This window comes from Panicum virgatum, chromosome 9K (assembly GCF_016808335.1).
Source record: "Panicum virgatum strain AP13 chromosome 9K, P.virgatum_v5, whole genome shotgun sequence".
Taxonomy (NCBI): Eukaryota; Viridiplantae; Streptophyta; class Magnoliopsida; order Poales; family Poaceae; genus Panicum; species Panicum virgatum.
In genome coordinates, this window is record NC_053144.1 from 26,803,429 (window position 1) to 26,946,910 (window position 143,482).

Here is a 143,482-nt window from a genome sequence, read left to right on the forward strand (position 1 = left end):
AATTTTACAGCACAATGGTGATGAATGATCCCAGACACAACATTCCAGCAAATCAGGATGCGACACGTGTCAAAACACGGATTAGAGGGCCCACCAGAGCAAGAAACCAACACAACAGAAGCCAATCCCCGTACCATTGACAAGTGGGCCAAGGAAGCAATCCACAGACCAAATTGGAAGGTCGGTGGGCCCACTGGGGGTTCGGCCGACTAGGCAGGTCGGCTGACCTGCCCGTGGGCCCCACCGCCTTCAGGTTCCACGTGGAGGTCTCCCATTAGTTGCTTATGGCGGTTTGATGAGGCTTGGCTGCAGCTCACCCCGTGGCTCCCTCCTATAAATACAAAAGGGGGGTAGAGAAACAACACACACCACACCCTCTCAACTCACCCTTCTCCCTTGGAGCTTGAGGCCTCCATCCTAGATGCTTAGTTAGTCTAGGAGGTGTAGAAGAAGAGGAGGAGAGTGAGGAGGAGTCGGGGAAGTGTCGGGTCCGTCAGCACTCTTCTGCGCTTGTACCTCGACGGATGCTTATTCGGTTGTAAGTGTTCGAGACTTCCTTTGCTTATTTAGAATTAGAGTCTAGATCGCAAGTTATCATCTCTGCCTTATATTAGTTGATGTGTATGCTTATACAGTAGCATTTGATCTTAGCTTAAGACCCCGAATGAAAAAGGATAGTCTTAGCCAGGGCTAAGGTTAGTAGGGAAAGGCATAGACGTGGTGTCTAGGCTGGACTATGACACTAAGTTGTCTGATAGTCCCATGATTTGTAGAGGTAGCCGGCAGGTGGTGACAGCCCTGTTCGAGCCCTAGTAATCCTACACGTTTGGATATTGGATAGAGTACTATTACTGGAGCCATCGGCTTGTATAAGCCGGTCGAATCCGGTAGCTCGAAGTATAACGGCGACGTGATCTCTTCTTCTAGGCATATATTCTAGATCTAGAAAGTCCTCTCTTCTGTCTTCTCCACACCGGCGTGTGTGTCCTTGGATGAGCCTGAACCCGTAGATAGCGTACTCACGTTCCTCAGTGGATACGATACCCTGGAATTCTCTTGGGTGAAAGCTACAGCGGTATCCGTGCGTTTGCGGATTTTATTCATGACGTTGCAAAATACCAACAAACTTTCTGGCGCCGTTGCCGGGGAATGGTAGCTACATTATCTTCGGACTCAATCGTCCTCGTATCTTCTTTTTTTCTTTTTCCTTGATTCTATCTCAACCCCCGGTACCCATGGAGCAGCTATCCCTTTTACAGCTCTCTTCACCCAAGAGCGAGTTCTATGAGCCAGCACCCTCTGCTGACCCAATTCTTTCTACTAGCTATGAACTCGACTCAGGCTATATAGCCTTGGTTCAAGGAAATTCCTTTTCACGAAGGGATTGCGAAAATCCCTACCATCATCTGCGTGAGTTCGAGCAAGTGTGTTCATGCAAGAAAATCTCGTGCATGACACACAAAACTCTTAAATGGAAGTTGTTCCCTTTTTTCCTTTCGGGAGATGTGAAGCAATGGTACATTCGTGTCGTAGGCTGTGTGAATGGAAGTTGGATTGAACTTCGGGACAGATTCTGTTCTGCGTTCTTCCCTATTTCATGTATATATGCCTTACGAACGGAAATTTTGACTTTCCATCAGAATGATAAGGAATCAATCAGTGTAGCTTGGGCTAGATTTACCTTATTGGTAAAATCAGGCCCAGACTTGTCATTACCCGAGCATTTATTGCTCCAGCATTTTTATGCTGGTCTTGATAAGGAGTCTGCACACCATCTCGATCTTACCTCTGGAGGATCTTTCGCTCATCTTACCCCAGCCGAGAGCAGGGAAGTCCTCGACAAAATCTTGGACAGAACCTCTTTCGTTTGTATCCACGAGCCAGTTCCCACAGAGCCCGAGATGCGTCAAGCGGAACCTTCAGAAATCGAAACGGAACCCTCCGAAAGCCAATCAGTAGATTCGATCTATGAGACCGCCCCTAAAAAGAAATCCAAGACATCGGAGGAAGAAGACCCTCTACCTCCGGAGTTCCTCCGAAGTATTGATCCGGATGTCTTTGAAGATTTCGGCAACACTTCAAGATACTTTTGTCAGAAGCGACCACCAAGTCATGTCACTCCTACAGATCCCTTAGAGGAGGATCTTCTTTGGAAGATGATTCAAGAGTTGACGACATTGATCATCAACGAGTGGCTGCAGGAAGGAGAATCATCTTTAGCCCCAATCCATCTGAACTCTCCATCCTCATCATTTCGTTGCCGTCTCTAGGATCAAAATGTGAATGCTCTCTATAGTCCCACTATCGGAGCTATTCTCATGTCAGATGAGTTTTCCTTAGCCTTTCTAGGCAATTACAAGCTCACTCCAATAGACAGACAGCTCAAGAGACCTTCAAGTTCTCTTGCGACCTGTTATGGGATAATCACCAATGTGCCATTTTGGCACAATGATGTTAAAGTCCATCTAAACTTTCATATCTTCGAAGATCTCAACTTTGATTTCTTGATAGAACATCCCCTTAAGGCTCTCTTTAAGGATGTTCCTAAAGACGGATGTTTAAACATCAAGTTAGGGAAGGACACTTTCCACGTTCCCGTGGATCGAGCATTAAAATGCACAGTAGAAGATATCCCTACTCCAGAGCCAATCGAGAAAATAATGGCCACTTCCACCTTCGAGTCTTTTGACTCAGACCTCGAGGAGGATATCGAGGAAATGCCAGAAGAAGTTAGCGATGCAGAAGAAGACCCCGGTGAAACTTCTGAACTGCCCGCAACTGAAAAGCCATCACTACCTCCGATTGAGATAAAGCCTTTACCTTCCGGGATTCGATATGCCTTTCTGAATAGCGATGTAGAGTCTCCCGTGGTCATTAGCGACAAACTCTCAGAAGAGGAGATGAACAAGCTCATCGCCGTTCTAGAGAAGCATCGATCAGTCCTAGGCTATACCCTACAAGACCTCAAGGGCATCAGTCCTGCCCTTTGCACCCACCGAATCCCATTGGATCCCATAATAGCACCTTCTAGGGAACCCCAAAGAAGGTTGAACAATGCTATGAGGGAGGTGGTGAAGAAAGAGGTTCTCAAACTCTTAGATGCCGGAATTATCTATCATGTTCCGCATAGTGAGTGGGTAAGCCTAGTTCAAGTCGTGCCCAAGAAAGCAGGCATGACGGTGGTGGAAAATAGCAAGAACGAGCTAATTCCCCAACGAACCGTCACGGGATAGAGGATGTGTATAGATTACAGAATACTCAACAAGGCCACAAAGAAGGATCACTTCCTACTACCCTTCATCGATGAGATGTTAGAGCGATTGGCGAAGCATTCCTACTTCTGTTTCCTTGATGGTTATTCTGGCTACCATCAAATACCCATCCATCCCGAAGACCAGAGCAAGACTATGTTCACATGCCCCTATGGAACATATGCCTACCGACGAATGTCGTTTGGGTCATGTAACGCACACGCGTCATTCCAAAGGTGCATGATGTCCATTTTCTCCGACATGATCGAAGAAATTATAGAAGTTTTCATGGATGACTTCTCGGTCTATGGAATGACCTTCGATCATTGTCTAGAAAATTTGGACAGAGTCTTGCAGAGATGCCAAGAGAAGGACCTGATCCTCAACTAGGAGAAATGTCAGTTCATGGTCCGTGAAGGCATCGTTCTAGGACACTTAGTGTCCGAGAGAGGGATAGAGGTAGATAAGGCGAAGATTGAAGTCATCGAACAACTTCCGCCTCCCATCAATGTGAAAGGAATCAGAAACTTCCTTGGCCATGCCAGATTCTATCGAAGGTTCATCGCGAACTTCTCCCAGATCGCTAGACCCCTCACAAGTCTCCTAGCCAAGGATGTTCCTTTCCAATTCACAGATGAGTGCCATAAAGCCTTTGACACACTCAAAAAGGCACTCATCTCAGCTCCGATCATTTAACCCCCAGATTGGAAGCTCCCATTCGAGATCATGTGTGATGCTAGTGACTATGCGGTGGGGGCCGTACTTGGTCAGACCAAGGATAAGAAGCATCACGCGATTGCGTACGCAAGCAAGACACTCACTGGAGCTCAGCTCAATTATGCCACAACAGAAAAAGAGATCCTAGCAGTCGTCTTTGCTATCGACAAGTTTAGATCCTATCTAGTGGGGACCAAGGTCATCATCTATACAGACCATGCCGCACTCAAGTACCTCGTCACTAAGAAGGATGCTAAACTGAGGTTGATCAGATGGATTCTTCTACTCCAAGAGTTTGATTTGGAAATTAAAGATAAGAAAGAAGTAGAGAATTCAGTGGCGGATCATTTATCGCGCATGACCAACACGAATACCCAAGACCCGCCGATAAATGACTTCCTACGGGATGATATGCTTCTCAAAGTAACAGCTTCGGACCCCTGGTATGATAATATTGTGAACTTCATGGTTTCGGGGTATATACCCCCAGGGGAGAGCAAAAAGAAGCTAGTTCAAGAGAGCAGACGCCACATATGGGATGCACCATATCTGTACCGAGTCTGTGCAGATGGGTTACTCAGACATTGTGTACCTACGGTAGAAGGACAAAAGATCATAGAAAAATGCCATGCAGCACCATATGGAGGTCACTATGGTGTATTTCGCACTCAAGCGAAGATCTGGCAGAGCGGCTTCTATTGGCCATCTATGTATGAAGATACAAAGAACTTCATCCAAAGATGTCCAAACTGCCATAGGCATGGAGGGATCACAGCTCGCGATTCAATACCCCTGAATTACAATCTTCAAGTTGAACTTTTCGATGTCTGGGGTATTGACTACATGGGGCCTTCTGTAAGATCCCAAGGATGCGAGTATATCTTGAATTTGTGGTTATGCCATTTGGGCTTACTGGGGCTCCAGGGACATTTCAGGAAGATATGAATTCCACACTAGCTCCATTACTTCGCAAATTCGTGTTGGTATTCTTTGACGACAAATTGATTTATAGTCGTTCATTTGAGAAACATTTGGACCATGTCAAGCAAGTTTTGGAGCTATTGCAGCTACATGAATGGAAAATTGAAGATGTCTAGTGAGTTTGCTCAGCGCAGTATCAGCTATTTGGGGCATGTTATCACTGGCTCGGGTGTTGCTACTGACCCAGAAAAAATTAGTGTTGTGTCCAGTTGGCCTTCACCTTCTTCTGTTCATGAAGTCCATAGTTTCTTTGGTTTGGCCGGGTATTATGTGAAGTTCGTTTGTCATTTTGGTCTAATAGCTAAACCATTAACCGAACTGCTCCGCAAGAGCACCGTGTTCCATTGGACTTCAGTTCGTGAGCAATCCTTCCAAACCTTGAAGCAAGCATTGGTGACAGCTCCTGTGTTAGCGCTGCCTAATTTCTCCAAGCTATTTTGTATTGAAACAGATGCTAGTGCAGTGGGAATTGTGGCAGTTCTTACTCAAGACGGCCACCCACTTGCTTACATTAGCCATGCTTTAGGTCCCAAGTCCAAAGGCTTGAGTACTTATGAGAAAGAGTATATGGCAGTTATCATGGATGTTCAGCAGTGGCGTCAATATCTCCAGTTTATTGAATTCACCATCTACACTGATCAGCAGAGTTTGGTTCAGCTCACTGATCAAGGACTGCATACCCCTTGGCAACAAAGCTGTTTACCAAGCTGTTGGGTCTTCAGTACCGCATAGTGTACAAACCGGGTAGCTCTAACAGAGCAGCAGATGCCTTGTCCCATAATACTGCACCAATTTCTTCTTGTGCAGCTATGTCTGTCGTAACCCCTCAGTGGATTCAAGAGGTGATTGATAGTTATGATGGCGATGAAGCATCACAAGCCTTGATCACTAAACTAGCAATAGACCCCAATTCGGTTCAGCATTATTCCTTGCAACAAGGCATTTTGAGGTATCAAAACTGTATTTGGGTGGGACCAAGTGCTTCTCTTCAACATAAGTTGATTCAAGCTTGTCATTCTAGTGCCATTGGTGGACACTCTGGCTTTCCAGCCACTTATACAAGGATGAAATAGTTGTTCGCTTGGAAAGGCATGAAATATGCTGTTCGGGAGTTTGTCAGTTCTTGCCTCACTTGTCAGCATGCTAAGCCTGACCGTGCTCGGTTACCTAGACTGCTCCAACCGTTACCAGTACCGTCTGCTTCCTGGCAAATTATATCGATGGATTTCGTGGAAGGTTTGCCCCGCTCCAAAAATGTGAATTGCATATTGGTTGTAGTTGACTCATTCACCAAGTATGCACATTTCTTGGCTTTTATCTCATCCATTTACTGCTGCAGGGGTCGCCAAGGTCTTTCTGGATCAGATTTATAGACTTCATGGCATGCTGGCTGCTATCATCTCTGACCGGGATCGTATCTTTACAAGTAAGTTCTGGTCTGAACTGTTTCGTCTGGCTGATGTCAAACTGCAGATGAGTTCTAACTATCACCCACAGTCCGATGGCCAAACAGAATGCCTTAACCAATCTATGGTGAAGGACCGGACAGGCGACCAGAGGGGGCAGGGGTGAATGGGAGCCTTTAAAAATTCTCCAAGAGAACAAGGCATATGTCCCGAATTCAATCCCAATACACCTCTCTTCTAACCGCCTAGGTGACACAAGCCAACTCGTGGTGAGCTCACCCTAGGAACGGTTAGGAAAAGCTCGACGCAAAACGGAAGCAACAATTAATCAAAATGCCAAAAGCACGACACAAAACGGAAGCCGATGCAAAGCAATATACTTGAACAAAACTATCACCAAAACTTCACTTAACCAAGCATGTGATGATTTAACACAGATTAGCACAGCTCAAACCAAGCGGAAGCAAAGCTTAACGAAAAGCCAATCAAAAGTCTCACAAAAAAGCTAGCACTAATTAGCCTCTTTCAATTATGCATGCAAAGATCTAATAGAGATTAGCAAGAACAATTATATGGCTAAGCATGCAAAATATCAGGCCCGTGCCCAGGGGGCGTGCGGCCCGTGCGGCTGCACAGGCCCCCATTTTTTTGGGCCCTAGAATTTGTAGCAGCCCATTAACTCCCTGCATCCTTCCTACTTGGCCGGCCCTAATGCAAATGGTGAAACGGACGCATGCCACACCCCTGCCCTGCACAAAACAAAAAGGCCCGCAACACTGAGGAGTCCTGACGCCCGCCGCTCGCCAGTTTAGTCGCCGTGCCGTCTTCCTCTAATCCTGTGTCGATTCATCTTCAGTTCTTATTTTTCTCGAGTCACGACACCAAGGGCCGAGCTGTCGAGGCAGATGCCAGACGGCAGGGCAGGCAACACCGTGTCACCGCCAAGGCCATGATCGCGAGTTCGCGACAGCGACGCGGTGCAGCAGCCGGCCGGCGACCCCAGGGCAGGCGGAGAATTCAGCAACGACAGGTCGGTAATTTCAACTCTTCACACAATTGACTGGCTTAAAGAGAAGGTAAATAGATATTTCTTTTAATTCCCCAACTGTATTGATATACATATATACTTGTATCCTTTGAGTCTTTAATGGATTAATTATAATTTTGTTCTTTCATCTTTTATGTTAGAAAACGATCGATTGAAGCCATATTTTTTGCAAATCGATCTAGAAAATATGATTCTGGCAGCAAAAAACATAAGGATGGTTAGTCTAGTAGGCATCACTTCAGAATTTCGCACAGGGCTCCAATTTATGCCGGCACGGCCCTGCAAAATATGTGGATCAATTAATCTGATGAAGCTCAATGATTAACTAGATAAAGCACTACAGGAGAAATTAATTAAACGTGACAGGAACAGAGAAACAAGCTCACAGTGTTTTGTGCTGCACGGGCTGATCAGCTAGCTGGCTTTGGCAGCTTCCACTTGGGCCACGTGCACGTGGGCTGTCACAGCTGCTCGAGCAGCTTGCTGCCTCATGCGCTCCGCATGGCAGTCGTGGGCTGCTGGAGCTGGCTCCCCCACCGCTGCTGGGCTGCAGCCTTGGGCCGCGTGTGGGCTGCTTGCCCCCAGGCCTGCAAGCGCTGCGGTTTTTTATTTTTTATTTTTTATTTTTGTTTTTTACAAAAATATATTTTCGTTCTCGAAATTTATAGAAATATAACCCGGCCACCCCGCTGCCGGGCGGCCGGCACCTGGACGCACCGCTGCCGGGCGGCAGGGGCTTTTCTGTAAAAATTTTCCTAGAATATTTGCGCGCGGGCCGCTGGAGGACAGACCGCCCGCTGCCGGGCGGCAAGCCCCGGCCGCCCGGCAGCGGGGCGACCGCCTCCCCCTCCCCTATATAAGGGTTTGGCTGCCACCCCACCCCTATATAAGGGTTCAATGTGATAGAGCCCGAGACATCCTTCAGGCCTTTGGTACGCGGACGGAGTACGAGGATTCCTACGGATCGTCGCAAGCGTCGACGTCGGTTCCTTGTGGTCCCACATGGTAGCAGCCTCCCTCGTACCACCGACAGTACGAAGGTATGGTGTGATATTTATCGATCCGTATGTTTGTAGGCAATATTTAAGTACGACTCCACACAGGGTACGGGTACCCCGGTTCTCAGCCGTCAGGTGCCTCGCAAGGGTCTCCGTTTCAAGGAACCCAATTTACCTCTATGACACCAGCTGCAGGGACTTTAGGTAAATATGTGGTGCATAATTTTATTTGCTTATGTTTTATGGTCGAATGCTCATACATTACTATTTACACTCAGGATCACAACAGTTCACCGGAGCGGAGCCTTCTTCGTATCACCCTATGTCGCCACCAGGAGGATGTCAAGGAGTTTATTCCTATCCACCACCACCACCACCTCCAACACAGGGTACGTACAACCATTTGTACAGAATTGCATTCACCTATTTAACATTGCTTAAAAAAAGTTTTTTGTGATCCGTAGGGTGGTCTCAAGACAACGACGAGGCCTCATTCGACGACTTTGCATGGTTGTTTGCTACGCCTACCCAGGACGATAATTCCAGCTTGCATACACCTCTGGCTTAGTTACGCCGTCCTGCCAGAGACGTGAGGCAACCGGACCGTCATAGCTACCCTACAGATCACATACACGCACAACGTAAGAGAGGTCGGCACGGTAGGGGCGGTTAGTTGTTGCCACTTGTTTCTCTATTGTTATTATGGACCTGTCGTCTTGGTTTTCATATTTTGTACTCAAACTTCGTTTATGCTACCTTACAATACAAGCACACTTTTGCAGTACCAATAAACTGTTAGACCATTATATGTTATATGAATAGTATTACGACAAACCGAGAATTTTTTTTCTGAATTTTTGGTGAAGCAAACGAGGGCCGGCGGCCTCTGAGAGGCGGTCGCCCCGCTGCCGGGCGGCCCGGGGGGGTCGGACGCCCCACTGTCGGGCGACCGGTCCTCCAGGGGCTTCAGCGCAAATTTTCCTCGAAAATTTTTGCAGAAAAGCCTCTGCCGCCCCACAGCGGGGCGACCAGGTCCCGGCCGCCCGACAGTGGGGCGGCCAGGGCATATTCCTGTAAATTTCAAAAACAAAAATATATTTTTGTAAAAAACGAAATTGAAAAATAAAAAAATAAAAAAACCGCTGCAAGCGCTAGCAGGGCGTGTGCTCCGCGAGCGCTGCACGCGCAACCAGCCGCTCGCTGCCTGGCCGCTGCACTCGCCTGCTCCGCGCGTGCCAGCTGCTGCCGCTGGCTGCGCGCCTGCGCTGCGTGCGCGTGCTGGTGCTCGAACCTGTAGAGCAAGAACAGACGAAATCCAGGGAAGAACAAGAACGAAGACAACACCTTCAAACTCAAATTACTCCCACAAATGGTTACGGATTCGAGCAAAATTTCAACCATAGATGCGTGGTCACAAGGTCTAATAAATCATCGACTAACAATCACGAATCGAGGGAAAAACCAAACGCCTCTTCCCAGAACACGAAATCGGGGGAAACACAAAATCCGAGCCGATTCGTGAGAGATTTGAGAGGGTCGCGAGAGATTTGCGAGGGGATTGAACCAATAGTGCTCACAAGGATTCTAGCATTAAAACCCCTCAAGAAATCCGGTTCAAATTGCGGCCAAAAGCGATGAACAAAAAATCATCCGAAAATCACCCGAAAATAGCGAAAAAGAAAAATGCAGTGAACTAAAATGGAGGACTCAAATTTTCAATCCCAGAGGACATAAGGAGGTTTGGGTCTCCTTTCCCAATAAAATCTTAGCACAAACTCTAATTCGAAAATCACAAAAATTAGAGGAGCAAATAAACTAGGGTTCAAGAGCTAACTCCTCCTTTAGCCATGCCTCTCTATATATGGTCCCGGTGAAAGACGAAAATACCCCTATGCTATTAACTATTATACACACCCACGCAGGGGCAAATTTGTCCATCTTTTTACTAGAGCCCCAGACAGACACGCCGCCTTCACGACTTCGCTTCGCCTCGACGCAAGCTTCGCGATGACGTCACGTGCTCTCCGCCCGGACCTTGACCGTGCCATGTCCGCCCCCGATTTTGAGGCCAAACCGGTCAAACCCTCTCGCACATCGCCGCACGACGTGACTGATTCCCCGGTTTTGAGGCCAAACCGGTCAAACCGCCGATGTTGATGCGTGTCCGACCTCCCGCTGAGCCTTGACACCTTCGAGTCGTTCGCGCGCGCTCGCCGCACGGGCCGCCTACTTGACTCGCCATCGTCCTCGCCAACTTGGCCGATGCCGTTTTCATCACCATGTACTCTTGCTCTTCTGTGCACCATGTGGACCGACCGTCCTTGGCTCCGCACGGCCTCCTCGGGTCCCTCAGTTCAGACCTACTCGCATTCACCATTCACCGTCTTGGTCTCACGGTATGAACCTTTCGCTTCTCCGAGCCTACTCGCGTCCATCCTTCACCACGGTCCTTTAGCATGAATCTTTCACCTGACCTTCACCTCGCGCCGTTGACCGCCATGCCGCAACCTACACCTGCACATCACGTGCTAAGAGATACATCAAATCCACACGATATTATCAATCACTCGTCATCCAAGGGGGACCACATATGGAGACGTTTCTTCGTTGCTTTGTCAATGCATGTCCGTCAAAATGGTCCAGGTGGCTGTCTCAGGCGGAATTCTGGTATAATTCTACAACCCATTCAGCTTTGGGTCGGTCACCATTTGAGGCTCGGCATATCAGCTGTGGATTCTGTCGCTGCTCCAGAGTTGTCCAAGTGGCTCCACAATCGCCAAGTCATGACTGATCTGATTCATCAACATTTGTCCCGTGCTAAGGAACGTATGAAACGCCAAGCTGATAAGAAGCGTTCAGAGCGACATTTTCAAGTGGGTGATTTAGTGTTTGTGAAGTTGCAACCTTATGTTGAAACAACACTATCCCACCGTACTAATCAAAAGCTGGGATTCAAGTTCTTCGGGCCATTCAAAGTGCTGGCAAAAGTAGGATCAGTTGCTTATACTTTGGACCTGCCTCCTCCTTCAGCTGTTCATCCAACATTCCATGTTTCACATCTCAAGAAGGCGATTCTACCTGGCACTCCAGTCTCTGTTCTTTTTCCTCATGATATTGAACTGCCTCATGTACCTGTTGCTATCCTACAGCATCGTGCTTCTCCTGACGGCCTCGACGAACAAGTGCTTGTTCAATGGTCCGGTTGGCCTAAACATCTGGCTACCTGGGAATCTCCGGAAGCTTTGCATCAGGCCTTTCCTCGGGCACCTGCTTGGGGACAAGCAGGTACTCAAGCCCCGTGGACTGTTAACTCTGCTACTGATGACCAACAAGAGGAAGCACCTGATGGGCCGCGCAAGGGTGAACGCGTCCGCAGGCCCAACGAGAGAGTCACCGGTCCAATGTGGGCATGATGTGCTTGCATGCACAAGTCGAGGCCCAAAGGCCATGTAACCAGAATATAACTGGTAGGAGAGAAGGGTGAGAGGGCATCGAATGTATGAACCCTGTTACACTCCGCCTAATCATTCCTTTGCGATTCGCCCCCAACTCTTCCACGTGCTGTTCTTCTGAATTCGATTCTCCAATTTCGTCTGCCTTTTCCCGATTCTTCCTACTCCCCACTTCCCTGCTGCTAACATACCCTTGTCCAGATTATTCCCTATTGTGAATATCCAGGTTGTACGTCCAGGGATATCCATGTCCCATCATCCATGGAACCAAACAATGCACCCTTAGAGTAAGTATTATGACCGGCATTGAGCTGGCTGAGAGCCTCCGTGGCAGAAAGAGAAAGTAGGAGAGAGAGTGCCGCGGGTGACTCGCGAAATGCCTGCTCCCCGTCGGTGGATACGCAAAACGCGGCTCCTGTTCGCTGGCTGTCGTTGTCGGGTATTAAATTCCAGCAGGCCCGCCACCACCGCGTGCTCCTTTCAGCCGGCTGCCGGCGAAATCAATAGCCTTGCTCTTAGATTCTTTCAGTGCAAATGTACGAGCCTTATTGCTCACAAAATGAAGTGCATATATGGTCCATATATATCGTGCGTGAGCAGGGAAAAGTATCCATGCGTACGTGAAGGTAAAACAAGATGCTAATGCTTTGCGTGAATGGCTAATAGTCCTTTATATTACTTTATAAAGTATAAAAAGACTTGTCGTGATCTATGCGCGTGGAATATGTCGGACTGTGTCGGCCAGTTGGTAAATCCAGGCGTCCTCAGTTCTCCTCCTATCCTGGGAATGGATACCATCTACCATTTACGTACGAGGATTTAACCATTTTTTTTCAATCATTCGAGCGGTAGATGCGGCTGCATGCTCTGCATCTCCGTGAGGACAATCAGCATCGTCGCGAGCAGAGACAAAGCAACTCGAATCTCTGCATTGGGGAACAAAGTCAGACTGAGACTCAGATCTGTGCTTATACTTTTTTGCCTTTTCTTGGTTATGATGAGTTTGCACCTTTGTTTTTCCCCCCCTCGAGTGAAAACAGAGCTTCATTGATTATTCAGAGAGAGAATTACAGTCTCGCAAGCTGGGCAAGTTGGTGCGCTATATATATGTACAGTTCTGCTCTGTTCTCTCATGGCCAATGACGAACGAAATCAGGCAAACGTCGTGCCAACTCAATCACTTCCGCAACAGCGAATGCCAATCTCGACCTTTGCTTGTGTGGGAACTATTGTCGCACTCCAGCAAATAGTAGGCATATTTCATAGAGCGATACAATTATAATGACATTCTTTTAAATAAATATATGAATTATAGTGGCATATCTCCGATCCGTGAAAAAAAAGGTAAAGCCACCGATCCAAATAACCCTTAACATACCGTTAGCACCACCTGACCCAAATGATAACCAGCTTTCTGCGTTGTCGGCTGGTAAGCTCCATCCAGCCCTGTGCGGTTTCCACTTGGCGCTTACTTCATTCCTTAATTTGGTCCCTTGCGAACAAATGAGAAAAAGAAAAAGAAAAAAAAAAGACAGAGCAAGCAACTTGCAGGCCATAGAGTTCCTCCGACAACAGTTACAAACAAGACCCATGGATGCCAACCGTGTACGTAAGTAATAAGAAAGCCTCCCAAGCCGATCGGAATGAAAAATCATCCCCTATATATATGTCGACATCATATCAGAAGTTATAAAAACCACGTACGCTTCTTATCAAGGGCTGCATATATATAAGGCGCCACGTTCCATATGGAAGAGGAACCAACTTACTCGTCCGTGGTGACAAGTTCTCCAACAGTAGCCATTGATGCCATAGTAGCAGGTTGGTCCACTAGCGCTCATTTGTTTAGCTAATACTAAAAATCAATCTTACTAATATCCGATGTTCTATGATGTTCTTTTGTGATGTTCATGTTTTATAAATAAGATATTCTAGAATTATCTTTGAGTATTCATATAATACTCTCCAGGTGTTCTATGGTATATTTTAGGTTATTCTTGTAGTATCTATATGTGATGTTCTGTGCATTTTTATTTTCCTCTTTTAATGTGATGCTCTGTATTATATTTTCCTTCTACTTATTTACTTTGATCATTATTTACTTGCTTATTTCATTTTTCTTTCATATGATGGTTGGATACATTTTAAATGGACTTAAATGGTATGTTTTATAAATGAGATATTTCAGAACTATCTTTGAGTGTTCATATAATACTCGTCAGATGTTCTATGGTATATTCACTACAAAAAATGTGGTGATCTATGACGAAAATTTTAAAAGAAAGAACTTAATTGCATGGTAATAGCTTTTGAGAACCTTTACGGTGTGCTTAAATGAATACTCCCACCGTACTCGTAAAACATGTCGTTTAGGACAAGGTTTGAGTCAAACCTTGGGAATATAAATCATGAATAACTCTCAAGTTGTTAAGTTTGAAAATATGAAAATTATATTAATAGATTTGTCTTGAAAAATATTTTCATAAAAATATACATATATCACTTTTCGATAATTATTTTTATAGAAATAAGAAGTCAAAGTTGTGTTTTGGAGACCATATTGCTGTCCAAAATGAAATCTTTTATGAGTACAGAGGGAGTACAGTTTAGATGAATATGGACTACCTTAACTCTCTAAGTAATACAAATTATAGTATTTTAAAGTAGTACGGAGTAGTATGGATCTATTAGAAAAGGTTTCTCTCTCAATAATCAATAGTGATTACATGATTATTGTTAGAGTATATTAGACAACTCCGGATATGGTTAGTTTAGGATTGATTGTAATCCCGGGATAACCTTCCTTATCTCTAGGAGAAGCTACTTGCCCTCCAAGCCATGTACTCCTATATATACCGTCCAAGGGGCTCAATATAATACATCGACCACATTATACGCATCCTACTTTCCTACAATTATGACCCTATCAATCAACGCTCAGGATTGGTTTATACTACTTTGTTATTTCAAGTAGTATAATTCACGCCGTAACGGATGCCTAATGTGACCAAACCGCCAAATTAAAACTCTAATTAAGCGTAATGGCCGTCATTTGAACACAACAGGCACATTCACTTAATGGCTTAATTTGGCGATCCTTTCTCAACCCACGGCCCGATCAAAACAACACCGGTAGTACCACACGAAGGCGGGCGCAGATGGTACAAGCATGACAAATACTTGAAAAATACAACAGTACGATATAAGGTAATACATGCTTTTTACAAACCCAGTGAAAATACCATAGTTTTACAAGCCGAGTTCAAATGTACATACATAATTTACATAGATTACATAAAGTATAACTTTACAATGGAGTAATCAAGTTCAAGGGAAAAGAACCTTCAACTACACTAACTTGCTGGTTCGGGTTCAGCACAACCGGTCAGACCGGTTCCCAACACCGGTCAGACCGGTCGCACTCGGCCTACACTAACCTACCGGTCAGACCGGTCCAAGCAAAACAGAGGGGCTGCACACACTGCCCTCAAGTGTGCAACCCGCCAATGCCCTAACCTAAGGGTCTCGCTCCACCACTTCCCACCCCTCTGCATCACGGCGGATAAATTTGACGCAGCAGGGGCAGAAATCCACGTCCGAGTGTCCTGAAATAAATTTTGGGTAGCAATAAACCCTGAGCAACTAATACTCAGCAAGACTTACCCGATCAGTGGGTATAACTTAGCCCACCTACCTAGACATGCAAGGACTTTGGCTGGTGGCTTATTTTGCAGAAAATAGCGACTAAAGTAATTCCATAATTTCCATATTTTAGCTCCAGGTTCTATATATATTAACTCTAATCTAATATTTGCACGAATCAACTATATCAAATATGGTGGTGCAATCAATAATAATTCAAGGTTTTCATTACCATAAATATATAAATATACTCATTATCTCATCATAATACTACGATGCGACGCAGTGATCAAGGTGCTCATATCCGAGAGCGACTGACGGCGAATCGATCCGATTTAACCTTGCAAGGTGGACCTAGCTCAGAGAAACCTAGGGATCATGCAACTAGGGTTCCGATCAACTCCTGAAATGTAATGCACAAGTAATAAATACATATATATGTGTCATAATTTCAAATAATAGGATGTGCACCGGGGCTTGCCTTGCGACTGCTGGTCAGTACCGGGGTCAACTGGGCATTGGGCCTGGTTCTCACACCGCTCTTCCTGCTGCGGGGCTTGCCCCTACGGCTCCTGTGGCTCCGCAACCACCTCGTACACCACCTCCTCCGCTGCGGCTGCTACACGTATGCATATGATATGAGTAAATGCAAGTATGATTTTATAATTACAAATACCCATTGACCGAGCACAACTACTAAGGATCTACCCCAATTGCTCTTATTCACCTAAAAATACCCAGAAATCCGGAGTATCCGGACACCTTCTTGGAGTATCCGGACTCCCAAGTCCGGAATTTTCGGGCCTATACCCGGAGTTTCCCCCGGAGTGTTCCAAGTCCGGAGTGTCCGGGCTTATACCCGGAGTTTTCCCCGGACTGTTCCAAATCCGGAGTATCCGGACTTATACCCGGAGTCTTCGGGCAGACCTATCAAAAGTGCAAAAACAACATGCATGTCACGGGGTGCAGCGGCGCCCATGACATTCCCAGTGCGCCAGCAATGAAAAAGTGTGGGAAAAAATTCGAGGAAGGTCGAGAAGGATGCGGTGAAGCTTACCCCGTGCTCAGTTCGTGCGGAGGGAGGCCAGACAATGGGCTCGACGCGTGAGGAGGAGCTTCAAGCGGTCAACAATAGAGGACGTCCGTGGGAAGCCGATTCCGGCTGAGGAATGGATCAAACGGCCTTGGGGAAAGGTGGAGAATGAGGAGAGGAAGATGCTCGTGGAAGGAATCGACGATCCGGCGGCCGAAGGTGGAGATCGATGGATGGGCAGTGGGGGAACGAGCCCAGCTCGGGGAGGAAGAAGAAAGAAAGAAGAGAGAGCTGAGTGAGAGTGGAAAGGTTAAGACTTGGATTTAAAGACACCTCAATCGTTTTGCCCGGAGTTTCTGGGCCTACGGCCGGAGTATCCAGTCAGGGTGTTACAATCCTTCCCCCTAAAAGAAATCTCGTCCTGAGATTTACAATGTGAATTCAACTTTGAAAAGGAAATTGGTGGAGTTAATTGGGTACCTTGGTGAGTAGCCAAAAACTCCGGATACTTGGATTGAAGAAATTCTTCAGTCTCCCATGTGGCTTATTGCTCGAAATGATTGCTCCATTGCACTTTATAAAAATTACTGGTTTGATTCCGAGTAACCCGAGTCTTGTGGTCAACAACTTTTACTGGATACTCGGGATAGCTAAGATCAGGCTCCACTTGTATCTTCTCTATGTCAATCACCTTTTCTGGAACACGGAGGCATTTCCGGAGCTGAGAGACATGGAAAATATTATGAACCGCGGATAATTGGGCAGGAAGTTCCAGGCGATATGCTACCGGCCCATATCGCTCAATGATAGGAAAAGGCCCAACATAGCGAGGGGCGAGCTTTTCCTTCACACCGAACCATTGGACCCCTTTCATTGGAGATACCCGCAAATAGACATGATCTCCCACTTGGAACGAGACTGATTGACGTTTCTTGTCCACATAGCTTTTCTGCCGGGATTGAGCTTTTTTTAAATTCTCCTGTATGAACTGGACCTGTTCTTCCACCTCACCGACCATATCAGGGCCGAATACATTCCTTTCACTGGCTTCTGACCAATTCAATGGAGTTCTACGCCTCCGCTCATATAACACCTCAAAAGGGGCCATTCTGATGCTTTCTTGGTAACTGTTGTTATAAGAAAATTCCGCTAAAGGCAGGCATTCATCCCATTTCTTGCTATAAGAGAGCACACAGGCTCTAATCATATCCTCCAGAATTTGATTGATTCGCTTTGACCATCGGTCTGAGGATGATAGGCTGAGCTGCGAATAAGCTGAGTAGCCATAGAGGCCTGCAATTGTTCCCAGAAACGTGCAATGAATTGTGAGCCTCTGTCTGAAATGATTGTCTTGGGTACGCCATGAAGACTCACAATACATGCCATATATATCTTAGCATATTGATGAGATGAATAATGGGTCTTCACCGGAAGAAAATGAGCGAATTTAGTGAGGCGGTCAACTATAAGCCAAATAGAATCATACCCCTTTGACGTGGAAGGCAAACCAACAATGAAGTCCATACTAATATCCTCCCACTTCCACAAAGAAATATCCAAAGGCTGTAGCATGCCAGCAGGCCTGAGATGACTTGCTTTGATCCTTCGACAGATATCGCACTCAGACACATATTTGGCGACTCGACAGATATCGCACTCAGACACATATTTGGCGACCTCACATTTCATCCTGGTCCACCAAAATCGTTGTCTGAGGTCTTGGTATATTTTGTTACTGCCAGGGTGGATGGAATACCTAGAAAGGTGAGCCTCATCAAGAATTTGTTTCCGGAGTTCTAAATCCTTGGGCACCACCAGCCGGTATTTAAACCATAAAGCACCCTCGCCATCTAAATAGAAGCATGCCACTTGAGGGTCATTTTCTCTGAGCCTTCGCCTAATCTTTTCCATGCCAATATTGTCTTTCTGAGCTGCAATAACTTGGTCTCGAAGAGTTGGAGTGAGAACCATGTTAGCAAGAGTACCCTCAGCTACAATAGCCAAATTCATCTTCTCCATTTCTTGACACAAGTTTTCATGTAAAACTGTAGCTGAGACGCAGTTCCAACTTGCATTGCGACTCAATGCATCGGCAACAACATTTGCCTTGCCCGGGTGATAATGAATCTCCAAGTCATAATCCTTAATTAACTCTAACCACCGTCTCTGGCGCAAATTCAGCTCGCTCTGGGTAAAAATATATTTGAGACTCTTGTGGTCTGAATATATATGAATAGGATTACCCAGAAGTTAATGCCGCCAGATTTTTAATTCATGGACCACTATTGCTAGCTCCAAGTCATGAGTAGCATAATTCTCCTCATGCCGCTTGAGAGCTTGTGAAGCATAAGAAATCACTCGCTGATCTTGCATAAGGACGCAGCCAAGTCCTGTGCCTGATGCATCACAATAAACATCAAAAGGCCAAGTAATGTCCGGCTGAGCCAAAACAGGGGCCGACGTCAATAACTTTCTCAAAAGTCTGGAAAGCTTGTTCACATTTGTCGTCCCAAACAAACTTCACCCCTTTCTTAAGCAATTGCGTCATGGGCCTAGCAATTTTGGAGAAGTCTGGTACAAACCGGCGATAATAACCTGCTAGCCCAAAAAAAACTCCGGATCTCTGGAACGGAGGTAGGAGCCTTCCAATTCAGGACATCCTGAATCTTGCCAGGATCAACAGAAATTTCATCTTTTGAAATGATATGGCCCAAAAATTGAACCTCCGTGAGCCAGAAATCACATTTACTGAATTTGGCATACAGCTTGTGTTCCCGCAATTGCTGAAGCACAATGCGAAGATGCTCTGCATGCTCCTCTTCATTCTTGGAATATATAAGAATGTCATCAATGAAAACCACGACAAACTTATCTAGCTCAGGCATGAATACCGAGTTCATGAGATACATAAAATGAGCAGGGGCATTTGTTAACCCAAACGACATGACCAGATATTCATAGAGCCCGTATCTGGTGGAGAAAGCCGTCTTGGGAATATCCTCAGCTCTAATCTTTATCTGATGATAACCAGAGCGGAGATCAATTTTTGAAAATATATTGGCCCCGAATAGCTGATCAAACAGAATATCAATTTTGGGAAGGGGATATTTGTTCTTGATTGTGACGGCATTCAGAAGTCTATAGTCCACACACAATCTGAGGCATTGATCTTTCTTCTTAACAAAGAGTGCAGGACAACCCTAGGGGGAAGTGCTAGGGCGGATATACCCTTTGTCAAGCAGTTCTTGCAATTGCTTCTTTAGCTCTGCTAGCTCATTGGGTGGCATCCGATAAGGTCTCCTAGAGATGGGCGCCGTGCCCAGTTGCAACTCAATAGCAAACTCCACATTGCGGTCAGGTGGCATCCTAGGCAAATCATCTGGAAAGACATCCGGATATTCGCATACCACTGGTATGTCTGCTAGCTTCTTGCCCTCGGTGTGGTTCACCGTATGGACCAACGGGGTGGAGCTCATAAGACACAAGGTCATCAATCCATGGATAGGAGAATTGATGTGCACAGATTGAGAAATAGTGTCAAGAATGACTCCATGAACTCCCATCCAACTCATGCCAAGAATAATATCCATCTTCTGGGATGGCAACACTATAAGTTGTGTGGCAAAAACTTTCCCCTGTAACTGTAAGGGTACATGTCCAACAAGTTGGTTAGTAATTAAGTGCCCCCCGGGTGAATAAATATTATACGGCCTGAATATGCTCTCCATTTCCAACCCCAGCCTATTCACACATTCTTTGCTAATAAATGTGTGAGATGCCCCAGAATCAAATAACACAGTAATGGGGTACCCATTAATAGAGAACGTACCCGTCATCACTTGTGCTCCCTCAGGGATGGCCTCAAAGGTGGTGTAGTGCACCTGTCCTGGCTTGAAATGAGCCACTTTCTGCTTCTGGCTCTGCTGACTTAATTGCTGGCCCTGCTTTGGTGGCATTGGGCAGTTCCATGCAAAGTGCCCCAGCTGTCCACAATTATAGCATGGAAATAAATTGGGGCGCACTCTCGGCTGCTGCACCCATACCTTCTGCTCACCCTGCTGAGGAACAGGGGGCCTGACTGTCCCCGATGGCTGTGTATAGTGAGGTGGCCGATAGCCCCACTGCTGCTGTGGCTGGTGCTGGAAGGGGGCTCGCTGTGGGGCCGACTGCATCAAGCGGAACCTCTGCGGAGCACTGCTAGAAGACCCCACTGCCGGTGACTTTCTCTTCTTCTCCGCCTTGTGAGCTAGATAGGCATCCTCCTGAATGATAGCCCCAATGACTAGCTCACTGAAAGTGTCAAACTTGATCATGGTCAGGCAATCTTGGAGCTTGCTGCTAAGCCCCTGCCAGAAACACGCATGTTTCTTTTCATCAGTATCCACGTGATAACCGGCGTACTGAGAGAGTGTGTTGAAGGCCTGGGCATACTGCATCACACTGTTATTACCCTGCTTCAGGGCTAAGAACTCCGTGAGTTTCCTTCTGATCACCCCTGCATGGATGTGATGCGCCTTGAATGCTTCTTTAAATTGTGCCCAGGTGAACCGGGTACCTTCAGGGAACATGGCCACATGATTGCCCCACCAGGTACGTGCGGAACCCCTGAGCTGCTGAGCTGCAAATCCTGCCTTGTCCCCATCATTGTACGGGTGCAGAGTGAACTTGGACTCAATGGTCCAGAGCCAGCTATCCGCTTCCAGTGGCTCATCTGCTTTGTGGAACAGTGGCGGTTGAGTGCTCAGAAACTGCTCATATCCGGGGACAGCGGGCTGGTGGTGATGTTCATGCCGCTACGCTCTGCCCTGCTCCACAATCTCCTGGAGGAGTGCCGTCTGCTCATCACGTCCGGTGAGCATGGCCACAATGCCCTGAGCCAAATCGGGAGGGTTCGGGGGCCCTGCCATTCTGCATTCAACCATGATTGAATTAGTCACATTTTTCTGATTACTTAAAAATAATCCTGACAGCAACTAATATCCGAATCTTGGAAGAAATCGCAGAGAACAAATTATTTGAACACGACTTAGAGGCCTCAGTCTGCGCTCAACTGGTCAGACCGGTCTGCATGGCTCTGCACGGTACTGTAACCGGCCCAACGTAGAGCAACCGGTCAGACCAGTGTCAAGGACCGGTCAGACCAGTCGCCACCCAGAAACTAAACTTCACTTCCAAACTTGGGTGACAACCCTTAAATTAATTCCATACATGCAAACAAAAATAATGGATGCCATGATGCATGCCATGATGCATGATATAATGCATGAACTCCTATGGAAACTTTCAAATGCAACTGAAAGTTCAATGACATGATGCATGAGCGTCTTACATTCTCCCCTTCTCATAAAACCCCCATATACCCCACTCGATCACTACTTACTACATAGGGCTTGTGCTAACTAATACCAACCATACCACTAAACAACTTTTACCCTAAATTAAAAACTCATTTTTAATTTGCAAACCCTTAAAATTAGTCATGCTCGTACCACCCCCGATGCGTTTCGGCTCTGATACCAGCCGTGACGGAACCGCCAAATTAAAACTCTAATTAAGCGTAATGACCATCATTTGAACACATCAGGCACATTCGCTCAATGGCTTAATTTTGTGATCCTTTCTCATCCCACGGCCCGATCGAAACAACACCGGTAGTCCCACGCGAAGACGGGCGCAGATGGTACAAGCACGACAAATACTTGAAAATTACAACAGTACGATATAAGGTAATACATGCTTTTTACAAACCCAGAGAAAATACCATAGTTTTACAAGCCGAGTTCAAATGTACATACATAATTTATATAGATTACATAAAGTATAACTTTACAATAGAGTAACCAAGTTCAAGGGAAAAGAACCTTCAACTACACTAACTTGCTAGTTCGGGTTCAGCACAACCGGTCAGACCGGTTCCCAACACCGGTCAGACCGGTCGCACTCGGCCTACACTAACCTACCGGTCAGATCGGTCCTCCTGACCGGTCAGACCGGTCCAAGCAAAACAGAGGGGCTGCACACACTGCCCTCAAGTGTGCAACCCGCCAACGCCCTAACCTAAGGGTCTCGCTCCACCACTTCCTACCCCTCTGCATCACGACGGATAAATTTGACGCAGCAGCGGCAGAAATCCACGTCCGAGTGTCCTGAAACAAGTTTTTGGTAGCAACAAACCTGAGCAACTAATACTCAGCAAGACTTACCCGACCAGTGGGTATAACTTAGCCCACCTACCTAGACATGCAAGACCTTTGGCTGGTGGTTTATTTTGTAGAAAACAGCGACTAAAGTAATTCCTTAATTTCCATATTTTAGCTCTAGGTTCTATATAAATTAACTCTAATCTAATATTTGCACGAATCAACTATATCAAATATGGTGGTGCAATCAATAATAATTCAATGTTTTCATCATCATAAATATATAAATATACTCATTATCCCATCATGATACTGCGATGCCATGCAGTGATCAAGGTGCTCATATCCGAGAGCGACTGACGGCGAATCTATCCGATTTAACCTTGCAAGGTGGACCTAACTAACACGGCACGCAAAAACCCCATCGGACCCCACGCACCAACCTACCCCTCCCTGCCTCGAACTACAGAACCGCCCCACCTGCATATAGTCAGCCGAGCCCTTCGAGAGACCACCAAAAGTAAACTCATGCATCCCAATTCTCCGCGGCCACTCGACTCGCCCTAAGGGGTGGGTAGAAGTTCTGTACTTTCGAAACAAGGCAGTACTCGGCTTACCAGTTTCGACTGCCTCCAACTCCCGGCATGCGGTTAGTACAATTCAAACATGATCAGCAGGGCCAACAATGGTACGGTCCTCAATCGACTCGGACGGGGCTAAGACACCCAGGAACCCAGTCCTGCTATACCTATACATCATCATCGTTCCCCGCCCGGTCTCATATTTCCATGTCAATTTCAACAACTCAGATACTATATATAAGTATATAACCTATATCTCGCGAGTAACCAGAAATTACTCGACTTCTAAATATCATATATCTCGCGAGTGCAAGAAGTCACTCGACTTCTATCGAGAACTATTAAGCAAAGCATTTCTATCATCCTATACATGCTAGTATAACTCACAGAAACCTAGGGATCATGCAACTAGGGTTCCGATCAACTCCTAAAATGTAATGCACAAGTAATAAATACATATATAGGTGTCATAATTTCAAATAATAGAATGTGCACCGGGGCTTACCTTGCGACTGTTGTTCAGTACCGGGGTCAACTGGGCCTTGGGCCTAGTTCTCACGCCGCTCTTCCTGCTACGGGGCTTGCCCCTGCGGCTCCTGTGGCTCCGCAACCACCTCGTACACCACCTCCTCCGCTGCGGCTGCTACACGTATGCATATGATATGAGTTAGTGCAAGTATGATTTTATAATTATAAATAACCGTTGACCGAGCACAACTACTAAGGATCTACCCCAATTGCTCTTATTCACCTAAAAATACCCAGAAATCCGGAGTATCCGGACACCTTCTTGGAGTATCCGGACTCCCAAGTCTGGAGTTTTCGGGCCTATACCTGGAGTTTTCCCCGGAGTGTTCCAAGTCCGGAGTATCCGTGCTTATACCCGGAGTTTTCCCCGGAGTGTTCAAAATCCGGAGTTTCCAGACTTATACCCAGAGTCTCAGGGCAGACCTAACAAAAGTGCAAAAACAACATGCATGTCACGGGGTGCAGCGGCGCCCATGACATTCCTAGTGCGCCAGCAATGAAAAAGTGTGGGAAAAAATTCGAAGAAGGTCGAGAAGGATGCGGTGAAGCTTATCCCGTGCTCGGTTCGTGCGGAGGGAGGCCAGACAATGGGCTCGACGCGTGAGGAGGAGCTTAAAGCGGTCAACAATGGAGAACGTCCGTGGGAAGCCGATTCCGGCCGAGGAATGGATCAAAAGGGCTTGGGGAAAGGTGGAGAACGAGGAGAGGAAGATGCACGTGGAAGGAATCGACGATCCGGCGGCCGAAGGTAGAGATCGATGGATGGGCAGTGGGGGAACGAGCCCAGATCGGGGAGGAAGAAGAAAGAAAGAAGAGAGAGCTGAGTGAGAGTGGAAAGGCTAAGACTTAGATTTAAAGACACCTCAACAGTTTTGCCCGGAGTTTCCGGGCCTACGGCCGGAGTATCCGGTCAGGGTGTTACACCTAACTTTTTCCTTCCTGATTATGTATGCAGAACTCCGAAGTACGGATACTTGATGCACTTACAGTGGCCGGAGCGGTGCTTCTCGCCGGGATAACTTTCGGAAAAAGTATGACGAGACTCATGGAGTAAAATCTGAACATGAAAGCAAAGAATTGGAGAAACTGAAAGATTTGACACAAACTCAAAACATACAGCAAGTCTGTATACAGGGTTGGCCATCATGAATCTGTTCTACGAATATTGGCCTTTCTTATTAATATTTCTTTGGGCCGCGTATGGAAGAACACATCCTATTACAAATGTGGAACCACCGGCGCGACCACCCTCCGGTTTGAAAGATGCGGCAGCTGTGTGGTAATGACGAGAGTGTGAAAATAAAATATGGTACTACATGTCTTCTCATCTCATGTCCTCGCTGGCTTCTAAGGGATTGACTACAGTCAAAAGTTGTTTGGTTCTTGTATCATTTCCAAATCTCCAAGCTTATGTACTGTGTGGTGTATGTTTTTTTTTTCTCTTGCAGATTTTTGTTATCCAAGTAATAATATAATAAACAAAGTGATGAGTTATATTTCCCACATTTTATGGTCATTATTATGCGCAACCTACACTCGTGAAATTTTGTTTGATGCCTCTGATCTTTCAATTGGGGATCGACCTGGTCCGATCGAAAAGAGGACAAGTCGCCTGCCATACTTAAAAATATCAAAATGTGACGCGTGGGGCGAATCTTCAAGCGGCCACGTCGGTGACGAAGTGGTTTTGGCTGTGGAACGGCTCAAATGAGCTCGGGAATGGGTGGAGGACGAGGCGAGGCCGGTGTGGGTAGAAGGAATCGACGCACGGCGGCCGAAGACGGCCGAAGCGGCGGTGGCGGCCGAAGCTCGAGCGAGGGCACGGGAGGAGGGAGAAAGAGAAGAGGGCCAGTGGAGGACAGCGCTAGGAGGTGATAAGGAAGGTGAGGATAATGCGACGTGGCGCATCCCCGACGCAGCTCGCCGGCGGCGACGCGTGGCACGCCGGGATGCGTGCTCTGCCCTGATCGGCGGCAAAACCGGTGGTTCAGGCAAAAAAATTCTTAGATAATGATTTTGGTCGCGTAAGTTTAACTAATGGCCGTGATTAGGTTTAATTATAGGTGATTAACACCTGGGTGTTACATCCTCCAAGCCGGATCCGCCGCCGGTAGGCTGCTGTTGGGATCTTTGCTTTGTAGATGCCCAAACAGGGAGCATGAACAGTAGGAAAGGTGGCAATGAAAGTAAATGTCGAGCTCTCCAATAATAGTCAGAAAATTCAACCCTCTACACTGTGGAGAGAGGGGGCTATTTATACCCCTAGCCATCGGCCAGATTTTCCTAAATTGCCCCCTCCCAACTCATTTACAGCTCACTCTCGGCCGGTTCCGGGGTAAAATTACAAGGTGAGAGGTTTACAAATCCGACCTTCTCACGCATTTGAAGGGTGTACAACTCCGACCTTCTTACATACTCATGTTTTACTCACGTGTCTTTAGTCGACGAAGGTCACCATAACCTTCGGGTGCCTCCGGGAGTTTGGGTCATGAAGGTTCCATCAACGATCAGCCGGACGCCACCGTTCCCGGTCGCAGGCTCTTCTCCCGAAGGTCTTGATCTTCGAGTCTACGTTTCCGAGTAGCCGTTCGTCACCTTCGGCGTGGTGGAGGCAAAATCCTTCGGACCGAAGGTCTTGGAGTTTGTACTTGCGCTTCAGGGCAGCTATCCGTTACCTTCGACCTTCGGAAGGTGACATCCTTCGGACCGAAGGTCATGGTCTTCGAGCTTGCGCTTCTCAGCGTTCATCCGATTCTCTCAGGTGCGCTTAGCTCCATTTCGTTGTGGCCCTGCAAACAGGTTAGGGAGCATTTCCAAGGGTGAGGGCTTGACCCGAAGGTCCAATCCCCAACAGTAGCCCCTCGAGGGCGAGGTCCGAAGCCGACGGTCCGAACCCTTGTTAATGAAGAAGATTGCGCGTAACCTTCGGGAATCTCCCGAGGAAAAACGTCTCCCGAACCGTCGGCTGCAACGGTCGGTTTTTGTTGTGTACGTGTCGTTGCCTTATTGCGCCGCTTGGGCTGACGTCTCCTCGGTTTTACTGCTGGAACTGTTCCTTTTCACCGCCTATATAAGCGGAGGAGGGGGGGTAAAATCTGTGCCCTTTCGAGCTTTGCTATCCTTCGTCGCTTTTTGCTATAAAGCATTTTGTCCGAAGGTTCTTGTGCGCGGTGACGCTGCTTGTTTTCCTCGGTGTAAGTAACTTTGCGGCTCATGGCTCGCACTAAACAGACAGCAAGGCTGATCGAAGGTTCGTTTGAGTATTTGTATGTAATTTGACTTTGCTTTTTTGTATACTTTTGTAGTTATGGCATTTATTAAGAGGGCGGTTCTCCCTACAGACTCTGGTGCAGCTTCCGAAGGAGAGGGTGGTTCGCAGCCTTCTCAGCTGTAGCAGTCCAGTGAAAGCCTTTCGGCTGTTTCTGCGGACGTGTCGGATCTGATGGCTCCGGAGAAACGTAAGCCTCTGCTTTTCGAGCCATCTGTTGTATCTCAAAGCATGATAGACTTCTACGTTACGAAGGGTTACTTTGCCGAGGGGGTTTGCCGCCCTCCGGGGGTAGAATTGATTCCTGTACCGGAGACCGGCGAGGTTGTAGTCTTTAAGGATATTTTTACAGCGAGACTTAGACTTCCGATGGATCCGATTGTGCCGAAGCTTTTGGAGCCATTCAACGCGAAGCTACACCACTTCACTCCGAACGGGATTGTTACACTGTCCAAGTTTCTGTGGGTGGTGCGGAGCTTCGGAGGGGAGGTGTCTGTGGATGCGTTTTGCAGGTTCTTTCAGCTACACTGCCAGCCTCGAAAGGTCTATGTAGATGACGATGATGAGCTTAGCGAGGTTCAGAACGGCTGCTGCACCTTCGTTCCTCGTAAACCGAACAAAAGGACTGGACTGTTGAAGGTTATGCTCTCGACAGCTTACAAGAACAAGTGGGAAAAGAACTAGTTGGAATACTGGTTTTACGCGAAGATTGGCTTTCCCGATCCCGAAGGTTCTAGCGAGGAGAAGTATCTTCTTGCTTCGGACATTGAGATGTTCGATCACGTTTATCAGCCTGCCTTCAACAAACGAGGACCAGGTTTCAAGTCGTGTCTGGAAGCTTTCATGACAGCTTGCCAAGTTTGTGGTGGCCGGGATGCTGTCGAGGAGTTTCTGGCTACGAAGGTTTGGCCACTGGCTGTTGGCTGGTCTCCGGTGAGGTTCGAGCGCAAGCGCTTTGTTGGTTTGAAGTACGAAGTGACTTCTCCAGTTTTTGGGCTTCGGAGACCCGAAGGTGCCAGCGATGAAGTTATTGTTGATGAGCTAGAGCGTCAGGCTGCGGAGATTTTGGGGCCACGGAACAAAAAGGAGTACTGTTCTTTGGTTGAGGTGTGCGGAGGGAACCTTCGGTTGAACCGTTGCTTAGCTGAGATGGGCGTCGCTTACGAGCTTCGGCCGGTCCCGGCTAACGCCATTCCAAGGATGACGCCGCCGGGGAACGTAGGTTCGGAGGTTCCTGAGGCGAAGTCCAAAGGAAAGGCTAAGGTGGAGGTGGCGGGGAGCTCCGGGTCTGTCGGTACGCGGGGGCGCGGTCGCGGTCGGAAACCTTCGAGCTCGAAGGTTTCGGTTGCGCGGGCAGAGAGCGCCAAGAGAAAGGCGCAAGATGAGGAGGTTTCTTCGGGCGACAGCGGTACGTCCTCATTTATGGAAGAGCTCATGGGGACGGTGGGCGGGGAGATTGTAGTTCCCGAAGGGAGGCTTTTTAGATCCCGTTATGATCTTAGCGATGAGTACGGGACCATGCTTTTCGGTTCCGGCCGTCGGGTGTAAGGAACATGGCACCATTTATGCCATTTCAAGTGATTTTGGTGATCAAATGACAACACAACACTTGGACTAATATGATTGTCAAGATGACTATTCTCAGGCTTTTAGGTTCAAGTGATGACAAAGAGAAAGAGAAGATAGGCATAGCAAGGCCCGATGGACTGCCCCTACGGGGGTTCCGCTCATGTCACATTATCATTTTGTGCACAATACTTATGGAAAGCTTAGCTCATGTCATGCTAGTTTCGTGATTTTGTGATCCACCATAGTAAATTCTCAATTGGTATCTTCATTGATATCATACTTTTGGATCATGAGTCATGGAACTAACTCCCTAAGCTACTAATCTTCTCTTAAGCTATATTGTTTTGCAAGACCTTTGTTGGAGCAAGACCTTTTAGGTGATTTGATTTCAAAGGGGGAGAAATGTGGATCAAAGCAAGGTATTTTCTCAAGGAGGAGAAGCATATCCCAAAGGGGGAGAAATACCTAAGTGAATCAAGTCATGAGGAAGAAGTAGCAACATAGGGGGAGGTTCAAAGGGGGAATCATGGTTTTAGGGGGAGGCCAAGTCGTCATTGGATGGTGGTAAACATCCAAGCAAGCGTAAGCGATTTTCAATTGATTTCAATTGGTATCAAGTGGTTAAATTTGTCAATTTTTGTCAATTTATGCTTGCTTTGATTGTGTTGTCATCAATCACCAAAAAAGGGAGATTGTAAGGAACATGGCACCATTTATGCCATTTCAAGTGATTTTGGTGATCAAATGACAACACAACACTTGGACTAATATGATTGTTAAGATGACTATTCTCAGGCTTTTAGGTTCAAGTGATGACAAAGAGAAAGAGAAGATAGGCATAGCAAGGCCCGATGGACTGCCCCTACTAGGCTCTTCGATTCAGGAGCACCGGAAGAACCGACGCCAGGGCATCGGAGCATCCGATGGTAGTCAGAAGAACCGACGCCTTGATACTTTGGTGCAGAAGGGAATCGAAGCCAAGTCAGCCTATAGGCACCGGTTGAACCGACAGTCCAAAATAGGGCATCGGTGCAATGGCCGTCCTTTGTACCAGAGACGATGTCAAGTGCCCAGAAGAAGTTTCTTCAGCACCGGTTCAACCGACGGTGCATCGGTGCATACCACCGGTGTAATGACGTCAGCATCCAGGAGAAGATTCTTTCAGCACCGGTTGAACCGGTGAGGCATCGGTGCATTGCATCGGTTCAACCGGTGGTCTCTGCGTCAGCTGTCAGGACTTCAACGGCTACTTCATGTTGTGAGTGACCGGATGAACCGACGCTACCCTGCCAAGAGGCATCGGTTCTTCCGGTGATACGCAGATTTTCAGCTGACCGTTGGAGCAATGGCTACAAGACTTGGTGGCCTATATATACGCCTCACCCCGTCCATTTGAAGTGTGCTGGAGTTGCTGAACATCCCAAACACACCCAAGAACATCTCCAACCACCATAGAGCTTCATTGTACATCATATAGGCTTAAGTACACTTGTGAGAGTGCTTAGTGCTTGTAATAGGGATTAGTTCTTGCGAGAGCTCCCTTGAAGAGAAGTCTTGCTGCGGCAAGCAACTTGTGATCCATCGTGTGACCCTCCGTCTTGGTGTGGAGTGACAACGACACTTTGTGCGGGGGAAGAGGAGGCCCCCTCCTTGGTGGAGAAGCTCCGTAGTGGATTTCGGCCGGGTGACCGAGAGAGACGGTGGCGGTGCACTAGACTCGGTGTCTTGTGCGCACTTGCCTTTGCTTGCCGGCATCGCCTTGGTGGCGTAGTGCAAGACGGTGATCGGAAGAGCCTCGGTGTCCCGTGGACGTAGGCGTTTGTGCCGAACCACGTTACATGACCGTGTCTACTCGGGAGTTTGCATCCCTCTTGCACTTACCTCTTTACTTACCGCTTTACGTTTCCGCATTTACTCTATCTTGCGTACCTTTACTTTCCTAGTTAGTTTGATTAGGATTGGCTAGGTTGCAAGTCCTTTAGGGGTAAGTAGAGAGTAGCATAGATAAACCTTAGTCATAACTAGCATGTATAGGACGTGTTAGGTTTATCTTATGCAAGTAGTTTGAGCCCTAGGTTAAAAAGCGATTAGCAACCCTATTCACCCCCTCCCCCTCTAGGGTCGGACACCCCGGTGATCCTTACATCGGGTTGAGGTGGCGAAAGCGTTGATTAATCTTCATTGTTCATCTGAAGGTACGACGAAACGCCGGAGGATTCAGAGCCTCGTCAAGACTGGGACCAAGCCCACGGATCTTCCGAAGCCGCCCGTGCCGAAGGGCGCTGCCTCGACGACCGATGTCCTAAAGGACTCGGCTCCGGCCCCGATGGTCGCGCAGCCTGTGTTTGCGTTGAACATCGAGGAGAGGGAGGTCTTGGTGGGTGAGACACTGATGGCGCTCAGAGGTGGGGAGGCTCGTGGAGTTTCCGCTGCTCCACCTTCGGACAAGGAGGTGGACGCTTTGGAGGGGATGACCTTCGACGAGTCTGGTAATTTTTACCTTTCCTGACTTCCTAACTTGTTCGTCGCGTCCGAAGGGGTTTTTACTTTTGCTTTCTGCAGCTGTATCGGCGTCGATGCAGCAGCTGTTGGCCGTGATGCACGGGCCTGGCGCGACTGGGATTCTCTCTCCCGAGAAAGGTTTGTGGACTTGTTTTATTTTTGTATCTTGAACAATTTCTAGAGTTCTCGAAGGTGATTTTGTTTTTGATTCAGGGTTTGATGCTGCGGTGGCTGAAGCGTCCACCTCCGACGCTGCTTTCATCGTTGGTGAGCTAAGTAAGAAGCTTACCCATGCCAGTCGGATGTTAATGCAAAAGGCTAAGGCAGATGCTGATCTTCGGGAGAAAAGCGCCACCGAGAGATTGAGCCTGGCTGATAAACTGCGGCGGGCTGAGGCGGAGGTTCTCGCTCTGAGAGAGGAGAACCAGCAACTGGAGTTTAAGTGCTCGAAGTTGGAGTCAACCGCTTCGGATAACGAGAAGGTTCTAGAGAGCCTTCGGAGGGCCATTGAGGTGGACGCAAACGAGAAATCTGCCCTTAAGAGTAGGATCACGGAGTTGGAATGGGTTCAGACTAGAATGGCAGAACTCGAGCGGGTCATACCCGAGGTTGCCAGACGGGCCGAAGGAGTGTACCAGGAGCACAAGAAGGCTCTTGGTGCCCTTGGAGCTGAGCCTTTGCCCTTGCCAAAGCCGGTCGAAGGTCTTCAAGTTTTCTTTTTGCTTTTGGACTGGTTGAAGTCGGAATTCGAGGGCCTTGGCGAGGTGATGAGCGTGGCAAATGACAACGCGGCCTCTGTTTCCTTCGAGGGGTTTGTTGGAAATCTTCTTCGTGTCGACGCAGTTGATCTTGCCCGACTGGATGGTTTTCAATATGTACCGTACGAAGGTTTGGCGGTGGAGGTGGCAAAAATTCAAGAGTTGAAGGCTTCTTTTTTTGAGCGTTTCTGGGAAACTTCTGGCAAGGTTGATGTTCGGACTCTGGCTGTCGCAGCTGCTGAGGTAGGGTTTTTTTTCAGCAATTTTTTTTGTCTTTTGTTTGTTTTTTGATTGGTTTTGTCTATTTGGTGCAGGAGGCGTCTCCTAATTGTCCTTCGGAGGATAATCGAATGTCCGAGGATCGGAGATCTCCTTCGGGGATTGGTGCTGCTGGTTCTTCCGGGGCACAGGTCTAAAGATTAGCTTGTGGGGATTTGTTTCTAGGACTTGGAATTTTTTGTAAATATTCCCGTACTGCAGGACGTGAACAATGTAGGGTAATGATGAGCTGGGTGGCCTTCAGCCTTGCTCATCCTGGATGCAGCATTGCGGAGTACTTATGCTGGTCCGGTCGTGATTCGTTGTAATTTTTGTTTTGCTGTCTGAACGCTACCTTCGCAAAGATTTTCAAAGTGTATAACATTCTTTCTAGGCTTATTATTGCGCCTTTCGGGTTGCCTTTCTGTGCGTTTCCTTCGTTTTTTCCTTTTGGATGCAACCTTCGAGATTACTTCTTCTCATCCTTCGAGGTGCTCTGATTTGTGCATCCTTCGAGATGCTTTGATCTGCGCATCCTTCGAGATGCTTTGATGAGTGCATCCTTCGAGATGCTTTGATGTGTGTATCCTTCGAGATGCTTTGGTGTGTGCATCCTTCGAGGTGCCTTGATGCGTGCATCCTTCGAGGTGCCTTGATTCGTGCATCCTTTGGGATGCTTTGATGTGTGCAACCTTCGCGGTGCTTTAATGTGTGCATCCTTCGAGGTGCTTTGTGACACTTTGTTAAAACGCTTCCTGTATTCTTTGGCTTCGTTAGTGATGTTGGGACCCGAGGAGTTAAGTGCGAGGAATTTTAAGAAAAACGTCTCCCCCCTTTCTCGCACTTGGTTCGTTGGTGTCCCCATTTCGTAGGTTTGGGGTTAGTGCTTAGGTGGTCATGATTCGTTCGGGTAACAAGTTGCTGCCATAAGAGACAATGCGCGCATATTTGCTCTTTGAAAAACGTCTCCCCCCTTACCTGCGCGGCGTTGTCTCATTGGTTTGTCGAATGAAGGATGCCGAGGGTTCGGAAAGAAAAAATGTCTCCCCCCTTTCTGGAATCCGTCTTTCGATGCTTTCGAGTCGCTTTTTTGCCGAAGGTTTTTTGTTTCGAATCATTTGTAAGGTCGAAACCCTTTTGCGTTTTTGTACTTATTGTGCGTTTTTGCCGAAGGTTTTTTGGTTCGGACCTTTTGAAAGGTCGAAGCCCCTTGGCGTTTTTGCACTTATTGTGCGTTTTTGCCGAAGGTTTTTTGGTTCGGACCTTTTGAAAGGTCGAAGCCCCTTGGCGTTTTTGCACTTATTGTGTGTTTTTGCCGAAGGTTTTTTGGTTCGGACCTTTTGAAAGGTCGAAGCCCCTTGGCGTTTTTGCACTTATTGTGCGTTTTTGCCGATGGTTTTTGGTTCGGACCTTTTGAAAGGTCCCAGACCCTTGGCGTTTTTGCACTTATTGTGCGTTTTTGCCGAAGGTTTTTTGGTTCGGACCTTTTGAAAGGTCGAAGCCCCTTGGCGTTTTTGCACTTATGGTGCGTTTTTGCCGAAGGTTTTTTGGTTAGGACCTTTTGAAAGGTCGAAGCCCCTTGGCGTTTTTGCACTTATTGTGCGTTTTTGCCGAAGGTTTTTTGGTTCGGACCTTTTGAAAGGTCGAAGCCCCTTGGCGTTTTTGCACTTATAGTGCGTTTTTGCCGAAGGTTTTTTTGTTCGGACCTTTTGAAAGGTCGAAGCCCCTTGGCGTTTTTGCACTTATTGTGCGTTTTTGTCGAAGGTTTTTTTGTTCGGACCTTTTGAAAGGTCGAAGCCCCTTGGCGTTTTTGCACTTATTGTGCGTTTGTGTTGATAAGTATGCAAAGTTTTCGGGTTCTGCATACTTTGCTAACTTACTTTTTTGTTTAGCATGCAGATGCTTGCCGAAGCTTGCCATTTTGGCTGCTTAGGCGAGAGTGACACTGTTTGGGGAAAATTCATTGTATTTAGATAGTTTACACTGGGTCCGCCTCGTCAAAAACCTCACCTCCTGTGCGGAGTTTCCCCTTGTGAGGAAAAGAGTACGACCCGTTTACATTGTATGAAATAACTGAAAATAAATGCGAAGGTCCGCAATCGCTTATAGCTTCGCGATGCGTCCTTTTTACAAACTTAAATGTAGTATTTTTTGAGGCTGTCGGCATTCCACGGATGCTGCAGCTCATTTCCTTCGGCGTCGGACAAGTGAAATGATCCTGGCCTGTTGCTTTTTATTACAAGGAATGGTCCTTCCCACTTGGGTTGTAGTTTGCCGGAGGTTTCGGCATTTGGCTTCCTTTTTAGGACCCAATCTCCGACTGCGATGTCCTTTTTCACTATTTTCTTGTCTCTCCACTTCGTTGTTTCTTGTTGATATTTTTCTAGATTTTCCGAAGCTTGCAGGATGTCTAGCTCTATGAGGTCTTTCTCCTCCGAGGGTGTGCCCTCGATTTGATGAGTCACCCTTAGGCTTCGATTCTTAAGCTCTTCTGGTGTCATTGCTTCGGCACTATATAGTAGTCTGAATGGGGTGAACTTGGTGGTTCTTGTTTCTGAGGTGTTGTGGGACCAGATGACCTTCGGGAGTTCATTTGCCCATTTACCCTTTTTCTGATCAAACAGGCACTTCTTGATGCTGCCGAAGATGATGCCATTGGCCCTTTCGACAGCCCCGTTTGATTGTGGGTGGTACACCGAAGCAAAGATTACCTTCGTGCCCAGACTGTAATAGAATTTTCTGAAGAGCTGCGAATCAAACTGTTTTCCGTTATCGACGGTGATCTCCCTTGGGACCCCGAATCTGCAGACGATGTTCTGCCAAAAGAATTTTCTGATTGTTTCCGACGTGATGTTGATGAGTGGCTTGGCTTCGATCCACTTTGTAAAGTACTCGACAGCAACTGCTGCGTACCTATAATTTCCCTGAGCTGTGGGTAGGGGTCCCACTAGATCAATTCCCTATCATTGAAGAGGCCAGGAGGGGGGTATAAGCTGAATTGGCTCCGAAGGTTTTGTGGACTTCGGGCCCATCATTTGGCATGCTTGGCATGTTTTCACTATGTGCTGAGCATCCTTCAGGGCTGTTGGCCAAAAGAATCCTTGCCTGAAGGCTTTGGATACAAGTTGTCTGAAGCCAATATGAGATCCGCAAGACCCGGAGTGTATTTCCTTGAGGAGCTCGATTCCTTCGGTCGTTGAGATGCACTTTAACCATGGGCTGGTTACACCTGACTTGAATAATTCTCCTTCGGATATGACGTAGCCCCTTGCTCTTTGGAACATTTTCTTTTCCTCTTTCTCATTTGGCAGCTCAATGTTTCCCCGAAGGTACTCCATTATGGGTGCTCTCCAATCTTTGGCTGAGATGGCTGAGATTTGTTTTTCTTTCTTCGGTTTGACTGAAGGTTCTTTGATTTCTTCGAAAAATACATCTGGTGGTAACTGTTCTTTTCTTGATGCTACCTTTGCCAGTTTGTCTGCTTCGTCGTTCATGTGCCTCGGGATATGAACGATGTCGAAGCCTTTGAAATATTTCTCCATGGATCTAACTGCATCAAGGTACTCAATAAGCTCTGGTTTTCTTGCCTCCGAGTCCTTTTCGATGTGATCTCTGACAACCTTCGAGACTGTTTTGACTATGAAGTTTTGGTGGCCAAGGGCTTTCATTTTTCGAAGTTCCAGGAGCAGGGCTTCGTACTCGGTTGTGTTTTTGGTTGATGATTCTAATTTGCCAAAGTTGAGTCGTGCTGCGTATCTTGTTTTTGTTCCCGAAGGAGACTCGATGATTGCAGCAATGCCCGCTCCGTCGTTACACCAGGCCCCATCGCAGTGCACGATCCACGTTTCAGTCGAAGGTTCCTCCTTGAATGTTGGGGATGTCCAATCGGCAATGAAATCTGCTAATACTTGAGATTTAATGGCTGTTCTTCTTTCGAAGTCTATATAGAACTCCGATAGCTCTGAAGCCCATTTTGCAATTCTGACTGAGGCCTCTCTGTTGCTGAACAAGTCATGCAAGGGTTGATCTGTTACCACGATTATCTTATGAGCTCCGAAATAGTGTCGAAGCTTCCGGGCAGACATGACTACTGCATATGCGATTTTTTCTAGCTCTGAGTACAGGAGCTTCAAGCCCGCGAGAGCTTCGGATACGAAATAAACAGGCAGTTGCTTCTTTTTTCCTTCGCTCTCTCTCTCGAGTACGAGCGCTGCGCTGACGGCAGAGTAGGATGCTGCGATGTATAGGAACAACACATCCTTCGAATCAGGTGAGGTCATTTTGACCATGTTCTGCAGGTGGTTTTTGAGCGCCTTGAGGGCTTCGCTTTGCTCAGGGCCCCACTCAAATTTGTTTGCGTTGCGAAGGACCTTGAAGAAAGGTAGGCTTCGGTCTGCAGAGCGTGGGATGAATCTGTTTAGGGCTGCAATCCGCCCTGTAAGTTTCTGTACGTCCCTAATGGACCTCGGCTCCTCCATGTTCCAAAGAGCTTTTACTTTGTCAGGGTTTGCTTCAATGCCTTTGGTGGACACAAGGCATCCTAGCACCTTTCCTTTGTGCACTCCAAAAATGCACTTGTTGGGGTTCAAGGACAATCCTGCTTTTCTTAAGCTTGCGAAGGTTTCAGCCAGGTCTGTAACGTGGTTGCTTCTTACTGAACTAGTTACAACAATGCCATCAACATAAGCCAAGACATTCCTTCTGAGTTGATGCTCCAAGACTACAGAAGACATCCTTGAAAAAGACTGTCCTGCATTCTTTAGTCCTTCGGGCATTCTTACGAAGCAGTAGGTGTCGAATGGGGTTATGAAACTTGTTTTTTCTTCGTCCTCTTTCCTCATCCAGATCTGATGGTATCTGGAGAAACAGTCCAGTAGGGACATGAGTTGATTGTTTGCCGCATCATCGACGACTCTGTCGATTCTTGGCAATGGAAAATCATCCTTCGGACAGGCTTTATTGAGGTCTGTGAAGTCAATGCACATGCGCCATTTGCCATTCTTCTTTTTGACTGGCACAGTATTTGCCAGCCATGTTGGGTATTTGACTTCTCTAATGACATTTGCATCTAGCAGTCTCTGGACTTCGGCCTTGACTGCTGCGACTTTTTCATCTGCCATTTTGCGAAGTTTTTGCTTCTTCGGCTTGATGTTTGGGTTGGTGTCCAGGCGATGCTCTATGATGTCTCTGCTGACTCCCCGGAGGTCGTTGGCGGACCATGCAAAAACATCTTGGTTCTTTCGTAGAAACTCTAGTAGTTCTTTCTCCTCTTGAGGCTCTAGTGTTGCATTGATAGTAACCATTTTGTCTGGGAGGTGTTCATTGAGGGGGACCTTCTTGATTTCACAGTCTTCTTCGAAGGTTGTTTTCTCATTGTCCCCTTGGTGCTTTTCGACTGTAACTGGCTTGGATTCAGTCCGAAGGTTGTGCACATTTTTCTGTCCTAGGGTGTATCCCCGTTCAATGTCCCGTGCAAGTTGCTAGTCTCCGCGAACGGTGATGACCCCTGCGGGAGCTGGCATTTTCATGCACAAGTATAGTTGATGGACAATAGCTTCGAACTTGTTGATTGTTCCTCTTCCTAAGATTGCGCGGTATGGGTACGGCATTTCTACCACATCGAAGGTGATGTGCTCTGTTCTTGCGTTGGCAGTGTCTCCGAAGGACACGGGGAGTGACAGTTTGCCGATTGCATTCACTCTCTTTCCTCCGAATCCCATTAAAGGGATTTCCGAAGGTTGAAGCAGGCTTCGGTCAATCCCCATCTTATCGAAGGTGTCGGAGAAGATGGTGTCTGCAGAACTGCCGGTGTCAACTAGTATCTTGCCAATCCTCCAGCCCTGAATGTTTGCCTCGATAACAAGAGCATCTGTGTGTGGGTAGCTGATGAGGTTGACATCTTCTTCAGAGAATGTGATCGGAGAGTATGACCACTGGGTTCTCTTTGTTGGGCCTTCGAAGACGATGCAATGGACTTGTCTGAAGTAGTCCCTGCGTTGCCTTTTGTTCTCGAAGTCTAGGGTAGAACCTCCGGAGATTGGCATGATCATGCCGAAGGATGGTAGTGCCGCGGGTTGGCTATTTGTGGTTTGGCTTTCTTGTTTTGGTGGCAGAGCTGGGGGTGGCGGTAGCTGTTCCTGAGTGGGTTGAGCTTGGGCTGTGGGTTGAATGTTTTGCATTGTAGGGTTTGGCTGCGGCTGCCAGCTTTGATTGTAGTTGTAGCTAAACATTGGTGGGCGGTATGCTTGTGTAAATGGTTGAGGTGGAACGAACGAAGGTTGTGTGTACTGTATTTGTTGAGGTTGTTGGGTCTGTGGCCATGTAGTGTGGCCAACTAGTTTGGCCTTTTTCTCGGCCTCCATTCTGTCGAGGGTTTTCTTTTTCTCCGGGCATTGGTTTGTTCTGTGGTCGGAGTCAGATCCATGGAGGTGACAGAAGAATTTTTGGGGTCACGCGAAGGTCCACGACCTCGGCCCCTTCCTCTGCCGCGACCTCTACCTCGTGCCCCGGATGAAGGTTGCTTGTCGTTTGAGCGTTGAGGCTCTGACTCTGGTGGTGTCATGAAGGGATCGAAGGTTATCTGATCCTCATCTTCGTGCGAAGTTTCCAGAGGTAAGATGAGCTGGTGAACTGGCTGCTTCTCTTGCTGCCATGTTTGCTGGTTGTACTTTTCAGCCTGGCACATGATTCTTCTTTGCTCGACCCTTCTGCGGTGGTCGGCGTTTGACTTCGCGTACTTTTCTGCTTCTGAATAAAGCTCCTCTAGAGTCCTCGGAGGCTCTCTTATGAGGTGGGAAGCAAGCTGACCAGGCAGTAGTACCTCGATGCATTTTCCTATCGCATCTTTCTCCGGGAAGTTTGGAATTTGAGCCTTCTTTTGGACGAACCTCCAGAAGTGGTCATAGAGGGGCTCGCGGTCATGCTGGGGGCACTTGAAATCTTTGACAGTGTTTGTAGTCAGCCTTCTGAAGCCCTGGAAGTCCTGGAGGAGTCTTCCTTTAGCTGATACCAGTTGTTGATTGATTGCGGAGGCAGGTACGAATACCAGTTGGCCACAGAACCTTCGCAAGCCATGACGAAGGACTTGGCCATGGTGGAGTCGTCACCTCCGGCCGAAGCGATGGTTGCTTCGTAGGCCATGAGGAACTGAGTTGGATCTGTTGTGGCATTGTACTTGGGGAGTTGAGTTGGCTTGTAGCCGAGCGGCTATGAAGTTCGCTGCAGAGCGACTGAGAGTGGCGACGTCGGGTCAAATGGGAGGTTGACCGGCGGTGGCCTTTGGTTCTCATTATGAGCGAAGGCTGTCTGTAGGATGACGCGGTTTTCTTGCTGGGAGGAGCCTTCGGGCATTTCTTGGTATGCCCTCTGTAAGCTCTCAACTTCTGTCTCCATCTCTGCTAGCTTGCGCCTTGCCTCGGCTAACTTGTTGGCTTGGTCCATTGCCCTCTTTTTGGTTGCAAGCTGGGCTTCTATATTCTTTTTCTTCATTTCAAGGGCTTTGAGCTTGAGTGCAGTTTCTGTGAGTTGATGAGCTTCGGAGTTTTCAGTGTTATCAAACTGGTCTCCGTGAGGGGGAGCTTCGTTGTTGATGTCTTCCATTTGTGGGTTGACTCCTTCGTGCTGCGGTTGGGGGCCATCGAGGTTGCGGCCAGGCTCAGTGGAGGTGCTTGTGGTGCCGGCGGTGGCTTTCTTCTTCGCTGGGGCCATCGAGGGTTGTTTTATGTGCTGGAACGGTGGGCGCCGCTGTTGGGATCTTGCTTTGTAGATGCCCAAACAGGGAGCATGAACAGTAGGAAAGGTGGCAATGAAAGTAAATGTCGAGCTCTCCAATAATAGTCAGAAAATTCAACCCTCTACACTGTGGAGAGAGGGGGCTATTTATACCCCTAGCCCTCGGCCAGGTTTTCCTAAATTGCCCCCTCTCTCCACAGTGTAGAGGGTTGAATTTTCTGACTATTATTGGAGAGCTCGACATTTACTTTCATTGCCACCTTTCCTACTGTTCATGCTCCCTGTTTGGGCATCTACAAAGCAAAGATCCCAACAACGACGCCCACCGTGGGGCTAGCCAGTCCGACCTAAATAGCCCCCTCTCTCCACAGTGTAGAGGGTTGAATTTTCTGACTATTATTGGAGAGCTCGACATTTACTTTCATTGCCACCTTTCCTACTGTTCATGCTCCCTGTTTGGTCATCTACAAAGCAAAGATCCCAATAGCTGCTCCCTGCCGGATCCACCACCGGCGGGCTCCTCCCTGTCGAATCCGCCACCGGAGGGCGCCTTCCCCCGGATTTGTGCCATGGAGGAAGAAGAGGGAGAGGGAAGGGTGCCTCGCACCGCCTGGCTCTTTGTCGCCGACGCGGAGGACCCCCGAGCCAGCACCGCCGGTGAAGGAGCTCGGGGGAGGTCGGCCTCGCTCGTCGTGGGCCGCCGTGGCCCTCATCCCGCTGCTCCTGTTGCCGCCACAACCTGCGAGAGAGGGTGAGAGAGGTACTGAGAGAGAGAGACTGCGCGTCGTGCCTCCGAGCCCTCGCGCGAGGACGTGAGAGGTCGCCACCTCGTCGTGCCTCCAAGCCCGTGCTCGAGGAGGGTGAGAGGTCGCCGCCGCGTCGTGCCTTCGAGCCTGCGCGCGAGGAGGGTGAGAGGCCGCCGCCACGTCGGTGGAGTAGAAGGTCGGGTTGCCGCTTGATGGAGCTCGCTGGATCCGCCGCTACAGTCGCTGGATCTGATGAGAGGGAGGGAGAGAGGTGACTGTGTGAGGGCACTGCATGTGGAGCGGCGGCTGGGAGGGCTTGCTGTGAGGGCGGCGACTGGGAGAGGTGAGTGCGAGCAAATGAAACAAGATATCGGGTCGATATGGGCCGTCTGCTGGGCTTTTATTTTCTGAGGCGAGTATGTTAAGGCAACCGCCTCGGTTAATTGATTATTAACCGAGGTGGGCGCGTTACGTTGCCCACCTCGGTTATGGATTAACTGAGTCAGCCGCCCGTCTGGCCGCCCTGCCACCGAATAACGGAGGCGGGCAGCCAGCCCGCCCGCCTCCGAGCCCCTATACATGGTGTCTCGCAAAAGATTTTGTGTAGTAGTGTATGCAATTACAAAAGATAATTTAAAATAATTCCATACTATTTTTTTATAAATTACCACATCTGCCATTATGCATGATATGAAAGATAATGTAAATTGGCCCCTAAGTATGAATTCAAATTAGCCGTACATGTCATCATGAAAGAATAAAAATAATGTGAAGTAATACCTTTTAATCTATATCTAAATTATCTACCTCGGCGTTATAAAAAAAAACTCTCAAATCTACATGTAAATAATACTAAAATAATGATAATCTTTTGTATATATTTAGTCAAAGTTAAATTTATTTGACTTCTGGAGAAGTGAAAATGACACCGACGGAGGGAATACTATCGAAGGATGACGACAGCCTGTGCTTCTGTTGCCTGTTGCAGTTGTATGGAAGAAACAAAATGGATCGTGAGATGTTGCTTCACCGTCTGCGTTTCTGCAGTGCAGAACGGGCAGGGCACTACAGGGCAGTAACAAACTGCAGAAGCAGGAAATGCCAGGTAGCCGGCCGGATGGGATCATGGGAACGAACAGGCTTCGGATGGCCTCGTGTATTTGGTCTGGATTTGTCCGCAAATTTTGACGTTTTCCGCATGATGTGCTTCCTCGTGCTGAAGGAAGACATTTGGAAATACCATATATTCAAATCTTTGCAACAGAGAAAATGAGTTTGGGATCCTAGGAAAGATTTATACCGGCGGTGCAACTTGCAAGGCAGGCTTCGATCAATCGACAGCCAAGGCCCCATGCATGGCTATTAACATGGAAAGCCTTTGCGATCGATCTTGCCCTACATGAATAATGCATGGCGCAGTGTTACCATCATTAATTTGATTCGATTGCACGTATCTCCCAATCAATATTGAACGTATCTACATTTGCCAAAAAATTGAAAAATATTTACCAAATCAGAAAAATAACCAAAATTTAACACGAACCAGTTCATGATGTCTATTACCTATACAAAAAAATTCACATGCTTCAACGAAGAAAATTACATTATTTCATGCACTATTAGTTTAAATTTAAGTTACATCACTATAAATACTATAGATGGAAAAAAATTCTTAAAATTATCAAATGGATTCAGAAAATTACCAAAATTTAACATTACACAATCCATCATGTCTATTAGCTATAAAAAAGTGTATGAAGTGAAAACCCAATTCGAACGTCACTCTGAATCATAATGTCAAAGAATACTTCTCAGTTCTATGAAACTTCTTCGGAGATACTTCGTTTCGTAAGAGATATACGTGAAAATTTTTGCAAAACCTTCTCAATTTTTTTCTATAGACTCCCTGTATGTTATCATGATATCATAACACATTTTATGGATTTTCGACTATTTTTGATTTTGTAGAATTTAAAATCTATTCATCAACATCTCATTCTGTCTTGTTTCGTGATCAAGATGTTCAAATTTTCCTTTCAATTGATTGACAATGTCTCAATTTGGACTAAATAACATGAATATAATTTTTTCATTCATTATACTATATTATTCGAATCACTTGCGGCTCCAATTTGAATTATCCAAAAATATCATTTTAATGAAACAAATTAATAACATATACGAAACTTATATAGAAATATACCAAATTTCGATATGTTGTACCTCGACTAGTATAATAACAGAATAAAATGTTTGGAAGGTAGAAGCTAAAGTTTTTTTTTAGTTTGCCGAGTGCCTTGACTCTGACACTCGGCAAAAGCGTACTATGCCGAGTGCCGTGAACCTGACACTCGGCAAAGGCATACATTTGCCGAGTGCCTGAGTTAAGGCACTCGGCGAACACTACTTCCGTAATGGCGTTGGGACGGGGTTGGGTCACATGGCGGGCACGTGCTGTCTTTGCCGAGTGCCAGAGGCAAGGCACTCGGCAAAAGCCAAATTTACCATGTGTTTGCGTGCCAGCACTCGGCAAAAGCCAAATTTGCCAAGTGTCAAAATGTTGCCGAGTGTTTTTTGGATAACACTCGGTATATGCCCTGGTTGCCGAGTGCTCGACTTTTGGCACTCGGCAAAGCGGTCGGCACTCGGCAACAATAGGGTTTTCGGTAGTGAATTACGTATCTTGGCTTCTGAAACACGACGATGCACCATGTATTTCCAAAGCATTGATGCACGACTGGAACAACACAGATGATCCACCGTGATGCGTGCCTACTGCCCGTGAACTGGAATGTCACTGAGGTAACCAACCTTGCTTGGAGTACCCAAAGCAACAGGTTCGTACGCAAGGGAAGGGAAATTAATACAGTCTATTTTAGTTTGCAAGACTATTTACTAGAGATATGTATAGTCTAACCCATTTTGACTATATATGAAAGCCACCTCCTAATTGGGTGCGAGTTGTTCCCCTCACTAGTACACAAGTATCCAGACAAACAAACACCATACACTGGCTGTGTAACCAAGATGAGAACTAAAGCCAAGCCAAAACTAATTTTCTGTTATTCTTTGACGATGCCAGTTATATTTTCCCGCTTGAGGTATGACTGTGCACAAGCTGTATGGTGGCATTGTGGCAATGGTCTTGTCCCTATTGACTGCTATGCTCTGATTTCAAGGTTTACAAATATATAAGCTATCTTAACTGGATGTTTACCAGGCTGGCCACAAACGTACGTCTCAGAACAGAAATAGTATCTTCTTATCCGTCCAGTTAGGATCCACAAGATACTGAACCACATTAAATTTATGCAAGAAGAACATTGACCATATGAGATTGCAGTGCTTAGATTTCATAACAATCATTTTTGGGGGGCACAGACAGTTTTAAAAGGAATGATATGCAGAGTTGAGGTTTGAAACGCAGGCAGCAATACTTGAGCACAAGTACTCAATGATAAAGTAGGACAATGCAGGGTTAACAGCTTACACACAAGCCCGATAAACCTTGTAACCAACTATCAACGTAATAGGTTTAAAAGAAGTTCTGGCTTACAACAAAGAAAACCTGGAGGCTAGCACCAACCTCACTAATGCTAGCAATGTTGCACCAGTGCCACCATAGGTAGCATTTTTTTCGAAAGCGTGCTTTGCACGTGCTTCATTAAGTGGAATTGGGAAGTTTTTACACGAACCCAGACGAGCCGGGGCCGCTGGGGGAACACTAAACACAAGGCACCAACTAGTGGCGGGTAAGGTAGTTTGTACTAAGTAAAGAAACCATGGCGCGACGTGAGACAGAGGAGGGCTGCACGGTTAAACTGCCGGGGCGGTGAGCAACGCCAGGCAGCTGTAGCCCGCGCCAATCCAGGAATTCGCCTCGTCCAGGATGTCATGTGGCAGCTCGGTGGGCGTCCGAGACCTCTGGTCGAAGATGCGGCGATTCCTTTCTTTCCACACCAGCCCAAGACACCAGCAGCACGAGAGAGTCGAAGCTCCTCCGGAGGGCCTGCGGAGGTTGGCCGTCTGAGAAGGGGCGGCTGGGAAGGATCCAAGTGAGCGCAGCAGCCGTGACCATACCTCGCGGGAGAAGATGGTCGGTGGTCTCATCCATCTGGTCGCAAAGGGCGCAAGCGGCGTCCGCCAGTAGGCCGTGCCGACGTCGACGAGCTGCTGTCCCAATGCGTCCATGCAAGGCTAGCCAGAAGAAGAATTTAACCTTGGGCCTCACTGCCGCGCGCCAAAGCTCCTTGGCCCCAGCCATCCGCGTCCAGCCGATGAAGTAAGCCCTGTAGGCCGACCGGACGGAGTACTGGCCGTCGGCCGACCAGCGCCAAACGAAACGGTCGGACTCCAAGGGCCGTAGCTGGACGCTTTGCAGCTTGGCCCATAGCAGGACGTATTCGACCACCATCGGTAGCATGCAATTTACGATTACTACAACCCAATTTCCCCTTGATAAAGTAGCTCCCACATAGGCACCTTGAGTTTTTTCATGCACTTGAGACACCGGCACCTTGTCCCTCACCTCTATGACCTCCTCCCAAAGCCGCAGAAATTTACAATTGTTTAGAATAATATTAGCTGAATAAAGAATCAAATTCGCCATTGGTGAGCACTTGCTTCTCACAAATAAAACAAATGAAACTCACAGGCACAAAAGACAAATGTGTCCGTCATTTTAGTGCTGATATCACCATGTATTTGTCTCAAGTCCCAAGTAATATTTGAACGGAAATATTTAAATAGGTTGAATATGTTCCATAAGACTATGGATTTTAATTATGTGTGGTAGTGGAATTACTAGTTGGATAGCTTGCATGTTGAGGGCTAGTGGATTTTAATTACGTGGGTAGTGGAATTCCTAGTTGGATAGACGGGAGGATAAGTGGATGACCTGGCGCAAGGAGGTGCTAGAAAATTAGCTTAGTGGGGTTTATCTTTATAGGGTATATGGATCGATATGATTTTGTTGGGGCGGGTATAGGGGGTGGTAATGGGCCATGGCCCTAGTGGCCTCTTCACAGCCTATCAAGACCCTTAAATTTTTTAACTCAAAATTATATAAGATTAGAGCTCGGTCCTTTTAAGATCCGACCCTTAGATTTTCTAGTTCAAAATTTTGGGCCCTTTACCACCCCTAGGCGGATAACGAGATTTTTTAAACATGGCGTGTCATTTTCTTTCAGCTATATGAGAGAAATCCACAGGTTCTATCCAAGGCGCTCTTAAGGTTAATCATCACACTCTTCTTTTTAATACAATGAAGCGCAGTTCTCCTGCGTTTTTTAGAAGAAGAAAAAAGGTTAATCGTCACACTCGTCACACACCATTTAGGCACTAACATACTTGTTTAGCTCAAAAGGTACAATCACGCTTATGTTAACTATCTGTCACAGCATCTAACCATTGAAAGATGCAAATCACTGAGTAGATGTCATTTACTGGCTACGTAAACAAATCAAGGTGCGCAGCAACACAGATAAACGATGACAACTAACCGTGTCCAAGTTCCAATTCAGCATCACAAATTTTTTTCTCGAATATGCAAGAGAGCTGCATATCATTGCATTAATAGAAGGAGAGTTTTGGCCAAAATAGCCTTACACCACACTCACTCACACAACACACACACACTGACACAGGCTCACTTACACACGCTCCAAAAACAACGAGACCAGAACAAGTTCATGACCAACAGCTAGTTGGGGAGCCTAGTAGCGACCATGGCACTAAGATCTTTAGCACCTGCAAGCATCCAAAATTCAGCTTCCTCTCGTGCAAGGAGGAGAGCTCTATTAATTCTAGGAGCAGCCCCATTGAACACCACATCATTCCTAGTCTTCCAAATACTCCATGTTCCAAGCACAACCAAGGTGTTGAACCCTTGCTATAAACTTATGTGCAGTCGGTCGCTACTCAGCTGCCACCAAGCGTAGAAATCCACATTGTCAGTTTGGGGGTGAGTTCTTGCAGACCAAAACCAGAAAACCACTCATTCCAAAACTGCCGAGCAAACACACAAGCTGAGAGGAGATCATTGATCGACTCATCTTCCTGCTCACAGAGGGGGCAGTGCTCCGGGTGAGGTAGTCCCCTGCGAGCAAGTCTATCCGCCGTCCAGCAGCGATTGTGGGCAACTAGCCATAAGAAAAACTTGCACTTCCTTGGCGCCCATGTTCCCTAGATCAGTTTGCAAGGCTAAAAGGAAACCGACCCATTGAAAAAGGCCTCGTATGCTGATTTAGTAGAGAACTGCCCTGAAGCCTCAAAACGCCATTTGTGAGTGTATTCCACATCAAATTGTAACACCACCTCCTGAACTAGTGCCCAAATATCAAGATATTCAGATAAAACCGCCACTGAAAAGTGGCCTTGGATGTCCTCTAGCCACTTGTCGTTTGTCAAAGTTTCATGTACAATTTGTTTGTTGACTCTCCTCCTTGGAACACAAGCAAATAAATTGGGAGCCAACATCTCAATGGATCGTCCATCCAGCCACCTGTCTGTCCAGAACTTTGTGTTTGCTCCATTGCCAACTTCTGAATGTATAGCAGTAGCAAACAGAGACTTGGCGCAGTTGTGCACTGGAATTGGGAAGGCGCTCCATGGCCTCTCAGGCTCAGTTTTGCCAAGCCACAACCAACGCACTCTGAGAGCCCAACCAAATCGCTGCAGGTCTAAAATGCTTAGTCCTCCAAGCTCTTTGGGCCTAGCGACTTTAGGCCAAGCTATTAAGCAATGCCCTCCATTAGCCTCCTTCCTGCCCCGCCAAAGAAAATTCCGATGAATCTTGTCAATGGCCTTTAAACACCAAGGAGGCAGGTCCAAGGCAGAGGCCACATATATTAGCATTGCCGTGAGAACATGTTGAACCAATATAGCTCTTCCCGCCCGATTTAACAGGTCAGCTTTCCATCCTGGGAGCTGATCCGCAACTATGTCAATAATTGGTTGGAGCTGAGACTGGGTCAATTTCTTGATAGAAAGAGGAAGGCCAAGGTATTTGCACGGAAAGTTCTGGACCTAACAAGGGAGGGGTGAGCTTGTACTACCGATAGATCAATCTTCAGAGCACTGAATGGGCAAGACACTGCTCTTCTGTATATTTGTTTTAAGACCAGTAGCCGACCCAAATAGCCGCAGTATGTCCTCAACCATGTGAAAGTCAATAGCAACCGGTCGGAGAAAAAGAACCACATCATCAGCATACAAAGAAACCCGATGGTGCACATTTCTTGCTGCCAACTTCACAATACTATTGAAAACGTCCATGACTAGAATAAATAGCATGGGCGATAAAGGATCACCTTGCCTCAGTCTACGCCGGTGAAATAAAGTCGCCCCAGGAATTCCATTAAGAAGGACACGAGTGGAAGAAGAGGCCAGTAACCCACTAATCAAGTTTCGGCATCTAGGGCCAAACCCCCTTTTCTCTAGGATTTCCAGTAAGAAAGGCCATGAGACAGAGTCAAAAGCCTTGGATATGTCAAGCTTCAGAAGTATACGGAGCTATTTCTGTTGATGCGAGAATTTGGCAGTTTGTTGCACAAGAACAAAATTGTCATGAATGCAGCAGCCCTTGATAAAGCACTTTGGTTTGCTGCCACCATTTCATTAATTTTGCTGGCCAACCGATTAGCCACCAGCGTAGTGACTAGTTTGGCGAAACTGTGAATAAGGCTGATTGGCCGAAATCCTTGACCATGACAGCATCCTCCTTCTTAGGCACAAAGTTAGCAGGGCTGTGTTAAGGAGTTGAAGGTTCCTAAAATTTCCACTTTGTACTGCTGCCAATGCGCCAACACACATCGGGTTTAATAATATTCCAGCACATCTTATAGAAACGACCCGTATAGCCATCAGGCCCAGGTGCCTTGTCAGAAGGTAAGTGCTTTATAGTATTTCCACACTTCTTCCTCACTGAAGGGCAACTCAAGGTCAGATAGATTGTGGTGAGAGAGCTCCAGATTATCTAAGTTGATAGAATTTTCCCTCTGTTCACAAGATCCCAGCAGCGTTTCAAAGAAGGAGAAAATTTCAGAGGCCTTTTCCTCATGGCTGGTAAGCACCTGATCATTTGAGATCAGTTTTGAGATGAAAATTTTCCTCTTACGATGTCTAGCTTGGAGTGGAACAGGCAAGTGTTTGCATCCCCTCCTTTAACCATCCAATTCTTGATCTCAACCCGGGCCATTGTCCTCTGCAGGGAGCTCAAGGCAAGTGGATGCTTCTTCAGAGAAAATAGCAGCCACTGTTCATTGTCCGACTGTAGGATCGGAAAATGCGACCAGAGGGGGGGTGAATGGGAGCAACTCAAAATAATTTCGCACGGAAGCAAACAGATCAAACTCCCAAATTTCAAGAACTTAGCAAATTAGATCCAAACGCGAGGAAACTCGAAACATAGGTTCACAAGATCACTAGAAATCTATTCTCAAAATATTATGCAAGGAAATTAAGTATAAAATGCGGATCAAGAAACCTAGATTGAAACCGACGATAAACCTGACGAAGAACAAATAAGCACGATGCAATGAAACGAAGAACAATACTTAATGATAAAGTATTAAACCAAGTACTTGTTCTTACAAAATTGCATCTAGCCTCCGCCCGATCGTCCTCCCTCTCTAGATTAGAGAGATCAACAAAAAAATCCCTCACTAGGAATTAAACCCTAGGCTAGACTGGAGAGAGGAGTGCACGCAAGAAGAGCTTCAGGGAGGCGGCTACTGTAGCGCGGAACTGTTCACGGCGGCTACTGTAGCGCGGAACTGTTCACAGGCGGCTACTGTAGCAAACGCCCAAAACCCTAAAAATGCATACCCCTCAATCCTAGGTGCCACATATTTATAACCCATAGGGTGGCACTACCTAAATTACAAATTTGCCATTACGTAAATCAAATTAACGTAATCGGCGCGTATCACTCAATATCATCCTCCACGGCAAACAATCTCGATGTCCGCGATCCTTCCATCTAGCACCATGGCGTCCCGTGATCCTCGCCGCACGACGATCCGGAATCTTCTCTCGCGATCGACAATTGTCCCCGTCTTCAGCCACGTCCGCCGCAACGAACGTCCGGGATCTGGTTTTGTGGCTTAACCAAGAAAACCGTCCACCAACGTTCTCTCGCTCGCTGTGTCGTCAGGTACAGTAGACATACACCGCACGATCTCAATCCCTCGAACGCAAGTCTTGATCCACCCTTCACCGCTCTCAGTCCATCGGCGTGGCATCATATCTTCATTCTTCACACGTCGCCGCATGTTCAGTCTCCACCTATCACCCTGCATCGACACCAACCAAGAGAACGTCACACGCACACTGTGTTGTTCAATCACTCATCACAAGGTCTAGCCCCACGGGCATCTCAATCTCCCCTTGATGAGTGCATTGACAACACCACACCACACAAATTTATCAAACAAAAATAGAGTAAAAGAAGAAAGAAAAGAAAACAATCTAACAAACTTGATCCCCAAAGACATGGGCTAGCAACAAAAGCTAGGCCTCGACACAATCAAGACAAATACAAGAGTAACTGAAAAGCTCCAAAGCTGACAAACTCCCCCTGTCAAAATGCTCAAACTCAACCTCCCCCTGAGACTCAGCAATGAATTTGTGTCACTCATTCTCCCCCTTGTTGACAAAGCACTCCATCAAGTAAAAGATACATGAGGGGACGGCACAGATAGAAGCTTCAGAGACATATATCAAATACTTATACCAGCGAACCAGCAAAACCAGCTGTTCAGAAAAGCAGCAACACAATGCAATGACCATAGAAATTTAAATTAGAACCTTTTGAAAACCAATTAGTCAGACCATGCAAACAAATTCAAAGCCAGTATCAAGCTGAAGACAAGACATATAGCAAGCTCACACGACGGGTAACAAAGCTTCCAATCAAAGTTCACTGCAAATGCTTGAATCAGGTCTATGCCATGAAAGACAAACCCGTGGCACACACAACACCTGCGACTGGGGCAAGCTGTGAGTAACCAACTTAGGCTGCCATGCCTAAAGCACAAGTCTGTATATACAAACCCAAATCTCAGCATCATATATATTGTTCCCAATGTTATATGCTGAATACTGAACCCATTTTTCTTTTGTTGTCCCTGCTGATCTGGGATCTTTTGACAGCCCCTGGACTATAGAGTGCCCGGTTCATGTGTGTCTTTGCGACACAAAGAACATTTGTTCTTTCATAGGCCCAAAAGAAGCTACATTCACAGTGACGAACCGGTCTTTGACCCATTGAAAGGAGCCAAAACCGAACCGTGAGCAAGATATATGTCGAGTATTCAACCAGATACTAGAACAAGAACATGTAAACAAGCCTGATAAAATCATGAAGTATCTGTGCTGTTTTCAAAACAAAATATGGTCACCCAAAGCATCACAACCTCTCCAAAGGCATTTATCACAAATTCGCTGAAACAAGTATAAGGCATATGTAACCGAAGCGACAAAAACATTGATACTAGAAAGGATAACACACACCAAACTCACCACGCAAACGTGCAAACGTGGCTTGATCGAGTGGTTTAGTTAAAATATCAGCCAACTGCTGACTAGTATCAACATGCTTAAGCTCAATATCACCCTTTTCAACATGATCTCTTAGAAAATGATAACGAACATCAATATGTTTCGTTTTAGAATGCAGCACAAGATTCTTAGCAACACTGATGGCACTGGTGCTATCACACAAGAGAGGAACATGAGAAAACGACAAACCAAAATCGCGAAGGGTTGCTATCATCCATAAAAGCTGAGAACAACAACTAGCAGCAGCAACATACTCGGCCTCTGTAGTAGATTGAGCAACATTGGATTGTTTTCTAGAGGACCAAGAAACAAGAGAAGAACCCAAAAACTGGCAAGTACCTGATGTAGATTTTCTATCCAAACGACACCCAGCAAAATCAGCATCCGAATAACCACACAAACTGAGCGTCGAAGAAGCAGAGTACCAAAGGCCAAATTCAGGAGTGAAACGAAGGTACCTCATTATGCGCTTCACCGCCTGACGGTGAGAGGTCCTGGGAGATGCCTGAAAACGAGCGCACAGACACACAGCAAAGTGTATATCCGGTCTCGTCGCAGTCAAGTACAAAAGTGACCCAATCATGCTTCTATATTCCTTCTGATCCACGGATTCTCCATCTTCATCAGCATCCAAAGCTGCGCTAGTCGGAATGGGCGTTGAAATTGGCTTAGCATCAGCCATGTCGAACTTCTTCAGGACATCCATTGTATATTTTCCCTGATGCACAAATGTCCCTTCCTGTGTTTGTTTAATTTGCAATCCTAGGAAAAAGGTCAACTCACCCATCATAGACATCTCAAACTCCTTACTCATCGATTCTGCAAACTTTGCAACAAGAAAATGAGACGAACCACCAAAAATGATATCATCCACATATATCTGAACTATTAGAGAATCATTGCCTTGTCTGAGGAGAAATAAAGTTTTATCAACAGAACCCATTTTGAACCCATTTTCAAGTAGAAAAGTTTTCAGTCTATCATACCAAGCACGAGGTGCTTGCTTCAACCCATATAAAGCCTTTTGTAACTTGAAAACATGATTAGGAAATTTAGGATGTTCAAAACCAGGGGGTTGTTTAACATAAACTTCCTCTTCTATATACCCATTCAAAAAGGCACTCTTCACGTCCATTTGATAAAGCTTAAAACCACGTGAGGCAGCAAAAGCAAGCAAAATGCGAATAGCTTCTAAACGAGCAACAGGAGCAAAAGTTTCACCATAATCAATACCCTCCTTTTGACAGAAACCCTGAGCCACCAATCTGGCTTTGTTTCTGACAACAAGACCATCTTCCCCTTGTTTGTTCTTAAAAACCCATTTAGTACCAATTGGTTTGCAAAAAAAAGGTGGATCAACCAAAACCCAAACCTGATTTCGTTCAAAATTTTCTAACTCCTCATGCATGGCATTGACCCAATTAGAATCAGACAGCGCATGTCCAACATCACGGGGTTCAAAAGAGGCAACAAATGCAGAATGCGCAAGGACACATTGATTTCTAGATTTATACCTTGTCGTGCGCTCATTCAAGTTACCTATCATTTGTTGAGGTGGATGGCGACGCTGAATATGTCGAGGTGCTGTTCTAACAGAAGTTGCCTCCCCCTCAATTGTAGCTGGTTCATGATCAACAATAGGTATAGCTGCAGGATCTGCTGTGGATGTGAAAAGCTCTGAAGGCCCATCGTCTATCGTGCTGCTAGGCGTCTGAATGGGAGTTGCCTCGAGCACAGCTGGATCCTCTGTTGCATCATCATCATCGTCAAGTCCATCAACCTCATCTTCAAAAATGTTTTGTCCAATCTCATCATCACCTGCACACTCAAAAGCAGAAGAGAAACAAGGCATCGTCTCGTCGAAGGTGACCTCACATGTCTCCTCGATGCGATTAGTATCAAGATTAAGAACCCGGTAAGCTCGCCCTTGCAAAGCATACCCCAAGAACAACCCATCAGAAGAACGTGATTCAAATTTGTCCAAATTTCCTTTTTTCAGAATAAAGCATTTACAACCAAATACGCGAAAATGAGAAACTTTTGGACAACGACCATATCTCAACTCATAAGATGTTTTCCCCAGAAAAGCTCTCAGAAAAATACGATTAGCAACATAGCAAGCGGTATTGATCGCCTCAGCCCAAAAACGTCTAGGGGTTTTATGTTCATCAAGCATTGTCCTAGCCATCTCAACAAGCGTTCGATTTTTCCTTTCAACAACACCATTCTGAGGGGGGACATACGGTGAGGAAAACTGATGATCAAGACCCTGTTCTGAACAAAAAGATTTCATTCGAGCATTCTTGAATTCTGTGCCATTATCACTGCGAATTGCTCTAACGACATTATTGGATAACTCATTTTTCAGCTTTAGAACAAGATCATGAATAAATTGAAAAGCCTCATCCTTGGATTCCAAAAAGAACACCCATGAATAACGAGAAAAATCATCCACAATGACGAGCACATACCACTTCCCACCAGCAGAACGAACACGGGCTGGACCTACAGTGTCCATATGTAACAACTCACCCGGTCGTTCTGTCATCACCTGAGTCACAGGTGCATGAGAAGCCGCAATCATTTTGCCATGTTTGCAAGGAGCACAAACCAAATCTTTCTCAAACTTGAGTTTCGGTAAACCATCTATCAAACCCATCGAACTCAAACGGCATAGTAAATCAAAGCTCAAGTGACCCAAACGACGATGCCACTTCCAAATGGGGAGAGAACCATGAGCAACCAAACAACGAGCTTGTCCAAAAGATTTAGAGAAATCAACCATGAAAATTCGTCCAAAGGGGGAGATTTGACAAACAAGGTTACCGATAGAATCTAGAACTCGCGAATTGCCTTTCTTAAAACGCACTTCAAAACCATCATCAAGAAGTTGTGAGACAGAAAGCAAGTTATAATGTAAGTTCCGTACCTTCGCGACGTCCTTTAGCATGAATTTATTGGTTACCTTGATACAGCCATGTGCCATCACTTTTCCTTTACTATTGTCCCCGAATGTAATGTATTCTTTACCGCTCGCGGGGGTGAGGCTGGAGAACCATCTATCATCTCCGGTCATGTGACGCGAACAACCAGAGTCCATTATCCATATGTTCTCCTCGCCTCCATCCTGCAATCAATAGCGAACACGAGAGTGAGCTAATGACTCAACACTGGGGTTAGGATAATGCAATGAAAACCAGTGCTGGGCCATTTGCTCAAAAGAAGCATTAGCAAAATCAAATCTCTCGAAAGAACGACGATGCCCACGAGGGGGAAAACGTGGCATGTCATTCCTATATGACGCAGGGGCACTATTACGTGAGCGAAAACCAGAAAAGCGAACAACTGGCACTCGTCTAGAGTCACTACGATCATAGGCACCATGTGCAGGGTACCGATCACGTCGTTCAGCACGCTTCCTACGGAAGCAAAATTCCGCCAAATGACCATCACGATCACAAAAATCGCAATGGTAAATATTTTGAGTAGGAGCAACGACAACATTAGCCTTAGAAGTGGAACCAGAAAAATCAGGCTTAAGGTTATCCAAATGTTCACAAGTTGGTGGCCATATGTTATTCAGGCTTTTGAAGTGTTTGGGTTTAACCCTCCAAACCTGCTTTTTAGGAACAGACTTGGGAGGTTCTACCACAAAACCTTCAGATGAGACCGGTGGACTCTTCTCACTGGGAGTAGGCCCATTGTTCTCACCATATGCATTCTTTTTACCAAAAGTACGCTTCAAATCATAACCAACACCAAAATGTTCACCCCTTTTAATTTGTGCAATAGTCATACCAATCTGGGGCTCACGCACAGAACACCAACCAAGGATTGTTCTCAAATGAGTGTTTTCTTCTTCTAAAGCAGCATTGTCCTTCTTTAAGATGGAAATTTCAGCAACAAAAGTAGGACAAGTCAAACACTCAGGTAAAATAGGACAAGTGTGTTTCTCCAACTGAACAATATGGCATTTAGCAACATTCAACTCAGTTTGCAAAATTGGACAAGTAGCACAAGCACCAAGTAAAACAGAACGAGAGCGAAGTTCTTCCAATTCAATCTTAGCACAATCAAATTTATCAACTAAAACAGCATGCTTAGATTGCAATTCAGAAATAGAAACCATATGAATAGAACATTCCTCACATTCTACAGCAGCAGGTGTAGCATCTTTTAGTGTTTTTAATTCAGCAGATATTCTATCATGATCAGCCTTAAGTCTTGCTAGAATTTTATTTTGTTTATCAACAAGTTTAGTCAACTCTTCAATTTCTTCTTCAGCATAATTTTGTACCTCATTATCAGAAGAGTCGTTGCTGCAGTCATATGCATCACCCTCATTTAAAGCCATAGTGCACATGCCTCCCTTGATGTCAGCAAGAAAACAGAGTCCTCCATCATTGGTCTTTTTGGGCTTCTCATCTTCGGACTCTGAATCACTAGAGTTGTAGGAGGCATCTGAATCAAAGCTACCCAGCGAAGAAAAGAGAACATGTGCAGCCTTCTTGATTTGCTTGTCAGTAAACTTCTGTTGTCCCTTCTTTCTCCCACGCCTATCACTCTTGTTCTTCCTGTCCCTTGATTGTTCCTGGCGCCTGTAGCTGTTGCCATGCTCCGGTGCCTTCACCTTGCTTGGACAATCAGCAATGAAGTGTCCACGCTCACCACAGTTGAAGCATCCTTCTGAACGCCTTCTATTTCGCCTGTTTTCATATACCCGCTTGAACTTGTTGGTGAGCAAAACAAGCTGATCATCATCAAATACCTCCAACTCATCATCTGCAATATGACACAAGGAGGACAAAGCAAAACTAGGAGTAGATGAAAGATTAGCATTAGTGTTAGTACTCCCAGAAACCAAAGCCATTGGAATATTTGAAGAAGAACCAGCTGTGGGATTGTTAAGCTTTTTTCGAAATTGGATGTCGATCTCTTTGGATTTAAGCTTACTGAAAAGCTCATCAGTTGTAAGAGTCTCATAATTAGTAGACTCAACAATCGCTTCCACTTTTGTACCCCAAACATCCAAGTCGAGTGCATGCAACAATTTGAGAGCCCTTGCATGATCATCATACGGCATAACCGTTATGTTGGCTTTCATTTTGTTGACAAGACTCAAAAATCGAGCGAAAAGATTTTCGATAGACTCACCAGGCGATTGCATAAAATTATCATATTCGCGCCTGTAAGTTTCAAATAACCGGATCTTCACTGCGTTGGTGCCCTCATGAAAATTTTGTAGAGTAGACCAAATCTCATGAGCAACTTGTTTGTCAGAAACACGATCAAATTCAGATTTGCTCAAAGCAGCAAAGAGAAAATCTACAGCTTTGTTATTGTTTTCATATTTTGTAGCGTGAGCTGCATTTGAGGGATCAGCTGGAATCACATAAGTCGTATCAATTGTAATATTCCAAATCGCAATCCCTTTCCCCTTGAGAAAGGCACTCATGCGAGCCTTCCAGTACGGGTAATCGGTTCCATCAAAAGCAGGTGGATGTGAAGACGAAGTCATGATCGCCACAAGTGGATTTCACAACAGATTAGGTATGAGAAAACCTTAACCGGCTCTGATACCAATTGTAGGATCGGAAAATGCGACCAGAGGGGGGGTGAATGGGAGCAACTCAAAATAATTTCGCACGGAAGCAAACAGATCAAACTCCCAAATTTCAAGAACTTTAGCAAATTAGATCCAAACGCGAGGAAACTCGAAACATAGGTTCACAAGATCACTAGAAATCTATTCTCAAAATATTATGCAAGGAAATTAAGTATAAAATGCGGATCAAGAAAACCTAGATTGAAACCGACGATAAACCTGACGAAGAACAAATAAGCACGATGCAATGAAACGAAGAACAATACTTAATGATAAAGTATTAAACCAAGTACTTGTTCTTACAAAATTGCATCTAGCCTCCGCCCGATCGTCCTCCCTCTCTAGATTAGAGAGATCAACAAAAATCCCTCACTAGGAATTAAACCCTAGGCTAGACTGGAGAGAGGAGTGCACGCAAGAAGAGCTTCAGGGAGGCGGCTACTGTAGCGCGGAACTGTTCACGGCGGCTACTGTAGCGCGGAACTGTTCACGGCGGCTACTGTAGCAAACGCCCAAAAACCCTAAAAATGCATACCCCTCAATCCTAGGTGCCACATATTTATAACCCATAGGGTGGCACTACCTAAATTACAAATTTGCCATTACGTAAATCAAATTAACGTAATCGGCGCGTATCACTCAATATCATCCTCCACGGCAAACAATCTCGATGTCCGCGATCCTTCCATCTAGCACCATGGCGTCCCGTGATCTCGCCGCACGACGATCCGGAATCTTCTCGCGATCGACAATTGTCCCCGTCTTCAGCCACGTCCGCCGCAACGAACGTCCGGGATCTTGGTTTTGTGGCTTAACCAAGAAACCGTCCACCAACGTTCTCTCGCTGTGTCGTCAGGTACAGTAGACATACACCGCACGATCTCAAATCCCTCGAACGCAAGTCTTGATCCACCCTTCACCGCTCTCAGTCCATCGGCGTGGCATCATATCTTCATTCTTCACACGTCGCCGCATGTTCAGTCTCCACCTATCACCTGCATCGACACCAACCAAGAGAAACGTCACACGCACACTGTGTTGTTCAATCACTCATCACAAGGTCCTAGCCCCACGGGCATCTCACCGACAAAAGGCCGACTATCTTGTGCAATTTCGAGTTGGTGGGTAATTTCCTTGGCCAAAGCAAGCTGTGTTTTGATATGTCCAATCTTCTTCTTGCTCCAACTCTGCAAGGCTTTTGTGAGGGCTTTAAACTTCATAGACAGTGTCTCCAAAGGGCAGTATCTTGCTTCTACCGAATTCCAAGAATCTGCGACCACCTCCTGGAAACCATCAAGTTGAGGCCAGAAGGCTTCAAAGTGGAATCTACCCTTCCCAGGTAGCAAGTCACCAAGACCCAATATAAGTGGGCAATGGTCGGTATCCATAGAAGCAGTACTCTGTAGTAAACAGTTAGGGAACTCATTCTCCCAATCCATACAGCAAAAAACTCGATCAAGCTTGCTCAGGGTTGGGTGAGTCCCACCACCTGTCCATGTGTACCTGTGGCCTGTAAGGGGCAGCTCTTTTAGCGCCAAATCATCCAAAGTTCTCCGGAAACGACCCATCATCGCACGGTTGAGGTTTCCATTGTTCTTGTCCTCGTCTTTATAAATAAGGTTGAAATCCCCCAACACAACCCATGGGCCAGAGCAAGCGGAACGAATTGCATGCAGCTCCTGTAGAAATTGAATCTTCTCCTCATTACCTTGCGGCCCATACACACACGTAGGCCACCACGGGTTTCTATCAGTCGGCTGGAACTGTACTGAAACACTTTAAGTATCTACTCTAGTAGAGCGAGCAGGTCCTAGATCATGCTTCCACGCCACGAGGATGCCCCCGCTAGCTCCAGCAGAGGGGGCAGAAATGTAGTGACTGAAAGTAGAGCCTAAGGCCGAGAGCACAGTTCTTTGAGATAGGTGTTCCATTTTTGTTTCCTGAAGACAAACAATGTCCGCCTTGGTAGATTCAACTAGTGATCGCATTGAGTCCTGATGTGCCACTGAATTTAGCCCTCACACATTCCAGATTGCTATTTTAGAAGGATCCATTAAATATCTTTGTATGATAAACGACCCAGAAACCAAGTTTAGCACTGGATTGCAGCACTAACACTCCTGCATTCCACAGGTACAGTCCACCCAAAAAGGGCCGCTAAAGCCTGAACGTGGGATTCAGAGAGAGGATGCCCAAAGAATTTAGCGTAGTCGTTTAGGACCTTCTGATCAACATGCTCCTGGTCTAATGCGATATCAAGAGAACGTATCACTGTCTTACGGGCTCCCGTGCTGTCAGGAATACCTGCAAACTCTGCATCCAGTCCTGCCTTTCTTCGACTTCTTCGGGGGGCTGATGTAGGGGGAGGTGCTTTTGGCCGCCGCTTCTGAACAGGCGGAGGCTGAGCCACCAGCCCCTCAACTCGCTTGGTGAGCCCGGTGATGAATTCCTCCCTGCGCAAGGCTGCTTGATCCTGAACTTCCGGTGCCGATGTTGCAATGTCTTGCAGAGTATGAGGGGAAGGTGGAGGAGGAGCAGCGGTCGCATGTGGTTGCTGTGGAACTGTAGTTGGTGGAGGATCACGTGGGCGTCTTTTGCGTCTGAAATAGACCTTGAGTTCCCCGGCAGACATGGTGGGAGGAGCAGCCGTCACAGCGGCTTCCACGAACACGAGAGCCTCCAAAGCCTGCAGAGTTGAGATTGTATCTACAACTACAGCAATGTCACATTCACTCATTCCGAGGAGGAGCCCCACCTAAGCAAACATAGAACAACGGCTTCAGTAAGTCGAAACGGAAGCCTCGACATTATCCATGCTTCAAGACCCGCATTCGACAAGGTGAACCATGATTCACCATCACGACCTTCTGCAACCTTGTTACATTCAGACTGGAACTGAAGTACATAGCCATACTGATGACAGATGAACCCATTCAGCAAAATGAAACAAAGAGGAACAAATCTGTATGGACAGTTTCAACTATGATCTGTGGCAAAGATGTCAGACTCCCGCAGCAATGAAAGAGAGCTAGAAGTCCGAATGCATACTTTGTTTAGTTGATTCTCATGGCTAGCAGAATAAGTTACACTTCTCAAATGTAATAAAGATGGAAATTGTTTGCATAGGGTGAAAACTGATGTGCCTTGTTATTCTTTGATGATGTCAATTCTTTTTTCCCCTTGAGTTTCACCTGTGCGGCTGTGCACAAGCTAAATTGAGTCAAATGGTTTCTGTCCTGAGTTTGTTATGGTTTCAAGATTCACACACATAAATTGTCTTAATTCCAATGTTCACCAGATTGGCCACAAAAGTAAATATCCAATCAGAATGTTGAAACACACCAAAATTATATAGGAACAGCACGGAACTTATGAAATTGCAGTGTTTTGATTTCACAATGCTCATTTTCTAGGGCCTATACTTTTCTAGAAGAGGAAGGAACAATATGCAGATTTCAGATATTCATGACAAGCAAGAATGTTGGACAACATATAGTCACTGACCAAGTAGGCCAATTCAGGGGTAAACATCTCGATATGACTTTTGGCTTTCATAAATACATCAAGGTGCACAGCAACACAGATTGACAACTAAATCATGAGCAAAGTTTCAATTCAGCATGACACTATTCACTCATTTCCAGAAGGAACCCCTGCTAAGAAACACATGACAAAAACTTCAGTAAGTCAAAACAGAAGCCCCAACATTGTTCATGCTTTGAGACATGCATTTGACAAGGCAAACCATGATTCACCCTCACTAGTCACTACCTTCTGCAAACTTGTTAAATTCAAACTGGAACTCAAAGCACTGAAACATACTGATGAATGAGCAAAGTGAAACGAACAAAGAGGAATGAAATTGTATGAACAGAGGAAGGGGAGTCTGAATATACATATGATTTATCAAGCCTAGCAAAATAATTTACAAAGCTTCAGATGTAACAAGATGAAAATTGGTATAGACTGGAGTAAACTGATGTTGTAACGTCAAAAAAGAAAAAAGGAAAACTGATGTGCTTTGTTATTCTTCGATGAAACACACTAACTGTGTTGTAATTTCAGGATTCATGCATATACAAATTGTCTGACTTATGTTAAATATGTTGGCCACAAAAGTATATATCACAACAATGAATTAACAGTGTTTTGGCTATCCAATCAACTACAAGCCACAAGATGTTGAAACACACTAAATTTATGTAGGAACACCATGGACTAGGGAGCACATGAAACTGCAGTGTTTTGATTTCTAATGCTCATTTGATTGGGCTTCCAAATTCTATGAAAAGGATGGAATAATATGCACGTTTCAGGTTTTCATCACATGGAATAATATGCACGTTTCAGGTTTTCATCACAAACAGGAATCCAGGAGCACATATAGTCACAGACCATCACAAGCAAGAATCCTGGAGCACATATAGTCACAGACCATCACAAGCAGGTATCCTGAAGCACCAAGCACATAGAGTCAGACCAAGTAGCACAATGCTGGGGTAAACAAAGCCCGACATAACTTTGGATTTTTGGAGACACAGAACAAGTGAAAAAGTTTAATGGAAACACAGAGCATAAAGGCTAACATATTAAGGCCAACAACAATCTCATGGATGCAAAAGGTGCTGTCTCATCATAGATCTGATGCTATTTACCATTACTACCACCCATTTCCCCCTTGCTCGATCTCTCAGATGACATGAGCACACCAACTTCGAAATTTGCAAACCCTCATCATAGGTGTTCATGCACATCAGCCACCGGCACTTGCTCCCTTGCCTGTAAAAGCTGCTCCCAAAACTGCAGAAATTTACAATTTTTAAGAACAACATTAGATGATTTAGGAATCAACTTTCCCCTTGATGAAGAATTACTTGTCACAAACTAAAGAGAAGTTAACAGCAACATTTGCACCAACTCAATAGAAGACAATGGACTCAAGTTGAAGATAATAGGTCCCTTGATATAGCACTGATATCATCAACCATTCGGATGTTATTAAGTCACATTGACAGATCGGAGCTAATAAATGAACAAGATCAAAGATAGACATGATGTCAAAGTACATAATGTCTTTTTTATTATCTCTACTACTACAGACCTTCCTTGGTTGAGGCTTAAATTGTCAGTGCAGTACCATCAGAACAAAACAAGCATAATAAATTTAACACTGATATCACCAACCAATTGGATTTTCTTAAATCACATTGACAGATGGAGCATAATGGGTGAATAGTATCAAAGATAGACACAATGTCTAAGTAATCACCTTTTTCTATTAGCCCTCCTACTCAAACCTGCAGACCCTCCCTGGCTTAGGCTAAGTTGTCAGGGCCGTACCATCAAAACAAAACAAGTTCCATAGATGATCCAACATAAAAAGATTCAGGTAGGATAAAACCAGTTTGATAACAGATTGTGATATTCCACTTTTGCAAAATAGTTATTCTTGAGCACACCATCCAGGCATCCAAAAATGCATGTAGCCATTTCATATACTGCTCATTCAGAATATTGTAAAACCAAAAACTAAGTGAGGGTGTACCTGGAGTGTAAAAGCTCATGTATGGAACAACATTGTAGATAGTATGGCCCTTGTACAACTTCTTCACCTCGCAGGTCTTGACATGAACTGTGTAGAGGACATTGTTTGCCCAGAAGAAAAGGAGACCAATGCGATACGCAAAGCCAACCACATAAGGTCGTTCAGCTGACCCAAAGAAGGCGTCAACAGGGAGCAACCTCTCGAGCTTAATGACTCTGGTTTGTATCCACCTAGAAGAATAACCAGTATCCTCCCTGGACCAAATGTAGAGCTTGTAATCACGACGTATGGTGGCAATTCCCAGTGCACCACCCTCCGTGGTTGTGAACACTCTTGGCTTACTACGCACGCATCCGGTTGGGAGTTCCATCCGAGAGATTTGTCCTGATTGCAGATCATACTTGAGCACTGTCTGACAATACAAACCCAAAATAGAGTGCATTCCCCACACACGCTGGGCATCCGTTCGGCGCACCTGATGAAGCCAGGGGAGACTCTTTTGCTCCATGTAGCAGATTCGGATGAGTAGGTGCACAAGTAGCTGTCCATCGCTTGAGGATCATCGACGACGACAACAACCACGAGGAAGGGTCCACGGTGGCAATCAAGGTGGTCGCAAGCGCCAGTGGTGACAAAGCAGAGAACCGCAGCAGCCATGCAGAACAGTCCAAGCGACCGCGATGGCGACGGCGACGGGCTGGGCACCTCCCGCTGCTCCTTGGTGACCGCTGCTCCTTGGTGACGAGATCCCAGACCAGGAGGTCGACGCAGTTAGGATCCGCGGGCTGCTGCTGGAGGAGGACGTGGCCGTGGCGGGCGTCGAGCACGCGCCAGCTGCGGGTCTCGGCGTGCCGCAGGCAGAAGGCGGCCGTGGGCACGCAGCGGGAGCGGGACACGCCGGAGGCATCAGCGTCGGCATCGGCCCGGATGTTGAGGAGGAACCCCAGCATCGGGGGCGTGCGGTGGAACTCGCGGAACCTGCGCCGGAAGCCCGGGCCCGAGACGAGGCGGCACCAGAACAGCTGTCCCACACAACTTGCACAAAAGACCCTATGAAATAAACAATTACAGAAAAGACCTCCAGATCTCCTGTGCTTGCCGTCATCGTCTGTCGTCTTCAACCACCGCCAGCAGCCAAGCCAACAGCAGATCAGGAAGGAAGAAAATGAACACCGTAGCCAGAAGAAGTACCATCGCAAGAAAGCTTTGAAACGAGCAGCAGTAGATCTTGACGTAGAAAGGACATCGGCCGGGGACTCGCCCCGTACTCCTCTGACCGAAGCCCTGCACAACTCGCCGGCAGGCAGCCAGGAAGAAGCACAAGGCCACCCACCCACCAACCACGAATCCAACAGCCATCCCTCTGCATCGAGCTGCTAGCAATCTTCCGCCATCGCCACGGAAGAACAAGCAAACTCCAGTGCAAAGGCTATCCCAACCCGACTGTTGGGGATCGCCTCCTCCCGAAGGTGGCGTGACACAAAGGAGTACCGAAGGTTCCCGAAGGTCCCCCAAGGGTATGCCGAAGCTTCAGCGAAGATGACGAAGCATCAACCCGAAGATTCTTCGAAGATGATGAAGCATCGAAGAGTTCGTCGAGGTTCGGCGCCAGAAGATGGTACCCTGAGTCGCCGGGATGCTTCGGGTAGCGCGGAGGCGAAAAATGATGAAGGTGAAGTCCCTCGAAGCTTGTCGAAGGTCGTCGCTAAGGGTCGTCGAACATCACGGAACCCGGAGGTCCACACTCTCGAAGGTTGCGACAAGAACCTTCGGGTGCGGCGGGCGACTCAAGAGTGGAGAACGATGAAGGCGGCGCCACACTAAGCTTGTCAAGGACCGCTACCGAAGGTTCCCGAGGGGCAAAAAACACGTGATCCGGGTGGGAGTATCCAAGTCGGACAGTCCAACCTAGGGAAATTACCAAATACCCCTGTTGTAACCTCTTGACCTTCGTGGGGACCAGAGGGGCATTTCTGGAAAGATGTAATAAGGTTGGGGGTATAAATACCCCCTCCCACCCAACGTTGTACGGGTTGGAACATTTCGTACTGGCAATAGTGCAATTTCCATTGTGCAATTTGTGTTCTAGTGTTTTAACCTTCGTTTAAAGAGTTTTTTCTCTGTCTGGTGATCGGCCCAAAGATCCCAACACCGACATCTCCAAAGAAACCCAAGATTGGGAAGCCCCCAAACTCACAGATCCAACACCGGCACCGGAGAACGCACCGATGAAGAAGAGAGTGATCTGGAGTACCTTATTCCACGAAGCTGACGACGTCTTCCCCAACCAATCGCCGGCGGGAATCGAAGACCTCACAAGACAGCCGGAGTGCACGATGCCGGAGCCGCCTCGGAGGGACCAAAACTCCCCCTCAGCAACGAAGCATGAAGCACCGTCGAGGAGAAGGAGGAGGACCCAGCAGTGACCATCGCCGGAGGAAGCGCCGACCACGCCACCGCCGCCACCGAAGAAGCACAACTGGGAAACAGGGTTTCCAGGGTTTGGTGATTTGGGCCGAGGCAAGCCGCAACCGCAAGCGAGGGAGAGAAGAGAAAGACGAATGCTGCAGTGGGCCCGGGAGACGGCAAGACTGACAATGGGCCCCGCAAGTGACAGAGTCAAACATTTTATTGGACTGCAGCATACGAATCGCCTTGCGTTCAGTGAAAAACAAACACAAACATTGAATCAAAAAAACACAAACACAAACACAATCATACACAGATGAAATTGATCCAACATACAGAAATTGATTTTGGTGCACGTGCAGGCGCCACAACAGAAATTGATCCAAGACACTCTTCAGTTCAATACATTCTCGTCACACAAGGATGGACTGGCTTACTGGAACTGAACATTTCATGATTCATGACCACATTCTACAAGAATAACTAGATGCTTCTTGGCAACCTTGTTCCAATCGGTGAAAAGCATGGACTCACAAGAGTAACCTAAATCCAAAAGCTAAACTGGAATTGGGATACTGGATATTCACTAGATTACTGAACCCCCAGAGGGGGTGTCAGAATAGTAATAGTTGTCCTGACATAGAGCTCATTATATATATGCAGCACAATCCCCTCTCGACCAAGAACCTCAGGCACGAAAATTCACTGACAAAGATATATAATAGTTAGCGCCTCCAGTTAGCCTTTTACTTAGGTCTACTTAGGTACCTAACAGGCAGCACACGTTACAAGTGCTAACTCATTACCATTTGCCAAGAGGAGAGCAGAATACCAGGCACGCACACCTTGGTGTCCAAGTTTAAATTTGGAGACAATTTATAATTTGTCACACAATCTGGCTATCTCACACAACTGCCAATCCTGAATCACCACATGCAATGTTTTAAAGGCGGTAAGGCGAGGCAAGCGACCCCCTTCTAGCCGCCTAGGTGACGCCATATAACCATATTAATATATAAGTTAACTAAAAATTCAAAAGCAAATCAGACATTAATATTGCCAATTCTTAGCATGTAATACAATAATAAGTGGTGCTAGTAGACTACTAGTGCACAACATCAAATAGTACGATAGCAACTCTGAGATCTCTCATCTCTTAATGGCCATAAACTGGTCTCTAGTGACTTAATGTAACATAATTAATAGTAATGCACTGCTGCTAGCACAGAACTGAATGTAACATAATTAATAGTAATGCACTGCTGCTAGCACAGAACTGAAATCTCTAATCAATGTCATCTAGGGACGCTGTCCTCCTGCTAGTTTCCATGTCACCTCTCATCTCCTTTCTAATTGCAGCAGTAGTCATTGTGCATATTTTTGTATCTCCAGAGCCACCAGCTAGATGTTGCTTCAACCTTTGAATCAACAAAGATGTACTCATAACTACAGAAGAACAATCTCAGTTAAGCATAGGTGTCATCAATCATCATCCACATTTCTACGTCGTTAACTGATAACCATTCACAGCAAAGGAACATACGGGGTTTCAGGAAGGCACCATATGGATTTCAGAATGTAGGAGGCCATGCGAGAAGTGGCTTCCCTTCTTTTGGATACCCTCCTATCCCAGCTTAAAGTGGAAACATAATTTATAATTTGTCATGCAACTTGGTTGCACTCAGCATTTTATTGATCTCACTATTGGTGAAAACCCAAATCTCATAAAATTATAAATTGAAACACAACTTTAGTGGCACTCAGGATTTATCCCATGCAGGTAAATCCTGAACTGCCACATGAATAGAGTGCTATGTTTTCAGCTGCCCAAAATTTTGATCAGTTGTCCTGACATCAATGCTATCCATTTCAGGTGTGACTAATGAATAAGACATGCATATCTAGTGATTTCTAAGGATGTTCAATTGCAAAGAAAAAATGACGCAGGAGTGACACAATAATGTTGCCCAAATAATGAATAAGCCATGTATATCTAGTGATCTGCAATGATGCTCCAATGCAAAAAAAAAAATGTACTCCCTCCGTATCACAATTAGAAGACGTTTAGGACAGCGACACGGTCTCCAAAGCACAACTTTGACTTCTCTTTTCTATAAAAATATTTATTGGAAAGTTATATATGTATATTTTTATGAAAGTAATTTTCAAGACAAATCTATTGATATAATTTTCACATTTCCAAACTCAACGACTTAAAAATTATTCATGATTTATATTCCCAATGTTTGACCAAAACCTTGTCCAAAACATCTTCTAAATGCGATACGGAGGGAGTATGCAGGAGCGACAGTAATGATGTTGCGTTTTGATAAACTCGTGATTCTTGAGGAAGCTAAGGTAAGTTGGTACTGGAATAGGGATAATCAGGATGTCTGAGAAAAGTACCTGGAGTGCAGAAGTCGATGTAGGGAACAATGCGGGAGATGCATGCTGTCTTATAGAACACCTTCACCTGAGCAGACCTTATGTCGACACTCAAGATTCCATTATCTCCAGCGTACATGAAAGCAAGACTATTCTCTCCCGCAAAGTCGATCAAAAAAGGTGGAATGGCCGATGGGACATAAATACCACATTTTTCGAGATCAATGGTTTTGGTTCGTCCCCATCCAAATTATTCGTCTGTTGACAGTATGTAAAGTGTAGTAAACTCACGCAGCACTGCTAATCCTAGCTGCCCATCCTCCATGGCGGCAAGTTGAATTCGCTCAGAGTGGGTATTTGCCTCGCGTGAGAGCATAACAGGTGGCTCCATCACAGAAAATTCCCGTGTGCCCAAATCATACTTGAGGATTTTATTTCCCCATTTTAACATGGAGTAGAGTGCATTCCCGACATGGGCGCTGCGCTCCTCACTGTACTCATCAAGACGGCAGGCCCAGCCGAGATGCCGAGCAAAGGTGATTTTACTCCACGCGCCAGCCTGCGATGAGTAGACGCAGGAGAACATACCGTTGGGGTAATCGCCGATGAGGACAACGGTGAAGTGCCCACGGTGGCAATCGACGTCGTGGTCGCACGAGCCGGCGGGGGCGGCGCAGAGCACGGTGGCTCTCCAGATCCACTCGTCGCAGAAGCCCTTTGGCGTCGGCAGCACCACCTGGTGGCCCGAGACGGGGTACCAGACGACGAGGCCAAATCTGCGTAGCACGATGCCGAACATCACCGGGGAGACGCGGAGGAGGACGCGGCCGTGGCGCGCGTCCACCGGGCGCAGCTCGCGGTGGTCGGCGCCGCGGGGGTTGGGTCGGAAGGAGGACGCGGGGACGAAGCTGGTGGAGAAGCCGTCGCCGTCCCTGTGGTCGCAGAAGAAGCCCAGCGTCGGGGGCGTGCGGTGGAGGGCGCGGTACCTGCGGCGGAAGCCGGGGCCGGTGGCGAGACGGCACCACCGCTTCTGGGCGACGGCAGCGCGCGCGAGGGTCGCGGGGTCGGACGGCGGGATGCGGAGGAGGATCTCCTCGACGAGCTCCTCCGGCAGCGGTGCCGGCGGCGGCGGACCCATCCTTGCTGGTTCGATTGGTGGGACAGCAGCGGGCTGCATCTCCATCTCCATGTTGTTGGCACAAGGCCACAAGGGGTCCGTCACCTTGCCTTTGAGCCCAATGGGCTATACCGTCACCGGAGAGGCCCAGCAGGTGCTCAACTACCGCGGTTTTTTATTTTTATATTTTTTATTTTCATTTTTTACAAAAATATATTTTTGTTTTCGAAATTTACAGGAATATACCCCGGCCGCCCCGCTGCCAGGACCTGGTTGCCCGCTGCGGGGCGGCAGAGACTTTTATGCAAAAAAATTTACAAAAATATTTACGTGCAGATCCCTGAGGGCCGGGCGACCGGCCCGTGTGGTCGCCCCCAACGATTCCCGCCCCCGGCCGCTTTCCCTCCTCGCAACTTGTTGCTTGGATGGTTCGAGGCCCTAGCGCCTAGCCCGGGCATCAGGCCACGGGTGGGTGCCTGGCAAAGACTCGGTTTGTCTTATCTTAAAGCCTAAACAAATACGGCACCCCGCTGCACTGCTGCAGGCGTGTCACGACTCACGAGCGACTGCCGTGGTTTGTTCGGCGCTTCGGTGATGAAGGGACAGCGAGCGGCAAGCGGGCAAGGTGGGTGCGGAGCAGGACGGGTTTGGTTTGGTTTGGTTTGGTCCGGCAGCTCCTCCCAATTAACTCCCCGTTCTCAACTTGTTTTTCTTTTCTTTTTTTTCCAGAAGGAACTGCTACGATCAAATCAAACTCGTCTTTCTCGATGGGGTCGCTTCGCGACGCCACGGCACTTGTTTTCTCTGAAGGAGCCAGTAGACCGTGTGGATGCTTTTCATTGCAGCATCCGGAGTCAGGTCACGCCACTAGGTCAGGCCGGTACATACGGTGCCGGTCCCGCAAGGGGCGGGCGACGCACTGCAGCACGCTGATGGAGACTTGTAGCCGGCTGCCGGGCGGCCTGGGGCCGGCCTCCAGAGATCTGCGCGCAAATATTTTCGTAAATTTTTTTGCACAAAAACCCCTGCCGCCCCCCAGCGGGGCGATTAGGTCCCGGTCGCCCGGCAGCGGGACGGCCGGGATATATTCCTGTAAATTTCGAAAATAAAAATGTATTTTTGTAAAAAATGAAAATTTAAAATTTAAAAATAAGAAAACCGCCTCAACTACCTAGGCCCATCTTAATACAGGCCCTATGTGTTGTGGTTTTTGGGTCCGCTGGGCTTCGGCTCTTGTAACGCAGCTTTTTCTGATATCTCTTCTCTATCTCTATCTCTACTATAAAAAAAAATTAAAAAAGTTAAAGGTGACAAAAATTTCAGCGGTCGGTCGTCTTTCGTCATTTGGTTTTGGTCCCGTCCGCCCCAGCCCGCCCACCTCTCCCGTAGCTTCCGTTCAAAAAAAAACAAAAACGGGATCTCATCCCTTCCATCCTCCGCCCGCCGCCGCGCGCGGGCTCCTCCGCCCGTCGCCGCGCGCGCCGTCCTCCACCCGCCGCAGCTCGCTCCTCCACCCGCCCCCGCCGTGCGCGTCGTCCTCCATCCTACGCCAGCCCGCCCGCCCACCGGTGCGCGCCCGCCAGCCGTCCTCCGAGGGCCGGCGCGCCCTCCTGCCCCACGCCCGATTCAAAATTCATCGCTCCCCCTGCCCCAAATCACGTCGCCCCTCCCCGACGCCGCACGACATCACACGCCATCCCGTCTGCTTCGTCCCGGCCGCCGTTTCGTCCTCGGCGCCGTCCTCACCCAGCCGCCGGTCTCTCCCGGCCATCGTCCGCGCCATCCCAGTCGTCGATCCGCGTCCCCGGCCGCCGTCTGCGCCGTCCTCATCGCGCCACCGCCTCGTCCCCGGCGGAGCCGCGCCCCGGCAGATTCGGCCGCCAATCCACACCCAGGAGTCGCTACATCCCTGGCCACCGTCCGCGGCTATAGAGCCGGTCCACGCCGTCCCCGGCCTCCGTTCGTGCTGTCCCGCCCGCCGTCCATGCCGATCCGCGCCCAGGGAATAGAAGCAAGAAGCGGAGGAGGAATCGCTCCCCACCACCGCCGCTGCCGGCACCGGTGCCGGTGATGGGAGCGACGTGAGCCACGAGAAGTGGCAGCGCTGGGGAACCTCCTCGACGCTTCCAGCTGCAGGGTCGCCGTCGTCCGCGAGCTACTCGAGATGGTGGCCGCCGCCGGAGAGAAGATGCGCTTCGGGGGTGTCGGCTCCAAGCTAAAAGTGACGCCACCTTCTTTGACTTCTGTTTTATTCAGCCCCTCTTGTTCTTGAAGCTTCTGTGCGAACAATGTAGGAGCTGAACTCCTGGCAAGGCTACTGGCTTACTGGCTTCGTAGTCTGATTTTTTTTCTCGGGAGCAAGAAGCATAGGGCAAGAAGCATGGGGCTGTCTACGAGACGCTTGGCGACTCCAACCAGAAGCTGCATTATTTCTCGGGGCGGCAGATTAGAGCAGAGGGGATTTGTGCCAGAAGGTAACGTGATGTCCAATCTCTTTTACGTAAGCACTTGAGTACTGATACAACAATGTAGCATTTTGGGGTTTGTTGTTCGTAGGACATTGTGACTGAACCTGGAATTTGTTGACATTTTACATCTTTCTGCTTGTTCTTGTCTCCTCTCTTTGAGGAGTCTGTCTAACTGATCCATTTACTTCTGAAATTGCAGTGGTGGTTACCAACTGAAGACTGTATGTACGCAAATATTGTTCCCTGCAATCTTTGGAGGGGGATAAAATTCTGGTTGTACATGCACCTGAAGGTTTGTCCAAAAAGCAAAGAGGGTTGTGCAGTTTTTATTTCTGTATCCTCCTATTGTGTTTGAGCCCATAAGCATGTTGGTTTTAGCAGGACTTTTTGAACCAAAATAACACTGGAAAGTTACTTTGGTAAGTATTCGGCATCCCAGCTGCACGGCTATGCCTCTTTGGTATCCAGGAGCATGAAAATATAATGCAAGATGCATTTGATCGTTCAGCTGATCTTAAATCCATATTTGTTTTCCATATTGTTGAACAATATTGTTTCAAATGTTTGCCTTGATTTAGTCATTTCTGTTTGGTAGTTTAGATTACCCTTCACTTGCTGCAATCGATCCTCTGGCGAGTTGTAAATTCTTGCTAGGTCCGCAAAGCATTCTTTTGTCTACTAAGCTCAACAGATGTGGTTAATCCTACTTAGGATACAGATACACCATACTTTTAGATTGGTGCTCTTTCGATTGTTGTGATTGCTTGTCGCTGAAAGAACAAGTACTTTTGTATGGCTTTCCAGTGGAACAAAGAGAACTGATGATTAGTGTTGATAACTCTGATAGCATTGTCCCTATTCTGAACCTAGATATTAGTATTAGTTTAAGAGGTCAATAGCTATAAATCACCGTGTCGGCATAAATCTTGAGTCTTGTTACTATTGCATTTAGCTGGTATGCTTGTTTCATGCGGCTACGTTATTAAAGCCGATATGTTTGTTTTCTTTGAGCAAAGCACCTTCCTTTTGGAAACTGTATTATGGTCACCCTGAATTGGGGAATCTTTGTGCAGCCCGCCAATCACTCCAAAGCATCACACTGCCCCAACAATAACTCATCCTTCTACGATTCTGGGATGTCTCGGGTGAGTTTTTCGTGTTGCCTATTCGTGTTCTAAATAACTATAGTTAAGCTTGGGTGTCAACTTGTTTCTGCAATTAAGGATGATGGGTCTTAACTGAAAATCAAATGTGAGGTGTGTGTGCCCTGTACTTCTTGGTATTATGATCAAATTTGAGGTGTGTGCCCTGTACTTCAAGGCATTATGATCAAATAATAGGAAGACTGTGGTGATTATTAGAAAGCATATATAATTAGGCACTATTCCATGCCATGTATGATTTTTAATTTGCATCGTATGATAAGATGCTTGCTTCATATGCTATTGAGAAAACATGATTTGCTTTAACCATATTTTGAACTATCAATCAAATGTCGTGATGCATTTACAGGTAGCAATTTATTATGGAAATGTGCTTCTCTCTTCGCTTGAAGAAGTCATCAGGTTTCAATTGCTGAGATTGGGATCTGTGAGGAATGCCTGAACTTGGTAGTCATATAAACTTGATTGAGCTTTTTTTAAAAATATAGATTTGGTTGTCATTTTAAAATCATGGCCCACTTTTCCTGTAGCTTTTCATGCCCAAAGTGAGTAGTAAATTTGATGAGACCGTGTAGATGATTTGAAAAGAAGTCAGCATTACACATTCTCCTCTTGCCTTTCATTTCTGAATCTAATGTTTGTTTCAATTGTACATGCATGGCTAAATTTGTACAGTGCATTTGTGCAAACACCCCTGATGATGTGTTGAGATCTTTTTTCCAGTCATTGCTCAGATTACTAATGTGGGCTCTAACTATGCACATCTATTCGTTTTCCATGTACCCTCTCACGAGGGATTCTCCGAGACTAATTAGGAAGCCAGCTTCAGCAAAGAGAAGACCTACCTAGACTGAATAGAGAGCTGCTAATTTTTCTCTATTTACCTTTTCTTTATAAAATTTTTATAAAAAGAAAAGATTGGTACTGGTCCCACCTTAAATTGGTACCGTCCCTAACAATATTTTATTTTCTAGTATCTTTTATTTATTGTGTATCTCATGTTTTTCCACCATTAGATTTTTTTTAGATAATGGGAAAGAGAGTACCCAGCCTTGACCTCAAAAGAGGCTACAGCCGATTATTACAAATTTTTCAAAACATCCGTATGCGAGAACACTGATAAGACTAACAGACAACCCGAAAGTTTTGATGAAGATGTTTATTAAGAGCAAATCCTATTGCTAAACCTCCAACCATGGTTGGCAAAGAACTACATGATCAAAACCTCCATGGTTTGACATGCCTTCTGTAACGCCTTCTCGTCTTCATCACGCCTTTGTAGCTGTGCCCAAAATCTGAGCCAATGGGTGCCTCGATAAAGTACCTGCATATAAGTTTTAGTTGGAGATTTGTCAAACACCACATCATTCCTACTAAGCCAAATAGCCCAACATAAAGCAGATGCTCCTACTAATAGTTGTCTTTTTAACTTGTTCTAGCCCCCCTAAGATTAAAGTATCAGAAGACTCAATGGATGGCCTATAAATTCCCCCAAACCCCTATATTAAAAAACACACCCCCAAACCCCTGTAAAACTTGTAATAAAAAACATAAGTCATTTTTTAAGTACTTTTGATTTTTTTTTTTGCAAACAGGTTATATCTGTATTTCATTAAGAGGAAAGAGTTTACAAACACACCGGGGATGCAAATGGCGAGAGACCATTAACACCCCCCAAACCAGAGACCTAAAACTACAGGATACAACTTAGAAAAAATTACATAGCAGTTGATCGTTGCGACCAAAGAGCGCTGATGACTGAAAAAGGAGCAAATCCTGCCATTGCCCATTCCTCCCCTTCACTGAAAGCTGCCTGAATCACCAACAGCGATGGAGCCGCCGAGCGGCCGAACGTTCTGCAGTTTCTTTCTTTCCATAGCACTACTACAAAAACGATTTCTGCTGACATTGCCTTTTTTTTACAGGCGGTCCATAAAAAAGTGACGCCTGTAAAGAAAAATCAGTGGGCCCGAAAAGAAATCCGCCTGTACAAATCGATTTGGAATTTATTATTTTAAGTTTTTCAAACGACCTCAGATGGAATTTTCACCAAAATGAAAGTTGTAGATCTCAAAAAGTTACGAAACTTTGTAGTTTACAACATTTTTTTGAAATCATTTAGACTCCCAAAATTGCATTTGAATTTCTCAAATTTGAAATTCAATTTTTGTAAATGACCTCGGATGAAAAAACTTACAACACCAAAGTTGTAGATCTCAAAAAGTTATGAAACTTTGTAGTTATGAACTTTTTCATTTGAATTCATTTAGAGCTTCAAATAGTCATTTTAATACTGGCTGAGCATAGAATAAAACCAAGTGGTATCACAATACAACACAAGAGTCATGTGGGTGGAGTGGTTAGAGGAGGGTACGTGCGAGGCACAGGTCGAAATAGCAGCAATTTATTTTACAAGAACCATAACAGGGAGGAACTGAAGCTTCCAAGCTGTCTCTAGCAAAAATGACACTTAATCCAAGTTCCATGAGCTGCAATCGGACATAGATATAGGTTTAGAGCTTTGAACCACTATAAATAGAAGCCCCAAAAGGCAGAGTCATCTTAGAAGAAGAAAGCTTCAACATCCGATCCACATCCACCAAGAGATGCCACAGAACTAGAGAAGGGAGACTGAAGAAAAACTCAGCAATTCAACAATTACAAACACTAGTGCTGGAGAAAGTCTCCCGTGAAGGCGCTCCACCCTGGTGCAGCCTCAAAAACTCAAACAAAAAGGACACCATAAAGAGGACATATTCAACCAAATAACAAATTGGAACGTGAATGAATAGTACCAAATAATAGTATTTGGTTTTGTATTATTCAATTAGTCTGGACCTAGCAAAAAACAAATGATTCTCAAAGCACAGCTGCATTACAATAGGAAAATAAAAGGCAGAGTAAACGAAGCACACAAACTACAACAGTTTATTCAGCGAAATTCGGAGAGCTCTGCTAACAGTTTATTTAAATAAAGCATAGCTGCATTACAATTGAAATTTTATTCCCCATTCTTGCTCCAACAATATTATTAATCCACTAAATATATAGCCCCCTGATGGAAAATCAAACTGGAACAAAATGAAGCAAGGTGGCTAGTAGCTGGGGGCGTTGGCGAGCAGCGCCTGCGCCTGCGTGTCGAATCTGAACCCTTGGCTCCTGGAATGATCCGCAGCCCAGATGAAGATGCCGTAGAGCTTCCCCTGCGACTGCAGCGTCCGGCAGGCGTTCAGCGACGTGTTGATGGGCACCGAGGTGGTCGTCGGCGCCGTGGTGAAGCTCGCCAGGATGTTCCCCCCGGGGTAGTTGGCGATCTGGTCGTCGAAGTGGCTCACGTACTGCGCCTCCGTCGTGCTGGCGCTGTACGCGTAGAACTGGAAGTTGACGTAGTCGATCACGCTCCCGTAGCCCGCCCACAGCGCCTGGTAATGGCGCTGCACGTCGGCGTTGTCGAACGGCGCGATGGACGCGAACTTGATCACGCCGCTGCTCTTGAGCGCCGTCACCAGGCGGCCGACGCACTCGGCGAAGGTGGCCGGGTCGACCTGGAACTGCTCGTAGTCGATGTCGATGCCGTCGAGGTTGTACTCCTGGACGATGCCAGTGAGGGAGGCGACGGCGTTCTGGACCCACGAGTCGACGGAGGTGATGTTGAAGAACACCGGGCGGCCGTTCACGGTGGCGCCGCCGAGGCTGACGGCGACCCGCACGTTGGGGTTGCTCTGCTTGATGGAGGCCACCGCGGAGGCGCTCAGCACCGAGCTCTGCCAGAAGATGTTGAACCGGCCGTCGGTCGGGGTGGGCGGCTCCGTCGCGGTGGTGTAGTCGATGACGAAGGCGAGGATGAAGTCGAACCGGACGCCGGGGTTGATGGGCACGTCGGTGAACCTGACGCCATTGAAGATGGCGCCGATGTAGTCTCTGAAGAGGTTGGAGTTTGCTGCAGTGGTCATCGTTGGAGCAGCCACAAGAGAGGAGAGAAAAGCTACTGCGATGAGCTTCGAGGAGGCCATTTGTACCATGACGTACTACGTGTAGTTGAGAAATGGTTCGCACGGGTTGGTTTGGTTGGAGAAGGTACAGCTGCAAAATACATGTATTTGTAATACGTGCTGCAGCCGGAAAAGGGCAACGGAGATTAGTACATTTATTATTTTTCAAACAGAAAAAATAAAGAGTAAAGTACACCAGCGGTCCTTAAACTTGTAAGGGTGTGTCATATAGGTCCATCAACTCCGAAAGTGCATTTCTGGGTCCCTAAACTTTTTAAGTCGTTCACCGGAGGTCCATACGCATCCATGTGGGCAGCTAGCGCTGATGTGGCACGCTGACTAGGCGCCACTCTTTCTTCTTCCTCCAGACATGGGTGCCAAGCGGCTCCGCTCGTCCGGCGAGCTCCGCGGCCCCGCTCGGCAGGCGAGCTCCGCGGCGAGGGGGCACCTCCGCTCGAGGGAGGGAGGGCGGCCCTGCGGCTCCGCTCGGCCGACGAGCTCCGCGGCGAGGGGGCGCCTCTGCTCCGCGTCTCCTTCACCGCCGGGTAGCCCCTGGCCCGCGGAACTCGCTGGAGCCACCATCCCGCCCCGCGCCGCCCACGTTGGTAGGAGGTGCGCGAGGAGGCTCGCCGCCGCACCGAGAGAACCGGATCTGGAGGGAGCACCGGCGCGGGGAGGCCGCCGCCGTGCCATGGACCTGCGTGGGCATACGCCATGGCCGCTGCCGCCATGGACTGGAGGGAGGAGTGCCGACGGGAGCTCGAGCCGCGCCATGGCCCCACGGCAGAGCTCGGCCGCGCGCGGAGCTCGATGGGGGCCCGGCAGCCCAGTCTCCACACGCGGCGGAGGAGCTCGAGGGAGAGGGACGGGCGCGGCGCGGGATTGGGAGGAGGGGCGAGCTCGGCCGGCGCCACCGCATGCGCGCTCGCGGGTGCTCGCCGGTGGCCACCTCGTAGGGCTCCGGTGCGGCGCGGGCCTCCGGCCGCCACCGCCTTGGCCCCGCGTGGGTCCGGCCGGGACGGAGCTCCGGGGCCGCGTCCAGGCGCCCTCGAGGCCGACGGGGCACGCTCGCCGGCCGCTTCCTCCGCTCTCGCTGGCCTTGTCGCCGGCGGAAGCCGCGCGCCGCCGCACACCATGGCGGGTGCCTCGGCAAGGACGGTGGCGGGGCGCCGCGGCAAGGGTCGTGGAGGGGTGCCGCGGCGAGCGCGGAGGTCGGCGCGGCGGCGAGGATGGTGGCGGGGCGCCGCGGCGAGGATGGGTGCGGGGTGCCACGGCGAGTGCGGTGGCGGGGCGCGGCAGCGAGTGCGAAGGCGGAGTGCAGCGGTGGCGAGGGCGAAGGCGGCGCACAGCGGCGAGCTGGTGGCGGGGCGCGGGACGAGCGGCGCCAGCGCAGGGAGAGAGGGAGGGTGGGAGCCGTCGGCGCAAGGAGAGAGGATGGGTGGGAGAGAGAGGAAGGGTGGAGAGAGGAAGGAGAGATGCATGAAAGATAAAGATGCCCAATCAGCACGCCATGTCATCAATACTTGCTCACGTGGAGGGGTATGGACCTGCGGTGAACGACTTAAAAAGTTTAGGGACCCAAAAAATGCACTTTCGAAGTTGATGGACCTATATGACACACTCTTACAAGTTTATGGACCTCCCATGCATTTTACTCAAAAATAAATAATGGCGTTGAAAAGTTGAATGGAAGACTAGTATTCCATATCTCTAGTCTGAAATGTAGCCATGTAGGAGATGAGGCCAGAGCCTAGATGTAGAGATGTCAACTTCTCGATTGGGAGGAAGCAGAAAGTGCTCTCAATTGTTGACCCATGATCGGCGCATACACATGCAGTCAATGGATGATACGAAGAAAATAGTAATGTTAGCGGAAAAAATGGAGAAAGAGCAACATACACCACGGAAGCTTCTATGGAGTGGATGTTAGGTGAGAACAAAATCTTGCAGCTGGTAACGAAGAAGTCCCTCGGAGTTGATGTTTAAAGATCTGGCAACAGCACAGAAAAAATGACTAAATCTTGCCGGGCCACATCCACAAGATGCAGTCAGAGGCTAGGTACGTAATACACAACCCAAGTTTCAGTTCACTTCAGATGTCAAATACATGCATCACTATCTTGTCTTGTAATTTAGCGAAGGTACCAAGGAAAAAGTTTGATCTAGTCATTTTCTTGGGTGTGGCCATGTGGGGCTAAACCTTACTTCGCTTTCCCTGTTATTATTAGTTACAGTGACAAGAGAAAACGAAAGGGCAGCTGCTATGTCGGACTGTTTCAAAGGATCACCCATGAACCAATACGTAAGACCAGGTGCAGTCTAAAGAGTTAGGTCTGCTATTTGGATGGATATTCTGGCTTCAGGCTACCAACTTTGACTGAACATGGAAAACAATACACTGAAAAGGACATGACAACGCTATTGAAACAAACAATTTGTTTCTGTAGAGATTTGAGAAGATATGCCTTCAGTGGACCTCTTTACACTATTGAAACAACACTATTGAAACAAACTATTTGCCGTGTGCCCGATAAATGGCACACGGCAAAGGACATGTTTGCCGTGTGCAGTTTGCCGTGTGCAAAAAGGCCTTTGCTGTGTGTTTTGGGCACACGGCAAACAGCCGGCCTCCCGTAGTCGAGTGTGGGGCTTAACTTTAAATCCTTCATTATCTCTGCTATTGTTAGTTACAGTGAAGAGAGAAAAGGAAAGGGCAGCTACTAAGTAGTGTTTCAATGATCTCTAGTGCACTAGTGGATATAAGATTAGGTAAATAGGTCCAATAATTAGGCCTGTTTTTAGATAAATACTGCAAAGAAGCCATTTGATTGAGGTTGTGGATGCATGCCTGGACCATTCAAGTTGGAATTCTCTTGGACGTGAATTTGGCCATTTGGGTGCTCATTTCTTATATACTGATATAAATTCACCTAGTTCTTTCCTAGGATGGTTTATTTGGATAGAGATTCTCATTTCAGGCTACCAACTTTGACTCCGAAGTAGAGAAACAAAACAATGCGTTGAAAAGGACATGACAAATTCAAACATATTATGCATTTCTATGAAGACATGAAAACGAAGTGGCAATAAATTGAAATATGATATAGCAACAACTGATTGGTAGAAACATCTCTAACCTGAAAAGGGGGCTTACCAGCATGATTGCCTCACTACATAAAGATCATGTTTCACTATGAAAGTTGATTTATACTATTCTACATGCCATCACAAGTTGAAACCTTCCCATTAACAAGATGAGTGGTGGTTGGTGGCACACTTCAGGGACTAATATATTTTAGACACACCAAAATAGCCTGGTTCACGAGTCACACATTTTTTTTCAGGAATACTGGTGGAATATTTGTAACATCTAGAAGTGGACTCTACAAATAGATCCCTACCCTTTAGCCTCTCATTATTTATTATTGCGAGTGGCATCAGAAAAAAAAGAGAGAGGAATAGAGGTAAACGGTAAAGCCCACAATCCTAACAAGGTGCCTGAGCCATACCCTTTTCTGAAGATTGATTGGAAGTGCTACCATCCTGTACGTAGAAGGTACTTCGCTTATGATGAACTACGAGGACGAGCTCCGCCGCACCCTCGTACGACAATGTTAACTATCATTGTGTAGTTGTTGTGTTCCTGCTGGGGCTAGAATGTGTGTGGCTCGAGCTGGGCCTATTTTGCTGTTGCAAAAGTTGCACACATTCATTCCAGCTAGACGCCTTAAAGAAACTGAAACTTAAAGCATGCTCTGGTTTTCAATTTGACATAGAATCCTCATAAGTTGTATTATTACTTTACTGATATAAATATCTCTTAGAACAATTCAATTACTAAACATATACAAACTATGAATGAGATATTTATACTATGTAGTAGTACAGACGCACAACAGATGATAGTTTGAGACTAATCCTAAAAGCATCATACAGGAATGTCTAACATCTTCTCAAATTCTCCGAAAATACCGCACAAGAGTTCATGTAAATATAGAATTCCATAATTTAGCATAATTTTGTGAGGAGTTAAATATATCAGCGGCCCTCGAATTTGTCCTGACGTGCCACTTAGGTCCACGAACTCGCAAAATCGAAACCTAGCACCCTGAACTTGTTAAGTTGTGCCACTTTGGTCCATACCCCTTCACATGGCGCCATGTAGCATGCACATATGCAAAAAAAAAAACCCTCCAAAGTTACTATCTTCTACCTTCACCCCCTCACTCCCCTCCTCCCTTCTTCTCCCTCCCAGACCCCGGCCCCTGCTCGACGCGCCACCCTCCCTGCCCCGGCAGCAAGCCGCCGCACCCCCCCTCCCTGCTCCCTCGCCGGCAGCGGCGCCTGGGAGCGACAGCGCCGTCCACGCTGTGCCCCATCTCTAGCCCTCTCCGCCGTGGGAGGGAGGAGCGGACGGAGCACGCGGCGGCTCCACGCCAGCGCCCCTGCCTCCCGCCCTATCTCCTCCGCCTCGGCTTGGCCCCAGCGGCGGCGAGTTACTGCAGCGGCAGGTGGCCGGCCCCTCCTCGCGAGCTCCGGTGGCCGTGGCCACATCCGACGGTGCAGAGGCTCGCAGCCGCAAGTGCAGGGCTCGTGGCGGCGGCGGAGGAGCAGGGGACGACGGTGCGGGTCCGTGGCTGCGCGAGCTTGGGGCCACGGCGGCGGGCGTGGATCTACGGTGGCACACAACGCCGGGCTCGGGTCCATGGCGGTGCGAAGAGCTTGAGGCCGCGGGGGCTTCGGACCGCAGCAGCGCGAGGAGCTCGGGGCCGCGGCGGAGGATGTGCGTCGATGGCGGCGCACGACAGCGCGGATCCACGGCGGCGGGAGCAGCTCGGGGTCGCGCGGCCGAGTGCTAGTCCATGGCGGCGCGACAAGCTCCAGGCCATGGCGGCGTGAGGAGCTCGGGGCCGCGGCGGCTTCGGACCGCAGCAACGCGAGGAGCTCCAGGCCATGGCGGTGAGGAGCTTGGGGCCGCGGCGGCTTCGGACCGCAGCAGCGCGAGGAGCTTGGGGCCGTGGCGGCGGATGTGCGTCGACGGCGGCGCGGATCCGCGGCAGCAGGAGCAACTCGGGGTCGTGCGGCCGGGTGCTAGTCCGAGGCGACGCGAGGAGCTCCAGGCCATAGCGGCGCGAGGAGCTCGGGACCGCGGTGGCTTCGGACATTAGCAGCGCGAGGAGCTCAGGGTCGTGGCGGCGGGGCGAGTCTGCTGCAGCGCACGGCGACGGGCACTTGTCTGCGGCGGCGTGAGGATCTTGGGGCTACGGCGGGCTCGGGTCGGCGGCGGCGGGCGCAGGTCAGCATCGGCGCGAGGATCCAGAGGCCGCAACAGCGGCGTGCCAAGGGCGGCATGCCGCGAAGGTCGCGAACTCTAGGGGCGGCGACGTCCACGGCGACCGCGAGCTCTAGTGGAAGGCGAGGAGGCAGGGTGCGACGGCGAGCTCCACCCACTGGCAAAGGAAGCAGGGGAGGCGTGGACAACTTTGGAGGGGTTTTTTTGCATATATTCATGCCACGTGGCGCCATCTCAATGGGTATGGATCTAAGTGGCACAACTTAAGTGCATATTTTGCAAGTTCGTGGACATAAGTGGCACCTCAGGACAAGTTTGAGGGCCACTGGTGTATTTAACTCTTTTGTGAGTATATATGCGTGTAGGTAGAGGTGGTAAAGGGCCTTAAAATTTAGCTTAGATAATCTAAAGGTCGGACCCTAAGAGGCCCTATCATTGTTTTTACCAGCAACCTACTGAGGGGATACCCCGAGGTAGGAGATTGTTCGGTGGGAGATCGCCGGAATCAGGAGATTGATGGTAAAAGTGAGGACATAAGACACTAATTTAGGCAGGTTCGAGCCGTCAGAGTAGTATAATACCCCACGTCCTAATTGGGGTATGTATGCTGCGCCCTGCACTTGGGTGTTGAGTTGATGTTCCGATCTAGGTACCTCTGCCCTCCCTTATATTTCATAGGGGGCGGTAACTACTCGGCTACAAGGTAAGGTAGGAGTCATAGTAGGATTACAGGGTAGAGTCATAGTAGGATTACACAGGAATCCTAGTAGGAGTATGACATCTTCTTGCGATGTTTGGGGATCTATCCCTGACAAGCCCCAGAGCTCTTTAATTTGTAGCCGAATACTACAAGTGAAAGTGATCTAGGCCCCTAAGTGGGTTTTGGTGTTAATGACAAAATACATGTGCATTTAATTGTGTAATTGAGCGTGTGTGCAGGTGGTGAGTTTGTATAGGTGAATCAAGTGACGATGTACGACCCCTCAAAAAGGAAATGAAAAAGCGGAGTTCAAAGGATACTCATGGAATTAGTTTTTATATTTGAATTTTGAGTATAGGAACGTCCGTACTATCAAGAGGGACTTGATTCAAGGGCTTTGATTTGAAACTAGTGCTCAAAAGAACCTAGACAAACACTTGTGAGCCACAAAACAACTCAAAGGAGCAAAAACCGGAGTTTTTCCCCTGCCATACCCGGATACTCCGGGTATAGGGCCGGATACTCCGGACCCTGTTGCCCAGAGTTTCCGGGCTCTGTTCAAAGTCTGAAAACCTAGGGTTTCCCGGAGTCTCCGGGCATATACCCGGAGTCTCTGGGTACCCCTTCGCCCAACGGCTCTTTTGAGGCTGAAGAGTATATATACCCCCTCCTACCCCTTCAGCCTCTTCCCTCTTGCCACTTTGATGAGCTGAACTCAAACCTAAGCCAAAAAGAGCTCTCTCACTCTCCTTTCTCCATTCTTGAGTGATTCCCTTGAGGGATTTGAGTGAGAAGCAAGCAAGAGCAAGGATTAGTGCTAGTGAGCCTCATTTCCATCTCTTGAGCACTTGGTTTTGGTCAAACCCGCGGATTCAAGTTTGTTACTCTTAGGAGCCTTGTGCTCCTAGAAGGCTAGGCGTGCTTGTGATTGCTTCTACCAAGATTGTGAGCTGCACAAGAAGTTTGTAATCTTCCATTCCTCGCCGAGGAATCCATAGTAAGTAACCTTGGGCTTGAGAGGTGATCTCACCCTTGGAAGAGGAGCATAGGGGTTCTTGAGCACCGTCTCTCGAATCCTTCCTCAATGGAGACGTAGCACCTTCGGGTGTGAACTTCGGAAAACAAATTCTTGTCTCCTTCGTGTTAGTTTACTTGATTTCATTGCCCTTTGCTTGTGAGACTTCATTTCTAGGGTTTGAGCTCGATCTACTCACTCACGAGTTTCTAGTGAACTTTGTTTGTTGGATATCAACCTTAAGGAACCCCTGGTACTTATTCTCTAGCTCGATCTACTTTTCTTACAGAGTTTCTTGCAGTTTCATTTCAGGTCATTCAAACCCGGAGACTCCGGGTATAGCTCCGGATACTCCGGACCACCAAACCCGGAGTATCCGGGCATATACCCGGAGTATCCGGGATAGTCTGCGTCTGACATTTTTGTTAAGTATTTTAAACTGCAGATTGCCTATTCACCCCCCCTCTAGGCATCTTAAGATCCTTTCAACAAGCTTCGAGTACTTCTGTAGTCATCTTCGGGTTCTTCTAAACTTCACCTAGAATGTGTCTTCCCGATCTTCCAGGCTGCTTCGAGTCTGCGAGGTGCACATGCCTAAGTAGATTTTAAATCTTCATACATGAGGTGCTATGAAACTCTTACTCCATATGGAGTAGCCCTCGAGTCTTAGGTTGAATGGAACGTATCCCACAGCCTCCAAGCCTTCAATCCAAATCTTTAATTTGGGAAAAAGGATCCAAAATATATATGGTGGCATGCATTGTAGAATATTTTTAAGAAATTGAGATCATAGTTGAAATGGGTTATTGGTTCGAAATTTTGAAAACCCTATTTTGAGATAAACTCCTTGGAAAAATGGTTACATAGATAACTTCCCGAAACAAACCCAAAATTACCGTTCAATACAAATCTTATCTTGAGAAAAATACTTTAGCTTCTTAAATCGCACTCTTCCGCGAGTCTCTTGAGTAGTTTTGCGGCATCCAACCCCTCAGCTTAGGAGCCAGATGAGGCGTAGCAGCCATGTCGAGCCAGCCCCGGGAGCTAACAGAGCCGTTGGAGATGTGCCAAGCAAACTGGAGTGTCGTTGCCAAAGCTCGATCTGGAAAAAGACAATGTATACATTATGTAGCATAATATGAAGATACCGAAATTTATTCAGTAATAACGTGAAGATACCAAATTTTATTCGGTGGAAAAATAAATTTGCTATGTCGAGCTCTTTTTTTAATCACCTAGCCCCAGCCCCGCCTTCAATCATAGCATCCATCAGATCTTTGTCTTCTGCATAGAGTCACTTAGACATGACTGAAGACGATTTCATGGATTAAGGCAGTTGCTACACGGGTAGATTAAAAGAGAAGACAACAACTGTAAAAAAAATGGGTAGCCCATGTTGCGATGAAGAGAATGTGCGGTGCACGTAAAGTAGTCGGCAAAGTGTAGCTCTAGAGGGTAATTTCTGTCGAGAGACATACCCAGACAAGTAGTCAGCATATCGGCCAATCTTGTGGAAAACAAGTTGGAGAAAGGTATAAATCACTTAGCTTGATTCATGGATGATTTTTTGATAAAGGCAACTAATCTAGTTTCTAGTCGAGATGAGTAGTCGAGGTCGGCAGTAGCGCGTTGATGTTGCAGCGCGAGCTGAAGTCGAGCCGAGTAGCCGAGATCGTCGCTGCGGCACAAGTCGGAGTTGATGTAGTTGAGGTCGTCACCGTGACATGAGCTGTAGTCGATGTAGCTGAATGTCGACGTAGTCGTCCGTTCAAAGATATGATCTCGAACTCAACGAATTGATCTGCCGTGTGGAGGGGCTAATCTTGATGAAGAGGTCCTTCAAGCTCGCCCGATGATATCAGCAATCTACCCCATAGTGGGCGCGTTGTCGGTGTTTTTACTGTCAATCTACCAGATTGTTGGATGGGGAATTTCACGAGCTTAATGGTAATAAAAGCGAGGACACAAGATACAGATTTAGACAGGTTTGGACCGCCAGAGTAGCGTAATACCCTATCTATTTAGGGTATTGTATATTGCGCTCTGTGCTTGGATGTTGAGTTGATGTGTCGATTTAGGTACCCATGCCCTCCTTTATATATCCCAGGTGGCAGCTTACTAGTAGGTTACAAGTTAGTAGTCCTAGTAGTCCTAGTAGAATTACAGAGTAATCCTAGTAGGAGTCCAACATCTTTTTTCCTTGCCGGTATCTGGGGATCTATCCCTCATAGGACCGGGCTCTAATTCTATACAATTCGAACTAAAAATATATAAGGATCAAGTTGGATTACGAAGAGACCACTAGATACCACTCCTACCTGAAAGTTCTAAATATCAATGTGATCCTCGTGACCCTGGTAAGCACAAACAAAAAAAAACAGGAAAACAACTACCACTTTACAACAAACACCCTCAATTCATTGCTAGGTGATAGTAATCATGAGAAGCGCATAATACATTGCTCCAATCTTTTAAGACCGATCATGGTATTGCTGTTGTTGCAGAAAACATGTATTAAAGATGTACTTAACATAACATACCCATAAAATTTATTTCAAAATAGAATTAGTCAGACATTTATAGGTTTTAATTTTAAAAGTAATTATAATACTTCACTATCTATTTTTTAGAAAGACACTAGAAAGGTATCTCATATCTGATTCATATCGAGTAAAATAATTGGTAGTACAAAAGGACAACTTGACACAAAACGACATAAAGAAAATAAAATTATATCGAAGAGTTCTGGTCGTCTTCTTCAATCGATTATTCCTTGTCCACCGGAGCTTGAACATGCAATGGAATGGCAGCAAGGGTAAGGGACACCTGCAAACGCCATTGCCACACAAGGCTTTGAAGACCACAATAACCACTTGCTGCTTGCAATGAGATCTAGCAAACACTGAAAAAACATTGGCGGGGAACACCCCAAGCAATGGAGACTTGCAATCCTTCACCACCAAAATAGAGAGTTGAAGAAAACGGATCTTGTCGCACAACAAATCCAAAGAAGAGGTCGAAGTCACCACAACATAAGATAACCAACTACATCTCCTAATTGATACACCAACTGCAAAGATCTGGAGAGAACCTTCAGATCTGGTAAAACCAACTCTCACTAGCCCTTCATCGTCGTCGGATCAGAAGTCGTTTAGGTAGTGATAGGTCGGAGATACATTATTCCACGACATCATCGTCGCCACCACCTAAGTGATGTTGCTGGAGAATCAAACTTGGAAGAAACTGAACGACTAGATCTACGAAGAGGACGGTCCCCGCTATCGATAGGAACGACGCTTACCAATGAAAGCACAACGTCATTGAATTCTAGAATATTTACTGCCACGGAAAGTCGAATCCAGGACTTAAGGTGCTACTGATACTCTTGTAACCACTAGACTACATGCTCTTTCACTAGTTTAGTTATTGCTGTTCTACCCAATCACTATGCATGGATGTGTGAACGGCCAGACCACATTTGACAAATGATATTAGTTGTCTTTTGGCTATTATCACATTTGTTAGCAGTTCTATAATAATTCACATAACTATAGATGCTATTGTATTTTTCAATAAATTTAGTCTAAGTTGGACGTGCTTGGTTTAGAAAAAAGTCAAAGTGAATTGTAATTTAGAATACTTTTGGAACAATCTCAGTAATATGTGCTTCTTTTGCTTTGGACCAGTGGTTTTCGAAAATTATGTGGCCCACACGATGCCGTTGGGAGACCATGTGCTAGTTGCACTCTAGTTCAGCTATAAACCACATGTTCAACTTCCATTTCCAATTAATCTCAAAAAAAAACTTCCATTTCCAATTGGAGGAGGATCTACCCCAAGACCATTACCCAGAGAAGATCTCGAGGAGAAAGAACTTCACATAGTTTTCTTTTCTAATTTTGCAGACCATCGATGTACTTTCTCTTTTCCAAATTATAAGTACATACTCCATTGGTTTGAAAATATAGGTCATTAACTTTTTAGATTCACAATATTTGCTATGTACCTAGATATAATGTATATTTATGTGCGTAGCAAAATTTACGAAACTAGAAAAGGTAAAACAATAATGTAGATCGATGGAGCAGTTTTTTATATATATAAATATATATCTAGTTTTACAGAGAATGATGTAGATGGAGAAAAAGCACAAATAATTTGGAACGGAGTTTTTTTTTAAAGTATACTAATTTGGAATGGAGTTTTTTTTTTGAGAATTTGGAATGGAGTTAGTAAAACCTCTTGACAGAAGGTCGACAATGGATGGCCCAAAAGACAGTGAGCAGGCCCATCCGTTGCGGTCCCACATGCCAGTGAGACAACTAGACTCGGAAGCGTTTCTTCTCTGCTCTTCGTCACCAGGAACAGCGGAAACGCCTCGGAAGCTTCCCGCTTCCAGATCTCCACCAAAACCCTAACCCACTGAACCTTCTAGAACCTCCTCCCTCCCGTCCCCCGCATGGACGGCCTCGCGGCGCCGTCCCCGTCCCACTCCGGCGCCACCTCCGGCGGCGGGGCCTCCCACCGCAAGCGGAAGCTCCCGCCATCGTCGCTCTCCGACGCCACCGCCGACGAGGACGACGACACCACTGCGCCGTCGTCCCCCTCATCGGCCCCTTCCTCTCCTTCCCGCCCGTCATCCCCGTCCTCCTCCCACTCTGACGACGACGACGACGACTCGCTGCACACGTTCACTGCCGCGCGCCTCGACGGCGCGCCGGGTGGGGGCTCCGCCTCCGGTCGGCCCCCGAAGCCGGATTCCTCTTCCGCGTCTGCCGCAGCGGCAGCTGCTGCGGCGGCGGGACCGAAGCCAGAGCCCGGCTCTGCCGCCGCTGGCGACGGCAAGGAGGACTCCAAGGGGCTGTTCACTGATAACCTCCAGACCAGCGGCGCGTACAGCGCCCGCGAGGAGGGCCTCAAGCGCGAGGTCAAGCCCTCTTCTTTATTTAACTTGGTTTTGGTTTTGGTTTTGCCTGCCCTCTGATAGTATTGATTGGAATGTGGCTGAGATTGTTGAATTTGTTCTGCAGGAAGACTCGGGAAGGCTGAAGTTTCTCTGTTATTCTAATGACGGTGTTGATGAACACATGATATGGTGTGTGTAACACTTCTCAGAACTCTGTTTGGCTTTGGCTGCACATCTTTAGTTTTTATTGACTTCTATGTTTTTCCCAGGTTGGTAGGTTTGAAGAATATATTCGCCCGGCAGCTTCCTAATATGCCCAAAGAATATATTGTGCGCCTCGTCATGGATAGGTAATGCACAATGTAATGTGCCTATGGTTTAGAAATTAGAATCTACGCATCTAATCTTTGTGTCTTTTTTCCTTTGGGGTGAAATGGGAATAAGATAAAATTTCTTCAGTGGTAATAACTTCTTGTGTCGTGTTCCGCAGAACTCACAAGTCAATGATGGTTATCAGGAACAATATTGTCGTGGGAGGCATTACTTATCGCCCTTATGCAAGGTACTGCTGCCACTTTAGTGCTAGCATTTTCTTATGTTGATATTGCATATATATTGTGCTTAATGGTCAATACTTCATGTTTGATATGTGCTATTTCTCTTTTATTTGAAGATCCAATAATTCTTTACAACTGAAAGCAAATGGCAACTGGCATGAGCTAATATTGGTTTGTAATTAAGATACTGCATTTTAAAATCGTACTGATTCATGGAATGCACTTACTGATGATCTTAAAACAGCTGCCTAGATAGAATTTAGGATGGGGATATGTGTATGCTTTTGCTTTGCATTTTCTTCTTCTTAGTAATGATCTGCACCATGTTACAGAGGTTTGTTGTTGCATACTATAGTCTACTAATTGTACACAAAAAAAACTATTATGCTAATTTGTCTTTTGGAAATAATAGCCAGAGGTTTGGAGAAATAGCATTTTGTGCTATTACAGCTGATGAGCAAGTTAAAGGCTACGGGACACGATTAATGAATCATTTGAAGCAACATGCCCGAGACGCTGATGGGCTCACACATTTCTTAACGTATGCTGATAACAATGCTGTAGGCTATTTTGTAAAGCAGGTATGGTTGTCTGAACTTTTACTTGTATATAAAATGTTTCTTTCATTTTCTTGTTTGCACATGTTATTAAATAAAGAATTTCTGAAACAGCATGTATGACATACGCCTTAACCTAAAAAATAGATATAATTCAGACATCTGGATGCTTTAGAAGGTTGTTAAGTATTGATGGTTGGATTGAAGGTTCTTTGCATTCAACATTGTGCCATTTTCTGATAATGATTACATCAAATTTGAACTTTAGCATACCAATTTATCTGCAAGAGATTTCTCTTTTGTTTATAAATTAATTCTCTTAGATATAATGTCAACAACATTGTTTTTGTTACTTAGTAAAACATCATATGAAAAAAACTGGTTTGTCTTTTTCTCTGAATTCCTAATTGTCAATATGTAGGGTTTCACAAAGGAGATCACATTGGACAAAGAAAGATGGCAAGGGTAAGCCTGTTATGCACTATGTCTTTTTCTTCAATTGAGTTGCTCCATGTGATCAAAGTTTATTTTAGGGTTACCTAGCCAATGTTAAGCTTTTACACTTTTCTGGTTCTAGGTACATTAAAGACTATGACGGAGGAATATTGATGGAGTGTAAAATTGACCCAAAGCTGCCATACATTGATCTAGCAACGATGATTCGGCGTCAAAGGCAGGTAAAGTAACAGGCTAAAGGCTGGTCCAAACTCCAAACATGAACATGATGCAGCCAGTTCATGGTTTACATTGAATCCATCATTTTCTTTGACAGTTCACTGTATTACTTCCCTGTAGGCCATTGATGAGAAGATAAGAGAGCTTTCTAACTGCCATATTGTTTATTCAGGAATTGATTTTCAGAAGGTTAGTTTTTTCTCTTGCGGGCTCTAGTATTTTGGGGTCCTTTGTTTATTTTCATGCTTTGGACGAAGTTGGTGGGGGAAAACTGCTAGGGAATTTGGTAGTTGTTTCTCTTCAGTAGAGGGAATGACTTTTTTCTCGAACATGTAGAGGTAATGACTTGTAGGAATAATTTGGTTTATCAGATCCATATGAACTATTTTTTTAGAAAATCACAGGTATGCCTCTGTATGAATGAGGCTTGCCTGCACCATGCTTCTTATTAGGTAATGTCACTTATGGAAAGATATATTTTTGTTCTCTTTGCGTTTATGCTAGATAACATGAATCCACAGTGAAGATTAGTAAGATATTATTTGTGTTAGATGCTGTACCTTGCCCTGCTAGGCAGACTTTTGGTTAGTCAGGTGGTCAAACATGTTAAGGAATTATATCTTTTTCTTTGTAGAAAGAAGCCGGTATTCCAAGAAGACTGATGAAACCAGAAGACATCCCTGGTCTGAGTAAGTCAGTTCTGCAAACTTGTTTTACATTGTTGATCCTCTACAGTCAGGTTTTGATAGTTGGGACTAACTTGGATGCTCTTAATCTGATAGTTTGAGTATGCTTATAAACATGCTGCATGTTGAATTATCTGGAGCTTATATATTCAAAAGGTCATCCAAGCATATGATTGCATTAGTGTTAGTTTATTTTGAAAACAAATAATAGCCTTATCAGTTCATACCGTTGACTGTTAAGCACACCACATCTGTTTTAGAAAAAGCTTTCCATTGTTAGCAACTAATCCTGCCTTTCTTTTTTTTCTTGAACGCTAATTCTGCCTTTCCTTATTATTTTAGTAACGATGCAAGTCCGATCTGAGCCATTAATGTGGTGCAGGGGAAGCTGGGTGGACACCTGATCAGTGGGGCCATTCTAAATCACGTTCAGCATTCTCCCCCGATTATAATACTTACAGACAACAGCTTACTAATCTTATGCGGATATTGTTGAAGGCAAGTTTTTTATCTGCACAAATCTTAGCAGATGTTGCAAGTTACTTAGTAGTTCATACTGATTGATTGCATTGAAACCATAGACTTGTGCGACTTTCATATTCCAAAGATATGGCCAATCAGCAAAAAAGAAAAGAAAAGAAAACTGCTGGTATTGACAGAAAAAGAGATTTCAGATGAGATATATATTTTTTTAATTCCAATATGGACTCCTCTCGTTGCAGAGTATGAATGAACATCCTGATGCTTGGCCGTTCAAAGATCCTGTGGATTCACGTGATGTTCCAGACTATTATGACATTATCAAAGATCCTATTGGTTAGTTTGACGTACAAGGGCTATAGTTCTTTTCCTATCCTGCCTTTATCAAGCAAAGTCGCATGTATTTTAAGTGAACCAGTGTTTAAGACACATGCCTGTCTGCAGATTTGAGGACAATGTCAAGAAGAGTCGAGTCAGAACAGTATTATGTGACCTTAGAGATGTTTGTTGCCGACATGAAGAGAATGTTCAACAACGCAAGAACCTACAACTCTCCTGATACTATCTACTACAAATGTGCCACACGGTGAGTTCTCTGTATGCCCTTTGTCTTCTCAACCAGGGACATGTATGTTCCTGGCCAGCAAGATGGGAGTTGGGTTGCCCATGGGCATACTTGATTTAGGGCCCCTATTGAGGCAAGCCAAATTTTAGCCATAGTCAAAAGCTAGGGCATGATTTGGTACAAATATTATTGTTTGGTTTATAGCCAAGCCAAAGTTAGTACCCCCCCCCAAAGTTGAGAAGAAAGTGTGTTTAGATTGTAGCCATGACAAAATTTGACAAAATTGCAAGCATAACAAGTGGGTCCTACATGTCAAAAAAATTAGTGTCAAAATATAACCAAAATAGATCTTGATCTGTAGATTTAATTAAAACGAACTAATTGGTTCAAACAAATTTGTAATCAAATGAACAGTTTAGCAAATATTGTTGTTTAGGATGTGATAATCCAAAGCATAGCACAGTTAATGGATGTAATAGCAGGCTGACACGTCGGCTCATGGCTGCCAAGCGGCCAAGCCAAAATGCGGCCAGCAATTCCATCATCCCGAAGCTGCCGTCTATCCCTTCCTCTATGTGTTTGTATTCTGCATTTGCACTGCCAAAATTTGGTTGGTGACTTTGGCCCTGAACCGAATGAGGCATAAAGTTGGCTTGGCCTGTTGGGGCCGATAACCAAACATGCCCCATATGTTTTTAGAGATTTCCTAGTTGACTGTTTTATCATATTCCCATTATGCAACCTAACATAATCAGTCGTACCCTTGTATGTTCTCAGTGGCATAAAATTTAGCTTAGATCTTGCTGATATTATTTGATACCAGCTGACTGGGCTGGAAAATCTTACAACTTGGTTTTGGAGCCCAACATGTAACTATATTGATTTTATTCCTTTTTGGTCATGCAGACTTGAGAATTTCTTCTCGGGCAAAATTGCGTCGCAGCTTGCACAAGCCTCAACCAAGAGCTAGACTGGTGCGGGCTGACTGGACACATTTGCTTGTTGTAAAATTATTCTGTATCTGTTATAGTCGCTGTCTCCCTTGGGCCGTACAGTGCTAAACTCTTAGTTTAGCATGTTCTCGTAATTGTAACCCGTAGGATTAATCATGATTTTACATATATTGGGGCTTAACCTCGGGGTTTACTGATTGTATTCATACAATAATAGAGTGAGGTGATGAGATAAGTTCTTGAAGAATCTCATGTCATCATCAATTTTTCATTTTCCAGCACCAAAGAATAAGAGTTTACCTTCTTTAGAGAGGTGTCATTCAATATAATTTAGACATTTAGTCATAATTTTTGGACCTCCTAAGGACTGGATGAAAACTGAGTAGAATATGTCGAAGTCATGAATTAAAGCATCATGACTGAATAGCTAAAAATATTAATGGAGCAGTTGTTTAATTCATTACATCTTTTATATCAAATCTAAAAGGAGCCGGATTCACGTACGAGGGCAGTACGAAACTGCTTGTTTCACGAGAACATATAATATCAGCAAGAACACAATCTAAAATTTAGCTTAGATCACCAGACTCTGCTTCATGCCGCTGCATTTGCACCTATTTTAGATGTGTCTTGAACCAAACTCCAATGTTGAGGAAACTTTCGAAATCGGACTGTGGTCTGCAAAGAACACAACCCAATTCAAAAAGTGAAAGTGATGGTCAAACACGTCACACGATATAAGATGAAAGAACAGAAATTAGATTGGTTTTCATTAGCTTACATGATGATTTCGTGTATGTCCTCTGGGAACATCATAATTTTGACCTGGCCACCCCTTTCTCTGAGAGCCCTTGCGTACTGAAATCATCAGAAACCAAACAGGTACAAGCCTATTAAGTGTGGAAAATATGGATATGCAATTCTTTCATTGTAGAAATATTTCTAGCTAAACTGCATAGCTTGAAAATTGAGATTCGTTTGTTGTAGAATGTCCAGCAAAATCTGTCAACAATTCATGTACCTGTAGGCCATTAGAAACGGGTACTCAAAGATCAGCTCCTCCAAGAAGCATAAGAAGGGGCGCTTTCACCTGCACAATCAACAAGGTTTCATGAACCATACCAGCAAAAAAATGGTACAGTGATTGGCCTGATAGTTGGGACAGGAAAACATACTTTTGAGATGTGAGCAATCGGCGATTTCTCATAGAAGAGGCGAAGATGGTCGGGTGAAGGGGATTCAGAGGCATATTGCTTCGCTTCAGTTCCGCAGGCCACCGTGTAACACCAGTCTGGGATGTCAGTGGTGCCAATCATCAGCGCAAGGTTGCACACAGGATTCCGAGCAGCTCCCACGACAAATCTGTCTGGAGCCTGCATCCAAATTGCAAAATTATACTAGGAACAAGAACAGAAAGAGCAACTGCGATGACTCTGAAATCGATTAGGATGCCAACCTGGCCTATCAGATGAGTTGTCAAGAATCCACCATGTGAAATCCCAACAACAGCTACTTTGGAAGCATCTATTAGCTTTTCATTGATGACGTGATCTATGGCTGTAAGACAGTCTTGGACGTCCTGCTTAGGATAGTTAGAGATTTGGGAGAAAGAAAAAAAATTCATGAAGAGCAAATGCTCTGAATTGAACTGAGTGTGTACCTGAGATCCTACTTTTCCAGGAAGCGATTGTAAAGCCTCCTCTCCAAAACCCGGTGTACCTCTTTTTTGTTTTCAGATAACCGTGAGATGATGACATGCATAACTGAAGAGGAGCGTAGAATTTCCAAGGAACATACCGATAATTTACAATTAGCAGGTTGAATCCAAGCGAAGCAAGAAAGGCTGATGATTTCACGTAGCTTGACACAGACACTGAGTGTGGGCCACCATGAAGGATTACAACAGTTGGACTGTGTGAACTGTCCTTGCAGGACACAAAAATGGCCTCAAATGGAAGTTTGCCACCTACAGAACAGGAAATTGCTACCTGGATAAAAAATATCACAGCCTAGCATACAAAACCTCTAGTTTTCAGGATTATACCTTCAGAGAGGTCATCAGAGGGGTTAGCGACAGGAATTTGAAGTATAGTGACACTGTGATGCGACAACAAGGACTTAACCTGCAATGGAAGGCAATGTGAGAGAAAGAATTAATGGAGACGATTGGGCTTCTAATAACCCTCAAGGCAAAATTATATGCTACTTTAGCTTCCACACAAAACTATTTGTGCTATATGTGCTGCTTTAACTTCACATCAACTGAAACCTAACCGTATCGCTGGCTGTCATCAACGAACTATCAACTTCATCCCAAGTCCATCTGCATGCTTGACTCTCTGGTTTCACTTGGTGTCCATACCTGATATGAGGGTCGATGGGACTACTTGACACTATATGGCAAGCAAATGAGAAAAGCACAATGTTTCAATATTATAATCAATTTGCTGCACGAGTTCAATACCAGTTTGCAACTACAATTACCAGCAAGAACATTGTCACCATCTATCGCAAGAGCACTCCATGAGTAATGCGAGTCTTCTGGAGTAAGTCTTGTTACTTTTCCACTGCAGAATGGGACAAAGTAGAGTATGAAGGTGATCTCTCAAGTTAGAGAGAGTTGTCTATTTTACATTAGAAATAATGGGGTTTGTCTATTTGACACCCAAACTTGAATTCTCACCTATACGTCTTCAAGTCGATTTTTTGTTGCCTATTTGACACTACCGTGAGTTTGGACAGCTAACACCGTTAATTCCTGAATGGTAAGACTATTTTACCCTTGGAATGGTTTGAGTATTTGACAGGGACCAATCGTTGTAGCATCAGGAACTGATGAATGGTTTGTTCCTGGATCCTGGTGGCTGTAGGTTGTTTCGCTGCTTTTCGTGTATCTGGATGGATACCGGATTGGTCCTGCCGTCTGTCTACTTTGTAGGACTTGAGACAACTTTTGTTGTTCCATCTACAGTAGTTCTACACATCCAAGCATCAATCTAGTATTTAACGTATTTACAATATTCATATTTTTAACTGTATTTACCGTGCCGCATCTTGGCGCATTTATTAAATAAAGTCTCCTCGCTAGAGAGGAGGATGAGATCGAGGAGGCGGCGCCGCCGAGCGAACCAGCTACAAGGAAGAGGACGAGAACAGGAGCCAGCACCGCGCGCGCCGGGCATGTACGCAGCATCTTCGCCTCCAGCGCGCACCGTTGTCGCGTCCATGGCGCTATCCAGCCACCACTGCCGCCTGATGCTCTGCCCTGACTTCATCGACCTCCACTGCCGCCTCGGCCCGCCGCTACCCCGCCCGCAGGTCGCGTACATCGCTACGGCGAAGGTATGCAAGACCAGCGGAGCCGGTGCGCGGGGTCGCGTCTCCGTCTGCCACAGCTTCCACATTGCCGGCGGCGGCAGCAACGCCCCGATGCGCGCGGTCGCGGGGCCGTTGTGCCTCAACAAGAGGTTCGTCAACACGTGCAACGGCGTCGTGCTGCTCGCCGGCAGGCCAAGGCGTACCACGTGCGTCCTCTGGAACCTGGCCGTCTCCGTGCCCGCGCCGCCCCCTTCTTGGCCGCCCTGCTCGCCTGCGAGGCCGCGCGTGTTGCCCGGGTCGCCGCACTGCCCTCCTCCGTGGCCGCACCTGCCACCCCGGTCGCCCTCCTCCATGGCCGCGCCGCGACCCAGAGTTGACAGGGAGTGCCGAGCGCGACTAGCAAGCAGAGCTCTGCTCGGTCTCCAAACAGAGACTTCTTATCCTTCAAAGGGCATTTAGGTCTTTTCCTCTTAGATCATCTATTCCTTTAACGCTGACAGCTAACAGATGTCACGGTAGTGTCAAATAGGTAACAAAAAATCAACTTGAGGATATATAGGCAAGAATTGAAGTTTAGATGTCAAATAGGCAAACTCCATTATTTCTAGTGCCAAATAAGCAATTCTATAAAGTTATGCCAAAAACCTTTGATTTACCTTAAAACATCTATTGATAATATTACTTCGGTACTTCTCCAAGCAGATGTTAGTATCATCGTGCATCCATCAGAAAGCCAAGGATTGGATAGAATGGATGAGCAGTAAAGACCCGGGAAACAATCATCTTCAGGGTACATTACAATAGGTACCTGGAACAGTTCAAAAGCTGAACAGGCTGAAGAACACGGTGAAAAACAAAACAAGATAAACAGATGGGCATACCACTTCAGTAACATCAAGTTGTTTATCCATTTCCCAATCAGAAAGCCAGTTGATCTTATGCAGAGAATCCGTTGCATTATGTGCTCCACTATTTACAGCCTGTTTTGCAGAAAGGAAGAGTAGGATTTTTCCATCCTGGCTGCTCACAGTGATTTGTACTTTCAGAGAAAGTTTAGGGGCTCCAATATCGAAATGTGCATGAATACTAATACTAACATACCTGAAACGTGGAAAAAAAAAAGCACTACTTATGCTTGCTTTTAAGTTGCGTGCTGATGCAGCGGAGTCTGATTTATCATCGCTGGTACAGGAACATAACACATTACAAGCAACACTACCTGATAATGATACCAACTGTGGAGATACTTGCAAGGAAAGATTCAAAGGTATTCTATTTTCATTTCATCAGTCACATAAGTGATAACGTATTAGAGTAGTCTGTATCTGTACAAATTGTAAACTACAGATTTGTGATCCTAGGGTGGGTACTTACCAAACTGGTTTATTGTTAGTCTCTGGTCTTTCGAAAGGGCTAGCAATTGCATAAAGAGCACATGGCCTGTTAGAACAGTACTTGATACCAAGTTTTCTAGCAGTGTTATGAAACCCGTTGTGCTCTGACCATCCAACGAAAACCAAATACTTTTGACTGCCACTTGAAGAAGGGGGAGCCCAAACAACTTGGCCAACACTCAATGATGTTGCAATGCCTTCAGCCGCTCTCACTTCTCCACTGCATACACCGAAGCACAACAGAGGGTTTTAGGTTTAATAAGTCTAAGTCATACTGTTGGATCTAGGGACTAGCATCTACACATTGCTGTGCTGATTAGTAGGCAGGGGACAGACCTGGCAATGTCAAGAACAAACAATGAGGGTCTCCCTTTTTTGGAGTATCTTTCACCCCAGTCCTCTTCCCAATCCCCTTGTCCTTTCCAGGTATTACAGTCTTCATCAGAAGAGTCTCCCTTTCTATATCCAGAATCACTGAAAACTGGTCTTAGTTGGGGTGGAGCTTCAGCAATGTATGCTATCAAGGTCTCTTCTTGATTCCAGGAAATACCATGAAACCTGCAGCAACAACAGTGCCGTTCTGTCATGTCACTGTAGTCATGGAAAGAAAGGGTATATGTATCAATCACTATGTTTTAATCAGTTCTTCCTCACCATTCATCAGTATAAAGCGGACCATGCATAGACTGACCTACATGTATGTCCTTTGCCACATGTGATTGATCAACAATTTCAAGCTTAGTAGGGCAACCTTTCTCTCCATTTCGCACTAAAAGAAGCTTCGACCCCGAAGGAGATGGGACGATGACAGACACTCCAGGCATTTCAGTGGGGAAAGGAGACCGCTGGAAATCCCGAGAGTTGGTACCAGCCCCCGTAATATGGCAGTACATAGTGTATTTTCTGGTGCTGTTCGCCAGTAGGTCTGGCTGGCTAATGGAGAACATTGCTGTGGATATGCCTTCTGCAGTCATAAAGGAAGCACCATTGTATGCCAGCTTGATAGAATTTCGAGAGAAGTATACATGATGATTATGTACAAAGGAAGTATAACAAGAAGACTTTGACCATACCGTTGTTATTTTTGAGAACCCAAGCACTGTCAATGGTTGGGACTTTGGTGAATTCTTGCAATAACTTGGATTGGGAAGCATATTCTTCAGATGCTGTCAAATAATCCATTCTGAGTGGATTCTCTCTGAAGACTTGCACACTTTTATGACTACTGACTGGAGGGACGCAATTTACTAGGATAAGTTAAATCTGCAATGTCACAAAGACAAGCATAATATGTCATGCATGTTGCAGGAGGGCTCAATTTACTTTTGCTGTCAATACATTAGGGTGCATGCAATATATGGATAAGTCCATCAAGCATGCTACTCAATATCACCTATATATTCACCTCAACCTCAACTCTACTTCGGTTACAACTTCAACTTCCCACGGTAGTCGCTTATGAAATGGTTTATAGTGTTAAGCCTCTGGTCTAATTTAATTTCAAAAACAGACACTAATCCCACTTCTTCAGGAATTCTATTAAAGAACTGGCATTTTCAATGTACAAAGAATTCAAGAAAAAACCATGAAAGTCTGAAACATCCAAGATGACAATGTCTGAGTGAGACTAACTAAATTCAGCTTCCTGTATTGCACTTGACCTTTCAATTTCACCTATACGGCATGAGCACAAAAGTTTTCTTAACTTGGAGACACTATTTATACTCACTAGGCTAGGCGAAACTGATCGCAATAAGACATGAACTCATCTTGAACTAGAGTAAGCAGATGAGCGGGCCAAGCCAGTACAGAAGGAAGCCACTCTTGAACTGCAAAAGTAAAGCAAGTCTGTAACAACAAAAACACTGAACATATACAAGAATTCATAGCAACCTTTCGGGGAGAGATCAGCGAAGAGAGAGTGCTTACTGCTTACCATGGGAGTAGTTGAGTCCCGCAGTTCCCTTTGTAAAGACTCCCTCTATCATAGCATTTGATGAGATGGCACCAAAACTTGTTAATTTTCTTCCAGCTTGTCATCAAGGTCTTAATTAAGATTCTAGCTAAAAAATAACCAAGAAGAAATCCGGCTTAACAACCACGTGCAACACCAGAGCAAAGACGAAGAGGAATAGAATAAGAAGGTAGCGTCACATCTGCATTCAGCACTACTAATAAAAGCACAAGATGCCCTTCCAGCCTTTTCTTCTTGTCCGTTTGTTCACATTATTGGTGCAACTTTAGCTGGTAACAACATAGTATCGTGTTAAACTGGGACATGTCATGTTGCTAGAAACTGATCTCTGGAGGTAAAAAGGCAAGTTCAAGGGACTATTGATGCGACCTTGATTGCGATCTTACATAGAGATTTATATACTGACAAGTAGATAGGACAGGTGATTACACCATTTTCCATTATTAGTCTTTAGTATGAACAGCGGTACAGTGAGCTGGACCATGCGATTATTTTCTCATTCCAATTCAAATGAAGCCGCCTTTTCACATTAACACATAAGCATCGTTTGTAAAATAACTATTATTAGAAGCTTATAATCTAAATTAGATGTTAGAAGTTCGGTATTCCATCTTGGGAACATTGGATTGGGCAAGTGAACCATGCTGTCAGATGTTTTATCCCAATTACAGTCATTGGTGTTTTTATGATTGTGGTCTGGTCCTATGGTTGGTGTTTTTATGTAATAGTTTCTAGATCTTTACGTTCCTCACTCTAGTCCAAGGTGTGGAATGTTTCCTTGTATTTGGACTACTCTCGCTCTTAATATAAAGATACACAGCTCTCCTGCGTGTTCAAGAAAAAAAATTACAATACAATGAAAAGGTACATCTATAACGAATGTAATCAAAGAGCACTAATGTTTATTTGCTCATGTGCTTCTTGAACCAAACCCCTATGTTGAGGAAGCTCTCGAAATCAGACTGAGGCCTGCACCATGGAGGGAGTGATTTAGTCAGACCTCAGATGTTGTAACTTGCAAGACATATCTGTGGTACTCATGGAATAAAAACTAAAAGTAAAAAGTAACTAACTTGTCGATTCCATGGATATCTTCTGGGAAGACAATAGTTTTGGATTCAATTCCCCTCTCCTTCAAAGCCCTTGCATACTGTGAAAATTGCAACAAGATATAAGCACAAAACAAAGCATATACGGAGAAAAAAATATGAAGCCATGTAGCAGAAGCTTATACAACTAGCAACACGAGAGAAAAAAATTCCTAAATTGTCAACAGTAATTGGAATCCTGTAACCTAACCAATTTCTTATTCCTCTATGTTCAAAAAACAGTAAAAGGAATCCCACTGATAAATAGTTTGAGAAACTGGAAATATGGAAGAGACCTTTCACCCAGCCATACATAAGTACAGAAGCACAAGGAGATACCTGCAGGCCATTAGAAACAGGAACCCTGAGATCTTGCGCTCCAAGGAGAAAGAGCGTAGGTGTTTTGACCTGCAGATTGATAAATTTATTAAGCAAATGACTACTCATAGCATCCACAGAGTATCTTCCATTTGCATGTGGGAACTCTACTCTTCTCTCAAGCATAGATATAAGAAACTGTTCTTGTATAAAAATGCAGAATCCACACATATACCTTCGAAATGTGTGATATTGGTGACTTCTGGTGGAATTGACAAAGATCATCTACTGAAGGAGACTCTGAGAAGTACTTTTTCCCATCTTTTCCATAAATCTCGACAAAGCACCAATCAGGGATGTCAGTGGTACCCACCATCAATTGTAAGTTACATACTGGATTTCGAGCAGCTGCTGCAACAAATGTATCAGGAGCCTGCAGTAAATCAAATTTGTACACGTCAACAATGTGCTATATCCCAGAAACTTGATACATAAATCATGTCAAGTGATGTACATGACTATGCCCTTGAGCTCTTCGTATTCTAGAATAGGAACAGCATAAAAGAAATTCCAAGCAATCCTTGGAGGCAGTACTAATTTCGGCAAGGTAGCAATACATCAAGACTCAACTCCTAAAGATTTAGTAGCAAGATAGTCATGTATGAATATTGTCAGGCAACTTTATAATCATGAGGCAGTAAATGCATATCAAACTATTGTGCCATCACATTTCAATTGCTCACGGAAAGCGGTGGTTCAAGCTCTAGTTTTCTTGATATCAGCATACATCATAGCAGTGGTGGAGCTTCAACACAATTCGAGAGGGGCCAAGTTTAGAAACCAAGCCCAAAAGTCACTTGATTTAGTGTCTTTGTTGCCATATAAGAACTGAAGTTTAGTGTTTACTCATGGCCACCTTTGGCCATAACAAACTGAATAAGAATGTTTCTCTGGGACATATGCCTGAACTTACCATTTTACAGCTAGGTATCAAGTATCATTTCCATAAAGTAATTTGACATGATATCATAATGATTTGTTTATTGTAAATTCAATTACAGAAGCCACTGCCAGTGGTAGAGTTGTAGTAATTTAGTTAAATTATCATTATTAGTGATGCCCAGCTTCATCGTCATGGATACTTCTTCAGAATACATCTTGTTTGCAAAATTGTAGGTTTGTAATACATTTCTCGAAACTAGGCATTACATTTAAGCTACTGATGCTCAAATGACAGGCTAATAATCATCTTGATTGCAAGTATGAACTCTAGACACAATAGTAACTGCATAATAAAGAATACAAAGGAACAAGGGTAATCAAAGAACCTGGCCAATCAAATGAGTTGTCAAGAAACCTCCATGTGAACCTCCAACTACAGCGACTCTAGATGGATCTATTAGTCCTCTCTTTATAACAAAGTCCAAAGCCGTCAATACATCATTGACATCCTGCTTGCACGTTTGCACAGAGAAACATGGTTCATGATGAAATTTGGCATTTTGCAAGAATTATCTTTAAACACGGGAAAAGAACCAATGACACTGCACCTGAGAACCAATATTTCCAGGAAGGGACTGCAGTGCTTCTTCCCCAAAGCCTAATGAGCCCCTAAGCAACCAAAAAGAGCAGATGCATCGTAGTGTCAAAAAAGTGTGCATTTCCCATGGAAATATTAAGAAACAAATCCAGAAAAGAGATAATGATCAAATTGTACATATCTAGAACAGACAAAATACTAGCAAGATAAATTTACCTGTAGTTCACGACAAGAAGATTATATCCCTGTGAAAAAAGAAAAGCCAAGGATTTGGAATAACTTGATGGGTAAACTGAGTGTGGTCCACCATGAAGAACCACAATTGTTGGATTACTGGCAGAATCCTTATGTGACACAAAAATAGCCTCAAAAGGCAGCTTAGCCCCTGAACAGATACAAAAGCATATATGGAGAGAAAGAGAAACTATATTGACAATTCTGCAGAAATTCTTCCAATTAATCGGCGAAGAAGTATCAAAGGATTTCAATAATAGTGGCAGAGTTCTTTTAAAAATATATTTCAAAATAGCCAGCATGACAAAGTAGAGTAGGATGGTGCAATATCATAATCATAAGCTATAAGAGCTGTCTTTATATAGACTCATTTTGGACATGCCGCCTGCCTTGATTTAATATAATAAATACATTCTATCACAATTACTACCCTCCACCGATTTTTGACAGTAAATTTCTTTTACACCATATATTTTTGACAAAGACTACAAAATCATAACCATGTGAAAATACTTTCAAACATGAATCCATTAGCACCACTTTTGTGTTATTGAACATATACATTGAAGGTCAGATATTATAAATTTTAAATCTAGATGTTTGGGTGCCTTAAAAAAAAATCTGCAGAGCAAGTGCCAGCTTACTACAGTGGCCATGTACTGATTTCAATAAAAGAACAGAGCCTAATGACGAATGCTTAAATAGTTCATAAAGGAACAAATTAACTTCAGAAAGAAAAATCTAATTAGAAAATCGATGCTGATAATGTTAATATGTAACAGGATTAAGTACGCTTGAGTTGTTTTCATACCATGCGCTAGTTTGTCGGAAGGGTTGCTAATTGGGATTTTGAGTATGCTGAACTTATGCTCTGCTAATATGGAGCTTATCTGCCAAAAATACATCACTATTTATTAACTATCCACTGCAGATCACAAAACATTTTTTTCTGAATAACAATTAACATTCAGTGCTTTGTTTTGTAAAACCTCATCAGATGGCTTTGGAAAAGGAGTTGAAACTTCCTGCCACTCCCAATGGCTTTCAGTCTGAGAAATCATGATTCCATAGTATATTTGAGGGAGTGTAATAAGGCTACTGGAAACTGGAAAAGATGAAAAAAGCAGACAAACATGGATAGTTATCTGACAAAGTGATAGAACTATGTAATTATCAGTTATAATATACGAGAATGGGGTTACCTGCAAGAATGTTATTCTTGTCAAGTGCAAGAACATTCCATGAATAATCTGAATCCTGGGGACTAACTCTTAAAACTTCACAACTGCCAAAAATATAATTTACAATTAAATAACAATTGATGTTACGTATGTCAGTCTGTCAGTGAACAAACAGATGTTTGCAATCACCTCACGACATTTACAGAAAGTATTACTTCCCTGCTACCCCAAACAGAAGATAGAATCATAGTCCGTCCATCAGTAAGCCATGGATCCCTGAGCAATCCGAAGCAATACAGACCAGGGAAACAGTTATCTTTGGGGCACATCACAATGGGCACCTACATAATAGTTTAAATTTTCTCAGAATATTAAACTGAAAATATAAAGCATATGATATCAGACTATATCCATCATTGAAAGTAACCATAAGAAGAAATAAAGCATTATTTGGACCCTTCTTTTGCCTTCTAGTTATCATACTCCACACTTCAATGAGCCCTATACAAGAATTCATCCAGCACTGCTTACTCAAAAGTGATATGAGTAAAACATCTACCATGAAATTGATACAGAACTAAACAGTACAAGATAAATTCCAAACCACCTGGACAATACATGAAAGTTATAGTTAAAAAAAAGATCCCATACCACATCAACGATACCAAGGCTCCCATCCAGTTTCCCATCTGTAGGCCACTCAATTCTGTGCATTGAATTTGTGGCGTTGTGTGCTCCACTATCTACAGCACTTTTCGCTGAGACGAACACAAGATACTTACCATCCGGACTATAAAATAAAAATTTCCATTATTTCACAATGCAATGTTGTGTTAGCAGGCATGCATAAAAAAACTTAATATAATCAGACATAGTTTCTTTTAGTATAGCTGAATAATAAACTTAGTCCATGCAGAAAGATGCGATATTCATACTGCTTCCAGAGTTTAGAAAATGAGGGAAACAATAGGCCTCCTAACTTTCAAATTCAACCAAATAGGTATGTTCTGACAGTTTCAGTTAAGATTTTTTATAGAACACAGAAAAGTACACCAGATACTATGAACAGTGCTTGTGATATAGAGGGGAACAAATATGTTTAACTTCCAACCAGTAAGCATGCGGATGACAGTGTAGTCAAACGTAATACAAAATAATAGTCATAATTTAGCAAAACATAACAAAATAGTGTAGTTTTCACTCCCATTAATCTTTTTTTTTCACTCCCATTAATCTAGTTGGTATGATTAACCTAAGCCGAAGTGCAGAACTGAACAAAACAAATGAAGTGTTTGTACCTGAACCGTGGGAAAAAGGCACTGCTCAGGTGTGCTGTTAATTTGATCATAGTTGTAGTTTCATCCTTATTGCCCCTATACCAACAATAGAGACATAACATCAGAAAATAAAACAACATATACCTTATGAAACATGTGGTGTACCATATGTTCAGTGTTTATCACTTTATAATTTGGATTTTCATGAATAAAATAATGTGTATTGCCATTATTTGTTTTTTTATTGAAAACTTTGTTTCGGTAATTATCCTGAGATCAAGGGGGGGGGGGGGGGGCGATATTCTTACACGGTTGATGGTTTCTCAGTTTCTTCTCTGAAAGGATCAGGAGCAGCATACAGAGCACAAGGCCTGTTGTAACAGTATTTAATACCAAGCTTCCTTGGAGTCTCTTGGAAGCCATTGTCAGATGACCATGCAACAAAAACCAATCCACATGAAGATGATGGGGCCCAAATCACTTGGCCAACACTTAATGATCTAGGTATTCCCTTCACAGGTCGAACTTGCCCACTGCAAGACGCATGCTATTTCTGATAAAGAAAAACACACGATATTTGTAAACTCTATATTCAGGGTGGACACTAACGTACCTGGATATGTTGACGACAAACAGTGCAGGTATCCTTTTCTTCGAATAGGTTTCTCCCCAGGTTTCCTCCCAATCTCCTTGTCCCTTCCAGCTCTTGCAGTCCTTTTCAGATGATCCTTCCTTCTTGAATCCATAATCATTGAACACTGGCTTTGGTTGAGGAGGCTCCTCAGCAACATAAGCTATGAAAGTTTCATCCTTGTTCCATGATATCCCTTCAAACCTGCATCAAAGCACCATTTAGCACAAGCCAAAGTTGCAATGGTATAGCAAAGAAATGCATAACTCCCTTCCTGCCCTCCTCTACCCAAAAAAATAAAAGAAAAGTATTCTGGAATTTACCATTCATCAGTATAGAGTGATCCATGAACAGATTTTGCAATATGTATCTCATTCTCTAATTGACACGCCCCCCAAATCTCTAGTTTTGTAGGGGAATCATCCTCAGAATTGCGTACTAAAAGAAGTTTTTCTCCAGAAGGCGATGGAATAACTGCTGACACTCCACTTATTTCAGTCGGGAAAGGAGACCACTGGAAATTGACAGGCTTTGAGGCACTCTTTGAAATGTGAGAATTCAAAAGGAACATTCTCCTCTTATTGCCCAAAAGATCTGATTGGCTGATTGAAACCGCTGCTCTGGGTGTGTTTTCTGCAGATCCCCAAACGAAACAATAAGAAACCCAAATTTCAGAAAACAAAAAAGGTAGCAACAACAATGTATACCATCCTTGGAGTTGAAGACCCAAGCCTTGCCAAAACTGGGGATCTTAACGAATTCTTGCAGCAGCTTTGACTGGGAGGCATACTCATCGACCATGGTTGCATCCACCCCGAAAGGCAATCCTTTGTCAGCTGCTGCTTCTGAGGCTTCTGAGGCAGCCATAGCTAATGAGTGCAGTGAGACCTTGCTAATTCTGTGTAGTCAAAGAAATTGGATTAGCATCACCCACATGACAAAACTGAACAAGGGCTCAAGTGCACGATTCTTCAGTGACTACTCAAATATTGTATATTTATACGAGAAATCAATCATGCATCATATGGGGTTAATTTGCAGCACTTGTCGTTTACCCTGTCACTATCATGCAGGACTCATTTCTCCCGAATAGGAGTCATTGTCTTAGCACGACTAACTATTCAGCAATCATGCACAAGATTCCTTCTGCTCTAGCCCACTATACAGTAGACGCCGAATGAAGCGACAAGCGAGTAGAAAACTGAATCCTAAAAGCATCGACAATCCATTATATATACTCCGTACTTAAAACTTCATACATAGTTCTGATTGCTCCCATCATCAGAAACCAAATCAATACCAGTAATCGATAATGTTTAAACAAATTCGCTGATATCACAGTCGAAAACTCGGGTTGCTCATCCTCTTTTTTAAAAAACCGTGCCCAGGCACGGACGCTAAAAAAGAAAACTCGGGTTGCTACCACACCAACAACCGCTCAAACAGACATCAATCTAAGAACGCAACTAATCTAACCCAAAGCAAAAACGGAGAGAGAAAGAGAGAGAGGCGATTTTCCCCCCAAAGAACTGACCTTTGCCGCAGCAGCGGACCGCGGGGCAGAGCACGAGCAGGGGAAGGAAAGGCCGAGACGGGGAGTAAATTCACAACCGCAATGGAGTGGCAGCGGAATTTGGCACAGGAGATGAAGGTCGTGGTCAAAACCACCATTGGTTGGACGGGGGATCTTTTCGCATATCCTTTGTGTTAACAGTGGACCCCTGATTTTATCGTGAAATTCATCTCAGCCCTCCGGACGAGGATGCCATAGATAATAGATTATCAGCCTCGTGCCGCTCCCAATGGGCCGGGGCCGCTCAGGCGTTCACGCTCCCAATGCTCAGGCGCGTGCCACTGTGCTTGTGCTATTTTCCTACCGATGTGCCTGAAAGGAACCGGGTTATTGAAAAGATAACCCGACTCCCTTTATCATCATGATAGTTCCTGGATCAGTAGCTATTACATACAGAATTCATTTCAATTACATATCACAGTCATACATTGCGATAAATCATCACATGGATTTAATTATTACATAATCCAGAGGATTGTCATACGAATATTTTGGTACAAGCCTCATTCGGCTAAAGGAAACAGAAAACGGAAGCGGTAGCTAAACTTCTGGGCATCCTTCTTCTTGATGTCTCTCCTCCACAGGCAAACTTGAGCGTAGCTCGAGCTGTCCTTAACTTCATCCTTCGTCTTTGGGTTTGATCCACGAGCCGGATCCTGCATCTAATAGTCTATCCCCAAGGACGGTATAGGTTCACGTCACCATCCGTATGCAAGTTTTAAGTGGATGCAAGGTAATAGAAGTAGCTAATGGATAGGCTAGGGTTTCCTATGCAAGCAGCAAGTATATAAACATATACTTCATCCAAACACCTAGACACGGGCCATTCCGGCATCCCGGACTCCCGGTCAACACACACCTTCTAAAAGGAAAAACCCACCAAGTCGATGCGAGGGCTTCTGTTCCTTGCACCTCGAGAAAAGTGTACTAGAGGGAGATAGAAATCAGGTAACACTAAACTATGAAAGTGAAGCCGAATCAAGAGTTGTATATGACCGAGTACGCGGCTATATGTATAGTTTTCACCCTGCAGGGGTTGTACACCTGTACCCACTCGGGCTGCAAGCCAGGAGCTAACCGACTGAGACGCAACCCACAACCAAGACTCTAGCCATAAACGGTACCATCCTGCTTCCCCGGGGTGGGATACATTCGCCGCAACGAATGTCCCGGGACTTAATCTCTAACCTGGCCAACTGGTTTCGAAAGTCTCGGAGACTAGGGTCGGAGATCCCGACCGGGTCCAACGCACCCTGAATTCCCATGGGCGTGCGCGGCATACCCTCTCCTGTCATACTACTCCTACAGTCCTGGTACCGCACATCTAGGAATTGATGGAACCCCGGCCCATACAGGGGTAAGTGGCGTGCACGTTTGACATAGTTCCTTCTCCAGGTCCACTAACTCGAGCTATATTGCCGAGGCGAGTATCTCCCTTATAGTGCGTATCCGCCGCAATGGTCCGCGGTTGGCACCCTTCACAAGTATTGCCCACCAACTCCTTATTCCCAAGTTCCCCTTAGGAAACGCTGTGCACCCGCAACAGGTGCTCCGCAAGATGTGTCCATGCATATCCTCGGATCATAGGGTGTGCCCAACACACTCCCCCAGCCCCTGATCTAAAGATCAGGTTAATTCACTCGCCCCCGCTAAAAAGAACCTAGACACCAACTCCTCATATGTGGCTCTCCACTCACGCCAAGATTATCATCACAAGATCCCACACATACACATACCCATAGTAGCCCAAGCATCTCATTCAAGGTAAGCATGGGAGAACAAGGAATACAGGTAAATAAGTAGGCTATGCAAGTTCATCTCATCATAACTTAAAGAAAATCGGTAGCATAACTAGCAAGCAATGCCTAATAGGTATTCAATCGTAGATGGGCGTGAACCTGATAGTTCTTCGTAGCCTTCCTAGTCCTTCGGGGCTTCTGGTCGTCGGATACATCCTTCTGGATCTTCTGGTCGTCCGAGACGTCGGTCAACTCCTTCGCGTCAGGACCTAGTCGTAATTACGTATAAATACAGGGGCCAAAGTGCAAAAATGCACAAAACTTCTCAAATAAGCTCCAAACACACAACAAAACCTACTCTAACGGGTAGAGCATGATTTTAGAAGAATTATGAAACTTGTTTCTTAATTTTCGGAAGTTCGACTAATTTATTATTAATTTTCTAAGATTAAATCATTTTCTGAAACTAAGAGATGATTATCGGATAAAGGAAAAACACACAATTAGCCACGTGGCAGTCTCTAGGCGTGCCACGTGTCATGTTGGCGTCAGCACGGGTCAGCCATATGCTGACTTTATCATGGCTGTTGATGACGTCAGTGTTGACTTGATCAACATTGGCCAGGTCAACAGGGTCATCGGCCAGGTCAGTAGGGTCCACATGTCAGTCTCCACTGAGTCACTGATGTTCGGGGCCCACAGGTCAGCTGGGTTAAAAAGGGAAAGGATGAAAGGCCAACTAGGTTATCGGGCCGAAACTCGAGAGCGGCTCGGCCCAGTCCATGGTCGGGCGGCTCGGCTCAAAGGGGCTCGGCCCGTGAACTGGTTAGCAGGTCGGCTACTAACTTGGTTTGACTGACGGCTCCGGTGGGTTGGGCCAGCGGGCATTGGCGGTCCATCTCCCTCTCTTCTTCTTCTCTTCTTTGTCTTCTGTCACTGACGATCTGGTCCCTCTTGTTGGCGTCCCCCTCTTCCTCTGGCTTGTGGGTCCCGCGGGTCAGCGAAATGGCGGATCCGCTGCTGCCTCCCATGGATCTGGTGTGGCTCAACTTGGCGCGGTCGCGTGTGTGCCGGCGGGGTGTGGACGCGCCTGTGCTCGCGGCGGCGAGGGACGCGCACGTCCTTGGCTTGGCCAAGGGCACGGCGTGGTTTGTGTGTGCGACAGTGCAAGGGCTGGGCCTTGTGAGACGAAGGGCTAGGTGCAAAGAGTGCACAAGCAAGCAAGATTAAGCTCTTATAGGGCGTACATGTACATGTTACGTGAACACAAACAGAAGACAATCTTGCTTGGTTGTGACATGTACGGCTTGAGGTGCTTCGAAAGAAGGCAAGGCTCGGCCTTGGGCTTTGGGAAGACGAGGCGCACACGCGGCACATGGCGTGGCCGCGGCCGCGACGCGGCCGAGACGCTCGCGGAACGCTGGCAAGGCGGGAACGCGGCGGTCCGGCGGGTCACTCCCAGTGGCAAGGCGACGACGGCGGCGACGGCCGGTTCGACGGAGAGGCGGTGAGCACTGCGAGGCAGCGGCAAGGCAACACTAAGAACCAGTTCGAGAAGAGCATGGCTGCAACGTGTACGTGCACATGGCAAAAGTATGCTCGAGCTACAAGGTGGAGGAGGCTTGCATGGTGCTGTACCATTTTAGAAGGCAAATGTGCTTGCCTTGGCCATGCATGTGCGCACAGATTGGCTTGGGATTGATTAAGCTAAGGTTGAGATGGCAACCAAAACGCGCGTTTGGGAGTCGCATCTCTCATTGGCCCATGCCGTTGCTGGTCCGAGGCAAGATAAACAAGGTTAAGCTAAAGGCGGCAACTTGAACTACGGCAAGCTACGCACGCGGAGTCGAGGCGTTCCTCGTCCACGGCGAGGTAAAGCTAGGAGTGATAAGCCGGGGTGTACGTGAAACGTGCGCGTGCTCGCAGCGGTGGCGAAGGTCTGACATTTCGGCCGTGGTGGCGTGCGGCCGGCAGGGGATGGCCGAACCCCGGCGAGAGCAATGGCTCCGCCTGGGGCATAGAGGCGCAGCATGCGTGCATGCACCCGGCGTTCCAGGGCCGCGGCAACGCCGCGACGCGCGCGCGGGGAGCCGGTTCTCCAGGTTCACGCGGCGACACGACGATGAGTCATCGATGGTGTGGCAGTCGGGCTTGTGTGCGTGCCTGGCGTGGTCGAGTTCGTCGGTGGCAAGGCTGAGAGATGGCTAGGCGCGTGTAAGGCCCAAGCTTTGGCCTTGCGGCCGTTCGAGCATATCGTCGAACATGTTGTGGGCGTGGCAGGTCGCGGCCGTGGCGAGCCACTGCTCGTGGCCGGTCGTGTAATGTGCAGCCAACGGCGGAACAAGCAAGAACAAGGCGTGGCTTGGAGGCTCTAGCGGGAACGCGATGGTGGTTGGACAGGGCCGTGGCCAAAGGTATAGGTATGACCTTTGGCCAGAGGTAGCGTGTGCTCGTGTGCCCTTGGCATGGCCAAGGTCACGGCAGGCCACAGCGAGGGCACTGCTCTCAGGCGAAGCCGAAACGCGGCGTCGCTGGGCAGCAGGGACGGAACGACGGCGGGCTGCAGGGTTCGCACGGCGGCTCGTCGGGCTCCTGCAGAAAACAAGGGACGGGGTCCTATGGCTTGCTAAAAGAGGGTTCATCGGTGGCATCGTGCTCACCGGCAGCAAGGGAGGTCGGAAGGGTTTGGCGATGGCGACCTACTGGTTTCGTTTGGGGTCGAACGAGGGCGGCGCCGTGACAAGGCGCTGCCGTGCCGATACGGTGCTGTGCAGGCAGAGCCGGAACGGCGGCGTTGTCGATCGTGGGCGCTGGCTCGACCAGGGCCGGCTCTATGAATTCGAGGGCCCTATAGCAAAGCAGACGCTATGGGCGCTTTAGCCTAAATATTTTTTTATTTGTAACATGATAAAAAAGATATTACTATTAATAATATATATTTAATTTGTGAAGAACATTATTGATAATATATACAAAATAAAAGAACAGAAAAAAGCTAATATAATTACCTCAAATACTTTATAAATAAATAATAAGAAAATTAGAACATTAGAAGTTTAAACCTAAATTGTAATATAACATTATCCCGACAAATACTTCTTAGGTAACATTCTAACACCTAAATTGTAAAGGAAAATAAACAGTAAAGTTAGAAGTTTAAATCTAGAAATCTAAGTATCTAACAGAGTCTGATAGTCACAAAGTAACAGATTATTAGATTAGTTATAGTTACTCACCGACGATTTGCTGTTGCTGATTGCAAAAAGTTGCTATGGCGTGGAGGGGATGAGTCAATGCGTCACGATTCAAGGCAGGCCGGCAGCAGACGATCACCGGACAGCCAGACACCAGCGTCGCCGGACGGTCGGACGGACGCCGGGCAGGCGGGCGATGGCAGCCAAAAAAAGGCAGGAGCACGAAGTCTGCGATGCGAAGAGACACGATGACGGATGGATGACTCAACGCTTCAGTTCTTTTCCGTATGCCGAGCCAAACGATCTGCAGCCAGTTGCTGTTGGGCCTGTACTCATGTGTATCAATGTTGTATAATACATATTTGATCCTGGGCCCCCCTTGGCCATGGGCCCTAGGCGGTCGCCCCTCCCGCCTAGGTCCAGAGCCGGGCTTGGGCTCGACGGCGGCGTGCACCGGGCGGCGACGGCGCTGGACCTCCTCCTCGGCTCGGCGGCGTCGCTGGTCCAGGCGGTGGTGGCGTTCCACGGCGTGTCGGCGGCGCTCCCTGGGCGGCGGCCCCTCTTCTCCTACCTCCGCTTCCCCTCCTTGGCTCGTCCTTCCTCTCCACGCCTCCTCTGTTCCTCACCTCCCTCTCCTCTCCCTTTCAATTTGTGGCGGCGGCGCTGGGAAAAGGGGGCTAGGGCGGCTAGGGTTCCGCGGCTGCGACGCTGGCGGCTTTATAGGGGGCGCGGCCATGGCTTGGTGGGGCATGGACGCCGATGGACGGCCATGGGCGTTCGGCGTGGTTCGTGGACGCGTGGCAGCACTGCAGTGGGGCGCGCGCGAGGCTAGGGTTCGGCGCGCGCGAGCGGGCGAGCGTGGTGCGGTGTGACGTCGGCAGGGGCGCGGCGCGGCCGTCTCCTCCGTTTGTCGCGAAGCGGAGGCATCGTGCGCGGCGCGGAAGCGAGCGGCGTCGGGGAAAAATGCGACGCGGAGAAGAGGAACAGGGTGGGTGCGGCTACCAAGGCGGACCCACCTGTAAGTGGATGAGGGAAAAGGCGGTTTTTATTTTATTTTTTTATTTTTGTTTTTTACAAAAATATATTTTCATGTTCGAAATTTACATGAATATACCCCGGCAGCCGGGCGGCAGTGGTTTATCTGCGAAAAAAGTCGACAAAAAATTACGCCGAGGTCCCTGGAGAACCGGCCGCCCGGCAGCGGGGCGGCCAGCCCTGGCCGCCCGCCTGCGGGGCGACTGGCCCCCCAACCCTATATAAGGTGTTGGCTGCCCCTCACCCCCTCATTTGCCTCACTAAAAATCCAGAAAAAAAGAAAAGAGAGGGAGGGAGGGAGAGGAGGGGTGAGGGAGAGGCAAAGCGGCGAAGTCCTGTTGGATTTTCAAGCCGGCGACTGTAGGTAACTAAAAGAAGGGCCCTGCCCCTCTGGCACCACCGCCTGCACCACCTGCAATGGGTGGATACTGCGGAAAAGGCTCAACGAAGCTTGTTACGTGGGGGTACGGCTACTAGGACTACGTAGTGCTAGTGACATGCTGCATCGTTGTGTTTGTTGTGTTTTTTTAAATTACCTAAGACATGTTAGCTTAGTTCAGAATCTGTTTACCGTAGTTGCAACGGGTTCTGCCATGCCACTGCATGTCTGATGTGTGTTTCATTAATGTTGTATTATGATGTAATTCCTATGGTTTACATTGTGTAATGCAGTTTTTAGTTCTTAATTCTTACCGTTATATTTGATGTGTGGTTCACAGTATTCTAGTCTCCTGAAAAGGTCCGAATATATTAAAGGCAAGTTCGAAGATTCACTAGATTGCTTGTGCGTGCGTGGCACCTCGGCGCCGTGATATGTGGCGCCAATACATGTTATCTCGGCGCCACATATTACGGCGCCGACCCCCAGGGTCTATTTCTGCAAAAAGTTACAAAAAGGGCACATATGTGAAATTCTTTCGCGAAAAGGGCTAAATTACAAAAATTACGGCCTCTGCGCACAATTTTCTCCTCGATTTTTTTTTCAGAAATGCCCCTGTGTAAGGATCGATGGACCAAGAGGGGGGTGAATTGGGCCTTTTTCAAATTTCTAAAACAATTAAATCAACCTTAACCTATGCAATGCTAGTAAGGCTCAATTCACCAACCGGCTAACTAAGCAAACTACACAAGCTATCAAAGATATGAAACTAAGCAAGGTAGAGGTAAGTTATGATCTTTAAGGTCAAGCACATGAATAATTGCATGAAAGTAAGTGTTTGAAATGAAAGAGTGGGCAAGAGACAACCGGGTTTTTTCCCGTGGTATCGATGTGTTGGCACACACCCCTAATCCACATTGTGACACTCACTAAGAGTCTTGTCACCTCCCATGTCACCGAGACTTGGGTGCTCACTAAGAGTCTCCGTTCACCATCCCGGCGTGGTGGAGCTCAAGCCACGTACAAACTTCTTCGGGCTCCCACAATCCTTGGCAAGCTCCGGAAGAAACACCTTCAATCACCAAGATCGCCTAGGTGCCGCCAATCACCAAGAGTAACAAGCTAGGGCCTTCACTTGAGCAAGAACCGATCAACAAGAACATATGCACACAAGCTTCTCTCTACTCATGTCCTTAGTCTTGTTTCTTGAATGATTGAATGAACAAATGTGTGGAAGATGAAGCTCAAGGTGGCTCTCAACAATATATGAGTGTATGAATGTTGCCTGGTGTCAAGAGAGTGCAAAATGACCCATTGGAGGGGTATATATAGGCAGCTCACATGAATAGAGCCGTTGGAGAAAAGCTGCCAGAAAACTGCTTAGCGTCGGTTAATCCGACGTACCTCCAATAGTCAGCATCGGTTTAACCGATGAATGTAAACTGCCCATTCTAAAAACTAGCCGTTACAACTTGGGCAGATTAACCGACGTATCATCGGTTTAACCGGTGAGTTTAGTTGTCCACTGATCAACTGAAAAACCAAATCTCTGGACAACTGCACCGACGTTAACTCAAATCCATCGTCGGTTTAACCGTTGAGTACAACTTCTGAAATCCCTGGAAAAAACCATCTCACTGGTCAAATGCACCGACATTTCATTTCAAACACAGTCGGTTTAACCGGTGTATAGAACTTGAAATACCCTGGAAAAAACAACTCTAGACTAATGCACCGACGTTAATTCAAACATCATCGGTTTAACAGGTGTATAGAACCTGCCCAGACTCTGCTGACTGTGTTTAACCGACGTATAGAAAAGTTGAGTCGTCGGTTAAACCGGTGTATAGACTTTTTCTAATTTTCCCTTTTCTGATTTGAGTCTTGAGTGAAATCCAAATATTCTTGAGATATAAGTTGAAAACCACTTATTTGAACTTCTTTAGAACCTGAGTGACCATAGTGTGCATCCATTTTTGATTGATCATGTCCATGCTCAAGTTACTTGACCTTAACCCCTCTTAATAGTGCGATCACTACAAAACTATAAAACCTATACTAACCTAAGTGTCCTTCTCAATCTTACGACACTTAGGACTAGAAAGATCCTTAGTCTTGTTATATATTTGAGTTGAATACCGAGATCGCCTTTTTGAATAACGAAATTGAGGGGCCTCTTTTGACATATGACCAAATGAGTGGTAATGATTCATTAAGCTGCACAAACTCATTAGTCACAATAACAGTTGTCATTAATCACCGAAACATACCTAGAGGGCCTAGATGCTTACAATCTCCCCCTTTTTTGGTGATTGATGACAACTGTTGTCGGTCGAAACCCACCGGCGAGCTGCGACAGGCAACACGAAGAGCCGGGAGGTCGCCGGGGCGCTGGCAGGCACTGCTCCCTCGTCGACGGCCCGCAATTCCGTCACGCGCCCGGAGATTCCGTGGAAAGCCGGGCGTGCCACCTGACCTATACCCGATCAGGAGGGTGCGAACATGCTCCAAACAATTTCCTGCGTACAAAGACACGTGTAAACGTAAGTCCGAGCCGTGGTCGGCTCCCCGGGACGACTCTTGCATCGGCTTTAAAGAGCCGATCGAGTCCCAGTGTCAGATTGGATCTGTTTGCATCCGGATATTAATGAATAAAGCAAATCACTGTAAAGCTGCTTCAACTAAATCTAACTAATCTAATCAACGATGGTAAAAGCTTCACTGCTAGATCGGAACATCCTACATATGACTGGGCCTAATGAACGTAACAGATAACTAAACCATAACCCAAAACAGAGGCCTAAGAACTAGCAAGAGCCGATTCCCTGGAACAATCCCTATCAAGGTTAAGATAAAACATCTACTACACCACAGGATCGTCCAACCCGTTTGCAAGGCCTAACCTAACAGATATTACGCAAACTCTTAAGATAAGAGCAAACCATAACAGATCAGATCTATTAAACTTAAAAGAAGCAGGGTATTGCCTCTGTGCAACTAATTCTATGCAACAAGAACTAGTATAAGATTGAAACGTGACTGCACAGAGACAACGTGATATTCGTAGATGATAAGCAATAAAGCACGACAGATCTACTAAAAGCCATGCTACGAACATCAAGATAACTAGCATTACTCGCCATAAAAAACGCTTCAGTACGAGTAATACCAAGGTAAAAGCAAGAACAACGCTGCCCTGATCGCGAGAAGTGATCAGGGCAGCATGGCGCTTACTTGGATGAAAACCCTAAGATTAGGGGTGGCGATGCGCCGAGAGTTTGTTGTTTGCGAGACGTGATGACGTTCTTCCCTCATGAATAACATAGGGTACATATTTATAGTCCAGAGACTTGGGAAACAATCTAAACTAATCTTGTCCCGATCGGACTCTATCTCTAATCTTAAACTAAATATAAGGATACATGGCCCATGTGGCCCAAATGCTCACACAGGAGCCGATTTACAAGCCTTCTTCAATCTTCTGCTTTAAGCCCATCTTGCTTTCGGCCCATAAATTAATCCTGTTAATTTATGGCGATAACACATGCCCCCTGGTTTTGGCAATGATAGTTCCAAAACCAATCCGTCGCTTCATCTTCCCGTTAATGCTCATTAAACACACTGCAACCACCAAGGAAGACGCAACGTCTCTGCAACTGGCTCCTCGTTAAACATAAAACTGCCGATCCGTCTCCCATCTTTTCGCTATTTAACCTCACCCCGAATCGGCTCTTCTTCACAGCTAACTCCTCCTTCTTCTCAAAGCCAGTAGCGCAGAAAACCCCAATCCTTCAGCACCAGTAATGGCGATCTCTTCCTCCTCCGACTCCAACTCCTTCGGAGACTCTCCCTCCTCCTCTTCTCCTTCTTGTTCCCCCTTCTTGCTTCTTCCATCGACTCCATTCCGGAGAGTCGGGAGCCGACGCCGGAGTGGGACCCAACCGCAGCGTACGAAGCGCTGGCTCCTCTGCACTGGGATGCAGAGGAGTTCGACTTCGGGGTCGTCTCCGAGGAGGACGAGCCCAAAACTAAAGGAGAAGACCTCCGGCTCCTATTCCAGGAGGAGTCGGAGAGCGGCGAGGAAGAAGACCCCTCTTCGGACGGAGTCGACTCCTCCTCGGAAGAGGAGATCGACTCCCCTTCCGATGACGACGAGCCGATGGGCGGAAAGCCCTTCCGGTTCCTCGGGTCCTCTGAGGAGGACAGCGAGGAGGAGAACAGCGGCGACGGCGACGGCTGGAGCGACTCCGGGTCTGAAGGCGGCAGCAGCGCCTTCAGCAGCGACGACGACGACGACGATGACAGCGACGACGACGGCAGCGGGGATGCGCCGGCCCGAAGCCCCAAGCGTCGTAGGTACTAGGTACCTACGAGCAGTAGCAGTAGCATCGTAGGGGTAGGATCACAAAGCCGAAGGATTAATTCCTTTGTAAAATCGGCTTTCCTTGTAATGAACTTTCCTTTAATGAAAACGAATTTCCTTCAATTCCGTGCATCTATTTACTTTCCAAAAAGCCGATGGCAATGCATCAGGCTTCTATAAATATCCAAGAGCCGACGAAATTCAAACTAGAATCAACCCGCACAAGAGTAGAGTATCACTTCCTCCTTGAACCGAATTCGACGAACTCTCAAATTCGAGCGTAATTCGAAAACCAAGCTCTACAAATTCGAGCAAGAACTCTCCAAGCACCCGGAATTCGAATCAGAATCCTCAGCAACCAAACCCTAAGTTAACGGATCTGAACCATGGCAGATTCTGCAGCTCAGATGACAAGCTCTACAATCGATGATGCGGCAATCTGCGGCCTGAAGGTAACATTCGGCCTAATCCTTTAGTTTTTCTTTAGCTTACCAAGCCTCTGAATACTAAACTCTGAAACATGACACCATATGCATACTTCTGAATTTCTGAACTTCAGGTGTCAGACATCCTTTTACCGCATCCTTCCAACCCAAAATCTTTCTGTCTCGGCCCACGAACTCGTGAAAACCCCACAGATTTGATCTCTTGTGAAACAAATAAGATACCTTTCGTGAGTCAAAACATCGATTTGAACTTTTGGGCCGACTACTTAAGAGCCTGGCCTAATCCTCCTAAGAGCTGGATTACATGGTATAGCAGAGTAGCAAAAACTTATATGCCCTTGTGGCAGGATTTGAACATAGCCGATGCACTTAGCTTATCACTGTCACCACTTGACAAAGATGAAAATCTTCTGAAAACCATCGGCTATTTTTGATCTGATGCTTTGAACTGTTTCTTCTTTGGTCATGGAACCATGACCCCTACTCTGCTGGATGTCACCATGATCACTGGCCTAGACATCAGTTCTCCTAATCCTGCTGCTCACAAAATGGCAGAAGTCCCCTTCAAACTTTCTTCCAAGGTTAACTGCACAAACTGGGGTACTTACATGAATCAGCACATGAAAACAAAAGGTCCAGTGACTGAGAAGGAACACACAGCCTTCTTAAATCTTTGGCTAGAGCACTTCATCTTCTATGATCCTTCTTTAGCTCCAACTAAGAACTATCTTCCCTTGGCCTATCACCTGGCCCATGGTAATCACACCGGCCTAGGCAAACTCTTCCTTGGAGAAACCTACAGATATCTCCATTTGATGACATCTAACCGACTTAACCACAAGAAACTAAGAACTGGAGGCCCTTGGTGGTTTATTCAGTTGTGGGCACAACTATACTTCCAGCACCATATTCCCAACTTCCAAGGCCTGGCCAAGAACTCTTTTCCTGATGAGAGTGGCAAACCAATTAGATGTACTAGCTATGGCCAAGCTTTATTTAGTCTTCCTGGCAGTAAATTGAATTCAGCAGACGTAACAAACTGGTTCAGAGTCTTCTACAAAGGCTTAAAGAATCCCCTTTATTTCCCATTCACTGAATCTGAATCTTTTGAGAACCCAACTGCTTTTAGATTAGATAACTTTGCCGATGACGACAGCACTCGGCATCTGTACTCTTTAATGATTCGACCTGGCTTCCTCCCTGTTGGCATCAGCACCTCCAATAGAATTATCAAATTAGGTTATGAATCTTACCAACCAGTCATAGCAGCTCGGCAATTTGGCCTAGGATAGGTCCCTCCCCACTTCCATATTCACCACTTGGTGGAGAGCAGAGCCGATCTGCCTGACGGTCTCACCAGCTCAAGATGCTACAACATGTTCGATGACCTCCACATTCCAATACCAGCCGATCTATCCTTCACCTCCTCATCAATCGGCTTCAGCACATGGTGGGGAATGTGGAAAACACACATATTTAGGAAAGCTCTAGGTCCTCGACTGCAGCAGATTGATCCTGAATATGTAATCCCCGAGGAAGAGGTACTGAATTTATGCATTTTACTGTTTCTAGATCATCCATTCCTTTACTTGACTAATCCTGCTCACTCTGTTAGCAGCAACAGGATAGTCCAGAACCTATGACTAGCACCGGGGAACCATTACACTTTCTTCCAACTGCCCCTGATGAACTCTTCTGCAAGGGATCACCAACAATGAAGAAAGTGATAATGACTGTTCAGCCAGACTTACTTCAGTCGGCTTTCAAACGAAGACAAACTTCTGCAAGCGTTGCCCCCCGAGTCTTGACCAAGAAAAGGAAGATCACAAGGCGAGTCATCAAGAAACCAGCACCAGCTTCCCCAAATCCATCAGAGTCGAATGCCAACCAGGTGATCCATCTTTTCTGTAACTTCTCTTTATTGCACACACATGTACTCTGGTTGACTGTAATTCTATTTCCAGGATGCAACTGAAGACACCTCCAACACAGAAAACCCAATACAACATGAGATGACTGCAACTCTGATAGAGGCAAACGAGGAACGAGCCGATGCAGTCGATGTTCCTGATGTCAACACCAGCTCTAACAGGACAGTCGCTCTTGAACCATCCAACGCTTCTTCTTCAGAACAGGTAACATTACAAAAACTAGTTCTGAAATAGCCGATAGCTTCATAAATGCATCTTGCTCTAACTCCAGATACGTCCATAGGGCTTTGATATTTCAGGTTTGCTTTTCTTTGACCCGACATCAATGGGTCTGACTGTCCCTGGAGCAGAGACATCATCTTTGCAGCAATCGGCTAACTTAACACATCAGCTTCAACTCATCAAGGATCTTCTATCTGCTCCGATCACTGCTCTGGTTGATGATTCCAACAAGATAAAGAACATCTTCGAGCAAATAGAATCCCAACTCCCGGAGCCATTGCAAATCAAGCTTTGGCCAGCCAGCAACCTTCCATTCTTTCGGATAGAAGTGAATAAAGCACAACAAAGGATGGAAACATGTCGCTCTCAAGCTTCTCTGAAAGCTAACATTACCCAAAAGTGCAAGGTCCTCAACCAGAAGAAAGCAACTCTAGATATCAAAGCTGACGTGTCTGCCAACATGAACCGACTCGACCTCCTGAAGTAAGAACTGGTGGAACTCGAAGAAAAAGTCCGCACCACCAAGAAACTCATCCAGGCCGAGGAAGCTTCCATTGCAAACTCCAAACAAGAAACCCAGGAAATAGCCGAGCAGATACAAGCAGAGTTTGCAGAGATAAACACCTTGAGTCGACAGATAATAACAGGCAATGACAAGGATGATGAAGCAATCATTGCACTAGCAGACACCGTCCGCACAGAAGCCATCCATGCCACAGAAGAATTCCTAAACCAATAGATTGGCTCTAGAAACAATTAGTACTGCCTGTTAAACCTTGGAACTTGTAACTGTTTTAAAAACATCTTAAGTCGATGGTTACACATCGGCTGTTCGCTTCTCATATATATTTTACTAGCCAACTCAAAGTGTTGGCTTCTTCTCTTTTTTTTACTGGCCAACTCAACGTGTTGGCCTTTGACATGATTACAGCCAGATGGATCTCATCGGCTCTTGTTACTTGCCTTCCAACATGCTCGGGAAATACTTCTTGAGGTGTTGACCATTGACAGCAACAGGAAACTTGACGCCGTCCAATTCCTCGAGCATCTATGCATTCCCAGGCAAAACCTGATCAACCTTGTACGGCCCGTGCCAAATTGGAGACCACTTGCCATACTTTTTATCTTTCGTTCCCAATGGTAAAACTGCCTCCCAGACCAAGTCTCCAACCTGGAAATTCTTTGGCTTTACCTTCTTGTTATATGCACGAGCAACTTTAGCCTTATTTTCCTTGATCTTCTCCAATGACCAAAGCCTTAGCTCTGTCATGTCCTCCACATTATCATTCATCAAGGCTGCATACTGTTCAGCAGATAGATCATTCTGAAACTCAACACGCCTTGAACCGGCCGCGATTTCCCATGGTAACACAGCGTCTTGGCCGTAAACTAAATGATACGGCAATGTCTTGGTGGACCCGTGACATGAAATACGATATGCCCACAAAGCTTCTGACAACACCTCATGCCAGCGCCTAGGATATTCATCGATATTTCTCTTTATGAGCTTGATGAGGCTCTGGTTGGATGCTTCAGCCTGTCCATTAGCTTGGGCATAATATGGAGATGATCTGATCAGCTTAATCCCTATGTCATCGGCAAACTTTCTGAGGGATCCCAAATCTGTGAATGATGTGCTCTTTGACAAAGCTGATCACATCTCTTGACGCTACTGCCCTCATGGGCACTGCCTCCACCCACTTTGTGAAATAATTTGTAGCAGCTAAGACCCATTGGTGACCCTTGCTAGACGACGGGTTGATCTGACCAATCATGTCCATGGCCCAACCCCTGAATGGCCACGGCTTAATGATAGGATTCATTACTGATGCTGGCACTATCTGAATTTTATCAAACCTCTGACATGCCTGACATCCCTTGTAATATTTGAAACAATCTTCAAGCATAGTGGGCCAGTAATAACCCGATCGCCTAATCAGCCACTTCATCTTATGAGCCGATTGATGAGTACCGCAGGCTCCTTCATGAACCTCATGCAAGAGCCGATTTGACTCTGAAGGTCCCAGATATTTAAGCAGTAGTCCTTCCAAGGTCCTGTAGAACATGTCATCCCCTATCAGTACATACTTTATAGCCTTGAGCCTTATCCTTCTGGGTGCCCCCCGAGCCGAATCCTTCAAGTAATTGAAGATATCGGCTCTCCAGTCTCCGGGTTCTAGGAACTGAACCTCCACGTCGACTCTGTCGGCTGTCTCCTTGTAGCCAGAAGCCATCTGTGCCAAATCATTGGCTTCATTGTTCAGAGTTCTACGTATCCAGTTGAAATTGATGTACCTGAATCGTGACATCAACTCACGGCATTGCATCCATATCGGGAAAAGAGCCTCGCTCTCACATCTATATTCTTCCGTGAGCTGAGAAATCACTAGCTTCGAATCTCCAAAAATTTCCACCGCTTCTGCTCCAGCTTCGAGAAGTAGTTTCATCCCTTTGTGAACGGCTTCATACTCCACCAAGTTATTGGTGCATGGGGCAGTCATCCTGATGGAGAAGGAGTAAGTCGCCCCACGGGGCGAGACCAACAGAATTCCCACACCGCACCCATCATCACAAGCCGATCTGTCAAAAAACATAGCCCAAGCACGAATAAATAATGCAGCAATATCAGTGCTGATCCTGTCTGCAACAAGATCCGCCAGTGCTTGTCCTTTGACTGCTTTTGCAGGCTGATACCGAATATCGAACTCTAACAATGCAAACATCCATTTTCCAAGCCGGCCCTTCAGGACAGGAGCCGACAGTATGTGTTTGATGACATCCGATTTGCATATGACAATTGTTTCCGCCGAGAGCAAAATATGGCGAAGCTTTGTACATGTAAAGTATAAGCAAAGGCAAAGCTTCTCGATTTCAGGATACCTGGTCTCAACGTCTAACATGCGCCTGCTGAGGTAGAAAACCACCCTCTCTTGGCCGTCATGCTTCTGGACTAACACCGAAGCAATATAAGTGTCACCCACGGATAGGTACACGTAGAACGGCCTATCTTGCTGAGGAGGAACCAACACTGGAGGCTTTGACAAATATTCTTTGATTTCATCGAAAGCTTGCTGCTGTTCTGCCCCCCCAGCGAAACTCATCATCGGATTTGATCTTCACTAAACCCATGAACGGTTCAATGCGCCCAGACAGATTAGAAATAAATTGTCTGACAAAATTAATTTTACCGATGAGCTTCTGCAATTCTTTCTTCGTAGTAGGTGGCTTCATCGTCTTCACAGCTTCTTGACTCTTCAGGCCGATCTCGATTCCCCGTTCATGCACCAAGAATCCCAGAAATTGACCGGCCGACACGTCAAAGGCGCACTTCTTTGGGTTCATTTTGAGCCCAAACCTTCGAGTCCGCTCTAAAACTTGACGCAGATCTTCTAGATGCCCCCAGCTGATTTGGACTTGACCACAACATCATCAATATAAATTTCCACTAGTTTGCCGATGAGATCATGAAAAATGTAATTCATGGCACGTTGATACGTTGCACCGGCATTTTTCAGTCCAAAGGTCATTACCAAATATTCGAACAAGCCGACTGCGCCTGGTACTCTGAACGCGGTCTTGTTCACGTCTTCTGGGGCCATGAAGATCTGGTTGTAGCTAGCATTACTGTCCATAAAGCTCATCATTTTGTGGCCAGCAGCTGCATTGATCAACGTCTCTGCGACAGGCATCGGGTATTCGTCCTTTGGCGTCGCTCTGTTGAGATCTCTAAAATCGACGCAGACACGCCATCGGCCATCCTTCTTTTGCACCGGTACCACGCTAGAGATCCATTATGCATACCAGCACGGCCTGATGAACCCAGCATCCAGCATCTTCTCCACCTCTTTCTTGACTTCTACTAGGACTTCGGCCTTCATCTGACATGCTCGTTGCTGGAATGGCCGAAACCCTTTCTTGAGTGGGAGCCGATGCTCGACAATGCTTCTATCCAGACCGGGCATCTCAGTGTAGTCCCATGTGAAGCAATCCCGGTACTCTTTCAGCAGTGCAATCATCTCCTCTCGCAAGGCCGGGTCCAACTTTTTGCTGATAAATGTCGGTTGTTGCTTATCCCCTGGACCGATGTCAACTTCTTCCAAATCATTAGCTGACGTGAACCCGTATCCTAGCTTGCCGTCGTCTGAAAAATCAGCTGCGAACGCAGGTGAGTCCTCGTTATCCTCAAGATCAGCGGCAAATACAGGGAGATGACAAGAAAAATTATTTGGCCAACCGCACAGGCTGGCCGCTTCTATAATTCCATTATCATTCGAAACCAAATAGTCGATGAGTGGCCAACTGCTAGAGCAGGCCAGGCCATCGTGTGTACATGATGTAACAATTCCGAACCCAAACTGGATTTTTCTATTTTTTGGGGCCGGTCGCTAGGACCGGCCTCTCTATTTCTATTACATCCCGTGGCACGCCAGGATGCACCTACTCTATGAGGCCAGTGGATAAGACCAGCCTCAGTCCGTTTTTTGTCGCTTCGATCCGATCACAATCCTCCAGGGCGATCCCTGAGATTGGCTCTTTCCCTTCCGCATCCCAGGCGTTCATGTCTGCGAGCGAGACCTCGCTAGAGTCATCTGCACGGACCACCTCCACTTCATCACCATCCCATTGGACGAGATACTGATGCATTGTGGAAGGGATACAACAGTTGGCGTGAATCCAATCCCTCCCAAGCAATACCGTGTACGTACTTTTGCTGTTGACGATGAAGAACGAAGTCAGGATCGTCTTGCGGCCCACTGTCAACTCCACATTTAGAACCCCCATTGCCTCTGATGGTTGTCCGTTGAAGTCATTGAGCATCACATTGGTCTTGATCAGATCGGCAGAAGAACGACCCAATCGGTGCAGCACAGAGTACGGCATCAGGTTGACTGCGGCGCCAGTGTCGACCAACATCCTGTTCACAGGCTTACCATTGATGAAGCCCTTAAGATACAATCCCTTCAGGTGCTTGTAGCTTTTCTCCTTGGGCTCCTCTAAGATGATTGGCTGTGGGCCGAGATCCAGCCGCGCAATGGCCAATTCTTCCGGTTGTGGTGCCCGAAACTCCGATGGGAGCACGAACACCATGTTCACATCAGCTGATGGCTTCTCATCGGCTTTTGTCTTCTTGGGCGCCACTCTTTTCTTGGAGGGCACCTTTCCTCCCTTCGCGGTCGCCTGACTTGCTCCGCGAGATCCGGACGCGCCTTCCTCAGCACGTCAAGGTACTTTGCTTCTGCCTCTTCCAGATTGCGCAAGCGCTGCACTCTGCGCTTCTGCGAGCGATTAAGCCCGTCAGGACACCACCGTGGGCGATGGTACCTGTCTTCTTCTTCTGGCTCGGAATCACCCCTGGATGGCCGTCTCACACGGTCATCATGACGTGTTCTGGGCCCTAAGCGCTGGAACACCGATGTCTCGTCCTGCTGGTGTCCTCGAGGCCTGCACTCCAAGCAATCATCTATAGTAGTCAATCGGCTCATGCCGGAATTCCAACAGTACCTGAAGAACGGGCAATGCCAGTGGTCGCATATAGCCTGGCGTCTCCCCAGTGTCCTCCCTGTGCAGTGCTCGTACTCATCTTCTTCTGATTCGTATCGGCGGCGCAACTTGTACTGGTACTTTTCCAGAAGCCGATTAGAAGCTGGAAGCTGATTGCGGATGTGATGCACCTGCTCCTCAGTCACATGCTGCTGTTCCAGTTCGTGTTCATCTTGCGGCCGTTTGCCAGAAGCGGCCTCTCTCCTCTGCTTGTCATGGCGGCGCATGGGTCCCACCATGTTGATCTGGAATGCCAAATCCTGGCCCTCGGATCCGAAATCTGACAGCTCCACCACATTAGCTTGTGGGAAGGGCTTTGTGTCAACCTTCATCATGTGTTGAGCCAGGATTATCGGCCTTGCTCGATAGCCGATTGTATCTGATGACGTAGCTCCTTGCATTCACCCGTGGAATGAGTGAACGAGTGGTGCCATTTGCAGTACAGCCTTCCCTGCAGCTCTTGTGGCGTCGGTAGCTTGTGATTCTCTGGGAGCTTCAGCTGTTTTTCTTTGAGGAGCAGATCAAATATCTGCTCTGCTTTGGTCACGTCGAAGTCGAAGCCCTTCACAAGCCCCTGCTGTTTGACCCACTTGCACGGGACAGGATTTGCCCCCTGAGTCCACTCTGCTACGGCCACTTCTTGCTCCTCGCCAGAGTCATCAGATTCATCCGCCTGGGCCATGTTTACATGGCGCTTGAACTTATCCTGGTACAGCTCAGGATGGTAAAGCTCATATGCCGCAAGCTTCTGCACCAGGTGCGCCAGAGATGTGAACTCCAACTGAAAAGCCGCATCCTTGATCGGCTTAGCGAGTCCCAGAACAGCCAAATCGACTGCCTCCTTCTCTGTGATGCGCGATGAGTAGCATCGGTTCTTGACTTCTCTGAAGCGCTTGTATGTATTCCGACACAATCTCTCCTCGCTTTTGCCTGACTTGGGCGAGGTCGGCAATTCCAGCTTCAGTAGCCTCCGAGTGGTACTGGGTATGGAACTGATCTTCCAGCTGCCTCCAAGTTCGAATCGAATCCGGAGCCAATGATGCATACCATCCAAAAGCTGGGCCTGTAAGAGATTGGCCGAAGAACCAGACCCTCAACGGATCCAACACTGAGATCATCCCAAGCTGCGTTAAGTATCGGCTCACGTGCTCTATGGAGCTGGCTCCTTCTGACCCGTTGAATTTGGTGAACTCAGGGAGCCGATACTTGGGTTGCAATTGGATCAAGTCATAGTCACTTGGATACAGCTTGGAATAGCCGATCGCTTTCCTCTTGGACAGGATGCCTAACTGGTCTCTCAGTATTGCACTGACCTGCTCTACACTAAGAACTCATGGGGCCGACGGCTCAGCACTCGGCCCGGTAGCGTACTTTGCCAGCCACGCTTGTTTCTCCGCGTCTGCTCCAGAATCTCCTGGGTTTACCATCTGTACCGAGCGTGTTGGATTGACGCTGTCAGGGATGTAGGCGCACGTGTAGCCGTGCGGGATCTCCTTGGGTGGCTCGGTGAGGAATTGGCCTTCTCCAGGATCACCGCTGATCTTGTGGACGATGTAGATCGGTGAATTTTGTGGTTTTGGAGAGGCAAATGAGAATGGCAATATCGGCCTAGAATGCAGTGCAGCTTCCTCTGTGTGACTCCCCAGGATTGGTCCCGATGGAGAGTACTGGTTCTTGATTGTCTCCTGGATGACGTGATGCGCCACGCGCTCGAGCTCGTTCATCAGGCTCTGAGAGTGCCGGTGAAGCGAATGGGCCACCATGTAGTTCATCTCCTGACGTAGGGCACTGGTGCGCTCTTCTGATGGCACAAACAGATCTACGTTGTCAAGAGCGCCTTCTGGTGAGAACCCCTTCCACCTGATGCCATGGTTGCGGGTCCGCACAAACGAGCCGATGAGATCGGCTTCCAACAGAGCTTTGATCTCATTATACTTCTTCTTGTGTTCAGGAGAGAGCTCTTCATACGTGACGGGCTTGGGAGCGGGTTCTTGATCTTGAGCTCCAGACATTGTTGCAGTGGAAGTTGTTGCCGAGAAGTGTCCCACCGGGCGTGCCAGAATGTGTTGTCGGTCGAAACCCACCGGCGAGCAGCGACAGGCAACACGAAGAGCCGGGAGGTCGCCGAGGCGCTGGCAGGCATTGCTCCCTCGTCGACGGCCTGCAATTCCGTCACGCACCCGGAGATTCCGTGGAAAGCCGGGCGTGCCACCTGACCTATACCCGATCAGGAGGGTGCAAACGTGCTCCAAATAGTTTCCTGCGTACAAAGACACGTATAAACGTAAGTCCGAGCCGTGGTCGGCTCCCCGGGAAGACTCTTGCATCGGCTTTAAAGAGCCTATCGAGTCCCGGTGTCAGATTGGATCTGTTTGCATCCGGATATTGATGAATAAAGCAAATCACTGTAAAGCTGCTTCAACTAAATCTAACTAATCTAATCCACGATGGTAAAAGCTTCACTGCTAGATCGGAACATCCTACACATGACTGGGCCTAATGAACGTAACTGATAACTAAACCATAACCCAAAACAGAGGCCTAAGAACTAGCAAGAGCCGATTCCTGGAACAATCCCTATCAAGGCTAAGATAAAGCATCTACTACACCACCGGATCGTCCAACCCGTTTGCAAGGCCTAACCTAACAGATATTACGCAAACTCTTAAGATAAGAGCAAACCATAACAGATCAGATCTATTAAACTTAAAAGAAGCAGGGTGTTGCCTCTGTGCAACTAATTCTATGCAACAAGAACTAGTATAAGATTGAAACGTGACTGCACAGAGACAACGTGATATTCGTAGATGATAAGCAATAAAGCACGACAGATCTACTAAAAGCCATGCTACGAACATCAAGATAACTAGCATTACTCGCCATAAAAAACGCTTCAGTACGAGTAATACCAAGGTAAAAGCAAGAACAACGCTGCCCTGATCGCGAGAAGCGATCAGGGCAGCATGGCGCTTACTTGGATGAAAACCCTAAGATTAGGGGTGGCGATGCGCCGAGAGTTTGTTGTTTGCGAGACGTGATGACGTTCTTCCCTCATGAATAACATAGGGTACATATTTATAGTCCGGAGACTTGGGAAACAATCTAAACTAATCTTGTCCCGATCGGACTCTATCTCTAATCTTAAACTAAATATAAGGATACATGGCCCATGTGGCCCAAATGCTCACACAGGAGCCGATTTACAAGCCTTCTTCAATCTTCTACTTTAAGCCCATCTTGCTTTCGGCCCATAAATTAATCCTGTTAATTTATGGCGATAACAACAACACAAACATAAATAACGAGAGAGCGAGAAAGATAAAACAGGATAAACATAAACAAACTCGAAAAAAAAGACCAAGGAGCTCAACGGCTCAAACGAAATCCATAGATATGTCTCAAACCACAGCATACTCAAGCGTCAAATATACATATCCATGAACTAACATCAAATGAGATAAAATATCAAAGTCCTGTAGCTATGAGCTCTCTCTAACTCTACCCTCCCCCTGACTCCAACTCCCCCTGACTCTCTCCCCCTTTGGCAACAACGCACCAAAAAGGCGAGCTACTGGTCCGGCTGTCGCGGTACGGCGAGGAAGCGGTCCGGGTCGTCGTCGTCGTCGTCGTCGGACGGCGAACCCTCGGTGACAGACGGGAGCTGCTGGTCGGAGCTGACTGGGGGTGTAACTGTCGTGGAGGCTCTCGTGCTAGCACTGCCTGGAAGAGGGTCTGTAGTTGTGGTAACCGGGTCAGCAGAAGAAGTGTCAGCATCTGAAGTAGTGAGTGCTGAAGCTGCCGGCTGTGTCGACTGTGGAACTATAGACTCCTCTCCTCCTCCCCCTGAGGGTAGTGTCTGTGGTACAATGGGGAGAGTGACTGATTGAACTGCCAACGGTGAGTCCTGGAAGAGTGTAGTCGCTGGCAGTGGTGAGAAGAGCGGACGACCGGTAGACCCAAGGAGTGCAGACATCGAGAACGTGGTCTCCGGTGTCACTGTAGTAGCTGGAGCTGCAGTGGGCGCTGGAGGTAGAGTGACTGCAAGCTGAGGTGCTCCAACACCCTGAAGGCCTGGCTGCTGCGGTGCGAGTCCGGTGTGATTGTACAGCTGTGTGATCATCCCGAACATCGCCATCTTGCCCTGCTGCATCTGCTGGAACTGAGCGTCTGTCCTCTGAGAGACTCTGTCGATAAGCCCGACAAAACGCTCCTCGGCTGCAGCACGCTCTTGGGCGGCCTCCCTCTGAATCGCTGCAAGCTGAGCCTCATGGGCTCTCCTGGCCTCCTCCTGAGCGATCCGATCCTTTCTCTGCTGAGTGATGAGCTGCTGAAGGAGAGAGGTAAGCTCGGACGGCTGAGTCACCTGTGACTCGGTGACTGTAGCAGCTACTGGTGACTCTGGAGCTGGCTCTCGGGACCCTCCTGCCTCGTGGTCGTGACTAGCTGGGGCTGCAGGAAAGTACTCGACGTCCTCGGAGGAGTCTGACTCAAGCTCAGACCAGTGTATCTCATCATCTCCTCTAGGAAGCTGTGCCTCTGCTGCCAGAAGTGCCTCGTCCTCCTGTGCTACTCGAGCCTGTGCCTCAGGTGACAACTGTGCCATGGCAGCTCTCTCTGCCTGTCTGCCTCTCCTCCGGTCCTGGGGAGCTGTCGGACGGTAAACTGGGAACCGGGGAGCCTCATCCTGACGGTACACACTGCTGACAGGTGACTCTGCTGGTACAATCATAGAGAAAATATAGCTGATCCAGTGTGCATAAGGGAACTGCCTCACGACCCCCATCCCGTCAGTGATCACATCCTCGATCTCAGCCAAAATAAAGTCAACTATATCAAACGGCTCGTGAGTGAGGATGTGTAGGAGCAGTAGCTGCTGCAGGCCAGTGAACCCCTCTGGGTAGCCACTCCTCGGCAACAGAGTCCTCCGGAGTGCCATGTGAATAGCGTACGCCTCTGGGGTCAGTAAGCTAGGTACTCTGGCATACAACGCTGGAAACGGCTAGCGGAAGCACTGAGACATCGCCTCGTGAGAAGGTGGAATCCCGCCAATCATGGCTCTGCGCGGTGGATCTGCATCTCCGTATACCATCTCGTGCAGGGAGACATCAACCAAATCAACTCCAAGTATCCCTGCTATCGTAGCCATCGACAGACCAAAGACCTGGCCTCCAAAAACGAAGTGTACGGCTCTACGCTCGGGAGCGATCCAAGCTGTGGCATAAAACACTCTGACCCAATCCTCTATGTACCTGTTCTGCTCCATCTGAAGTAGCCTGGGCAGACCTCTAAAGTGGGCAAAGTGCTCTCTAATATCAGCTCCCCCTGCAGCTGTCCTCAGAGAAACCCAGTCAAGCATCCTGTGCGGAAAGATCCTGTGCCCTCGCCTCTGGTAGGTCTCGTAGAAGCTGGCCTGAAGAAGTGTCCAGAATCTACGGTCGACCCTGCTGTCATGGGTCACGGGGAACCAGTCCTCCTCTCCAACACTCCACCTGAGCCTCTTGACCTTCGCCGCATTGGCCTTGGTCAATTTCTGGAGCAGCACACCTGGCTCCAGACGCACAACAGTGTCCATACGGAACACTGCGCGCTCAGCCTCTAGGGCCTCGGCTCTACGGGCTGCTGCTGCTGCTGTGGACCTGCGAGGCTCCTGTGGCTGGTGACCTCCTCGCGTCCTCGGTCTAGTGCGACGCTCGGTCGCAGGCGAAGACTCTCCTGCTGGGGACGTCTGTCGAGTGCGGCCAGAACATCGTAGAGTCGGTGACCCCTGTGTGCTCTGCCCCTGAGACTGCTCAGACTGCTCTGCCTCTGAATCTGCATCTGAATCTGCAGCTGTATCTGAGTGATCTGACTCTGCTGCTGCCTCAGTCGTGGCTCTGGTGGCCCTGGCACCTCGGACTCTGCCCATACCTCGACCTCTGCTCCTGCCCCTGGCTGGCTGCTCCCTGATCGCGAACGGACGAGCACGGCCTGACGCCTGCTCCTCGGCGGCCTTGGCCACAATCTCGGCCCTCTCGGCCTCTCTCTCTCTCTGCGCGAGTCCGCTTGCGGACGAGCTTCTCGACAACAACCTCCTTCCCCTTCCTCTTCTCGCGACCCATCTCGACTGGCGGTGGCTAGATCGTGGCGCGAGAGTGCGGGAACGCGAACGTGGCGCGAAAGCAGTGCAAAAAACGGCTCGGGCAAAATCTTGAACACCATGTGAGCACTGGGTGTGAGGGCAGCGCGGGCGAGTGCAGGTAGGCAGTGTAGGCCTGCTGCGTGGGCGTGCGTGGGTGGCGCGCGGTGGCGTGGAGTTGCACGGCTTTGTGTGGCGGCGGCGATGTCGGCGTGAAGCGGCGCGGGCGCAAGCTGCGTGGGCGGCGGTGCGGGCCGGCTGTGATGTGGTCCCGGCATGGAGTGTGGAACTGCGGGCGCTGGCGGCGTGGATCGGTGACGGCGGCGTGCGGACGCGGTGGTGGTGGCTCGAGTGCGATTCGGCGGCGGTTGCGAGTCGGGAGGAATCAGGCGAAACAGAGAAGGAAGAGAGGGCGGCGGCACGAGCAAGACACATATATGACAGGTGGGCCCCGCGATTTTCCTTAACGCCGGTTAAACCGATGCTTAGGTTTAGAACGCCGGTTGATTGCATCGGTGCAGTTCACCCGAGACTCCAGCAAAAACTCATCTAAACGCCAGTTTAACCGACGATACACATTTTGAACTCATCGGTTGAACGCTGCTAACACCGGTTGATTGCTGGATCAGATTTGAGTTACGTTCACCGGTTGATCCGATGCTCCGAAAAATGTATACGCCGGTTGAACGCCTGGTTTGACTGAGCTGAGACAGAAACTTAGTAACGCCGGTTAAACCGATGGGTATAGATCCAATAAACATCGGTTTAACCGGTGAACCCGAAAACCCTTCACTCAGCTCACTCTTCTATGCTAAGTCCAATAAACTTATAAAATTCAACTAAACTCAAGTTAATGGACTTGCATAGGCGACTTTACCCCTCAAAATAAATAGGATAGCATACTAGCTTAAAAGTTTTTCTTTTTCAAACACAAGGAAAAGCCGCAACGCGAGACAAAGCGCCAAATAAAATGTATGAGCCTTGTCATAGGAATATTGAAGATAGAAAGCTTCAAACTCTTCATGACATGACTCACTAGGCAATAACGCACCTAACACTTTGCTCTTTTCACTTTTCATGAATTAAGATCTTGTATATGAAACAAGTCTCATTTTCATCAAGTGATCTCCTTTGTGACTTTTACGCATGCAATGATAATGCAAACTACAACCACATGCGAAAGAAGAGTAAACATGAAGTGCACAACTATATGACAAGAAATGCATAACAAGAAATTAAGATCTACTTGTCAAGTTTGAACCCACGGGAAGCTTCTTCATGATGAGCCTTTCTACAAGCCTAGAGGAAAACAAGTGGACCACCACCTCTAGCTAAACCCTTTCTCATCACTATCTTACCATGGTTAGACAAGTGTCCTATATGTATGCATTTTTCTATATGACATGGCAACTTACATGACGTTTGCCGCATCTAACACATTAAGCTCATTCCTTAGCCTAACAAAAGTACTCTCGTCTAAAGGTTTTGTGAAAATATCCGCCAATTGATCCTTGGATCTCACACCTTGAAGAGATATGTCTCCCTTAGCTTCGTGATCACGCAAGAAGTGATGGTGAATATCAATGTGCTTTGTGCGAGAGTGTTGAACCGGATTTTTGGCAATTTTTATGGCACTTTCATTGTCACAAAGGAGTGAGATCCTATCTAGTTTCACACCAAAGTCCAAAAGGGTTTGCTTCATATATAGGATTTGGGCACAACATGCACCGGCCGCTATATATTCCGCTTCCGCGGTGGACAAAGCCACGGAATTTTGCTTCTTACTTGACCAAGAAACTAGAGAACGCCCAAGCAAGTGGCAACCCCCGGAGGTACTCTTGCGATCCACACGGCTTCCGGCAAAATCCGAATCCTAGTATCCCAAGAGATCTAAGCTAGCGCCTTTGGGGGTACCACAAGCCTATGCTAGGGGTGTGCTTGAGATACCGAAGGATCCTGTTCACAGCCGAGAGGTGTGATTCCTTTGGGTTTGCTTGAAAGCGGGCACACAAGCACACACTAAACATTATATCGGGCCTAGATGCGGTAAGGTAAAGCAAAGACCCTATCATAGAGCGATAGAGGGATTGATCAACCGGTTTACCGTCCACATCCAAGTCGAGATGCCCATTGGTTGCCATGGGTGTCTTGATTGGCTTGCACTCATCCATCTTGAACTTCTTCAAGATATCTTTAGTATACTTTTCTTGATGAATGAATGTCCCTTCCTTCAATTATTTAACTTGAAAACCAAGGAAGAAGGTCAATTCACCAATCATGGACATCTCGAATTCCTTAGACATCATGGTAGCAAACTCATGGCTTAGTGAATCATTGGTTGAGCCAAAGATAATATCGTCAACATAAATTTGACAAATGAAAAGATCCCCGTTGACGTCTTTTGTGAACAATGTGGTGTCCACCCTCCCAATCTTGAAGCCTTGCATGATTAGGAAGTCACGAAGCCTCTCATACCAAGCCCTTGGAGCTTGTTTGAGCCCATAGAGTGCCTTGTGCAACCTATAAACATGGTTAGGATTCCTCGGATCTTCAAACCTGGGAGGTTGCTCAACATAAACAAGTTCGCTAATTACGCCATTTAAGAATGCACTTTTCTCATCCATTTGATATAACTTGATATTGTGATGTGAAGAGTAAGCAAGAAGGATGCGGATAGCTTCAAGTCTTACGACCGGAGTAAAAGTTTCACCAAAATCCAAACCTTCGACTTGAGAAAACCCTTTTGCCACAAGTCTTGCTTTGTTGCGTATCACCACCCCATGTTCATCTTGCTTGTTTCGAAAGACCCACTTAGTGCCGATGATGTTCTTGTCTTTCGGAGGAGCTTCGAGGACCCAAACTTCATTGCGGGTGAAGTTGTTCAATTCTTCTTGCATGGCCATCACCCAATCCGAGTCCTCAAGTACTTCCTCTATGCTAGTGGGTTCAATACAAGAAACAAACGAGTAATATTCGCAAAATGAAGCATGCTTAGAGCGAGTTCTTACTCCCTTGGAAGGACTACCAATTATTTGACCAATTGGATGATTCTTGGAGATGCGACCATGCTTCACTAGCGGTACTTGTGTGGATGCTTGTTGGGGTGGATCATGGGTGACTTGTGCTTGTGGTGGAACATTTTGCTCTTCTTATTCTTGGACTTGGGGTGTTGGCGTTGGCACATTTTCTTGAGGTTGTGGATCATCTTTTTCTTGATCTTCATCCACTTGGGGTGCCGTAGAGGTGATTGGTGTAGATGAGGAAGGTCCTCCCCTTGATCATTGCCTTCATGCACCTCTTCCGGCTTGATATCCCCAATGGACATCTTCTTCAAAGCTTCATCAATCTCCTCATCACCTACATTGTCATAGCCAACAACCTCCTCTTGGGAGCCATTAGATTCATCAAACTCCACATCACATGTTTCTTCAACTAACCCAGAGGTTTGATTGAATACTCTATATGCTTTGGAGTTTGATGCATAAGCCAAGAAAGAAACCTTCATCACATCTACTTTTAAACTTACCGAGCCTTTTCTTCTTGTAAATGAAGCATTTGCAACCAAAGACTCGAAAGTCGGTGAGGATACACTCGGTTGGATGCATGGCAAGCCGTGTTGATTGCTTCTGCCCAAAACTTCTCGGACGTGGCATAATCATCCAACATTGCTCTTGCTAGAGTGATGAGTGTCTTGTTCTTTCTTTCCACCACTCCATTTTGTTGAGGCGTGTAGGTGGCGGAGAACTCATGCTTGATGCCCTCTTCATCGCACATTCTTCAATCTTCATATTTTTGAACTTGGTGCCGTTGTCACTCCGGATCTTCACAATTGGGGAGTTGTACTCCCTTTGAACTCTTCTTGCAAATGTTTTGAAGACTTCCAGAGTTTCACCCTTATCGCCTAGAAACATGACCCAAGTATAGCGTGAAAAATCATCAACGATTACTAGGCAATAGAGGTTACCACCAATGCTCTTGTATTTAGTTGGACCAAAGAGAACCATGTGTAGTAGCTCGAGCGGCTTGGAGGTAGACAACATCGTCTTGATGGGATGATGTGTTGCAACTTGCTTTCCGGCTTGACATACTTTACATAGTTTGTTCTTGTCAAATGTGACATCCTTCAAGCCGGTGATCATCCCTCTCTTGTGGGCTTTCTTGAGGTTGCTCATGCCAATATGAGCAATTCTTCTATGCCAAAGCCACCCAAGAGACGACTTGGTGAAGAGGCATGTCATGGAGCTTGTTTGCTTTGAAGAGAAATCCACCAAGTAAATGTTGCCATGCCTAAACCCCGTGAATACCAATGACTTGTCTTCTTCAAGAGTTACTACAACACCATTCTTGTCAAAGGTACACGTTAGTCCAATATCACATAATTGAGCAATTGATATAAGATTAAAACTAAGTGCTTCTACAAACAAGACATTAGAAATAGATAAATCTTTAGAAATAGCTATTCTACCCAAATCTAAGACTTTCCCCCTTGAGTTATCACCATAGGTGACATGTTCATGATCGCCGGGGTCTTCAAGAGAGGTGAACATGCTATCATTGTCGGTCATATATTGAGAGCAACCGCTATCAAGTACTCAATGTTTTCCACCGGCTTTGTAGTTCACCTACACACATGAGAATTCACTTTTGAGTTTTTGGAACCCAAACAAGCTTTGGGCCTTGCACATGTGTGACAAGAGCCTTTGGGACCCAAAGTTGCTTGGGGAGCTTCTTCTTTGACTCCTTAGTGATTTTGCCAATGAACTTGGCCTTCACCTTGCCCTTCACTTTACTCAAAAGAAAATGGTTATTTTGAAACATTGATGAGTAATTCTTTGGTAAAGTGGGAAGAGAACGTGATGGTAAGATGCACTCCCTAGTGTGGTGCCCGGTGACTTGGCAATGTTGGTAATATGAACCAACTTTCTTGATGAAGCTAGTCTTGATCTCCGGAGAAGGAGTAGTGCCTTGATTTGGCTCCGGAAATGAATCAAGACCTCTCTTGCCATAGTCACGAGCATTGTTGAAGAGAATTTCCTTGTGGATGTATTCTCCTCTTGAGAGCTTCTCCACACTACTCTTGAGACTTGCTACTTGATCCATCAATTCCTTTTCCCTAGAAGGAGTAAGCTCGGGCACAATATTAGTGGCATTTGCATTAATGAGTAGGTCATCACATGAAGTAGAAGCATTAACCTTTTCAATAGTTTCATTGACAAAGTTCTCAAGGCTTGGGTCAATTGCTTTATAGGCAAATTCAAGTTCTTGATACTTGTGAGCCAACTCCCTATGCTCTTGTTTAAGTTTTTTGTGGCTCTCTTCAACTTGCTTAGCAAGTACAAGTGACTCATTGTGCTTTTTGAGCAAGTCATTGTACTTGCCAAGCAAATCGGAGTGGGCAAGCTCTAACTTGGCATGAGTGCTCTCAAGAATCCTGACTTTACTCTTTTCCCTCTTGATAACGGATGTATACTCATTAATGAGGTTAGTAAATTCATAAGGGTCAAGCTCCTCATCACTATCATTATCACTATCCACCTCACATACCTTGGTGTTAACTTTTGCCATGAGGCACATGGGAGGCGGAGGTAGTGGTGATTCTTCATTGGTGAGGGCGATGGTGACGATGTCTTCTTCATCACTTGAATCTTCACTTGATGAGATATCGGTCACCCACTCTTGTTTTTCCACCAAGAAACTTCTCTTGGTGTGCCCTTTCTTCTTTGGGAAGAGCTTGGTCTTCTTGTCATGGCTCTTCTTCCCAAGCTTCTTGTTCTTTCTTCTTTTCATCCTCTTCATCATCATTGCTTGAATCATGGCGATGCTTGCTCTTGTTGTCCTTCTTTCTCTTGTCCGGCTTGGGGCAATTGGGAGCAATGTGACCTTTTTCTCCATAATTGTAGCATATTTTGTGCTTGATATCTTCCCTTGGCCAGAACATTCTTCTTTTAGGGTCAAAGTTGTAACCCTTCTTGTTTATCTTGTCGCTTAAGCGTGTGAACTTTCTCATCATGAGAGTAAGTTCTCCATCTTCTTTATCATCGGATGAGCTTTCATGATGATCTTCTTCTTCATTGCTTGAGCTTGATTCTTGCTTGACCATCTTGAGCTTGCGGGGCTTATTTGCCTTGGTTTTGAGAGCGATTGACTTGCTTGTAGTTGGCTCTTCGGACATACCAAGGATACCCATTTCATTAGCGCGAATTTCGCCCACAAGCTCTCCCACTTCCATTGTATCAAGATTCTCCTTTTGAAGCATAGCATTGATGATGTTATACTTAGGCTTTGGAAGGAGCATGAGAATCTTGCGGTTGATGGAGCCACTGTCAATTTTAGAAACTTCAAGAGCATTAATGTCCTTGACAATGACATTCAAGCGAGAATACATCAAGGTATGCGGCCATGCAAACTTTCCAATAAGCAAAGTTCTTGCCCTCGAAGTGAGGCGGCGAACCACCCATCTTGGCCATAGCTCTAGGCGGTGAAGCCTAATGATCCAAATGAGCAACGAGGCTCTGATACCAATTGTAAGGATCGATAGACCAAGAGGGGGGGTGAATTGGGCCTTTTTCAAATTTCTAAAACAATTAAAGCAATCTTAACCTATGCAATGCTAGTAAGGCTCAATTCACCAACCGGCTAACTAAGCAAACTACACAAGCTATCAAGGATATGAAACTAAGCAAGGTAGAGCTAAGTTATGATCTCTAAGGTCAAGCACATGAATAATTGCATGAAAATAAGTGCTTGAAATGAAAAAGTGGGCAAGAGACAACCGGGTTTTTTCCCATGGTATCGATGTGTTGGCACACACCCCTAATCCACGTTGTGACACTCATTAAGAGTCTTGTCACCTCCCATGTCACCGAGACTTGGGTGCTCACTAAGAGTCTCCGTTCACTATCCCGGCATGGTGGAGCTCAAGCCACGTACAAACTTCTTCGGGCTCCCACAATCATTGGCAAGCTCCGAAAGAAACACCTTCAATCACCAAGATCGCCTAGGTGCTGCCAATCACCAAGAGTAACAAGCTAGGGCCTTCACTTGAGCAAGAACCGATCACCAAGAATGGATGCACACAAGCTTCTCTCTACTCAAGTCCTTAGTCTTGCTTCTTGAATGATTGAATGAACAAATGTGTGGAAGATGAAGCTCAAAGTGGCTCTCAACAATATATGAGTGTATGAATGTTGCCTAGTGTTAAGAGAGTGCAAAATGACTCATTGGAGGGGTATATATAGGCAGCTCACACGAATAGAGCCGTTGGAGAAAAGCTGCCAGAAAACTGCTTAGCGTCGGTTAATCCGACGTACCTCCAATAGTCAGCGCCAGTTTAACCGATGAATGTAAACTGCCCATTCTGAAAACTAGCCGTTACAACTTGGGCAGATTAACCGACGTATCATCGGTTTAACCGGTGAGTGTAGTTGTCCACTGATCAACTGAAAAACCAAGTCTCTGGACAACTGCACCGATGTTAACTCAAATCCATCGTCGGTTTAACCGGTGAATACAACTTCTGAAATCCCTGGAAAAAACCATCTCACTGGTCAAATGCACCGACGTTTCATTTCAAACACCGTCGGTTTAACCGGTGTATAGAACTTGAAATACCCTGGAAAAAACAACTCTGGACTAATGCACCGACGTTAATTCAAACATCATCGGTTTAACCGGTGTATAGAACCTGTCGAGACTCTGCTGACTGCGTTTAACCGACGTATAGAAAAGTTGAGTCGTCGGTTAAACCGGTGTATAGACTTTTTTCTGATTTTCCCTTTTCTGATTTGAGTCTTGAGTGAAATCCAAATATTCTTGAGATATAAGTTGAAAATCACTTATTTGAACTTCTTTAGAACCTGAGTGACCATAGTGTGCATCCATTTTTGATTGATCATGTCCATGCTCAAGTTACTTGACCTTAACCCCTCTTAATAGTGTGATCACTACAAAACTATAAAACCTATACTAACCTAAGTGTCTTTCTCAACCTTACGACACTTAGGACTAGAAAGATTCTTAGTCTTGTTATATATTTGAGTTGAATACCGAGATCACCTTTTTGAATAATGAAATTGAGGGGCCTCTTTTGACATATGACCAAATGAGCGGTAATGATTCATTAAGTTGCACAAACTCATTAGTCACAATAACAGTTGTCATTAATCACCGAAACATACCTAGAGGGCCTAGATGCTTACACCCTGCCGCCCCGCTGCCGGGCGGCCAGATCTCGGCCGCCCGGCAGCGGGGCGGCCGGGGTATATTCCTGTAAATTTCCAAATCGAAAATATACTTTTGTAAAAAATGAAAATAAAAAATAAAAAAATAAAAAAACCGTGAGGGAAAAGAGGTGGCGCTTGGGCTGTGCAGCTGGGCTGCGTACTGCGCCGGCCAGCTAGGCTGACTTGCTGGCTAGCAGGCTGGGTTCGTTTACTGGGCTGGGTTGGTGTGGTGGCCGGCTGTATTAGTGGAGGCCAAAATGGCCTTTAGGCTTGGATTTAGCAGGGTTTTGGGATAGGCCGGACCCGGGTTAGGGCTTGGATAAGCATCGCGGGTTGGAACTAGGGTTACGGGCTTGAGTCGTGGGTTAGAGCCGGGTTGGATTTAATTTGATTTAAATTTCACTCTGTTTCAAACAAGAAAAATAAATCCAGATCGATTTCAAATAAACAATGTAGATGCAATAAAACCGAAAAACTCCAAATGTTTTCACACTAGCAATTAATCTCCCTTAATTGAAAGCAAAATTTTAATTTACTAGGAATTTTGGAAGGATAGAAATCCTACTTAAATGAGTTTACTACAGCACTAACACAAAAAAAATTTGAAATTCACATTTTTCGACTGTTTAACATTCCGAGAAAATCCGGGATGTTACAGTGCCCGTGTCAGTTGTTGAACCAAGGCGGCGCCGGCCTCCTCGCGGGACGCGGGGGCGAGTAGGCCAGGCAGACTCGAGCGGCGGGCGACCTTGATGACGGTGGAGAAATTGGGGAGGAGATTAGATGTGCGTGTGGTTGCCGGGACCGGGATGTGATCGATCTGAGACGAGAGGGGTAAAATTGTGTGGCGTTTATTCATGGCACGTACGACTATCATTTATTTGTTCCGGAATAATTTCTATCTCTAAATATTTTTTTGCAATTTTTTCTATTTTTTCTATTTTATTTTGTTCTGGAATAATTTATATTTTTATATCTCTAATAGATTTATGTGATAGTATAGTTTATAGTGGCACGTGTAATGAATAGAAGCCTCTGTAAAATTGTGCCCATGCTTGGGCCATGATCCTGGATATGAAGCCCAATGTTCCAATTATTTTTCACTTGAAATATTAAACTAATTTGTTGAGGAGCTTCGGTCTCGCCAAATGACCTGTTTCCCTCTATGTCCGACCCTATAGCAGGCATGCCTACAATGTTCAGGTCTACTTTAAATCTCTGAAGATTTCTTGAGCTCAGATCGTGCCACATCACCTGCATTTTCTAGCTGTCCAATCGGTGTACGGATGGCCCAGATCATGCAGCTCTCTGTCATTTTGTAAAAATCTCTCTAACTTTAGCGAAATCAACCCACCATCCGGCCTCCTTCTCATAGATATTTTTTAAAAGAACCCACAATATTTATCAAAATCAACCCGCAGCCCAATCTTCTCGGTTCGGGAAAATTTAAAAAAAAACTTAAGTTCTCGTGAAATCAACCCGCCGTCCCTATCCTCTCTCAATATTTTTTTAGAAACCCTAGGATTTCAATCAAACCAAACCAAAACCCCTTCCATTCGTTAATAGTACACAAGCTACATTATACGTACAATTCGAACACCAAAAAGTGTTGACATCAAAAGTTATTTAATATAAATTTAATAAAAAATTCAAGAGCTAAGAGCTACAACTTTATTATAGAGCAAATTTTAAAATTCAAAATGCTCTCCCAAGTTGTTTGCACAAATGCTTACATACTATCCGTTGTACCTACAATCTGGGCACCAAAACATCTTCAAATTAAATAGTGTTCAATACAAAAGTTTCTTATAATTTCAAAATCAACTTTATTATATAGTTTAGCTTCAAATTCAAAGTACTTTTAAAAAAGGTTTTCAATACAAACATTGCTCAAAATTCCAAAACTTAAAGCCTTGCTACACAGCAAAATTGTAAATTAAAGGATTATTATAATTTGTTCAACATAAGATTCTATTTTACTAAAAATATAATATCATACCATTGTTCTTCTATGGCTTCTCATGTTACCTCCACAATAATGCATTATATTTTAATATAACCACTACTTCCTTAGAAATACCACCACGTCAATTAACCGCCACATGATCAAAAGTTGAAATGTCCTCATTTCTCAATTACAGCTAATTGTGCTCTGACCTTCCTAATAAATAATTTTACTCCTCCTTTCACCACAATAAATATAGCAAAAAATAGCATAGAGCCATACACACAATAACATACTACTTAAATAGTAGTGTCACAACAATAGAATGCCCAAAATATATAACAATGCAACAGTGGGCTGCGGACCATGACACCTATACGAAAATAACGAAGCAACAGATTTATCTTACCCACAGTGCTTACAAAAGAAAAATATATATTTGCCAACATACAATAATTACTATATGCATGTCCGCATCAACTATAATACTACAGCAAGAGACAATTGGTCACGGGTTTCGTTGGGACCTTGCTTACCACATCTGATATGCTTTCCTTCCTCTTTTATGGGCACAAATGATATCATTTAAGGTTCAATTTATATGATCCACAATTTTGTATTTAATATATAACTTTACCAAAGTACTATGTACTATTTGCAGGCACTCAAAATTCAGAAATCACATAAATATAATATTACCATAAATGTCTCAAATGTCTATAGCTCTGTTAAAAAAAGTCTCCACTCACGCCAAAAGAGTGAATTATTTTTCTCCCACCATAAAACAATGGCTCAACTCCCTGTCACGCCATAGCTTATTGATGTCATGCCTGCAGAAAATTCAATATTTGTCAAATATAAATGCTCCATCATTGAAAATCAGTGTCTTTTTTCTTCGACGGGATCTTCCACGCCACTAAACCAAAATCCTTTTTCAGCCTATGCGTTTCTGTTTTTCTTATTGTAAGTTCCAACAACATATATTGCACATATTTAATAATGACACAATAAAACTTTAGCTTCTACACGAAAAGGGATTTTTGTGCATATAGTAAATTTGTTCCTCAAATTGGGATCAACTCATTTCCTAAAAGAATATGCATTTTTTTACCTAGTTACTTAAGTACTCCGCTGTTGTAAAAATACAAGCCATTTTAGTTTTATTCTAGAGCAAACTTTTCTATAAGCAAATTCATATAAATGCTGATTTATTTATAAATCCTTAATGATTACATGCTAACATGAAAAAATACATAGAACAAAAGATTAAATTGAGAAGTTTGACTGTCTGAGGACTGAAAAGATTGTTTTGCTAGTCCAAGGGTAATTGAGGTTCATTGAAAGTTTGAGGCTCTCCACCCGTGGTCGGGGCCAGTGCGGACGTTCCGTTCCGGCCGGCACTTGCTTTTTTTTTCTAATGCGGTTGTTTGGTGAGTCCGCGCAGCTAGGCGGTAGGCTGTGGTGCTGTTGGGGCGGCGATGTCATCAGATCGCAGATTTGGTGAGTGAGATGCTGCTGGGCAGCGCTTGCGTGTGCTGTGATACCGGTGGTAATGCTGCAGCGCTTGCTTCCAGAATCGAG

General features: G+C 46.3%; 5 protein-coding genes and 1 long non-coding RNA gene across 20 annotated transcripts; 2 read left to right on the forward strand and 4 right to left on the reverse strand.

The window, feature by feature from the left end:
* Positions 1–52,711: 52,711 nt before the first annotated feature.
* Positions 52,712–56,252, reverse strand: LOC120647900. The gene is made up of 4 exons (XM_039924711.1): positions 54,786–56,252; positions 54,200–54,296; positions 52,896–53,158; positions 52,712–52,789 (listed from the first exon to the last, which is right to left on the reverse strand). The coding sequence occupies exons 1-4, from the start codon at positions 56,250–56,252 to the stop codon at positions 52,712–52,714; spliced, it is 1,905 nt and encodes a 634-aa protein (XP_039780645.1).
* Positions 56,253–61,196: 4,944 nt separating this feature from the next.
* On the reverse strand, positions 61,197–68,311 carry LOC120651048. Of its 7 annotated transcripts, XM_039928385.1 has the most exons (4): positions 62,795–68,311; positions 62,320–62,703; positions 62,044–62,084; positions 61,197–61,574 (listed from the first exon to the last, which is right to left on the reverse strand). In XM_039928385.1, the coding sequence occupies exons 1-3, from the start codon at positions 63,267–63,269 to the stop codon at positions 62,062–62,064; spliced, it is 882 nt and encodes a 293-aa protein (XP_039784319.1). In that variant the 5' UTR covers positions 63,270–68,311; the 3' UTR covers positions 61,197–61,574; positions 62,044–62,061. The 7 variants fall into 7 exon arrangements, with proteins under 7 accessions (XP_039784319.1, XP_039784318.1, XP_039784317.1 ...); XM_039928383.1 differs by lacking the exon at positions 62,044–62,084 and having other exon boundaries at positions 61,251–61,574; positions 62,320–66,174; positions 67,135–68,311; XM_039928382.1 differs by lacking the exon at positions 62,044–62,084 and having other exon boundaries at positions 61,251–61,574; positions 62,320–66,174; positions 66,272–68,311.
* A 1,403-nt stretch (positions 68,312–69,714) lies between these two features.
* On the forward strand, positions 69,715–71,536 carry LOC120651049. 2 transcript variants are annotated; one of them, XR_005665910.1, is made up of 3 exons: positions 69,715–70,451; positions 70,525–70,704; positions 70,898–71,536. It is a non-coding gene; the product is annotated as an uncharacterized LOC120651049 (long non-coding RNA). The 2 variants fall into 2 exon arrangements; XR_005665909.1 differs by having other exon boundaries at positions 69,715–70,704.
* Positions 71,537–74,762: 3,226 nt separating this feature from the next.
* LOC120651051 (chitinase 2-like) lies at positions 74,763–76,019 on the reverse strand. The gene has a single exon (XM_039928386.1). It carries the CDS (start codon positions 75,881–75,883, stop codon positions 74,957–74,959), a length of 927 nt encoding a protein of 308 aa, XP_039784320.1. The 5' UTR covers positions 75,884–76,019; the 3' UTR covers positions 74,763–74,956.
* Positions 76,020–87,199: 11,180 nt separating this feature from the next.
* On the forward strand, positions 87,200–92,511 carry LOC120651054 (histone acetyltransferase GCN5). The gene is made up of 13 exons (XM_039928395.1): positions 87,200–87,788; positions 87,892–87,956; positions 88,037–88,117; positions 88,258–88,329; positions 88,737–88,905; positions 89,303–89,346; positions 89,459–89,558; positions 89,677–89,745; positions 90,191–90,245; positions 90,625–90,740; positions 90,965–91,058; positions 91,167–91,308; positions 92,194–92,511. The coding sequence occupies exons 1-13, from the start codon at positions 87,321–87,323 to the stop codon at positions 92,255–92,257; spliced, it is 1,539 nt and encodes a 512-aa protein (XP_039784329.1). The 5' UTR covers positions 87,200–87,320; the 3' UTR covers positions 92,258–92,511.
* A 108-nt stretch (positions 92,512–92,619) lies between these two features.
* LOC120651052 (acylamino-acid-releasing enzyme 1-like) lies at positions 92,620–112,267 on the reverse strand. Of its 8 annotated transcripts, none has more exons than XM_039928394.1 (36): positions 112,145–112,267; positions 111,212–111,328; positions 105,904–106,094; positions 105,520–105,829; positions 105,179–105,400; positions 104,874–105,098; positions 104,587–104,661; positions 103,940–104,078; positions 103,478–103,629; positions 103,310–103,392; positions 103,097–103,212; positions 102,919–102,997; positions 102,090–102,258; positions 101,884–101,944; positions 101,662–101,784; positions 100,569–100,766; positions 100,355–100,423; positions 100,001–100,077; positions 98,889–99,896; positions 98,026–98,781; positions 97,607–97,916; positions 97,289–97,510; positions 96,933–97,172; positions 96,660–96,740; positions 96,440–96,578; positions 96,215–96,366; positions 94,725–94,807; positions 94,515–94,633; positions 94,285–94,363; positions 94,038–94,206; positions 93,901–93,961; positions 93,697–93,819; positions 93,416–93,613; positions 93,262–93,330; positions 93,022–93,098; positions 92,631–92,918 (listed from the first exon to the last, which is right to left on the reverse strand). In XM_039928394.1, the coding sequence occupies exons 3-19, from the start codon at positions 106,061–106,063 to the stop codon at positions 99,830–99,832; spliced, it is 2,325 nt and encodes a 774-aa protein (XP_039784328.1). In that variant the 5' UTR covers positions 106,064–106,094; positions 111,212–111,328; positions 112,145–112,267; the 3' UTR covers positions 92,631–92,918; positions 93,022–93,098; positions 93,262–93,330; positions 93,416–93,613; positions 93,697–93,819; positions 93,901–93,961; positions 94,038–94,206; positions 94,285–94,363; positions 94,515–94,633; positions 94,725–94,807; positions 96,215–96,366; positions 96,440–96,578; positions 96,660–96,740; positions 96,933–97,172; positions 97,289–97,510; positions 97,607–97,916; positions 98,026–98,781; positions 98,889–99,829. The 8 variants fall into 8 exon arrangements, with proteins under 8 accessions (XP_039784326.1, XP_039784327.1, XP_039784325.1 ...); XM_039928389.1 differs by lacking the exon at positions 112,145–112,267 and adding an exon at positions 108,668–108,777 and having other exon boundaries at positions 111,212–111,327; XM_039928387.1 differs by lacking the exons at positions 111,212–111,328; positions 112,145–112,267 and adding an exon at positions 106,731–107,024.
* Between the last annotated feature and the right edge of the window lie 31,215 nt (positions 112,268–143,482).

Bases quoted from the DNA above. Each gene is read 5' to 3' on its own strand.
- LOC120647900 (XM_039924711.1), bottom strand. From the start codon at position 56,252: ATGCCGTATGATGATCATGCAAGGGCTCTCAAATTGTTGCATGCACTC. The intron at 54,297-54,785 runs GTTTGGAGGGTT...TATTGATTGCAG, and splicing joins AGTCTGTTCCTAAAAAGCAG to GATGGAGGCGAGGAGAACAT. The intron at 52,790-52,895 runs GCAACTCCCATT...ATCATGAACCAG, and splicing joins AGGATCCAGCTGTGCTCGAG to CTACAATTGAGGGGGAGGCA.
- LOC120651048 (XM_039928384.1), bottom strand. From the start codon at position 68,302: ATGGAGATGGAGATGCAGCCCGCTGCTGTCCCACCAATCGAACCAGCA.
- LOC120651054 (XM_039928395.1), top strand. From the start codon at position 87,321: ATGGACGGCCTCGCGGCGCCGTCCCCGTCCCACTCCGGCGCCACCTCC. The intron at 88,330-88,736 runs GTACTGCTGCCA...TGGAAATAATAG, and splicing joins ACTTATCGCCCTTATGCAAG to CCAGAGGTTTGGAGAAATAG. The intron at 88,906-89,302 runs GTATGGTTGTCT...GTCAATATGTAG, and splicing joins TAGGCTATTTTGTAAAGCAG to GGTTTCACAAAGGAGATCAC.
- LOC120651052 (XM_039928387.1), bottom strand. From the start codon at position 106,867: ATGGTGGTTTTGACCACGACCTTCATCTCCTGTGCCAAATTCCGCTGC. The intron at 105,099-105,178 runs GTACGTTAGTGT...TGCGTCTTGCAG, and splicing joins TTTGTCGTCAACATATCCAG to TGGGCAAGTTCGACCTGTGA. The intron at 104,662-104,873 runs GTAAGAATATCG...TTGTTGGTATAG, and splicing joins ACTGAGAAACCATCAACCGT to GGGCAATAAGGATGAAACTA.
- LOC120651051 (XM_039928386.1), bottom strand. From the start codon at position 75,883: ATGGTACAAATGGCCTCCTCGAAGCTCATCGCAGTAGCTTTTCTCTCC.